General features: G+C 40.1%; 1 protein-coding gene and 1 pseudogene across 2 annotated transcripts; both read right to left on the bottom strand.

Annotated features, from left to right (window-relative positions):
* Positions 1–38,204: 38,204 nt before the first annotated feature.
* Positions 38,205–124,193, bottom strand: USP9X (ubiquitin specific peptidase 9 X-linked). 2 transcript variants are annotated; one of them, XM_049767133.1, is made up of 44 exons: positions 123,969–124,193; positions 122,467–122,612; positions 118,160–118,239; positions 115,051–115,163; positions 113,588–113,806; positions 105,991–106,106; positions 105,567–105,818; positions 105,352–105,490; positions 104,743–104,895; positions 103,742–103,846; positions 101,364–101,570; positions 100,119–100,255; positions 97,608–97,756; positions 86,806–86,893; positions 85,334–85,676; positions 83,772–83,867; positions 82,797–83,008; positions 80,941–81,181; positions 80,483–80,632; positions 78,871–78,991; positions 75,989–76,119; positions 75,539–75,817; positions 74,373–74,498; positions 73,532–73,657; positions 72,245–72,411; positions 68,571–68,679; positions 67,900–68,046; positions 66,630–66,776; positions 64,223–64,445; positions 62,199–62,419; positions 58,960–59,150; positions 57,207–57,380; positions 56,305–56,446; positions 54,182–54,935; positions 53,695–53,818; positions 51,385–51,610; positions 50,881–51,010; positions 48,481–48,666; positions 46,915–47,135; positions 46,741–46,829; positions 44,624–44,780; positions 44,122–44,334; positions 43,535–43,630; positions 38,205–42,023 (listed from the first exon to the last, which is right to left on the bottom strand). In XM_049767133.1, the coding sequence occupies exons 1-44, from the start codon at positions 124,062–124,064 to the stop codon at positions 41,886–41,888; spliced, it is 7,680 nt and encodes a 2,559-aa protein (XP_049623090.1). In that variant the 5' UTR covers positions 124,065–124,193; the 3' UTR covers positions 38,205–41,885. The 2 variants fall into 2 exon arrangements, with proteins under 2 accessions (XP_049623090.1, XP_049623091.1); XM_049767134.1 differs by having other exon boundaries at positions 97,608–97,741.
* On the bottom strand, positions 120,347–120,498 carry LOC125999641 (uncharacterized; annotated as a pseudogene).
* Positions 124,194–144,179: the final 19,986 nt, after the last annotated feature.

Here is a 144,179-nt window from a genome sequence, read left to right as displayed (position 1 = left end):
GGACTTCAGCTGGCAATGGAGATTGTCTAGGGGAGCTGGAGGAGACCGGAACCACACCCAGGTGGTGGCTTGTGGATTCGAATTCGGGTCTCTTACACGTACCCAGTCCTTTGACTTATCTCCCCAGGCGCTATTGAGAACTACTCAACACTGTTTACTTCCATTAACAGCCCTTCCCATTCTCCTGATTCCTGGCAACCTCTGAAGCCACTTTGTTGCCTCCTCATTTAGGAGCCAATAGTATCTGGCTTCTCCCATTTATCATGTTTCCAAAGTTCAACTCATCTAGCATGTGTGTGTCAGGACTTTGCCTTTTCTGCCTCAATACTATTCTATTGTGGGGTGTGGACACCTGATCTGTTTCCACGATTAATTTTTGTTTTCGTGAAGCAAGATAGTTGTTTTTTTTTTCTTTGTTGTTTTTTTTTGGGGGGGGGGTCACACCCTGCAGTGCTTAGGTGTTACTCCTGGCTCTCTGCTCAGAAATCGCTCCTGGCAGGCTCAGGGGACTATACGGGATGCCAGGATTTGAACCACTGTACTTCTGCATGCAAGGCAAACGCCTTACCTCCATGCAATCTCTCGGGCCCCAAGATAGTTGTTTATTGTTGTGGTGGTTGTTGATTGGTTTTGGTTTGGTTTGGTTTGGTTTATGGGTCACACCCAGTAGTGCTCAGGGATTATTCCTGGCTATGTACTCAAGAATCATTCCTGACCGACCATATGGTGTAGAATTAAATAATTAGCGATGGTGCTGGATGGAGAAGGATGGAGGCCTTTATTCTTAGGCCATGGTCACGTGGCTTCATCCCCCATCAACCGGCGGGTCTGGGGTCCAGGAAAGCGACGGATATTGAACTCACTCACAGGCAGGCTTCAGGAAGCATCAACTTTATTCATGCCCTATCCACCACATGTGTGACCTATATCATAACCTTTTAAGCATTCAGCCATTCTTAGCTAGCCCTGCATCTTAACTCCTTTCAGCCATCTTCCCTTTGACCTCCATGCTGGCCAAAGACCAAAAGAGCTAATCCTCTCTGGTCAAAGCCTTATCTACCTTTTCCAAGACCCCTCCCAGGAAATGGGCGGGGTCTTGCAGGTAAGGTCAAGTTACCTAGGAAGAATGGGGGTATGAGGCTTCAATATGGGATGTCCAGAACTGAACCCGAGTAGGCCCCGTACAAGGCAGAGTCTTCCTGCTGTGTTATCGTCCAGCCCCAGCAAAATAGCTTTTATTGAATGAAATGTATTTAGATGTGAAAAAAGGAAAACATGTTCAAGAGAGAATGCAATCTCAAAAGAGCAATCAAGCAAAGTGACCTAGAGACGAGCAAGCAATGTACATGTTCAAGAGAAAACCCAGACTTGAAGGAGCTAGTGTTCACATTTTGTTTTTAAACATCAGGTATATTTTCACTTTCTTGTTGATGGTAGATTTTGGGCAACACCCAGCAGTGCTCAAGGAACTCTATAGACTGCAGGGATTGAAAACTATTCAGCTGGGTGTAAAGCAAGTGCCTTACAGACTGTACTATCTCTCTTACCCCACAATACGTCTATTTAATTTATTGACTTACTTATTTTGGTTTTGGGGCTATACCCAGTGAGATGCAGGGAATTCACTCCACTCAGTACTTGGGGATCAGTCCTTGTGTTGTTCAGGAGAATATGTAGTACCAGGAATTGAACCTGAGGATCTTGCAAAGTCTGTGCTTCAGACCACTGAGATCTCTCCCTGACCCTTGATTTTTTTGTATGTTTATTTTGGGGTTATACCTGGTGATGTGATAATATTTTCATTATTGTGTTATGATAAACAATAAAATAGAGGGGTTGGAGCAATCTCACAGCAGGTAGAGCATTCGCCTTGTACCTAGCCAATCATGTTTTGATCCCTGGCATCCCATATGGTCCCCCAAGCCTGTCAGGAGAAATTTCTGAGTGAGTGCAGAGTCAGGAAGTAACACCCAAGCACTACAGCTGTGGTCACCTGCCCCCCTCCCCATAAACCAATGAAACAGTTAACTGTATCATCTGTTGGCTATGTTCCTTATCTTGATCTTAGTACTCATTCATAGCAAATCATATTATACACTTTTATAAAGATCATATTTGTACATTATTCCTCAATTTGTTTTGTTTGGAGGAAAAGGGAGTTTGGGGTTACATCCTTGTGCTCAGGACTAATTCCTGGCTCTTTACTCAGGGATCATTCCTGGCAATGTGGGGTCAGGGATCAAACCAGGGTCAGCTGCATTCAAGGAAGGCATCTTAACCCCTGTGTTATTTCTCTGGCTTCTCAATAAGGTTTTTGTTTGTTTTGGGGTTACACCTGGCAATGCTCAGGGGTTACTCCTGCCTCTGTATTCAGGAATTCCTTCTGGTGCTGCTCCGGGGACCATATGGAGTAACAGGGATGGAATTTATGTCAGGTGAGTGCAAGGCAAGCATCTTACCCACAGTACTATCTCCTTAGCCTCTCTCTCTCTCTCTCTCTCTCTCTCTCTCTCTCTCTCTCTCTGTTGAAACAAAAACAATAAAAACAATAGGGGCAATAGTACAGCCAGTAAGGTGCTTGCCTTGCATGCAGTCAACCTCAGTTCAATCTCTGGCATCCCATATGACCCCCTGAGCCTGCCAGGAGTGATTACTGAATTCAGAGCCAGAAGTAACCCCTGATCAATGCCAGATATGCTTTAAAAATAACCAACAATGGGAAAATTACTAGAAGGCCAGAGAAGCAAGTGGAAAATTCCCACAAGTGCCCCCAGAGAGTACTTCCTAACTCCAGGCTGGTCTCTGTAAAAATAGAAACAACAGGGGCTGGAGAGATAGCACATCGTTAGGGTATTTGCCTTCCAAGCAGCCTACCCAGGACCGACGTTGATTAAAATCCTGGCATCCCATATGGTCCCTCACCCCCCATGCCTGCCAGGAATGATTTCTGAGCACATAGCCAGGAGTAACCCTTGAGCACCGCCGGGTGTGGCCCAAAAACTATATATATACATATATGTATATATACAGATATATACATATAAACAACAGGCTACACAATGGAATTTTTCCATGCCAGGCTCCATCAAAGCGTCATAGCTAACCTAACGTGGGTTTCAACTGTTCCAAAAAGTAGAATTCTAAACCAATCTGGTGTAGCCTAGTTAGCACTAGAGAGGCAATTTGCATGATAAAAATCCTCCTTCCTCAGCAGGAGAGTTCAATGGGTATAGTTCAATCTCCTGCACCAGGTGAGAACAAAGAGCAGCCCCCTGAGCACTGCAGAAAGAACAAAAAAAAGATCAAGGGCTGGAGGAATAGTATAGTCAGTAGGACATCTGCGTGCATGTGGCCGACCTGGATTTGATCCCTGGCATCTTACATGGTCCCTTGAACACCACCAGGAGTCATTCCTGAGCACAGAGCCAGTCATTCCTGAGCACTGCTGGGTATGGTCCTAAAACAAACAAAAAGATCTCCTTTCCATCCTCTGATGGAAGGGACCTTTGTCTGAAATGATCTTTTCTCTTGGAAAAAAATTTTCCCCAGGGGAGAATAATCCCTGAGTACCACAGTGTATGGCTCTGAAACTCCAAAAACAACAAAAATCTTTCTTTTTAAAAAAAAATATTTAGGGGCCGGCGCGGTGGCGCTAGAGGTAAGGTGTCTGCCTTGCCAGCGCTATCCTAGGATGGACCTCGGTTCGATCCTCCTGCGTCCCATATGGTCCCCCAAGCCAGGAGTGACTTCTGAGTGCATAGCCAGGAGTAACCCCTGAGTGTCACAGGGTGTGCCCCCCCCAAAAAACACCAAAAATTATTTAAAAACATTTATTTATTTATTTGTGTTTGGGGGCCACACCCTGCAGCGCTCAGGGGTTACTCCTGGCTCTGTGCTCAGAAATTTCTCCTGGCAGGTTCGGGGGACCATGTGGGATGCTGGGAATTGAACCCTGGTCCATCCCAGGTCAGCAGCGTGCAAGGCAAATGCCCTACTGTTGCTCTATCGCTCAGGGCCCCTCTTCTTTTCTTTCTTTCTTTTTTTTTTTGGTTTTTGGGCCACACCCGGCGGAGGTCAGGGGTTACTCCTGGCTGTCTGCTCAGAAATAGCTCCTGGCAGGCACAGGGGACCATATGGGACACCGGGATTCGAACCAACCACCTTTGGTCCTGGATCGGCTGCTTGCAAGGCAAACGCCATTGTGCTATCTCTCCGGGCCCTTTTGTTTTTATTTTTAATTTTTGGGCCACACCCAGTGGTGCTCAGGAGTTACTCTTGTACTCCTGGCTCTTGCACTCAGGAATCCTTTCTTTTTCTTTGTAAATAATCTTGTCTTTCCCTTTTTCTGACTATAAGAGCCTCCTTTTGGGGGAAGTCCATAGAGTCTATTGATGGTTGTGACTGTATTCATGAATCATTTAGTAAAACCCATTAGAGCTCTACATTATATAAAATTTTTGTTTTGAAGCCGGCCCTTCCCTGCCTCTAGTCTCCTTGCTCTTCATCACTATCCTACACACTCTACCATGGTGTATCTCTGTCATTTTCTGTGCATTCTATGTATGCTCATTGTATGTTCCTTAATTGCATGCTCTCCATTTTCTTTCTTTCTTTTGACCACATCAGTGACACTCAGGGTCACTCCTGGCTATGCATTCAGAAATCACCTCTTGCAGGCTCGGGGGACCATATTGGACGTTGGAGATTGAACCCAGGTCCATCCTGGATCTTCCCGCTGTGCTACTGCTCTGACCCCGTAGTCTCCATTTACCTTAAGAATATGCACTAGCTTCCTGAAGACTAATAGAATATACATAAGCTGTTACATCACTCTAGATCGGCAGGAAATCAAAACAACCCCCTTCCCTGTCTTTGATGCTGTTCTCCAGCCCAGGCTACTGGACATCCTTCCCAGCTGAAGTGCTTTTCACGCCAATAAAGGCCCTACTTAGAATGACCAGACTAGGATAACGGTGTAGGGATATTGGCACTCTGGTGGCAGGTTATAATACAATAACATTGTACTACTAAACACTAATAGTAATACTATTGTCAATCTTGTTATCTCAATTAAAAATACTATCAACATTTTGGAGCTGGAGTGGTGGCTCAAGCTGTAAGGAGTCTGTCTTGCCTGCACTAGTCTAGGATGGACTGCAGTTTGATCCCCCGGCATTCCATTTGGTCCCCCATGCCAGGAGCAATTTCTGAGTGCATAGCCAGAAGTAACACCTGAGCATCACCAGGTGTGGCCCAAAAACCAAAAAAAAAATGCTATCAACAACTTTCAGCTCTAAAATACTGTATTAAATGTATTATTAATTATAATCACCACTATATTCTCACAGTTATTATATGGAAAATTTGTACCTTTTGACCTACATCACACCTCTCCCATTCCCCTGTTTTTTTTCTTATGCATGCTAATTAGAAATTCTATTACATTCCTAGTTTCTAGAAATGTCTATTAGTGGTGAGCACCCTTAATTTCACCCCATGAGAACCAATTTAGGGGAAGAAGTGATGCTTATGGACTGGGTTTATTTTCATTCCAAAATGGAAATAGCTTTGAAGTCCTGTGTGGGGAGGGGGGGTCTGTATTTTCATGTAGGGTAGAATGCCTGTGCAATTAAGTGGATTTATTCTAATGAGAAACTGGCTTGCTTTTTGTTACTAAATACTGGGCAGAGTTGACAGCAAGTCCCAATAGAGGCAACTTGCTAAATTTTTTACCCTAAAATTAGTTGATAGACTGAGGTGACAGATAAGTAGAAAGGCACAGAACCATTTATGACCAGCAGTAGACTTCATTCTCCTCCTTTGTTCAATAATTACATTACTTTTGATTCTGCACAGGAAGTCAACTCATTAGGAATCCTGGCTGGTCAACTTCATACCTTGCAAACTGTACATTTCAGATAGAACTCAAATGGTTTGGAAGATTTAATTCTCAAGGTCAGTACTCAGAATAGCTCCTATCTTGGGCCAGGGACATGGCTCAAAGAACTGGAGGACATACTTGATAGGTGGAAATGCTGGATTAGATCCCCAGCACAAGTGCAACCCCAGAATGTCACTGGGTAGTGCATGCTTTTCAAGAAGGAGCTATGGCATTGTATGATGCTCAAAGAAAGCTGGGTAGGAGGGACTCCTGAGAACTGAACTTGGAGTAGTCCATGAGCATTATGGGGTATCTCCCCCAAACTAAACCTAAACCAAACCAGACAAACACACAATTAATTAGTTGCTGTCCTAAGGCTTCCTAAACTAAGTAGGCCCAGAGGGGAAGCATGGGAATACTACAGCAGGAAGCATGCTTGCCTTGCATGAGGCGAATTAGGTTTGATCGTCGACATTCCATATGGTCTCTAAGGCACCAACAGGATTAATTACTGAGTGAAGTGCCAGGTGTAACCCCAAAACACTACTGGGTGTCAAAACCCCCTACCCCAAGAAAAAAAATACTAAAATAAATGGTGCTAGGAACTGAATAGTTCAGAGAATAAAGCATTTGCTTGGCATGTGGACAAACTGGGTTTAATCCCCAGCATCCCATATGGTCCCCTGAGCACAACCAGGCATAATCCCTGAGTGCAGAGCCAGGAGCATCTACTGAGCACTGCGGGTGTGACCCAGAAACAAAACCAAAAAAAAAAAAAAGAAGAAGAAGAAGAAAGAAAAGAAAAGAAAAAAAGAAAATAAGAAGAACAAGAGGAAGAAGAGGAAGAACAAGAAGAAGAAGAGGAAGAACAAGAGGAAAGAAAAGGCATAGGAAGAAGAAGGAAGAGGAGGAAGAAGGAGAGGAAGGGGGAAGAAGAAGAGGAAGAGGATGAAGGTGGAAGAGGATGAAGGAGGAAGAGGAAGAAGAGAGAAGAGGAAGACAAAGCAGAAGAAGCAGCAGCAGAAGAAGAAGCAAAGGAAGATGAGGATGAAGAAGGAAGAAGAACGTTGAGGAAGAGGAAGAAAAGGAAGAAGGAGGAGGAAGGAGGAAGAGGAAAAAGAAGAGGAAGGAGAGGAGGAGGAAGAAGATGAAGAAGGAGGAGGAGGAAGGAGGAGGAAGAAGAGGAAGAGTAAGAAGAAGGAGGAGGACAAATAAGGGAGAGAGAAAGAAGAGGAAGAAGAGGAGAAGCAGAAGGAGCAGCAGAAGAAGCAGAGGGAGAAGATGGAAGAAGAAGGAAGAAGAGAAGGAGAAAGGAGGAGAAGGAAGAAGAGAAAGAAGAAGGAGGAGGACGAGGAAGGAGGAAGAGGAGGAAGAAGAGGAATAAGGAGGAGGAGGAAGGAGGAGGAAGAAGAGGAAGACGAAGGAGGAGGAAGAAGAGGAAGATGAAGAAGAAGCAGCAGAAGAAGCAGAGAAAGAAGGAAGGAGGAGGAAGAGGAAGAAAAGAAAGATGAAGGAGGAAAAGGAAGAAGAAGGAGGAGGAGGAAGAAGGAGGAGGAAGAGAGGAAGAAGAGGAAGAAGGAGGAGGGAGGAGGAGGAAGAGAGGAAGAAGAGGAAGAAGGAGGAGGAGGAAGAGAAGAGGAAGAAGAGGAGGAAGGAGGAGAAGAAGAGGAAGAAATCACTCCTGGCAGGCGAATACTACTACTACTACTACTACTACTACTACTACTACTACTACTACTACGAAGAAGAAGAAGAAGAAGAAGAAGAAGAAGAAGAAGAAAGAAGAAAGGAGGAGGAGGAAGAAAGGGAAGGAGGAGGAAGGAGGAAGAAGAGGAAGAGGAAGAAGAGGAAGGAGGAGGAGGAAGAAGAGAAAGAAGCAGAAGAAGAGGAAGAAGAAGGAGGAGGAGAAAGAAAAGGAAGGAGGGGAAAAGGCGGAAGAAGAGGAAGAGGAAGAAGAAGGAAGAGGAGAAAGAAGAGGAAGAAGGAGGAGGAGGAAGAAGAGAGAAGAGGAAGAAGAAGCAGAATGAGCAGAAGCAGAAGAAGCAGAGGAAGAAGAAGAAGGAGGAGGAAGAAGAAGAAGGAGGAGGAGGAGGAAGAAGAAGAAGGAGGTGGTAGGAGAAGGAAGAAGACGAGGAAAAAGAAGGAGGAGGAAGAAGAGGAAGAAGGAGGAGGAAGAAGGAGGAAGAAGGTTGATGAAGAGGAAGAAAAGGAAGGAGGGAGGAAAAAGAGGAAGAGATGAATAGGAAGAAGAGGAAGAAGGAGGAGGAAAGAAGAGGAAGAAGAGGAAGAGGAAGAAGAAGGAGGAGGAAGAAGAAGGGAGAAGAGGAACAAGAAGAAGCAGAAGGAGCAGAAGAAGAAGCAGAGGAAGAAGGAAGAAGGAGGAGGAAGAAGAAGAAGAGGAAGAGGAAGAAGGAGGAGGAAGAAGAGGAAGACGAAGCAGAAGAAGCAGAGGAAAAGAAGGAAGGAGGAGGAAGACAAGGAAGAAGAAGGAGGAAGAGGAAGAAGAGAAAGAAGAAGAGGAAGAAGGAGGAAGTAGGAGGAAGAGGAGGGAGAAGAGGAAGAAGGAGGAGAAAGAAGAGGAGGAAGGAGGAGATGAAGAGGAAGACAAAGATGAAGAGGAGGAGGAGGAAGAAGAAGAAGAAGAAGAAGAAAGAAGAAGAAGAAGAAGAAGAAGAAGAAGAAGAAGAAGAAGAAGAAGAAGAAGAAGAAGAAGAAGAAGAAGAAGAAGAAGAAGAAGAAGAAATCACTCTATCACCCCTGGCAGGCTTAGGGGACCATATAGGATGCCAGGAATCTAACCCGGGTCTGTCCAACGTTGACCTCTTGCAAGGCAAACTCCATACCGCTATGCCCTTACCAACCTCATTAACAGCTTAACTATTTTCTTTGAGAGATTGTATTACCTAATACCAATGTTTTTTTCTTCTGTGCATAGCGGATATCCTGTGAGGGTAGAATTAATTAGTGAAGATTAGCCTCAGAGCTGTGAAATACTAATGATCTCCTCATTAGTATCTCTCATTGTCCTCTTTGTCCTTGAACTGGACTGTGTACTCACTGCCCTGTGTCCCAGTAAGCCAAATACTCTTTTTGCTTTTCCTGTAGCTGAGATACCAATCATACCTGCTTTCTTCAAGAAGAAAATGTTTTTATTGTAATCCAGGGCATTGCTTAGTGCTTCTTCCCAACTCTTTGTTTCAGAGACTTTTTTAAAAATTATCTTTATTTAAACACTGTGATTACAAATATGAGTGTAGTTGTATGATTACAGTCATGTAAAGAACACCCCCCCTTCACCAGTGCAAGATTCCCACCACCAATTTCCCAGATCTCCCTCCTCCCCACCTCACCCACACCTGTACTCAAGATAGGCTTTCTAGTTCCCTCATTCATTCACATTGTTATGATAGTTTTCAGTGTAGTTATTTCTCTAACTGCACTCATCACTCTATGTGGTGAGCTTCATGTCATGAGCTGCACCTACATGGGTAGATGGGGGAAAATAAGGGTTGGGACTGAAGCAGTAAAAGATTAGAAATGAGCTTTGTAAGGCAGTATCAAGGTCACAATACAAATTGGATATTATGCATATATAAACTATCAATAGGAGACCAAGGAGAAAAAATTTCCAGTGACTGTCCCAACATAAACCAGTGCTAGAACGGCCCGCCCTCCTCCCAAAGTGCATTACCATTAGTGTAGGAAGAGGTAGGGGGAAAGCCTGATGACCCCTATAGAGTCCACCTGGACTGGCGCCCAGGGAAGGCCTGGTGTCCAGGGGAGAAAGAGGGGGATGGCTGGGGGCCTGCCAAACATCCCAGTACTCCCTAGGCTAGGGAGAAGGCCTCCAGCATGGGGACTCCCCAAACCCCATACCTGGCGAGAGCTGGCCTCCAGAATCAAAGGGGAAACCGGAAGCCAGATATCTGCCCACCCTCCTCCCCTTGCACCTCCCCCCTGGAGTACGGAGGGAGGGGGGAAGCCTGAGGACCCCTAAGAGTCCACCTGAACCCACTTCTGGCCATCTGAGTTGGCACCCAAGTAAGGCCTGTGATCAGGGGAAAAAGAGGGGGACGGCTGGGGGCCTGCCAAGCATCCCAGCACTCCTCAGGCTAGGGAAAAGGCCTCCAGCATGGGACTTCCCCAAACCCCATACCTGGCAAGAACTGGCCTCCAGAATCAAAGAGGAAACCGGAAGCCAGATGTCTCTGCCCACCCTTCTCCCCATGTACCTCCCCCTTGGAGTATGGAGGTAGGGGGGAAGCCTGAGGACCCTTAAGAGTCTACATAAACCCACTTCTGGCCATCTGAGCCGGCACCCAGGGAGGGCCTGGAGTCCAGGGGATAAAAACGGGGATGGCTGTGGGGCCTGCCATTCCTCCCAGAACTCCCCATGCTAGGGAGAAAGCCTCCAGCATGGGGTCTCCCCAACCCCATGTTTGGCAAGAGTTGCATAAGCTCAGTTTTTCAGACCTGTTATTTCAATGTGAAAATTTCTAATTTCAGTCGTAAAATCCTCTTGATGCTTAATTGTGCTCCAGTCAAGTCTATTGATGCTTTGTTTGAGCTCCCTGGACATCTTCCATAATTCTACTCTAAATCTCTTATTTGAGAGGTTACCTAGCTGTTTCCTACTTTTTGGATTATCAGAGCAGCCATCTTGATTTCTTTAAACATGGGGGTGTACTGCAAAATTTCTCCATTGGTAAGGCTGTAGATTGCTTCTTACAATGTGGAGAAATGGAATTCAGGGGTTGAAAGATAAGCTCAGCTGCAGAGCGAAGTGGAGCGGCCGTGCTTCTCGGGTGTGGTTCCTGGAGAGATTATGGTCCTTAGTGTCTCTACGCTGGCTCAGCAGAAATAAGGCAGAGAGCATGGCCGCCGTCCTTTTTAAGTTTCTGGGTGCCCAATCACATGGCAGGAATCGACCCCATATTCGTTGGGTGGGGGCATCCTACCGGGTGTGGTTCCTGGAGAGATTATGGTTCTTGGTGTCTCTAGGCTGGCTCAGCAGAAAAAAGGCAGAGAGCATGGTTCAGAGACTTTTTTTAATGGTTTGTGGGCCACTCATTGTGGTGCTCAGGGGTTATTCCTTGTTCTGCACTCAGAAATTATTTCTAGTGATGATTGGGAGAACATATGGGATGTCAGGGAATAAAGTCTGGATAGCTAGATGTAAGGTACCCTAATCACTGTACCACTCTGACCCCTGGGAAATATTTATAATTTTTTATTTTGAGGCCAAACTGGCCATGCTCAAAAATTACTCCTGGCAGGCTCAAGGAACCATATGAGGTGCCAAGTATCCAACCTGGGTAATGTAAGGCAGCACCCTACCCCTGTACTATGGCTCTGGTCCTATTTAACAGCTTTTATACTGAATTTGGTTGTCCTGAGGGGGGAAAACAGGAAAAACAAATAAGGGAGGGGCCAGAGAGACAGCATGGAGGTAAGGCACTTGCCTTTCATGCAGAAGGACGATGGTTCAAATCCTGGCATCCCATATGGTCCCCCAGGCTTGCCAGGGGTGATTTTCTGAGCATAGAGCCAGGAGTAATCCCTGAGCGCTGCTGGTGTGACCCAAAAGCAAAACTAAAAAAAAAATAAGGGTGAGTCTCTGCATCATTGTTGTTAGAATATATTTACTGCTGCTGCAAATAAAGGTTCTTGCAAATAGAGTTATTCTCTTTGGGGAGACAGTTTATCAATGTCAGATCTCATCATTCCTCTATTCCTCTCTGGCCATGGCAGGGAGGTCTTGGTCCTGGATGTCATGGTTTGTGCTGCGGTGAGTGAGGGAAGCATATCATTACCCAACAGTGACAGACTCACTGGCCTAAAGCTCAACACCAGCCATCACACCCACTCATAAACTATGGAGTAAGTCACAATGTAACTTTGAAAACAGTCTCATTTTTCTGTCTCTCTCTGCAGAAGAATCCAGAAAAAATACAAAAGTTCTTTTAGCTGAAATTACTTCACATATAAAATGAGGGTCCTAAGGTCAGAGAGAGAGAGAGAGAGAGAGAGAGAGAGAGAGAGAGAGAGAGAGAGAGAGAGAGAGAACAGGAATTAAGCCACTTGGTGTGCACTCATCTGACCAGGTTCAATCACCAGCACTACAGAGGTTTCCCCAAAAGTGATTCTTTTGTTTTGTTGTTGTTGTTGTTGTTGTTGTTGTTGTTTGGGTCACACCCGGCAGCACTCTGGGGTTATTCCTGGCTCTATATTCAGAAATCACTTCTGGCAGGCTCGGGGGACCATATGAGATGCTGGGATTCGAACCACCAACGTTCTTCATGCAAGGCAAACGCCTTATCTCCATGCTATCCTCTCCAGCCCCAAAAGTGATTCTTGACTCTAGAAAGAAGAGTTAACTCTGAGTATACTTGGACATGCTCTAATTACACACCAGGCACAGACACGCACACTCTGCCTCTCCACAAAGATTAGTATGTTTCTCATGGGTTTTGAGAATATTGATTCTGCTATTACTGTTGAGAACTAAATCTTCACATGTACAGATGTCTTTGTTTATTCTATACAAAAGACACAATAAATAAAATAATATTTTGTGCTATTATTGAGCAATTCAATAGAGAAAATGCCACTGAAATCTCCCAAAGCAAACAAAAGCAAAGCCAACTACTGTAGGTTATCCAAGAAAAGCATTCCTCAAGTATTAACAAGAGTCACTTGGTGAATGAGTCAGGTCCATGTTCCTTAATATTCTCATAGCTAATAGCAGCCAGAAAGCTGAATTTAAACATAAAACACAACTCCAAAACTATGACACTCCCACATTTTCTGTGCTGTTCTTTAAAAATGGAATAGGTGTCTCAGCAATATCAGAGTTTACCGCATCTGTTGCTCTAAAGCAAATCACATGTTACCAAAACATTTTGGATAAAAATAGTCTTTCTTTTTCAATGAAAATTGCTTTTGGCTAAACTCTGTGCTTTGTTTTTGCTTTTCGTTGGAGCAGGTTTATAAACACCAGAGGCAAAATGCACCAACTTGAACAAATAACTTAAAGTGCTATTTCTTTCTGTCTCTCTTCTTTTGGTTGTTTTGTTTATGGGCCACACCTAGTGGTGCTCAAGGGTTACTTTCTGGATCTGTGCTCAGTAACCATTTCTGTCGATATCGGGGGATCTTATGCAATGCTGGGGATTGAACCCTACCTGCTGTACTATCACACCAGCCTTGAAAGTGCTATTTAATTTGCCATTGTTTGTTCAGGGAACAGTGCAAAGTTCTGCTGGAATCGCAGGCTTAAAAGTAAACAGGAATGCAAGAGATAGTACACTGGATAAGGCGCTTGCCTTACATGCACCAGATCTAGGTTAGATACCATCACCCCATATGGTCCCTTGAGCCCATCAGGAGTGATTCTTGAGTGCAGAGCCAGGAAGTAACCCCTGAGCCCCTTCAGTTGTGTTCCCCCCCCCAAAAAAAAACCCTATTACAACAATAACAAAAAAGCTAAAGAATCAAAGCCTTCTAGGTGTAGAGCTGGGACTCAGTCATTCACTATTTTGTTTTGTTGGAACCATACCTGGCAGTACACATGGATGATTCCTAGAGCACTCAGGGAGCACAATCGGGTCTGAAGAATCAGAACTAGGTCTGGCACAAACAAGGCAAGCACCCTATCCACTGTACTATCATCCTGGCCCAGACATCAATGGATTTTTTTTTTACCCATGGAGTCACAAGACCCTGCATTTCATCTAAGTTTTCCACCTACTCAGCACCAATAAGCTCTCAGGCCGGAAGTTAACTACTGAGTACAGTCGGTGTGGCCCCAGGAAATAAAGAAGCATACACGATTAATTGAAATCTGTAGTAAAACAAAACATTGCTCATATTCAACAAGATGGGATAAGAATAAGATATGGGGTTAGTCACATGATAGAAAAGGAAAAAATATTTATTTGACACTTCTCTGGATAAGAGCTCACTTTTCTGCACCTTATCAGGGAGCCAATCCAGGTGATTAGAGACAAGTCCAGGGACTCATAAGGAGTTACAGATCAGCACATAGTTATAAAGTGAAAGACAGAAATGATAGCACAGTGGGTAACCTTGCACATGGCAGACCTGTATTCGATCCTCAGCATCTCATATGATCCCCCGAGCCTGCCAGAAGTGATTTCTGAGCACAGAGTCAGAAGAAACCCCTGAGTACTGTTGGTGTTGCCCCAAAACAAGAAACAACAACAAAAATAGTTAGAGTGAGCAGATAGATGTCTATAATTCTCACTTTGTTTTTGTTTGTTTTTAGGCTATACCTAGTGATGTTCGAGGCTTACCCCTGCCTCTACTGGAATACTGGAAGGCTCTGTGGACTATATGGGGCTACCAGAAATTAAACATAGGTTAGCATGTGCAAGGCAAGGACTCTAGCCATATAAGGACTCATTAGCCCTTATATGTGATCAGTTTTAAAAGCTGTTATTCCATGACTAATACATAAAACCATGTGGGCTAAGAAATAAAGTGTCTGGAAAAGAACTTCTGTAATTGATGCAATTCTATGATTCTGTCATTCAAACATGGCATGATTGAAAACATGAAATCTTGGCTGGAGCAATAGTGTAGTGGGTAAGGTGGTTGTGTTACATGTGGCTGACCTTGGTTTGATCTCTTGGCACAACAGATGGTCTCTGAACTCTGCCATCAATGGTTCCTGAGCACAGAGCCAAGGATAATCCCTGAGTAGTGCTAGATGTGGCCTAAAACAAACAAAAAAATCATGGGATAATAGTTAGGAATATGGGGCCTGGAGAGATAGCACAGCGACATTTGCCTTGCAAGCAGCCGATCCGGGACCAAAGGTGGTTTGTTTGAATCCCAGTGTCCCATATCGTCCCCCGTGCCTGCCAGGAGCTATTTCTGAGCAGACAGCCAGGAGTAACCCCTGAGCACCACTGGGTGTGGCCAAAAAGCCAAAAAGAAAAATGTTGGGAATATGTTTCAGTATTAGACTCAGATGCATAATGCTGTGGGTTCAATTCCCAGTCTTGGATTTTCTTCTTTGTTTTTGGTCCACACTCAGTAGCAATTATTAGCTCTATGCTTAGGGTCACTTCTTGTGGGTTCAGGGGACAAGGGGTACCAGAGATCAAATGCAAAGGCTCTTAGATGTGCATCTTTTCTCAAAAACCCTCTTTGGCCCCAGAATTTCCTCTTTTAATCTGGGCACAAAATGTACCAGCAATTTCAGAACACAAAAACAAACAAACCTGTCTTTCCCTGCCCTGATTCAGTGACCAAATTTAAGAGGTCAAGTTTTACCAATTGCTTTCAGTCCAACTTAATACCAAACTACAGTAATCCAGAGGTGGTCCAGGTATGTCAGTAGTTACATTTCCCTTTGGTTCTAACCTCATATTAGCCTAAAAAGAAAAATCATTAGAAGGCAAACATTATACAGTAAACCAGCTTCCATGTAAATAACTTTTCAGCCTCAACTTGGGTTTGGAGAGATTGTTGTGTAACACCGATGAGGACAGCAATAAAATTGTTTAAATGTAAGTTAATGTGGATACATTATTACTATTCAAAAACACCAGAAAATAGAACTTGTTCTTGGTTACTTAGCACTGCATTTTTCTTTTTTCATTTTTTACAGTTGTTTTATTAGATGTGAGCATGCATAAGTATATCACATATTTTATACATACAGATATACATGAATTCATACAAGTTGTGAGAATAATTAGAGCATGAACATGAGATCAAATCTAGGCATTGAGATATATAGGTCATCTACTCTACAATTGAACCACATCCTTAGCTTCCTCCTCCTTTCTTTTCTTGTTTTTTTTTCTCCTCACTCTTCTTTTCTTCTTTCTCTTCTTCCCCTTCTTACACTTCACCTTCTTCTTACTCTCCTTTCTCTTCTTTTTCTTCTTCCTCTTCCCCTTCCCTTCTTCTGACTCTTCTTCACCTTATTCTTCTTACTCTTCTTTGCCTTATTCTTCTTACTCTTCCTCCTCTTTCTCTTCTCACTCTTCTTCCAACTCCTCTTATTATTATTCTCTTCCCAAGTCTCTGGGACTTCAATGATTCCTATGTTGTTGAGTTTATCAAAGACTTCTATTTTCATCTGTTCACATTCTTTGAGTAGTTTAGACATTGTCTGATCATTTTCTTTAAGGTTATCTTCCAATCTCTTCTGCTGTATGGAGTTGTCTGCATCTCATCCTCTGGCTCACTGACCCTGTTTGGAGCCACCATTACTCCAGTGGAGAGGCTTTCCATTGAGGTTTTCAACTCATAAACTGAGTTTTTTAGACCTGTTATTTCAGTTTGGAGTATTCTGATTTCTATCTTCATATCCTCTTGATTCTTATTAGTGTTCTGTTCAACTCGATCTATGCTTTCTTTGAGTTTTGTGAACACTCTCTATATTTCTTCTCTAAACCCTATATTTAAGAGACTAACTAGGTTGTTGGCTATTTTCAGGTCATCAGCATTGCCATCTTCATTCTCTATACATGGACTTGTCCTGCATTGTTTCCCCATTGTCAAGCTTGTGGGGATTCATGGGGTAGAAGATGCTGTGGCTGTGGAGTGAAGCAAAATGGCAAGCTCCTATGGCTCCACCCTTATTACCGGATTTTGGGCCCTAAAGAGATTATATTCACTGATGTCTTCCTGACTGCCTCACGCCAAAAAGCAGGCACAGAGCAAGGCAGCAGTCCTTTATAATGGCTCTCTTGTGCCCAAACACATGGCAGGAATCATCCCCCACCTTTATTGGGCAGTGACAGTTTACCAGGTGTTGGACCCTGGAAAGTTATGTTCACTGTCATCTTCTTGGCTGCCTCATGCAGAAAAGCAGGCAGGGAGCAAGGCAGAAGTCCTTTATAATGGCTGTCTTCTAAACTCTTAACTTTTTAAGTTACTTTAAAAAATAGTCCTTTTGGGGGCCGGAGAGATAGCATGGAGGTAAGGCATTTGCCTTTCATGCAGGAGGTCATCGGTTCGAATCCCGGCGTCCCATATGGTTCCCCGTGCCTGCCAGGAACAATTTCTGAGCCTGGAGCCAGGAATAATCTCTGAGCACTGCCGGGTGTGACCCAAAAACCACAAAAAAAAATAGTCCTTTTGAAAATACTTTAGTCTGCTTAGCATCAACTGTTAAATATAAATAATTTGTTTGAAATAAATGGTTATTTTGAGCTTGATTTCACCTAACATATTTAATATCGACAACAGCTATTTTAATTCATTCTAATAAAGTGGATTAAGGGATGACATACTCCCTAATGCTTAGACCTAACTAAATTGCTGCTACAATTAAATTTATTTTGTTTTTGGACCACACCTGGTGGATGCTCAGAGGTTAGTCCTGGCTATGTGCTCAGAAATCACTCCTGGCTTGGGGGCCATATGGGATGCCAGGGGATAGAATCACGGTCTGTCCAAGGTCAGCCACGTGCAAGGCAAATGTCCTTCCGCTGCACCACCTCTTGGGCCCCTACAATTAATTTTAATTTGTTCATTGACATCTAATTTTTAGATTGATGATAACCTACCACTAATGTGTAAAAAATGTCTATACAGTTTCATTTCACCTTCATTTACACTTACTAGTAGCAAACACAGCTACTGTCAACTCTTACAGCAATTGACTTCAGTCATCCATATCACTCATTTATCTCAAATTATTTGTTTTCTTTTTGTCTCCTTTTTATATTCTTTGTTTTCTTATGAATGCTTCCAGGGGAACAGCAAAGTAGTCCACAATTAATTTAAGCTCAATTCCTGGCACCTTATCAGCATTGTATTTTTCTAGTCATGTATATTAAGTAATTAATTTAAATTTTTTCATTTGGGGGCCACAGTTGGTGGTGCTTTGTTGAATTAATTAAATTAATAGGAGTCCTGGATGGTGGTGGATGATGGTGGATCCTTTCTTGGCCAGGCCAGGCCACGCAACTGTAACCCTTTCCAGCTGGCGTGTCTGCAGGTTAAGGGTAGCAGCGAGGAAATGAGCCACAGCAGTAAGGTTTCAGGAGACAAGCTTTATTAAAAGCCCTAGCCACCATGTGTGGCTTCTAAGCTAAACAGCCTCTCTGTACCCAACCGTCTCTGATCCCTCCATCCTGCCTCTTTCTCCTGAGCCTTTTCCCTAAATCTCTTCATGCCCCTCAGGCAACCCCTTTGTTACCTTCCATAGACTCCTCCCAGAAATGGGCTGGTTTTACCATCAGGTAAGATTATACAGGGAGTTGGGGGAGGGAGTAATAGTACTTTACTCCTGGCTACAGTCAGGGGTACAGGTGGGGCTTGGGACAATGTGTGCTGCTAGGGTTTGAACCTGAGTTAACTGTTTGCATGGCAAATGCAGTTACTTAACTCTACGATTCCTAGGCATGTCTATTATTTGGTGATGGGGGAAACTTGGGCATTGTCTCAGCTCTTCCTGGCTGAATCCAGGGGTCACTCCTGGAGGTGTTCAGGGGATCAAACGCTGAGCATAGCTGAGAGTTACCCCTCCCAAAACAAACGAAACTCTCAACCTGAAAGATCATACGGGGTGCTATTCATGAACACAAATTCCCTGAACATTCTGGGTATAGCTTAAACTCTCCCCACAAAAAAGGGGGGCTTAGCACAGCCTTTTGGGAATTTATATGAGGCACTTTTTAAGAAAAGTTGAGCCACATTTGGCAGTGCTCAGGGGTTACTCCTGGCTCTATACTCAGGTATCATTCCTACGAATGCTTAAAAGAACCTATGGGATGCCAGGGACCAAATCTGGATCAGCTGCATGCTGACCTGCTGCACTTGCTATACTATTGCTCCAGCCCTTGAATAAGGCACTTTTCGTAGAAATTTAATGTAAATGCTTTTTTATTGTTTATGGGTTTTTAGCAGTGTGGATTTTGCCTATGCAAGACAAGTACTGTAATAGATGACTGAAGGCACCAAATTATCAATGAGTAAGTACTGACACACTAACTTGAAGAAATCAGTAAACTACCTAGATTTCTGATTTTACCCAACCTTAAAAATATGGTATTGATGTTTTCTTGTTTGTAAGAGCACACTAACTTACATCAAAAATTATGTCAAGGAGGCTGGAGAGATAGCATGGAGGTAGGGCGTTTGCCTTACATGCAGAAGGACATTGGTTCGAATCCCGGCATCCCATATGGTCTCCTGGAGCCTGCCAGGAGCGATTTCTGAGCATAGAGCCAGGAATAACCCCTGAGCACTGCTGCTGGGTGTGACCCAAAAACCAAAAAAAATTATGTCAAGATAGAAGAAAAAATGGCAGAAACACAGGAGCAGCAGCTAAGGGGAGCCCATAGATGAGGAGAGCAGCTCTTATCCTTGAGTCCCCAGAGTGAAACCCCTGAAATCCTTGAGCCTGGCAACACTGGCCATCACTGGACCAAAAATCAAGCTCCTAGAGAGGTTGCTGGAGAAAGCGATGGTGATGACTGTGAGGAGTAAGTGGCGCCCTAACATTTTCTAAATTTATTTCCAGACTGGAGGTCTGGAGAGCTGTGCAGGTCCATCACCAGGCCACGCTTACAGTCAAGCTGGTCTCGAACATTAGAAAGTGCAGCTGGGGGCCCGAAGAGATAGCACAGTGGCATTTGCTTGCAAGCAGCTGATCCAGGACCAAAGGTGGTTGGTTCAAATCCCGGTGTCCCATATGGTCCCCCGTGCCTGCCAGGAGCTATTTCTGAGCAGACAGTCAGGAGTAACCCCTGAGCACCGCTGGGTGTGGCACAAAAGAACCAAAAAAAAAAAAAACAAAACAAAACAAAAAAAAACACGAAAGTGCAACTGGAGCTATGGAGAGCAAAGCTGCCCAACCCCACTGTCAAGCGCACAGGGCGTAGATATTGGAGTGAAGCTGAGCCATTGAGGGAGTGCAGCTAAACTGGGCAGGGCCCTATGCAGGCAAGGGCTGCACCACTGTGAGACATCTACAGCCAGTCTCCGCAGTGAAGCCTGGAAGCTGCTCTACTTCTGGGAATTTTTTCACCCAGTCCAGTCCCTCTTCCCTGGCAAGTCAGATATGGCCTCAGGCCCAGGCTGCACTTTCAACGAAGGTTCCTAGACCCAAACAGGCAAGAGTAGAGACCAGCAGCTGCAGTGACTGTGGTCAGCTTTTGGGTTATTTAGAAATCAAGCTAGTCACTTAAGAGACACAGTGGATGCTTTACTCTGAGGCTTCAACTATTCTTCTAGCCAAGGAGCCCCATCACAACATATTAAACAAGCAAACAACAAGCAAACACTGCAAGAGTCACAATGGGAAAGAAACGTAGAATCCCACCACACCTAGAAAACTAAGATGGTGGTGCTGCTGACAACCCAACAAACATCAGCCACCTATATAACCTCTCTGATAAGGATGTAAAAGAGGTCATATGAAGGATGTTCAAAGAACTCAAAGAAGCATGGAATGGACAGAATAAAATTCAAGAGGTATGAGAGTAGAAATGAGAAGACTTCAAACAGAATAGGACAGAAATGAAAAACTTGAGAAAGTGGAGAGATAGCAAGAGGCTGACCCAGGACCGGCGTTGGTTCGAACCCTGCCATCGCAAATGGTCCCCCATGCCTGCTACGAGTGATTTCTGAGCAGATGGCCAGGAGTAACCCCTGAGCGCAGCGGATGTGACCAAAAATAAATAAATAAAAGCCTTTATCTAATTAAAAAAACTTGGGAGGCAAAGTGAAATACTCGGAAGTCCTCACCAGCTGCTGAGGAGAGGATTAGTGAGCTGGAAGATGAGCTGTATAGCAACTCCATACAACAGAAGCTGGAAAAGAGCCTTAAAATAAATGAAAAGTAGATGGAAAAAATCCTCAAAAGAAGCAGACAACAGTAGTTTTTTGGAATAAATTCAATAGGGACAACGTAAGAATCATTGAGGTCCCAGAGAGGCAGGAAGAAAACCTCAATGAAAAAGCAACAGTTAGGGGCCGGAGAGTTAGCACAGCGGTAGGGCATTTGCCTTCCAAGTGGCCAACCCAGGACCGAATGTGGTTCAAATCCCGGCATCCCATATGGTCCCCTGAGCCTGCCAGAGGCGACTTCTGAGAGCAGAGCCAGGAGTAACCCCTGAGCATCGCTAGGTATGACCCCAAAACAAACAAACAAACAAACAACAAAAAAGTAACAGTTAAAGACTGGGGCCGGAGAGGTGGCACTAGAGGTAAGGTGTCTGCCTTGCAAGCGCTAGCCAAAGAAGGACCGCACTTCGATCCCCTGGCGTCCCTTATGGTCCCCCAAGCCAGGGGCAATTTCTGAGCGCTTAGCCAGGAGTAACCCCTGAGCATCAAATGGGTGTGACCCCCCCAAAAAAAGACATCATTACTGAAAAGATTTCCAGACCTGAAGAGTGCATGTACCCACATCCTGAATGCCCAAAGAGTAACTACCAGCTAAAAGAGACACAAATAAAAGCACCTCAAGGCACATCTTAGTCACAATGATGAAAACCACAAAAAGAAATAGAATACTGGAGGCTGGAGAGATAGCACAGCAGTAGGGCATTAGCCTTGCACATAGCCGATTCAGAAGGATGGTGGTTTGAATCCTGGCATCCTATATGGTCCCCCATGTCCACCAGGAGTGATTTCTGAGCGTAGAGCCAAGAGTAACCCCTGAGCGCAGAGCCAAGAGTAACCCCTGAGCGCCACCAGTTTGACCCCAAAACAAAACAAAAAGAAATATAATTCTGAAAGGAGCAGTATCAAAAACGGAAATTACATACAAAGAGCACCTTTAGGATTCATAGCAGATTTTGGGGCTGGAATGATAGCACAGCAATTGCCTTGCACACAGCCAATCAGGGATGGACCTGGGGTCGATCCCCAGCAACCCACATGGTCTCCCAAGCCTGCTAGGAGTGATTTCTGAGTGCAGAGCCAGTAGTAACCCCTGAGTGCCATTGGTTGTGATCCAAAACTCCCCCCTCCAAAAAAGATTCACAGCAGATTTATTACAAGTTATCACCCAGGTCAAAAGCAAAAGTAAAATTTAGTTAAAAAAAAAAAACTCTACGAAATGAACACCTTGCCATAAATACTGCACTCTACCAGACTTTTATTCAGATTTGAAAAAAATTTACACTGTTTCATAAATAAACGAGCTCAGGGACTTTATAGACTAAAAAAATCAACATTAAAAGAAGAACTGAAGGGTCTACTTTAAGGCAAAACAAGTCCCACAAACATACCAAATTTCTACTAAAAATGGCACAAGAGTCCATGAAAATTATCTCTCTCAATGCTAATGAACTAAATGCAAGTTAAGGGTAACAGTATGGCAAAATAGGTCATAAAATTGAATCCAACATTTTAATGCCTGCATGAAACACATTTGAATAGTCAGAGAAAATAGACTCAGTCAAATGTTGGAGAACAATCCTTCAAGCAAAAAATTCCCAATAAAAGGCTAGCGTGCATACTAATTTCAGATGACACAGACTTGAGGCTAAAAAAGGTTACAAGAGGAGCCGGAGCATTAGCACAGTGGTAGGGCGTTTGGCTTGTACAAAGCTAACCCAGGATGAACCTGGGTTCAATCCCCGGCATCCCATATGGTCCCCTGAGTCAGGAGCAATTTCTGAGCACATAGCCAGGAGTAACCTCTGAGCATCACAGGGTGTGGCCCCAAACCCAAAAATAACTAAAATTAAAAAATAAAAAAGGTTACAAAAGACAGAGTTGGTTATTTCTAAATAATCAAGAAATATGTACATGGGGCTGGAGAAATAGCATGGAGGTGGTGCGTTTGCCTTGCATGCAGAAGGACGGTGGTTCTAATAACGGCATCTCATATGGTCCCCGAGCCTGCCAGGGGTGATTTCTGAGCACAGAGCCAGGAGTAACCCCTGAGCGCTGCTGGGTGTGACCCCAAAACAAAACAAAAAAAGAAATCATATACATAAATATATATGCACCCAATAAGTGACCAGCAAAATACTTAAAGCAATTGCTAATATATTTGAAGAAACACATCAATAGCAACACGATAGTAGTGGGAAACTTCAACACTACCATGTCACCTCTTTATTTTGTGGGGAGTTGGGCCACACCTTGCGGTGCTCAGATGTTACTCCTGGCTCTGAGCTCAGGAATCACTCCTAGAAGGCTCAGGGGACCATATGGGATGTTGGGAATTGTAACTCCACCCTGGATTTAGGTGTACATACCTGAGACCCGCCCTTTTCTGGGAGGGGTCTTGGGAACTGGATATTAGGTGTAACCTTACCTGCAAGACCCCTCCCATTCTGGGGAGTGGTCTTGGAATGTTATATAAAGCCTTTGACCCAGGGGATTAGGGTCTTGGCCCCTTTGGCTTTAGGCTGGCGCTCTGCCCTTCTGGTCTTTGACCAGCATGGAGGGCAAAGGGAAGATGGCTGAAAGGAGTTAAGATGCAGGGCTAAGAATAGCAATGCTTGAAAGGTTATAAGATAGGCCACATACATGTGGTGGATAGGGCATGAATAAAGTTGATGCTTCCTGATGCCTGTCTCTGGATGAGGCTGATTCTGCTGTTCACCTATACCTGGGACCCGCCAGCTGGATAGGGGTTGCGGAGCCATGTGGCCTGGGATGGCAGAGAAAGATTCCTCCATCCTTCTCCATCCACCACCATCCATCGCCATCCATCACAATCTTTAATTATTATTATTATTATTTTTGGTTTTTGGGCCACACCCTTTGACGCTCAGGGGTTACTCCTGGCTATGTGCTCAGAAGTTGCTCCTGGCTTCTTGGGGGACCATATGGGACGCCGGGGGATCGAACCGCGGTCCGTCCTAGGCTAGCGCACCTAAGGCAGGCACCTTACCTCCAGCGCCACCGCCCGGCCCCATCTTTAATTATTTAACACTACAGGGAATCAAACCCGGGTCAGACCTGAATCAGCTGCAGGTAAGGCAAAAGCCCTACCCATTGTGCTATTGCTTCAGCAGTCTCACATCATACATCAAGCGCAAGAAGTGCTGGCACAGATGCAGGGAGAAAGTGACTCACACTTCCAGTGGGAATGCAGACTGGTTTAGCCTTTTTGGTAAACAATATGTATAGTTCTAAATAAAACTAGAAATTGAACTTCTATATGATCCAGCAATACCACTCCTAGGGATATATCCTAGGTACACAAAAATACAAAAATGCTCTCTGCAGTCCTATGTTCAGCACAGCACTAGTAACAATAGCCAGAAACTGGAAACAACTCAGGGGTCTGAGAACAGATGTATAGCTATAGAAACTAGTACATCTACACAATATCTCCCATGCAGGTTAAGAAAAATAAAGTCATAAAATTTGCTTATACATGAATGGATATGGAGATTATTGTGCTAAGTAAAGTGAGAGTGAGAGAGAGGGACATACAATAACCTCACTTATTTGTGGGATATAAGAAATAAAAAGATAGCATGGTAGTAACACCAAGAGACAAGAAATGAGTATCAAGAGGACTAGTCCATGGTAGGAAGCTTGCCACAGAGTGGTGAATGCAGTTAGGGTAGTGAATAACTATGTTGGTCCACTGTGACAATGATAGTTGGAACTGATCACTCTGGACAAGGACTGGGTACTAAAGAAGGATAAAGTGATCTGCATGGTACTCTTACAGTAATAATGTAATCCACAAGGGGGGGCAGCGAGGGAGAGAATTAAAATGTCTGCAGGGGGGAGGGTGGGAGGAAAACTGGGGGCATTGGTGGCAGGAAATGTGCACTGATAAAAGGCAGTGTACATTGTATGATTGAAACTCAATCATGAACACTTTTGTAAACATGATGCTTAAATAAAGTCATTATATACATTATGTATTATGTCAAGAGGGGCTGGGATGTGGCTCCATGGTAAAGTGCATGCTTTGTATACATGAGACCTGGGTTTGAGATTCAATACCAGAAAGACAAAAATCAGGGTAAGAAAGAAAAATTCAGGTAGCCTCAGAGGTAGAGCACATGCTTCATATGTGTGGAGTCCTTTTTTGTTGTTGTTCAGTGTTCAGTCCCTGACATCCCATATGATTCTTTGAGCAACTTGCTGAGTGTGGTCCCCCAAACAAAATAATAAACAAAAAAGGAAAATAGAATATAAAAAGTTTCTCCTGTCTACACAGTGCCCTATTTTCTGAGTCTCCTGCAAAGATTTCCACCTCTTGCTACCAGCCATACTGCAGCCAGTATTAGGAAGGCCTGAATCAGGTACAGATGACATTTCTTTCCCTGGTTCCATTCGAAAGAGATTTAAGACCCAGTCAAAATGATTTCTACCTCTGAATTTTAAAGATGCTCATTCATAAAATTTTAAGCACAAAGGTGTTGGAGACAGTGTCCTGTCAGAGATCATTTTTGCTGTCTTCTGTCTTAGCCCAGCTTTTTCACCTAAAAGCTGCCTACGTGCAGTTTTGCTGTAAGCCCTTGAGCTAACAGGAAAAGTATTTGCAGCTGCAGGAAATAATTCACTCTGCAGCCCGGAGAAAGAGCAAACAACCCTGTACCATTCCCAGAATTAAGGTTACCCCCTTAACTACATTCCTGAGTTAATAGCTGAATGCAACAAAGCTTGCCCACCATAAAAACTGCTGAGAGTTCCGGAAAGTGGGCTACAAGCCCTACTTTAGGGTCATAGGGCAATTCCTTGAAAGCTGCTGACTTAGGAGTGATTGTAAAATTGTCACTGCTTCTCCCTCCCTTCTGGAAGATGATTTACTGCCTTTGTCTCATGGCTTTCGCGCCAAAATGTATGATTGACACCATCTTTTACCTGCCCCCTTCTCCTTCTCTATATAAGAGATGTTGGACCCTAATAAAGTTGCCTTAGACCGGTCTGATCGCCTAAGGTCATTATTAACCTCTCTTAGATTTTTTTACAGGTGTGGTTGTTCTTCTAGCCCTGCTAAATAAAGGTGCGGCCGTCCGTGAGCCTCTCAACTGATTCCCGCTGGCCGGGCCCCTCCGGGGGGCTTGCAGGACCCCGCATTTTGGCGCCCAACGCTGGGCCCGAAGACCACCACCACACTCGAACGACTACAGGGCGGCGTGTCCGGAGCTGTTTCGTAAAACGCAGAAATACCTCATCAGGGTAAGCGTAGAAACGAGTCAGCCTTAACGAATATAAACTGCAGTTTTTTCAAGTCGTTCCCCCCGCTGCCCCTGATTGGCTTTTGGGGCTTCACCCATAGGATTCGCTACCATGGGTGCCACGCTGAGTACCGAACTTAAATTCATTAGAGATATACAGTCTGAATTGAAAAGCAGACGCGTAGAGGTTACCAAAAAAGATATTTGCAATTTTTGATGTTTATTCATGATGTATGTCCGTGGTTTGTTATTACCCGTCCAGAAATTGTTGCGTCCACTTAGGATAAAATAGGAAACGAACTAAGTGATTATTTTACGGTTAACAAGGAACCTGAAACAGAGAAAATAATATTGCAATATTGGAGCCTGCTGCGAGACATCATTGTAGCTAAAAATACTGAGGAAACTGCCAAAGAGATTGTCTGTGCTGCCAAATCTCATCTCGAACAAGCCTCTCGTGAGTGTTCCAGAGCTCCTTCCCGTTCTAATTCTTTATCCCACCTTCCATCTTCCTCCTCTTCAGCTTTCACCGCCACCGCCCCTGCGTCTGTGCCTGATACTATTAACCCTTCCCTCGCCTCTAAGCTACAAACTGCTCTCAAAGACCTTTCCGGTGCCTCTCGTCTGTACCCCTCCCTGGCCTCAGCTCCGCCTGAGCAACCCAATCCGCCAGACGCTCAAGCCCCAGGGGAAAAAGCAGCTCTCTACCACGGCCCCTCTGCTGCAGGGCCTCCGCCTTACACTGTTCCTGCTCCTCCAACATGCCTTTCGCCTTTACCTCCTCCCCCTACCGCCCTAGACACTCACCTCACCACCATTACATCCATGATTTCCCAGCTTGCCCATGAAGTCCATAAAATAAATCCAATTTCACAATCCTTTTTCCCTGTTCTCCTTCCTAATGGAGAAAGTCTTCCTCCGCCTCCTTCTCAGCAACCTCCACCGCCCAACACTTCCCGCCCTCCCCCGCAGCCTGCTGGTCCCCGCACCCGTAGCCGGGTGCGGCGTGAACGCGAGGCTCAGGCCGCCGCCGAAGCAGCGGCTGATTCCGGCTCCCAGCACAACTCAGACTCGGAAGGAGAGGAAGCCCAACCCAGCGGCGCCAGACCTCCGGAGGGTGAGACGAACTTCCGTTACGAGACAGTTAACAAAAGGGACCTTAATGAACTGCTCCAAGCAGTTAAGAATTATGGCACTCAGGCCTCTTACACTATATCCTGCCTTGAGTCACTGGGAAATGGCGGTGCCCTTTTACCTTTTGAATGGAAGCGTGTTGTCTCCAACGCGCTGCCGCATAAGCTTTACTTGCTCTGGGAGACTGACTTTTATAAGACCTGTCGAGACCTAGCTAGAGGAGATAAAACATGTCGTCTTATGCTTTCCGGCTCTGCCCCGTATGATACTATGCAGCAGCAACGCACGTTGCCCCTTGATTACCTCACCAACACAGGTTTTGCCGCTATGAAAGCCTGGCGAAATTTACCTAAGGAGGGTGACGCGTATGCTCCGCTTGGCCAAATTACACAGGGACCAGATGAAACCTATAATGCGTTCATCAGTCGCCTCCTAGAGGCTGTAGAGAGAATTGCAGGCACCTCTCCCTCTGAAATGACAAATTGGCCAAATTACACAGGGACCAGATGAAACCTATAATGCGTTCATCAGTCGCCTCCTAGAGGCTGTAGAGAGAATTGCAGGCACCTCTCCCTCTGAAATGACAAATACCTTGGTTAAGCACCTTGCCTATGAAAATGCCAATGCACCTTGCAAAGCCCTCTTAAAGGGACGCATGGCTAACAAAACCATTCATGATATGATTGATCTCTGCCGTGATGTTGATCCCATTGCCCATCGAGTTGCCCATGCTATGGCCGTCGTTCAAAACCAATCCTCAGGAAAGTCTGTTATTCGTGCGGACAAGCTGGACATTTTGTCTCTCAATGCCCTCAGCACTTAGCCCCTGTCATGCAGACAGGTACAGCAAAGCCCCGCCCTCCATTTTGTCCACGTTGCCGCCGTGGCCGCCATTGGGTGGTGGAGTGTCATGCCGTTAAAGACATAGATGGAGGGGCCGGGCGGTGGCGCTAAAGGTAAGGTGCCTGCCTTGCCTGCGCTAGCCTTGGATGGACTGCGGTTCGATCCCCCGGTGTCCCATATGGTCCCCCAAGCCAGGAGCAACTTCTTAGCACATAGCCAGGAGTAACCCCTGAGCGTTACTGGGTGTGGCCCAAAAACCAAAAAAAAAAAAAAAAAAAAAAAAAAGACATAGATGGCAATCCCCTGCAGCCTAACCACCGCCCTTCGGCTCAGGGAAACTCCACCAGGGGCCGGCTCCGGGCCCCGCGCCGTCAATTTCAACGCTTTGTTCCGGCTTCGGAGCCCAGCCAGCCGGCCCAACCCAACCCAGCTCCCCAGGCATATTACCAGCAACAACAGCAGCCTTGCCAGCATCAGCCACTAGTCCCCCCCTCAATGCTCCCACCTCAGCAGCCTCCCTTGTCAGGGCAACCCCGGGGAGCGCAGGACTGGACCTGTACCCCGCCTCCTCACACTTATTAACCCCTGAGCGTGGTGTTTGCCAAATTCCCACAGGTGTTTTTGGTCCGCCACTGTCCGGACATTTCTTTATGATTATTGGGCGTGCATCCATGACTATCAAAGGTCTAATCATACAACCTTCCATAGTAGACAATGACTATACTGGAGAAATTATACTTCTCGCAGTCGCCCCCTACTACCCCGTCCAAGTACTGCCTGGGCAGCGTATCGCGCAAGCCCTTCCGCTCCCCCTCAACGCCACTTTGCCTTCTCTCCCCGAAATCCATGGCAACTCAGATCCCGGCTCATCCGACATATTCTGGGTTCGTGCCATGTGTAAAATTAGACCCCCGCTTGTAATCACAATCGAAGGCACGCCCTTCACGGGCCTTCTTGACTCTGGTGCGGATACTACCTGCTTCTCTCCCACTAACTGGCCTCCCGATTGGCCTACGACTGCCTCCATTGACTCCGTCTCTGGAGTCACAGGTACCGTAAAGCAAGTCCTCATCAGTGCCAATAAATTGGTCTGGCAAGACGAGGATGGAGACACTGGCCTTGTTCGCCCGTACATTATCCCAGACCTGCCCATTAATTTGTGGGGTTGGGACATCATGGAGCAAATGGGTGTTTATATTGTCAAATGCAGAAACCCTGCCGCTCTGTCCCAAATGATGCATCAAGGCTAGGGGCCGGGCGGTGGCGCTGGAGGTAAGGTGCCTGCCTTGCCTGCGCTAGCCTAGGACGGACCGCAGTTTGATCCCCCGGCGTCCCATATGGTCCCCCAAGAAGCCAGGAGCAACTTCTGAGCGCATAGCCAGGAGTAACCCCTGAGCGTCACAGGGTGTGGCCCAGAAACCAAAAAAAAAAAAAAAAAAAAAAGGCTATACGCCTTCCAAAGGCCTAGGAAAAAATTTGCAAGGCATTCCTAAGCCTATTCAGCCAACACCCAATCCCGGCAGCCAAGGGCTTGGCTACAACTCTGTGTACTCCATGTCAGTTAGCTCCACACCGGCACCCCCGGCAGAAAATATCACATGGCACACCAACACACCTGTGTGGATAGGGCAATGGCCACTCTCCGCTGAAAAGCTCCAGGCTGCTTCAGCGCTTGTAAAGGAACAGCTTGAAGCTGGTCATATAGAACCTTCCACCTCCCCTTGGAATACGCCCATTTTTGTAATTCGCAAAAAGTCCGGCAAGTGGCGCCTTCTCCATGATCTAAGAGCTATTAAGACAATGGTCCCCATGGGAGCCGCTCAGGCAGGCCTTCCAGTACCGTCCGCCATTCCCTCTAACACTTTTAAAATGGTTATTGATCTCAAAGATTGTTTCTTTTCCATTCCTCTTCATCCTGATGATTGCAAACGCTTTGCCTTCTCCCTCCCAGTTTCTAACTGCGCTGGTCCTTGTCCTCATTTCCAGTGGAAGGTCTTGCCTCAAGGCATGGCCAACAGTCCAACCCTCTGTCAAAAATATGTTGCTTCCTTCATTGATCCCTTTCGCACCTTGCACCATTCCCTTTATATCTTGCACTATATGGACGACATCCTTCTTGCCTGTGCCGATGAATCTCTCCTACACTCTGCCTCTTCCGATCTCATTTCTCTTTTATCCTCCAAAGGCTTTAACATTTCAGATGATAAAGTCCAGGTGTCTCCACCCCAGCTGTTTTTAGGCTTCTAACTTCTGCCCTCCCAAGTGAAAACACAAAAGGTGCAAATTTGTACGCAGCACCTCAAGACACTTAATGATTTCCAACGGCTCCTTGGTGACATTAACTGGCTTCGCCCCTATCTTAAGCTCACTACGGGAAATCTTAAACCCCTTTTTGACATCCTCCAAGGAGACTCCAACCCCTCTAGCCCCCGGTCGCTTACTGAGGAAGCTCGTGATGCACTCACTCTTGTTAATCATGCCATTCAAAACCAATTTATTACCTACTATGACCCCTCTATCCCCCTACAACTCATTGTCTGTTCCACCGCCTTTACACCCACTGCAGTTCTCTGGCAAACTGCCCCCCTTTATTGGGTTCATCTTCCTTCCTCTCCTTCTAAAGTTCTTTCTACATACCCTTCATCTATTCTTCAACTTTTGCACCAAGGATGCGATATCTCTCTCAAACTTTTTGCTAAACATCCTGATCTCCTCATTCTCCCATACTCTACACAACAGTTAGCCTGGCTTGCAGACCAGGACCAAGCCTGGCTCCTTTTCCTCACTTACTTTCAAGGCACCCTTTCCACACACATGCCAGCCGACAAACTTTTACACTTTCTTAACAAGCATCCTGTCGTTTTCCCTAAAATTACTAAACATCAACCCATCTCCACTGCCTCCCTTGTCTTTACCGATGGGAGCTCCACCGTACGGCTTCCTTTTCAGTTGATGGCGCTCAAAAAACTATACCAACCGCCCACGACTCTGCCCAACTTGTTGAACTAGAGGCCGTGCATCAAGTCTTTCTCTCTGTCCCTCAGGCCTTTAACCTATATACAGATAGCCATTACATTGCATCCTCTCTCCCACTTTTAGAAACAGTGCCTTTCATTAAACCCTCCACTCCCGCCTTTACCCTTTTTTCTAATATACAACAGCTTATTTTACAACGCTCCAATCCATTTTTTGTGTCCCACATTCGAGCACATTCAGGTCTGCCCGGTCCTCTGACCCTTGGCAACGCCCTTGTTGATGCTGCCTCTCGTACCCCCTCCTCCGCCCTCGTCCTTCTTTCCAACTCCACTCCGCCCTCCTCACAATCCCCTTTGCAGCAAGCTTCTCTCGCTCATCGCCTCCACCACCTCAATGCTCAAACTCTACGCCTTAAATATGCTATCACTCGCGAACAAGCCCGCGAAATTGTTCGCTCCTGTAAATCCTGTCTTTCTCTTCTCCCTGAACCTCACATTGGCGTTAACCCCCGTGGCATTGTGCCCGGTGAACTTTGGCAAATGGATGTCACGCATTTCTCAGCCTTTGGCAAGCTCAAATATGTTCATGTCACTGTTGATACCTTTAGTGGTTTTATTTGTGCCTCCTTACATACCGGAGAATCTTCTACTGATGTCATCGCCCACATGCTTCACTGCTTCACCATTCTAGCAGTGCCCAAAATTATTAAAACAGACAATGGCCCCGGATATGTTGGCCATAAATTTTAAGACTTTTGTGCTAAATTTGGCATTAAGCACAAAACGGGAATAGCCTTTAACCCCCAGGGTCAAGGCATTGTTGAGTGAGCTAATCAAACCTTAAAAAACATGCTCTTTAAGCTCGCAGGCGAAAGTGAAACCTTGTACGCCCGCCGAGGCAAGCACCGCCTCCTGCTTGCTCATGCACTTTTTGTGCTCAATTTCTTGTCTCTAGATCCTCAAAGCCGCTCGGCGGCTGATCGATATTGGCACCCACACACTGCCAATGGTTTCCAGTCTGTCCTCTGGAAAGATGTTCGATCAGGACTCTGGAAAGGGCCCCACCCAGTTCTCATCTGGGGCAAAGGCCATGCTTGTGTCCATGACACCGACACTGGTGACACCCGCTGGCTTCCAGACCGGCTGGTCAAGCATTATAACCCGCCCAGGGCCCCTAGCCCTGAGAACCCCATTCCCCCTTCTCTTCCAGAATCCAACGCTGTTGACGCTGTCGTCCCTGAAATCAACGCTGAACATGCATGCCCTCTTGTTGCTGTTGTTGCTCCTGCTCCCCTCCGCCTGCCCAGCCCAGACCAATGACCGCTACCGAGTCTTCAATTATACCTGGCAGATCATCAATGAGGCTGGCGACGTCGCCAATCAAACCTCCATCCTCTCCACCTCCATTCCTTGGCCTGTCCTGCAAGTCGACCTTTGTGCCCTCGCCATGGGCGCAAGCTCGTTCTGGGGCACCTCCAGTTTTCGCTTACCTCAACCCCGTGCTGTCGACCACTACGATTACTACGCCCCTGCCACTGGTGGCTGTAACTCCGTCGTCCGCAGAGACGTTTTGAGCCACCCTACCACCACCTTTTACGTCTGCCCCAGCCATCACCGTCCCCGCTACGATGACGCAAGATGCGGATCTCATGAACAGTATTTCTGCGCCTCCTGGGGCTGCGAGACCACAGGCACTACCTACTGGCACCCGTCCTCCTCTTGGGACTTCATCACTGTTACTCGACCTCCTCCCTCTCTGCCCCTTCTGAACTGCAATACTTCCTCTACCACCCGTGGCTGGTGCAATCCCATTCTCATCAACTTCACCGCTGCTGGCCGTAAACATCATTGGACTCAGGCTGTCCAATGGGGACTCAGACTGTACATTAAGGGTACCAATTATGGTCTTTTTTATTCCCTCCGCCTGCTTAAACAGTTACCAGCCTCCCGCCCCCTTGTCGTAGGCCCCAATGCCTTTCTTCACCCCAATTTAGGTACCCCTTTTCGAATTCCTTCCCCTCCTCCTCCCCCTCTCCCCTCTACCTCTACTTCTCTTCGTCAACTCACTTTGCCCTCCGGTCCCGCTCCATCCTCTCAAGTTATTCTCAACCTTATGAATGCTTCTGCTCTTGCTCTTACGGATCCTGCCTATGAACGCTATTGGCTTTGTTTCTCTCCTCAACCTCCTTTCTATGAAGGCGTTGCTGTTTTTGGCAACCTCTCCTCTACCTCAAACCCCTCCCGTCTACGCTGGAACACACATCCCCAACATGGCATAACGGTAGGTCAAGTCGTAGGCTCTGGACTTTGCCTCAAGCCTGCTGACTCCTTGCTCCCTAGCCAGCTGCTCGATGTATGCAACAACACTGTGGATATCTCCAATTCTTCCTCTTCTGACACATCTGCTAGCACCCAATGACACTTACTTTGCCTGTGCCTCTGGCCTTACTCCTTTTGTCATTCGCTCTTCTTTTCTCCTTTCTCATGACTATTGCATTCTTGTTATTCTCATTCCAAAAATTACCATTCATTCTGAACATATCTTTCCCTCTTCTGGTACATCTCCTAATCCCTTCTCTTTTCCATCCCTCTCCCGCCGACGTCGCGAGCCCTTTACCACTATTACACTTGCAGTTCTCCTCGCTGTTGGCGCTACCGGCGCTGGCACAGGAATCTACTCCCTTGTCTCCTCTCAATCCAACTTTCGTATCCTCACTCAGGCAGTAGAACAAGATGTTAATGAAATCAAAACCAGTTTATAATTTCTCACTGATACCGTTAGTTCCTTTGCTGATGTTGTCCTTCAAAATCGCCGTGCTTTAGATTTTGCCCTTATGAAGGAAGGGGGAGTCTGTGTAGCCTTTAAGGAACAATGTTGTATTTTCAAAGACAAAACTGGACTAGTTAGGGACAGTGTTCAACACATTGGTGATGGTATGAAAGAATTTCTAAACCGTTTTAATCAAGAACAAAGTTGGTACCAGGGCTGGTTTTTTTCTTCTCCTTGGCTCCACACAATACTGTCCACTGTTTTGGGCCCCCTCATTAGCCTCATGCTGCTCCTTTCCCTTGGCCCATGGGCTCTCCGCAAACTCACTCACTTTGTTAAAAATCTGGCAGATGATAAGGAAAAAAACCTCTGTTCAGGTTCACTGCCAATTAGCCCCACGTGACTCCTGTGAAAACTTGGCTATAGTCACCAAGCCACCCTTCCAGCCACTAAGTTTCCAGGAGATTGAGCGCATTGCTAACAAACGGAGCTCGCTCCGATCTTTGTGCTCTCGGCTGTGGAGATGCCTACGATGGGATTAGCAGGGTCCCAGTTAGGGCATGGCCCCAAAAGGCTACGGCGTATAATTCGGACCTCTGTGCACACCCACTGCGTCCGTAGTCATAATTTTAAATGCGGCTGATGGCCATGTCTGACCTGGTCAAACCCTGCAGCCTAAGACACGGGTCTTCCACCCACTCACAACTTTCCTTCTTTTATTAGAAGAGAAAGGGGGAGATGTTGGAGACAGTGTCCTGTCAGAGATCATTTTTGCTGTTTTCTGTCTTAGCCCAGCTTTTTCACCTAAAAGCTGCCTACGTGCAGTTTTGCTGTAAGCCCTTGAGCTAACAGGAAAAGTATTTGCAGCTGCAGGAAATAATTCACTCTGCAGCCCGGAGAAAGAGCAAACAACCCGGTACCATTCCCAGAATTAAGGTTACTCCCTTAACTACATTCCTGAGTTAATAGCTGAATGCAACAAAGCTTGCCCACCATAATAACTGCTGAGAGTTCCGGAAAGTGGGCTACAAGCCCTACTTTAGGGTCATAGGGCAATTCCTTGAAAGGTGCTGACTTAGGAGTGATTGTAAAATTGTCACTGCTTCTCCCTTCTGGAAGATATTTACTGCCTTTGTCTCATGGCTTTCGCGCCAAAATGTATGATTGACACCATCTTTTACCTGCCCCCTTCTCCTCTATATAAGAGATGTTGGACCCTAATAAAGTCGCCTTAGACCAGTCTGATCGCCTAAGGTCATTATTATTAACCTCTCTTAGATTTTTTACAGGTGTGGTTGTTCTTCTAGCCCTGCTAAATAAAGGTGCGGCCGTCCGTGAGCCTCTTAACTGATTCCCGCTGGCCGGGCCCCTCCGGGGGGCTTGCAGGACCCCGCACAAAGGTGTATCCAGTGTTCTAATGTGTGGATTAGAATTAGATGAGAGCCTGATATAACTAGTGTCAGATAGTATATAGTAACATTGTAAAAACCCTTTTCTAATTTCTATCTTATTCTTGAAACTTTTATTTATTGAGGTACTGTGATACTCATGGTTTCCTGTGTGCATAATTCCAACACCACACCCTTCATCAATGTACCCACTTCCTTCCCTCCCCCAGTGTCCCTCTGCAATGCTCCCCAGCACTCAGCTTTGTGGATTCTCTATTGTTTTGCCTTTGGCCCTTTGTTCTTTGCTACAAGAGCCAGGCATAACCCCTGAGCATCACCAGGTATGAGTCAAAACAAAAAAATACACTTATAGTTTTTACATCTATATAGATGAAAAATAGCATCTTCTAAGGTGATCCCTGCCTGGCTGCTTTTGAAGCTCAAGGTCAAGAGAAAGAGATGCAAAGCGTTTTATAATGGGAGTGCTGTACTGGGCAAAAAAGAGATGCCACAGGAGTGTTTCTGGACAATAGAAGTGGAGTTAGAGTCTGCTTGGTGCTCAGTGAACCATATAAGGACCAAACATGACTTGGCCATGCACTAAAGCACCCTAACCACTGTACTACCTCTCCAGCCCCCAAATCTTTTTAACTGTAATGTACGTGGAAATAAAAAAAAGCAACCCCCCCAAACAAACAAAAAACAAACACAAAACCTGGAGATTTCAAGACAGCTAGTTAAGCAGGGGCCAGTCACACCTGCACTTAGAGTGGGGGTGGCGTGCAGTGTCAGGGATTGAATCCAGAGCATCAAACAAGCACATTATGCTTTTTTACCTCTCCAGACCTTTTAGTAAGTTTGGTGACCAGCATTGTTTCTTAGGATCACCCCCAGCAGTGCTGTGGAATCACATAAGAGCCAGAGATGGAATTCCAGGCATAGTTGCGCTCCCGTCTATTGACCTAGCTCCCCAGCCCTATTATGCTTCTTTGTACACTTCCCAGCTTTGTTATTAAAAAACTTTCTATAAGATTCACTAGAAATGGAAACACTAAATGGGAGCACCATTTGAATATTCCAAAATTCAATGATTTTACTTGGTTGTATGATTTAAAATCATGTAAGGAAACTACACACTAATGCTGATGAAAGACGACTGATTTTCAGATATTTAAGTGTTCATTAGATTTAAATGGATGCCCATAGTTTGATTTTTGGCTCATTTATCTATGCTCATTTTTGGCTCATTTATCTATGCTCAGGTTACTTGGCGGTATTGGAAATGAAACCCAAGCCACCCACTTGCAAAATGTGTTCAACCTGTTGAGTATCTCTCCAGCCCTCATCAATTAATTTTTTCTTTTTTTTTTTAGCCACTCCTGGCCCTGGACAATTGGCCTACATATTGTTTTATCACTCTGGCCCCATATTGACTGATTTTGGGGCCGGAGAGGTGACGCTAGAGGTAAGGTGTCTGCCTTGCAAGCGCTAGCCAAGGAAGGACCACAGTTCGAGTCCCCAGCGTCCCATTTGGTCCCCCCAAGCCAGGGGCAATTTCTGAGCACTTAGCCAGGAGTAACCCCTGAGAATCAAACGGGTTTGCTCCCCCCCAAAAAACATATTGACTGATTTTAATATGGGTCTGAAATTCTTTATGGTGGAAAGTTTAAGTGGGATATAAGAACATTGCCTTTGAGACTTTACATCCTTGTCATTAAAGCCTTTTGAATAACCTCAACTGTAAAGTCTAAGATCAATTTTAACTCAAAATTAAGCTTGCATGTAAACTTCTGGATTACAACAAATTTCAAAGTATCAGTACCTCTGTAAATTCTCTTAGTACTTCTCATAGCTAAAATATACTTAAAACTCAAATGTTCTTTTCCGGGGGGTTTGGGAGCCACACCTGGCAGTGTTCAGGGGTTACTCCTGGCTCTGGCACTCAGAAATCACTCCTGGCAGGCTCAGGGATCATATGGGATAAGGATCGAACCTGGATCCTTCCTGAGTCAACTGCCTGCAAACCAAGAGTCCTCTTGCTGTGCTATCGCTCTTGGCTACCCTCAACTGGAGCTTTCCAAACTGCAGAAAACCTTAAAAATTAAAATAAGATAAAACATATCTATAGGCTATTTTGGTAGTCCAACTTTAGGCAGAGATTTCTACAGGTAGGCCTTTTTGAACATGGCAACAAATTATTTTTCAACACTACAGAGCACATGGAATTTGCTAATTTTCATTTCTCCAAAACCCTTCAACTGTGTCTATTTTTGGTTTACAATAGGGAATGGAACCACACAGTGACCAGGCTCAAACCTGTCCTCCTGCATGCACGTCATTAGCTCCAATCTTTTTAAGCTATTTCAGTCCCACCTGGGAAGTGGGAGTTGTGGGGGAGTAGCCTGGACAGAGATTTAGACTACACTTAGCTGTGCTCATGGTGTCAAGTACTAAAAAAAAAAGCTGAACACATGCAAAGACAAAATACCTTAAACCCAGTACTCTGGTTCCTCTAATATCATTTTAGATGTAAATGGACTTTCTGAGAAACACAAAAATGTGTTTAATACTGGTTTGGAACACTGGATAACAACTTAAATTTTTTAAGGGAACTGGGGCACACTCCTGGTAATTCTTAAATGAACAAGCTGGCAGTTCAAAAGGCTCAAGGTTGTGGTTCAGCTCAGGCACTGCAGTGACTAGAAACACAATAGCTACCCCGATGATGCTCGAAGACACGTGCCGCTGCAGATTGCACTAATAAAGATGGGCACACGTGTGTTCTAATCTTATGATACCTGAACGAAACCTGACTAGTTAGAATTGAACATATTAATCAGATCCATAAAATCAGGGCTAAATTCAACGTGCAAACATTTCCTTCAAGTTCCCTTCAACTCTATTACATCTATGCTACATCTTTCGTTTTTGCCACATACTCAGGGATTATTAACTCCTGGCCTGCGCTCAGAAATCACTCGTCATGGGGTGCAGGGGATCAAACCTGGGTCAGGCATGTGCAAGGCAAGCACCCTACTTGCTTTACTATCACTCTAGACCCCATACCTATATTTATTTAGAAATCTTATTTTAATAAACAAAAGGGGAAGCCGAAAGTTAATTTATTAAGTTTTATTTCTGTATATGTGCTAAATCTTAGGAACTGTGGACAATCTTCAGTCTGTTGGCTTGTAAAGGCTGAGAAGTGAATGAACTGGGTGGTGGTTTTTTTTTAGGAATCTGGATTAAAAAAACCAAACCTTTCATTTTTCAAATTTTAAAACATGGTACACCTTTCCCCCTTTTCTTATAAAGTTTGAGGAAAAGTGCAAACGTAAAAGTTATAAATACAATCGGCAGCACGTTCTTAATACATTTAGCACTTATAGGTGATTCATCACACCCCAAACCTTATTTTCAAACACTAAACACTCGTAGGTGCAGGACCAATTTTGGTTGAACCCTATGACACCAGTACTGAATGGTTAACAAAAATGGGGGTGAAAGTGGGGAGAGTGCTGTTTTAGTTTCTCGGCAGTACCTTCAAACTAGAGACCAACATTGGGCACTTATAATGAAAAGGCAATTTTCTTATCCAGTTATAATTCTAAATAAGGCAGGATATATCCACCAAAGTAATTGCAAAATTCAGCAGAGTTCATATGGGAGAACATAAGCTGGAAAAATACTATTAGAAAACTAAAGAACTATTTGGAGTAGTCATCTGAATATTCACACACTGTTGCTTTCATTTACAAATGTAATTCAAATAAAAAAGCTGATCGTCTTTTTAACTTCTATGACTAAGTACTTGTTATTGTTCACTAATAAGTTAACCATGAAAAAAAAATAGAAAACATTTTAATAATAATTCTAAATTTGTATACATAATAGCTAGAAGACACAAGTTGGGAAATTATCACTGAGAGAAAAAACAATGACAAAAACTCCAAATGATTATGTTCTTATTTCTGCCTCTACAATGCTGAACATGAAATTTTGGTTGGTGGAGGGTTTAGAAACAGCAGCAGTATGTTTCTGGTTTTTTTGTCTTTTGTTTTTAAAACCAAGTTGTGCACTGAAATACTTAGATCCAACAGGGCAAAAGCCCTTGTTGCATACAGATTAACAATGAAAAGATCTTCAATCTTTGTTAACAGATTCTACTATCTTCTACAAAGTAATCATGCCACTTAGAATTCTGGGGGGTACTTCTTTCAAAGACGAGTGATTTCGCAACAAACATTTAGAGTAGGAAATAGATATGGCTCAAGAAATCAGTTGAGGGAGAATTAAATAATGTTTAGGCACTTTGAAGACTTGAAGTTTAAAATGTGCCATTTATGTTCAGAAAAAGACCTCAAAATCACCACTATGTTGCTCTTACAATAACATGCATCTTAAAATTTCTGGTTATACATTAATGCTTGCTTAAGAGTTAAATATAGAAAATAATTTGCACAAACAAACAAAAACAACTCTGTTCACTTTCCCCAGCTCCAGGCCACAACAGACCATTCTTCCTCAAATGGAGGGGAAAATGATTCACAAGTCCTCTTGGCCACAAGGGGACTTTGATAATTCAAAGCAACCTAGGTGGGATCTTCCCTCCAAGAAGAAAAATTCACAGCCTTTTAAAATGTCAAGTTTTTCATATCTAGGAAAATCATAACTTTAAAAAATTAAGTACATTCTATACTTTGCTGTTAAGGAGCAGAAAATAGAAAATCTCCCCATAGATGTTGAGGTGCTATGTAACACAATAGCAACATGTCCAAATAAAGTTAACTTGCTTTCCTAATTGCTGAGGAAAGCAGCTTGTGGAATTTTAAAGTCACAATTATAAATTGGAATTGCAAACACTGTGTTGGATTTTTGCTCATACTTAACAAATTCAGATTTAATATTCTTAAAAACAGGATCTATCTCGTGCCAAATTTTCCTAATATTGCAGAAACCCTAGAAGCACAGACTGCAAATAAGATGCCCAAATCTTAAATACCTGCCCCTTTTAATCACAAAATAATGCAATTCTCAATTTTGCTTCTGCTTTTAGTTCCAACTATAGCCTTTTTTGACAAAACATTTCCCTATTAACTAAATAGTAAAAAATACAACCAAGCTTGTGCTCATTAAATATACATGTATATAAAAAACATACAAAAAGTACAAGATTATGTTAGGAAACTTTTACAGTGTCAACATCCTGTTTTTTTTCCGTATCTTTAGAAAGGGCCAAAGGTCAAATCTTTTCTGTGCTTTTCTGAACTCCTGAATTCAGTATGCCATGCCTAGGCATGCCATGCACAGAATTTTAGTATGTAGTCCTTAAAAAACCAAGAGGACAAAAAGGTAACAAAAACCCAGAAACACCACAGGACAAAAAGTTCTTAAATCAAATTCTATTTGTGAAATCAGCAAAATAATTTCTATAAAATAAAACAGCAAAATATTTAAATAGAACAGGATGAACTATATGTTTGCAGGAGTATTTGGTTTTTAGACAGGTTCCCCCCCAAAAAAACACACATTCAAATGATCAATTCTCTTTTAAATACAGTATTAACTGATGAGTTCCTTGTCTGTTTATTTTGAAATACGATCAATTATGACTAACCAGTAGTTTCTTTTTAATTATAATTAGATCCTGCTTTTGACTGATAACATTTTTGGAATGAAAAAGGAGCTAGGACAATTCTTGCTTTCAAGCAAATTTGTAACTGAGCAGAATCTCAGAATTCTTGGTACAGTGGTGCTCCCAAGTACCGCGAGATCCTGATGCCTTCAATCAATTGTGATCCAGCAGAAGAAAAATTTTAGAAAACTCACCTAGTAAACTACCAAAACAAGAACACCAAATACAGCTTTCTAGTATGCTTCAGGCATTAGCATCTCCAAATTTTTGCACATTTTCATTTAAAATTCTCACTGCTGTTACTGTCCCACCCAGAGATTCAACTGTCAAACATTAGATGTAAGCGACTTATGTGTAACTGCTTGTCTCATCTCTCCCCTTGCTTTCTATTTTAATTCTAGGTGTAAGAAGGAAAAGCTCGAGCAACACAGCTGTCACAATGGGACAACTGCAATCATTATGGAAATTTTTCCTCATTGGCTACACTAATTTGGTGTGAAGCCATGCTAAATGTTACAGCATAACTACAGCTTCAAAGTGATTAACCTATTATCAGAATAAGAAGTCAATGAAAAAGATCTAGAAACAATGTTACATCACCAATTTCCCACATCAATCAAATAATTTAAAGGTTACCAGCCTTACATTGCTCATAGTAAAACTGATTCCAGTGGTAAAGAATTAACATGAAACTATCCTTGTGGGTGACATGGATGGGCTCTGATTTGTTACTGTTGCTTTGTTTTTTGTTCTTTTTTTTTTGTAAAGGAGTTGATCCAACTGCCATTAGGCAGGCAACACTGGTTTCAGAGTGCTTTGGGTATAACAAGAAAATCAACTTCTGTAGTTTTTGTAGATCTGTGAGTCTCATCAAGAAAAAAGGTTCTTGCTCAAGAATTAACAGTCAAACATTAATATACTATATACACCTTTGCCATTTACACATTAGCATCAGGCCATTTATTACAAAACACTATACACTTTCCACTGCAGGCGGGTTATATAGACAGCAAATTTCTGCAGATAAGACAGTGAATAAACTCCACTACTCCAAGTTGATTAGGAATAGTTTTCTAATTTTAAATATTAGCCAGACACAGAAAAAGTTGGACTGTAAGGCCTGGGTGCACAGTCTTGGTGAAACCAGCTAATTATGTGCATTTTCATTGATCCTTTGTCTGAGGTGGAGATACTTCTTCACTGCCTTCATAATTTTCTTGTGCTCGCTGGCCAGTTCTCTGAGGGTTGTTCATGTGATGTGCTGCTGGGCCTGTATATGGCTGTCCGTGCACATGGTTATTCTGGGAAGGGCAAAAAGAAAGCTGTGTGTTAATTCACGTTATATTAATTACCATATGTCAAATTCTTTTAAAAGTGATTTGTAAGCTTGAATACAACTATTTTAAATCTTCCAATTACTCCATGCCTGCTATATATCAGATCATAATAACCCTGAACGAAAACAAAGCAATTCTTAAAAAGATAATAATCCTCTCAAAGATCCTGTTTTTCCCAGCCCCTTTATTTTATTTAAGTCCAATGCAGAGTGCTCACTCCCCCTGCCTGCCCAGTATAAAGGACATAAAAAAGGGAAGATTTTCCTGGAGCCAGGAGCAATTTTTTGGGAGGGAGAGCCACACCCGGTGATGCTCAGGGGTTACTACTAACTCTGCATTCAGAAATCGCTCCTGATAGGCTCAGGGGGCCATATGAGATGTTAGGAATTGGGAATTGAACTCAGGTTGGCTGCATGCATGGCAAATGCTAGTGCCCCAGCCCCAGGAGTGATTTTTGAGCACAGATCCCCAGAAGTAACCCCTGAGCATCACACCACATGTGGCCCAAAACAAACAAAAACAAAAGAGGAAGATTTCCACCTTTCCTGGGCTTCCTACTTAGAATACTTCTGGTACCTTGCTTCCCTATCCTCATTCCTTAATTTTCCTCAGTATTCAACTCCCCAGCATTTAATTTTTACTGCCATTGAATGCTATCCTTTTTCCTTTTCTCAAACAATGTTTCTAATTCAGTAAAAACAAATAATAATTTTTGGATTATGGAATGATCAGTATTTAAAAGCCTTGCTAGGGGTTGATGAAAGAAATGTTTCTTTATGGGGCAGAGAGATAGCATGGAGGTATGACGTTTGCCTTGCATTCAGAAGGACAGTGGTTCAAATCCCGGCATCCCAAATGGTCCCCAGGAGTAACCCCTGAGAGGGTGTGACCCAAAAACCAAACCAAAACCAAAACAAAACAAAAAAGGAAATGTTTCTTCTTGTAGATTTTTTCAAGCTCACAAATTCTATTTGAGTTGATAGAAACCTAAGGAGAACTGTCATATTCTACATCTTTCTCTTTTTACTGCCATTGAAATCTTGTTTAATAAACAGCTTAATATGAAATGTTATCATACTGTTTCACTGTAGAGTATCAGTTGATATTCACAAGAATGATCAATTTCAGTAGCTTTAACTACTAGTTCCAGAGTGGCACTTTTTGTTGATTTTTGAACCATACACCTAGCGATGCTCAGGGGGAACTATACACGAATGCTGGGGATCAAACATGGGTCAGCTGTGTGCAAGGCAAGTGTCCTACCTGTTGTACTATCTCTCCAGCCCCAAGACACACTCCTTGACCAGTAAAAGGTTATGGGGGGAAGGTTTAATATGGCTCATACAATCCACTTCAACCAATCTTTCATAACACTGAAGCTAAGTTGACTTAATTCCTTAATTATTTTATAATTAAAACAAAAACTTAGCCATCGTTTAAAATAAGCATAGAAATTGTTTGCAACTAGTATTTACCTGTTGATACTGAGATCCAGGAGAATGGGGATACAATGGTGCATCTTCAGGTGGAGGTGACTCATGCTCATCTGGTGCATCTTGGTCATCTGGCTCCTAATTTTAAACATTTAAAGGCAACAATTATGTAGATAAATTCAGTAATATTTCTTTCCTTATGATACATTCAAAAAATCTACAAAATTGACCCACCACCAACTTTTTTAGTCTTTAATCAAGACAAATAGAATAAAAAAAACCCAGAAATTTTATTAAATAATGTCACATTGATATCTTTGTTTTGAGTCACACCTGGCATACTCAGGGGTTACTCATTGCTTTGCTCAGAGAAATATGTGGTGCTGCAGATTAAACCCAAAGCCGCAGGGCTTATAGAGCATGCACCTAATCTGCTGAGCCATCTTTTTGGATCCATATATATTTCTTTAAAAGGATCCCTCATTATATGATATCACATAGAGTGAACTTGAGATCACATATACTGAACATTAAAACAAATACAATTTCAACAATTTGGGGGGACTTTGGGGACATTATGATAACTAGTAAAGAATTACTTTTTTTTCTTCCATTTCTTTTTTTTTTACCTCCTCAGGACAGAGTTCGCAAGCTTTTGCAAGTGTCATCCTTGCACTATGTGATCTCTCTAAGAAATAACCATTTGATGTTTCATTGCTTTGAACTGGAGGAGACCAATTGTTATAAGTGTACTGAGGATTGCCCGTGTATGGTCGTCTTTCAAGTTCATCTCCAAGCCATTCCACTGCCCAGGTCCACTTTCTTTTAAGATCTCCGTTACCCTTCAAAAGAAAATAAAACTATGTAAGTGAAAATATAGAAAGGACTGCCAGTTTATGGTCATCTTTCAAGCTCATCTGCAAGTCACTCCACTGACCAGGTCCACTTTAAGATCTCCACTACCCTTCGAAAGAAAATAAAACTATGTAAGTGAAAACATAGAACATTGAAAAAAAAACCTAACTTGAAACGACCACTCCAAATTCTGTTCTGCTGATTCTCTTCTTTCAAAACAGTCCTCAATTCTGATTCAAATATTTCTACAACAGCAGTAAGAAAAACTTCCCTCACCTGAAGGATTTGATAGGCAACAGGACAATTGCTGAAGAGAGCTACCATACATTTTATACACTGGTATGCTCTTTTTTGATAATGATTCTTAGAGCGTTGGATTGTGTCAAATAGTCCATCTCGGTCATCTGGTATTCCTTTAAGTGCATTATGAATTCTAGAAGAGAATCAAATATAAAATAAAGACTCAGGCAAGGGATAAAACTCAGCAGTAGAATGTATTCTTTGAAGTGGGAGTTCCTAGGGGCTGATATTGCAGAGTAGTCCGTTCCCGTTCCCCAAGTATGACAGAAGAAACACCCCAAACATTAAGCCAGGAATAGATCTTGAATACACAATAGTGTCTCTCTCTCCTCTCTCTCTCAATCTCTAATAAGCAACCCAATCCTAATCTAAAAAGAAATAAAATGCTGACACAAGTCATAAAATGGATTAGCTTCAAAGACATTAAGTGAAATGATTTCATTTTGTTGTATGATTATGCCTGTGAAGAATTATGAATTTCCTTAATGCACCAAACTTAAAATGGTTTACTTAAAATGGCTAATTGTATAGGTTACAACTCAACACACACACACACACACACACACACACACACACACACACACACACACACACTTTTTGGTTTTGAAGCCACACCCAGCAGTATTTTGGATTAAACCAGGGTCTTCTGCAAGTTAAGGCAAGTGCCTTAATGGTTGTACCAGTCTTTACAGCTCCATTAAAAAAAAGCAAGAACAAAAAAAAAACAAATAAGGTCACCCCACCAAATCTTAGGATTCTAACATTTGAGCTATTCTGGGTCTTTAAAACCAACTCTTTTTTTAAATTAATATCTTTATTTATACACATTGACTACAAATATGATTGTAGTTGGGTTTCAGTCATGTAAAGAACACCCCCTTCACTGGTGCAACATTTGCAAAACCAATGTCCCAGATAAAACTAACACTTAAGGAAAAGTCACAAATCCTTGAACTATATTGAGAATAATATTGAAGGGTTTGTACCTAGCATTTTAAATTCCCACTAAGATGCAAGTGCCTCTAGACATTTGGCTGTCACAGAACTTATTGAAAAGAAGAGGCAACCTGCTATACAGACTTTGAATCAGGTAAACCTGATTGCTCAGGGTTTACTCTATATGGTTAGGGTTAGGTTAGTGGAACAAAGTGATACTGACTCCTCTCACATCACAGATATGAGCATCTTTTATGCTGTTTGCTCAGCGCCACCTTTTATGTATGTGTTTTCTTTCATTCACTGTTGGAAATGGTCCCCAAGACATTTACCCCAAAACATCTTCAATATAAGCTCAAGAAAGATGCAATAGGAGCTGGACAGCGAGTATAGCAGGTACTTGCCTTGCAAACCCCTTCCTGACTGCAGACCCAAGAGTGGTCCCTTACCTAACCCCTCATACCTGATACACACACAAAATAATAAGGAAAATTGGGATTTGCCTTACAGAGATAATGTGTTATTTAAATTTTCATAAACATCATAAAGTCAACCATAATGAACATGGAATAGTAAGCGAGGTGCTTCAAGCAGAAACACACATAAAGGTTACAGACATACTTTAAAGTTTTAAAGGAATTTAATCATGTGTTTCCCTAGGATCAGATCAATGGGCTAGTATTTGTAGCAGCCAGTGATTTATCATGATTTAGGAAAAGAGACTTTACTTACTTCATACTATTTTTAGGCAATAAGTATTTTATTACGTGAAAAAAATCTAAAGTTATCATAACCAGATCCAAAAATAACCTTAGGTCACAATTAATAAAATAAAATATTTGCCAAAAGGCTATGCAACTTTTCTTTAATTAAAAATAAGACTTTTTTTTTTTTCTTTTTGGGCCACACCTGGCGGTGCTCAGATGTTATTCCTGGCTCCACTCAGAAATCGCTCCTGGCAGGCTCAGGGGACCATATAGGATGCTGGGGACTGAACCCGGGTCCGTTCAAGGTTGGCAGCGTGCAAGGCAAACGTCCTGCCACTGTGCTATTGCTCCAGCCTCTGCCCTGGGTTCTAATCCCTGGCACTGCCATAAAACAATGGCAGGCAGCTTCAGTTTTGATGAAAACCTGGACAAGACCAAAAGGGTATCTACCTGTGAGTCTGCCAAGAGTCCTCAATCAGTAAGATTTGTAGAAGCAGATCCAAATAGGGCCGGAGTTCATAGGTATAGGAATATGCAACCTGCAAATAAGTCAAGACATGGTGAATAAATGGTCTAGAGGAATCAGAAATCGAATTATAAAGATGTATAAGTGTTTTCTTTAACCTGCCAGAGTAGTTCGCTGAGGACAGTAGATGAAAACTGAGGATTTTCCCAGCAGCAAAAACGTAGCAACTTGATGGTTTCTTCTGAGTTACTGCAGTCTTCAATGATTTTTTTCACATAACTTGTTCTTACAAATAAAATGTCTGCCACATTCTGCTGAAGTGGCATTATAGGTTGTGATAAATTTGCATCACCAAAAGGATTAGGAAGAGGAGGATTGCCTAAAAGACAAAATTTTCATCAACAAAATATGAACATGCTTCTCTATAGCAATGCATCTTAAATTTTAGAAAAACAACATTTTAAAACATTTTAATAAAAATAAATGAAGGCTGGAGCAACAGTACAGTAGGTAGAATGTTTGTGGCTCATCCAGGTTCAACCACTGCATTCCATTTGGCCTCCTATGCACCTCCCTGAATGCAAAGCTAGAAATTAACACTGAGCATTGTTGGGTGTGGCCCCAAAAGGAAAACCAAATCAAACCCAACCAAAAAGTTGCCAGGAGCCAGCGAGATAGTAGTGTTAGTAAGGCCCTTGCTTTGTACATGGCTGACAAGGATTTGATCCCTGGCATCTCATATGGTACCAGCACACTATCAGAAGTGATTCCTGAGTGCAGTCAAGAGGAACTCCCCTCTCCCAGGCATTGACAGGTGTGGTCCAAAAACCAAAATGTTGTCAACACTGTCATTTACCCATTTAAAAATCTTACAACTAAAGAAATAGGACAGTGAGTAGGGCACTTGTCTTGCATGTGGACAACCTGGGTTTGATCCCAGTATTGCATATGATTCCCTGAGCATAGTCAGGTGTAGCCCAAAAATCAAAATCAGAAATTAAATCTTAAACAACTGCACAGATAAGACCTTTAAAAATATGAAGAGTGAAACTGGTGGTAGTACAGCAGGTAGGACACTTGCCTTGCATGTACATGTTGACAGGTTCAATTCCTAGGACCTCCCTATATGGTCCCAGAGCACCACTTGACATTGATACCTGAGCACCACTGAGTGTGCCAATCCTCCCTCCACAAAGGGTCAAGGTATAAATTCCTGAGCCAGAGGTAGGAGTTAAGTCCTAAGCAATGATGGGAGTTGGCTGAAGAATAGCATAATGAGCTGAACACATGAGAAGTTAAGGTTTGATTCTGAAATGACCCCCAAACACAGCTTGGAGTAGCCCTTAATACCATCTAGTGTGATGCAAAAATAAATAAATAAATAAAAGAGGGCCGGAGCATTGGCACAACAAGGGCCTTTGCCTTGCACACAGCTAACCCAGGTTGGACTGTGGTTTGATCCCTCAGTGTCCCATATGGTCCCCCAAGCCAGGAGCGATTTCTGAACGCAGAGCCAGGAGTAACCCCTGAGCGTCACTGGGTGTGGCCCAAAAACCCAAATAAAAAAAAAGAAAAGGTTAGACTCAAAACAGTAAAATTCCTAGGCATGAGCCTTTTAGGTATTTGTTTTACATTCAAATATTTTAAAAAATCACATTGATCAAGTATTATATATGCCCAGCACTAGTTTAAAACCAATTTAAAGAGTGAAACATTCTAATTACCATTGATTGAAGACTGCATTCTTGATGAAACATTACAACAACGGATCAGCTGTGACACTACCGAATATAATTTGCCTAATTCAGCATACTGATATTTGATTGGAGGACCTGGACCTTCATCTAAAGACACAAGCATAAAGGTAGCAGGCACACTCAGTTTTAGAAGTTGTGTCTTTTCTGCCACACCTATGAAGTGGGAACAAGAAGATAAAGAATTAGTGTGGCAAATAGTCAACTTAATATTTTTTTATAATCTTTCCCTTGATGATAAAACCCATAATACTACCTTCAATTCCTATTTTAATTCAGATATTTAAATATTTCCAAAGAACTACTTTTCTTTTATATTGGGCATCTCTATTTGGGTGTCATATAGGTTTGAACTCAATTAGCCCAAATAGACTCATCATCTTACTCATTCAAGCTCTTTATTCCTTTGTCTCCCCTCTCAGTACTTGACATGTAGTTATCTGTTCACAGTTGCTCACAACAGAAGTTCTGGGTATCTTCTAGCGGTGCTTCGGGGTTGCTGCTCTGGGGATCACATTTGATACCCAAGAACTGAATCTGGTTTGGTCTCATGCAAGGTAAGTATTTTAACCTGTGTTCTGGTACCATCCTGTCTTACTTAAATCAAAACAAATCTGAACCCCAAAGAATATCTAGAATTGAAAATGTTTTATTATGGGTTAGGGAGATGGTTCAAAGGACTGGAGCACGTATATGCTTTGTATGTAGGAGGGAGCAGAGGGTTAGATCCTTGGCACCATCTGCTTCCCGGAGTACTGAGCCAGGACAAGCCCCAGAATACTGCCTGGTTTCTTGTCAAACAAAATGAAAAAAATTCCTATTAGAGTTTATAATTTGGGGGGCCGGAGTGATAGCACAACAGTAGGGCATTTGCCTTGCATGCAGCCAATCCAGGATGGACCTTATTTAGATCCCCGGAGTCCCATATAGTCTCCCAAGCCAGGAGCGATATCTGAGTGCATTGGCAGGAGTAACCCTTGTCACAGGGTGTGGCCCAAAAAGCAAAAAAAAAAAAAAATCATAATTTTGTTTAAAGGGAAAAATGTAAGATCACATTATGGGTCAATGTTTTATGATTTGTGAACAGGTGAATATCTACCTATAAAAAAGAGAATATAGGTTTATGTGAATCCTCAAAGTCAGCAGTTTTGTTTGAAATAGTTTCTCTTGGGTCCAGTCGTGGCATGGGTGGTAGGGCGTTTGCCTTGCATGTGCTAACCTAGGACAGACTTTGGTTCGATCCCCTGGTATCCTATATGGTCCCCCAAGCCAGGGGCAATTTCTGAGCGCATAGACAGGAGTAACCCCTGAGCATCACTGGGTATGGCCCAAAAACCAAAAAAGAAAATATAACAATCTTTTCTTTTCCCCCCAATCACAATTAAATATGTCTAGTATGAAAAGGTAAAGAGTTCCTAATACTCAGATAAACATTACTATTACTAAGGTTCTAAGTGGACTCTCAAAAACTTAAGTCAGGGGCCAGAGTGGTACAATTGGTAATGTGCTTAACTTGCATATGGCTGACCTGAATTCAATTTCATATTGTTTATTTGAGCACTCTAACTGGAGTAAGCCTGAGTTCTGCTGGGTGAAAACCCTTCCAAATAAACACCAAAACTGCAATAACAAAAGTACTTGTCACTGATTAGTACTTTAACATCTGATCAACATGCAATCTAACCCCAAAGTCAATCAACAAACACCAAAATGACAACAGAAGAATTTTCTTATCATATAATGATCCACCTATTTAGTCAACACATTTATTTAGCACTATCATACAAAGCTCAGATTTTTGACTAGTCAGGGAAGCACCACAAAACTTTAAACATTTATAAACAGAATAGGTGATCTTAGAAAGAGCAGGTCACTTTGAGAAGGATAGGTCATATATTAATAATAGGGTAATTTAAATCCTTGCATATTTTAGTATTCCCAGTTCCAATTATAGTTTGCTTGACAAAAGCTTATATACAGACTAAGTCCTTTATCCGAACTTCATGAACAGCACACGACCATTCGGTTAACATTTTGAAAATTAGTTTCTTGTGGTAGATTTGAAAATTCTGATTAAACAGATATGGGATGGGTATAGCAATCAGTATTTTAAAAATAGATATGGAAAACCAATACTTTAGGAAATAAAGACTTGATTAAGACAGATTCTGACCTGTGCCTACAATAGAGGTAAGACACATGCACAATTAACTCGTAAAGTACAAGGTATAAAGTACAATTAAAAACATCAAATAACATTCACAACATATTTACGGAATAGTTTCTATTTTAGACCAGGTCATAGTTCTTACTAAATATGAGTTTACCACTTAATATATTAAAAACAAAAACATAAAAACAAATTCTTACCTAAATTGGCATACATTACAAACAGGTTGAAATACTGCTGTAAATGACGCCCATGCTCAGAAACTTCCCTTCTCAAAAGATTTAGTACTGCTCTTAGTAAGTGATCGCTTAGGCTTAAGTTGTCATAAGCCTGTAAAGGATAAAACAGTGCTATTTTTTAGCAACAAGGCACATGCAAAAGTATGTTTAATAAATGCAGAATTTCTGTAAGTACTAACACAAAGAAGCTATTTAACTATTTAAAAGGGTTTCTCAGAAAAAGACCAAAGAGCCAAGGTAGGTTTCATTAAAGAGCCTTCAAAAGGTCTGTATCTGTTTAAAGTGAAAGTCCATTTTTTAAGACTTAAAAGAAGTACTTGTAAAATTCAAGACATCAGTGTGCGGTATGTACGCATGCACACACATTAAATAAACATATCAAACAAATGCACATAGATTTTGTAGCCATAAACTTCTGAAAATAGATTTATAAGCATCTAATATTAAGAAAGTTGTTGATATTACCTGACTTGAAGGTCCAGGAGAAGCAAATGGTGAAGGACATGGCCCATCTTGCAAGGAAAAGTGTGCAATAAAAACTATAAGTTTTGCAAATGCACCCCTCACTTCTGCACTTGGGCACTCCAGAAGGTATTCAGAAAAGCGGTTTGAAACATTAAAAAGGACATTATGTGCAAACCAAAAACGTACATTCTTGCTGTGACGAAGGAGAATACACAATGCATCATACCTAAAAGAAAACAAATCTATAAATATCAAACTCGGTCACGTTTCTTCGAATACAACAATGGGTCGGTCCTAAGATTTAAATAAAAAGCAAAGGTCTTTTTCAGTTTAATTTTTGGTTTTGGGGTCATACCCGACTGGTGCTCAGGAGTCACTAATGACAGACTCAGGGAATCATGTGGAGTACCAGGGATTGAACCTGGGTATGTCTCATGGAAGGCATATGTCTTATCCACTGGACAAAAATCTCTCTAGCTCTACAGTCTTTAAAAACAAACAAAAAAAATCACTACTGGAGGGAAGGAACCAGAAATGGCTGTTCTCAGTATGCTTAGTAAAATTACAGATAAATATTACTTGATCTATTGTCAGGGGCAGCAGATAGAAACAATCTCTATTACCGGGATATGCGTCAGAGGCTAAAACTCCTGTTTTGCCATGTCTTTGACCCCTAGAGCTACAAGGAATTTTCAATTTTCAACCACAGTGCTTCCTAAAAATGCTAGGGGACCATATGTAGTGCTAGGAATCAAACCTGGGCTCCTACATACAAGGCATACACTCCAGTCCACTGAGCTCTCTATCTTGTCCTGATATCTAAAAAATTGAAAAGATAATGCTTAAATAGTCTCTACAAATCCATCCGCTACCAAACTTATCATAGGCTCAATGACAAAATACAGTAACTTTCCTTTAACATCTTACACAGGGTGACTTGGTAAAAAATAGTTAAATTAAGCATTATAGGGGCCAGAGATATAGCACAGGAGTAGGGCGTTATCTTGCGAGCAGCCAACCCAGGACAGATGGTTTGAATTCCAGCATCCCAGATGGTCCCCCAAGCCAGCCAGGAGCAATTTCAAAGTGTAGAGTCAGGAGTAACCTCTGAGTGCCACCGGGTGTGACCCAAATACCAAAAACCAAAACCAAACCAAATCAAACAAAAACAAAAAAAACCCCAACGCTAAAGCATTATAGTGGTCTCTATTTCTTTCACAATTATAAACTTGTGAAAACTCAAATTTACATTTTATGGGCCGAAGCAATAGCAAAGCATGCAGGGTGCTTGCCTTGCCTTGCACGTGTCTGACCTGTGCTCAATCCCTGGCATAACATATAGTCTCGAGCCTGCCAGGAGTGATTTCTAAATGCAGAGCTAGGAGTAACACCTGAGCACTGCCTGGTGTGACCCAAACAACAACAACAACAAAAAATGGAATTTTATTTCCCCATTTAATTCATACCAGAATTCCACCTATAAAAGACAAAACTTAACTCTTAAAAAATCAACTAAAGGGGCCAGAGAGATAGCACAGTGGTAGAGGGACTGCCTTGCATGCAGCCGATCCAGAAGGGATGGTGGTTTGAATCCTGGCATCCCATATGGTCTCCATTACCTGCCAGGAGTGATTTCTGAGCACAGAGCCAGGAGTAACCCCTGAGTGCCACTGGGTGTGACCCCAAAACAAAAACAAAACCAATTTAAGGTGCTGGAGAGATAATACAGAGAAAGGGCAGGGAATTTTTGTCTTCCTGGTAGACCAAGGTTCAATCCCTTTTCAGCCAATGGTAGTTCCTGAGCATGGGAAGGTATGAGCCAAAAACCAAGTAGCCAACTTAAAATGTTATCCTGCTGTATCTGGAGGAAGGGAGAGATTGTGTCCACACATTGTGGTGCCCTGGGGTCAGATTCTGTAGTGCTCAGATCATACAAAGCATCAAACATATTGGGCATGCATACCAGCCCTTTGAGATAAGTCTCCCTCTGACCATAAATATTTTTTAAAATCACCAGATTTTTTTGCTTACAAAAACAAGGATTTTAGGGATGTCATACCTGGCAATGCTCAGGGGACCATATGGGATGCCAGGGATCAAACCCAAGTCAGCTGCATGCAAGGAAAGCACCGTGTCCACTGTACTTTTGTTCTAGCCCCTAAACTGTGAGAATTATTTTAATGACTTCTGTCAACAGGAGTGTTATTTTTAAATTCTGCTTTCCAAACGTGACAAGATTACCATTGGGTTGAAAAATAAAATGAAGCAGTACATTGTTATTACAGAAATGAAATTCAAAGCAATGTATACCAATCACTGGCAGAGCCACGGACTATTTTCTTGGTATGAAATCCTGTGGTAAAAAGGAACCTAGCAGCAAGCTGAATACTTATCATGGTGATTTCTTCCGCTTCAGGCAACAGATGATCTTGCCCTATAGAAAAAAATTAAAAAAAGAGAAAAATAAAATGGAAACAAATGTCTGACCCCCATTTTCAAAGACTGTATTTTCTCTAATTTTTCAAATGTCTTTTTACAGCCACTTAGACTACTTATAATAGTCATCTCACACTTTTACTGTGGTTAGTTATTTAGTGCTTCATAAAGCACATTTCAAATTAATGCTTAAATCCAAATCAAGCTCCTTCATCCAAAGGCAGTACACTGTTCAAATGTTAAGTCATGTGAAATGACTTTTAAAATAACCAAAAGTGAAAAAAAAACATACTATTACTTGCTACTTTACAACTTTACAAGTAAAAATTATGCTTTAGTACTAAGCTATATTCTTACTTACCTGGAGGAGGATTTAAGTATACACCATTACATGTAAGCAGTTTTTTCATAAACTGAAAATATTCCAAACTATATTGCATTCGGTTATGCATGAATTGCACATTCTGTTTCCGTACACTTCTTTCAATGGCTGATGGCATAGTGATCTGATGGGGTCTTGTGGAGACAGAAAGCTCTGATATGTATCTTACTAATTCATCACCTTGGTCTATTGTGTCCAATCTTTCATAAAAAAGAATATAAGCATTCCACCACCTTTTCTGTCGTCTGTATGACATACGCTTCATCATATGATCAAAAACTTCTCCCATGTATTCTCCACCAAAACACTGGTTTTTCATTTCTTCATCATCATCCATTTTACACTCTGTTACATCTCCATCATCAAATTTATACCAACGATTTCTCTCACCATCTCCACCATTCCTTTGAATAATGTAAGAATAATAATGTCCTCCACTTGCTTGACCACTGTGTACGAGCACACCCACAAGTCTGTATTTTGTGCTTCCTGCAGCCTCACTTTCAGATTGCTCATTCTGTTGTATCAATTGACTCTCAGGGTTTACATTATCTCCTTCCAGTTTTGCAACACCTGCAACTGTGTAAGGTTCCATGTCTAGCTCTCGAGGAAATTCAAAATAATCATTGAACTTGATTGCACATTCTCTTTCCCAGTCATAATCGAATCGTTTAAGTTGGATAGCAAGAACAGGAGGCAATTTTTTAATTAGCAAGCGCTTTACAGTATCAACCTAAAAGAGACAAATTATTGAATGTTCCCATGTAATGTACCACAATAAGTTTAACAAATTTTAAGTTCTCTTTATAGTAAAGAGAAATTATTTACAAGTATAATTATATAATGATGAACACAAGCAATTTAATTCTAGCATACTAGCTGTACCATTTGTTACAAATTGCAAAGGTTGGAGTAGACATCACTTGCACTGGTTTTAATAAAGTCATTATTATCTAACCAATAGGTTAATGCTAAGGGCTTATTCCTAACTCTACACTCAAGGATTACTCCTGGGAGGACTCAGGGAACAGATGATTTTGGGGAATCACTGAAACCAGGTCAGCACAGCACAGCACAAGGGCAAATATCCTACCTACTGTACTAACTCTTCAGTTTCCAGTGACATTAAAAAAGGTAAACTGCCAAAAGTTGAATAAAAAAGTGGTAACTCAAATATTCAGGCTATCCAGATGCCAGGTAATATAAGCTAAGAGTAACCCATGTAGGAAGATTAATTTTTTATGTCGTTGCCTTTTTTTGGGGGAAAAGGGGACACACCCGGCAGCACCCAGGTGTTACTCCTGGCAGGCTTGGGGACCATATGGGATGCAGGGGATCGAAGCTGGGTGGGCTGCATACAAGGCAAATGCCCTACCTGCTATGCAATTGCTCTGCCATTCCCCCAGTAGGAACATTTAGTATTAACCCTTTCAGGCAGTTAAACTGGTTAAACTGAACCTTAAGGTAAAGGGTTAGTAGTAACCTGCCTTCAGTAACATAATCTTTGTAAGTGGTATGCAAGGTCAACACAATATATATGTAGGAACCAAGGAAGGTATAAATTATTTAATGTATATATGAACTATCTTTTAAAGAAGTGCAAAACATGGCTGAGGATGGGAGGAAATCTAAAAATATGATGCAAAAAGCTTTTTCTTTGGGGGGGGGCACACCTGGCAGGGCATATAGAATGCCGGGGATCAAACCAGGGTCAGCTGTATGCAAGGTAAGCATGCAGTTTAACCTCTCTCTCGCAAATATTTTGATTTTGACAAGACTTCTAGACACTAGGAATGTTTTCTCTTATCAGCGTTTTTGTTTTAAAGAAGTATTTTGGATATGGGTATGAAAAGAAAGTACTTATAAATACTTACACAACTCAGGTAAGAGAATATGGTATTAAATTATTATGATTTCCAAAATGATTCATCTTCAGCTGATTTATCCTGTTTTCCCCCTCTAAATCTTTAAATTCCGTTATCTACCTCTGTTACCCCTATTAACAAAGCAGGGGAGTTAAGGAGTATTTTGATGACAAAATCAACCAATTTCTTCCAACTCTATTATGTGTATTATTTTAAACAAAGCTGGACAACCCATACCTTTTTATTGCATTTTTCACAATGATATGCATTTGCACCTTCTAATAAATCTCCTTTGACATATTGTTCCAGAGAATCAAGAAGATTTTGGTGATTTCTAATGTCTACATTCAAAGTCGTAAAAGATTCTTCACACTCGTATCTAAAGATATTATTTAAGAAAAGATAAAAAATTATTCCTGTCTTCTGAACATTTTAATTATGCACAAAAGATAAAATTACATTTGCAATATTTATAAAAGAACAACTTCTGAGGTACAGAAGGCTAACAATAAATGGGTCACTTGTTATGTGATGGTTGTGATGATTATTTAACACAGGTAAAAACTATATGTTATTAGTCAAACAACAGCCCCACCCCATTTTTTATGCCACAACCAGTGGTACTCAGGTATTACTCCTGAGAGTGCTTGGAGATCATGTGGAATGCCAGGTATCAAGCCCTGGTCAGCCATGTGCAAAGCAAATGCTCCACTTGATTTTCTATTGCTTCCAACCCTTGCACATTTCGTTTATATAGAAGATGATGAATATCTAGAACATGAACTTAGTGTACTTGACAGTATTTTACAGTGATATACATTCTAAGATTAAGAGGGAAATTTTAAAAGTAAATCTGAGTTATATGAAAATTGCTGTTTTATCATAGAATGACCATGTACTAAGAATTTGGAAGAGCATAAAATGATAAGAAAATCAGTTGGATAAAAGGAACCAAAGTTATTTGTCAAAAGATCCCAAATCTCTCCTCAGTGACCCTTTACTAAAGACATGTATTATCATATAATCTACCTAAGTATTTAGAATTTGGTGGTCTATTTCACTTATGAATGTGACTAGCAAGTTTTTTTTTCTGGAAAATAAGACAATGCACAATCTCTAAATATCTAATTAACACTTACCTATGTGGGCAGCCTTGGCAAATCTTCTGATCAGCAAAGGAACCTCCTAAGACTTTACTCAGCATAGCTGGATGACCTAAAGCTTTCAAAGCTTCATCTAAACTATCGACCAATGAATTAAAAAATTCTAAAGCATCATGTTGTTCACGCAGATTAACAGGTTCACCCCAAAGCCTAGAAAATGAAATAAAACACACAATTTTTTTGTTTTTATTTGGGGGGGTCACACCTGGCCATGCTCAGAGGTGACTCCTGGCTCTGCACTCAGAAATCGCTCCTGAAAGGTTTGGGGGACCATATGAGATGACGGGTACTGAACCTGGGTCTATCCTGGGTTGGCTGCGTGCAAGGCAAATGCCCTACCATTGTCTTATCACTCCAGACACCATAAATACACAATTTTTAACATTTTAAGAATCCATAATCTTTATTTTTTTCCTCTAAACAGAGGCAATGCAGGGGCTGGAGAATGAGCACAGGTACTCTAACCATTAGGGTCCTGGGCCCCACTGGCAGAGATCTCAAGGTGAGAAGTAAATTCTGAGCACAGCCAAGTGTGGCCACAAAACAAAAAGGCACAATGCAATCACAGACAATAATGCACTAAGATTTTACTCCACTATATTAAGCTATGTGTATAAGTCTTAATTCATTCAATGAGTAGATGAGAAGGCAGCGGCTCAAAGTAAAAGTGTTAGCCCACTCAGAATTACACAAGCGGTGTGGTTTATGGCTGGCTGCTTTACTTGGTATGAATACCTTTTGAATTCAACCAAAGATATTAAGAAAGTGGGGGGTGCAGTAGATATCATATTTCTCTTATGTAAATATTTCATAGATTTTCTCCTATCCAAAGAGACAGTTTTGATGTACTGGAAATAGATCTTTTATGATAATCCCAGGATATAAATTAAGCAAATAAATCCTGGGAAAACAGACTTCATTTTTGTCTAAGATAAAATGAGAACTGATACTGCGAAAACCTAGACACTGCTGGGAACTATCAATGACATGTTCATTTGTTACCCTTCCCTCCAACCCCCACTCCTGGATTTTTTTGCTTCTTTGTTTATGGGCTATACCTGGCAGTGCTCAGGGTTACTTTCTGGTTCTACGCTTGGGAATCAATGCTTGGTGGGCTTGGAGGACCATATGGGATGCAGGGAAGGAACCTGGTTTTTTTAAAGCCACTCAGGGGCGGCCATATGTAGTGCTAAGGATTCAAACAAAAGTTAGTAACTCCTATAGTATTTCTCAGGCCAGCCTTCTATTTTTTTTTTTTTACAACAAACCAATTAGCATCTCTAGTGACTAAAGAATGCTGACACTGCTTACTATGATAATTTTACCTTCTCCTTTTGGGGGAAAATGAGGAAACATTCATCCCCCCCAAAAAGAAAAACCAAGTAAAAAAGGAAGAAAAGTTTGAATATCATTATTTAAATATCATAAATAGCTTTGCACGATACATTTTATTTACTTTTTCAATTTTTAAATTTGATTGGTTTTTCTGTCACACTCGGCGGTGCTCAGGGGCTATTCCTGGCTCTGCACTCAGAAATCGCCCCTGGCAAGCTGGGGGACCATATGGGATGCTGGGAATCTAATTGGGTCCCTCCCAGGTCGGCTGCATGCAAGGCAAATACCCTACTGATGTGCTATCTTTTCAGTCCAGCAGGATAATTTTAGAAGTTTAAATTTACTGTACTGAGATGCAGTTTAAGCAGTATCCCATAACTATCCACCAGTTTACCTAAACTGTTTCCAAAATCCTCTGGGCACGTAGTACTGTAGTCTAGAAGCAGCTAAATGTCCAAAGATGACCTGAAGGTGTCTTAGAACTCCAATGTTGTATTCTTTCCTATCTTCTGTTTTGCTTAATGCTGGTTTGTCTTCAAATTGTTGAGGATAACCAAAGACATCATCTCTGGGATCAACATTGCTCTGGAAACAAATAAAAATGTAGGTAGATTTAATTTTTATGTCCATTTCCAATATACAAATTTTACTTGTAATTAGCAGGGGTCTCAAACTTGCTGCAAACGGCCCTCTGTACAACATTTTGTGGCCCTGCCCTAGAGGAATCTTTTTTTGTTTTGTTTTGTTTTAGTTGTTTGGGTCACACCCCCCAATGTTCAAGGCTTACTACTGAGTTTACACTCAAGGATCACCCCGAATTTGCCTCCTGCGGCCCGCAGGTAAATTGAGTTTGAGACACCTGAATTAAAGTGTTTATCACCACCCTTAACAATTGTTATAAAATAACTATGTATAAAGAGAGGTACATAATAGAAGAGTAGAGTTATTATAATGCATTGGATACAGGCTCTGTGATTTATAAGCAAGTAGTCTGGTAAATATAAGTAAACTATGAACCTTTCTAGCTCTACGTCATGGGCATATGGAAAAAAGCAACCACTTTTGCTATAGCTATTATGTGCATCAAGTACACAAAACTATAACAAATAAAACACACAAGACAGTAATAGTGTTGTAAGTGTAACTGGTAGAGAACATGCCTTGCATATGTTTCATGGGTTTCATCCCCGGTACCATCAAGTATGGGACTCACAACATCTAGAGTATTCTTCAAAAAAAAAAAAAAAGCACTAGAAAAACTAGATATCCACATGTAAAAGGATTAAGCTGGATTCTCAACACAATATACTAAGCCAATAAAATGTGGATCAAAGAGCTAATGAATGTAAGAATAGCAAAAAGCATTACAATGTTGGATCTGGCAGTAATTTTCCAGACTTGGTTACTGGTTATGAAACAAAAGAAACACAAAAGAACAGACGAATTGAACCAATGAAAATGAAAGACTGCAAATAAATTGGAAACTTTGAAAAAAAAAAGGGAAACTGGGCCTGGAGAGATAGCATGGAGGTAAGGCGTTTGCCTTGCATGCAGAAGGATGGTGGTTCGAATCCCGGTACCCCATATAGTCCCCCGAGAATGCCAGGAGCAATTTCTGAGCATGGAGCCAGGAGTAACCCCTGAGCGCTGCCAGGTGTGAACCCCCCAAAACAAACAAACAAAAAAAGGGAAACTGTGTGCACTGTTAGTGAGAATGTAAAATGATGCAACCATTATGAAAACTCCCTTAAAACATTTTAAGTAGAGTTACTACATGGTCTCGCAATTCTACTTCTGGGTATGGGCATATAAAGGAACAGAGAAAGGTATTAAAGATAGTTATCTGCATACTCATGTTCATAGCAATGACTTCATTCAACATAGATATAGAGTCTAATTAACCAAATGCTCACAAACAGATAAAATGGATGAGGAAAATGTCATCTATCCCTACAGTGATTATTCCACTTATATGAAGGACCCAGAGTATTCAAGTTCAGATAAAAAGAAAAAGGTGGCTAAAGATTTTATTACAGACCTGATATAGAAACAAATAATAACCAGCTCACGAGAAACTTATAATCTTAAGAAATAAGCATTCACCCCGGTCCTGTAAAAAACAAAAATAAACTAACAAAAACAAACACTAAGGGGGGGCGGAGGGATGGGGGGGACGGGACAAAAAAAAAAAAAAACAAACCCAAAATCAAACACACACTGTGTGTTAAGATTACATTAACTGTAGTTTAACATATCATAGTGAGCCCTGTCAAGAGTTAGTGATTAATGCTATAAAATTCTTTTTTTTTTTGTTTTGTTTTTTAGGTCATACCCAGTGGAGTTCAGGGGTTACTACTGGCTCTGAGCTCAGAAAACACTCCTGGCAGCCTTGGGGGCCATATGAGGTGCCGGAATTTGAACCACTGTCTGTCCTGGATCAGCCCTACAAACGCCCTACAGCTGTGCTATCTCTCCAGCCCAAATGCTATAAAATTCTTGCTTCATTTTTTAAAATTTATTGGAGAGTTAAGGGGGAAGAAACACAATCATGACACACTTTGGGATATCTATTGCTCATTGTTCTGTACTCAAGCCTCAGGTGCTTGGAAAACCATAGGTGTTGCTGGGGATTGAATTTGGATTGGCATTATGTCTTGTCCTATATTAAATATCACCCTAACACCAGTTCAGTGCCAGCCAGCCACAAAAGGGGTCTGCCTCTTTAGAGGCAATTAGAAAGACCCTAATTATGATTGGTTGTCTTGGTCTATTACCACAACCACAACCCAGAGTCAGGGTGGAGAGGTGTTGGCAGAAGAGACAGGTTTTTTTTTTCTGGGCCACACCCGGTGACACTCAGGGGTTACTCCTGGCTCTGTGCTCAGAAATCACTCCTGGCTTGGGGGATCATACGGGAAACTGGGGGATCAAACTGCGGTCCGTCCTAGGCTAGCGCTGGCAAGGACGCTACCTACCACTCCGCCCCACCGCTACGGCCCCTAGAAGAGATGTTGAAGCAACAATTTGACTGAACTGTCCCTAGTCCTGACTATGGCTTTTCTCCTTGATTTTGACAGACCTTCAGCAGTATCCTTTTGGAGTATTTATACCCTTTGTATGACTGCTTCTTTTACCTGGCCCTGGCCTCACTCTTTCCTCTGGCCTAGGGATTTGTCATAGGACCTAGGTGTTCTGGTTTTTTTTTTTTTTTTTTTTGGTTTTTGGGCCACACCCGGCGGTGCTCAGGGGTTCCTCCTGGCTGTCTGCTCAGAAATAGCTCCTGGCAGGCACGGGGGACCATATGGGATACCAGGATTTGAACCAACCACCTTTGGTCCTCGATTGGCTGCTTGCAAGGCAAACGCCGCTGTGCTATCTCTCCGGGCCCAAAGGATGTTCTGTTTTAAAAAGAACTGAAATATTTTGTCCTGCCTGCAAATCCCCATGGACCCTGGCAGTGAGTATCCACCTATGGCAGCTCGGTTATGACATTTTTTGCAAGGCAAGCAGCATAACCCTTGTACTATCTCTTTCTGGTCCTGCTGGCATTATTTTTAAGACATACATGTAAGTAGTACAGCACTTTCTATGAGACAATTAGTATAACTTGAAACACAGAAAAACAGAATTTACCTCACTGTCTTGCTTCTCATCCCCAGACATATCATCATCAACATCACTACCTGTGCCTTCAATTGCAAGAATACCATTCCTGATGGAAGGAATCATGTAGAGTTGCTGTATCACAGAGTTCATGTAACAAGTAGCACCAGCGTTTTTCAGACCTACGAAGCCCTTTGGTGGGCGGGGTCCAACAGGTGGCAGATATTCCCATTCAGTAAGTGCTTCACAGGCTGAGTAGAGAGAAAAGAATCTTGTAGTATGAATACAAGTATTTTGCCTATTATAAGATCTATTAGGCCAATACATGAAAACAAAACTCCTAAAGGCACCTAAGACATACAGCTGCAGCACATCACTATACAGATTCTTATCCTGTATGCAAGAACCCATGGTTTATCTGATGTTGCTTCTGTACCTCAATGTTATTCACACAAGATATGCTAACTTTTAAACTTGTTATATTTTAGCCTTATTGCTATAATGAACTGAGCATTATCCTTCCAGTTAGTATATTGCTGGCTCTGATCACAGATCATTTCTGGCCGAGTGTGGGGGACCATATGGGATGCCAGGGATTGAACTCAGGCCAGCCATATACAAGGGATATACGAGCCATATACTGGCTGTACTATTGCTACAGCCTTCAGATGACTTTGTTTAAGTTTTAAAAGGCTGTGTGAGCTTGTATGGAATCATGACCCTGAATAATCAATCAGTCTAGGGTAATGTCTTAAAATCATTTGCAAAAGTATCATTGTAGCCACTGCATCAATGTTTTCCAAAGCAGACCCTATCCATCCTCTTCCATTTGAAGAGGGGGTTACTCAATGATCTAGGAGTGGCAGTTGTAGCCTCAGCTACGATTTAGGGGTACAGAGTATTCCCTGACAAGGGGTTGTTAGGTTAATTAACCCTGGGAACCTCTACATATCCTATTATAGTGTGTCTTTAAGCAGTCAGTTTAACCTGGACCTGAAGGTCAGTAGATAAAAAGCTAATGATTAAGATACTGGTTAAATAACTTGCAGTATAGTAAGCAAAACAAAAGGTATATAATCAATATTAGAATCAGTAAGTTTTTATATATCAAGGGGAAAATGAACAAAATAAATATTATAGTAAATGCCAATCAGTGGTTTAGAAAAAAAACCCTTTATATGGATTTCTGCATCAGCAGAAGAACTGGGAAAGCAAATGTGAACTGATGATATTTGTAATTGTCAAGCTGACTGGGTGACAGGAGACGGACTTCTTATTTATTTAACCTATGCACCAAAACCGGTATTGTGTACCACGGGTGACTCACACTTGAATGTGGTTTACCATATTTTGTAGCACCAGTGTTAGGGGATAAATACCTTCCCAAAATTATTGTTTTAAATTGTTCTTATGTTATGAACACATTAAAATATTGGCTTTTACTATGTTCTTAAGCTTTCTAAGAAAAAATCAAAGTACTTCTGTTGCATGTTATGCTTTTTTGACCATTTTTACATTGCCTCACCTCTTTAAAGTCAGTAAGATTTAGAGTCTATAACCTATTTCATGAGCTTTGTGTAAGTGCTGAGATACACTCAAGTCATATTCTCTCATTCTAATCTTTTTCTTAAAATTTTTATTAAAAAATACCCTGCCTAGGGCTATAAAGGTTTTTTCTGAAGCATGAAATTTCAAATTTGAATTGTAACATTTTGATTATCATTATTCTGGTGTTTTGGTTTTATTCCAGGTTTGAATGAGATGAAATGTGTTTTATTAAATACTTATACCATTTACAGAAAGACACCTAACAATAAATTGAAATATTTTCTAATTTTAAGGCTCTTTGCTTGTAATCACTTTAAATTAGACACCCCGCTTCTAAAAATGTTAAACAGGGACAAAGAAATTTGAAAATTGTCATCTCAAGTTCTAATTAGGACCTGGACTGAGGATATAGGCAATCCAAATAGTAAAGCTCATGTTTCGCATGACCCCTGGTACCACATGGTCCCCTAGAATGACTGGTCCCTGAAAAAAAATTAAATACTTACTAGTTATTGCTGTGCCAATATAATACATTTCAGTCAAAGAATCTACTATCTGTTTGAGATTCCTCACACAGCCAACAGCTAATGCTACAAGTAATTCAAAACCAGCATTAATGGTAGCTGGTGAACCACAGACTGGAATAGCCTGTTCTGCAGGCAGTTCTCCATTTCTCATATATTGCAGGTAAACATTAGATGCAGGGAAGATGAAATCATCAATCAATTCCTACAAGAGCAGAAAAGGATAAAATATTACTATGTGCATATAGTCTCTTTTATATGAAAAAAACAAGATGCAGGGCCAAAGAACCACATATTTGATCTGAGAGCTCTGTAGTGGATCCCTGTTATCAACAGCTACTCCTCCACCTCTTGCAGGCTGGGACCAAAATAAACAAAAATACAAGATGTATACAATAGAATTTGTTTTAAATAAATATTTTTTTGTTTTTGTTTTTGAGCCATACCCGTTTGATGCTCAGGGGTTACTCCTTGCTATGCACTCAGAAATCGCCCCTGGCTTGGGGGGACCATATGGGATGCCGGGGGATCGAACTGCGGTCCGTCCTATGCTAGCGCTTGCAAGGCAGACACCTTACCTCTAGCGCCACCTTCCCGGCCCCTTAAATAAATATTTTAAATAGTGAATAAAAATTAGATTTCTCAACACACAAAAATGTGTATTTAAAAAACAGTATGAGTAAAGGCTGAAGCAAAAGCACAGTTACAGTAAGGTGTTTGCCTTGCACACAGCCAACAAAGGATGGACCCCAGTTCGAATCCTGGCATCCCATGTGCTCCCCTGAGTCTTCCAGGAATGACTTCTGAGCCCAGAGCCAGGAGTAAACCCTGAGCATGAGTAAACCAATTCTTGCATTACATAATTAAAGATGAGGCTGGATGGAGATGGATGGTGAGGAATTTCTTTCTGCCATTTCAGGCCACGTGGCTCAGCAACCCCCATGCAGCCGGCGGGTCCCAGGTTAGGCGAACGGCGGAATCAAACTCACAAGCAGGCTTCAGAAAGAATCATCTTTATTCAGGCCCTAACCACCACATGTGTGTGGCCTACTCATAACCTTTCAAGCATACAGCCATCCTAGGCTTGCCCTGCGTCTTATCCTCTTTCAGCCATCTCCCTCAGAGAGCCCAGCAGGGCCAAAAGGCAAAAGCCCCTAATCCCCTGGCTTCCGGGTTTATCTACCTATTCCAAGACCCCTCCCAGGAATGGGCCGGGCTTTGCAGGTAAAGTCACACCTATTATCCGGTACCCAAGACCCCTCCCAGAAATGGGTGGGTCTCAGGTCGCTACACGTAAATCCAGGGTGAAGTAACATTTCCCCCTTCTTTAAAATATAAAAAGAGCCTTTTGTAATTTTGACTTCACCTTTAGCCAAAGGTGGGTTAATATTTTCATGCAGCAACGTAATAAAGTGAAAATTAATATACCAGCCCTTTTTAAAAATCCTGCCAGTAGCATATGCTTGTCTCAAAGATTAAGCCATGCATGTCTAAGTACGCACGGCCGGTACAGTGAAACTGCGAATGGCTCATTAAATCAGTTATGGTTCCTTTGGTCGCTCGCTCCTCTCCTACTTGGATAACTGTGGTAATTCTCAGGGTATGACCCCAAAACAAAAACAAACAGTATGGGTGAGCTGAATTGGAAAATGGTAACGTGAGTAGGATGCTTTTCAATTCTCAACATCGGGCCTGGAGAGATAGCACAGCAGTGTTTGCCTTGCAAGCAGCGGATCCAGGACCAAAGGTGGTTGGTTCGAATCCCGGAGTCCTATATGCCTGCCAGGAGCTATTTCTGAGCAGACAGCCAGGAGTAACCCCTGAGCACTGCTGGGTGTGGCCCAAAAACAAACAAACAAAATAACAACAACAACAACAACAAAAAAAAAACAATTCTCAAAATCTCATGTATTCCCTCAAGCACCATCAGGAGTAATTCCAGGGTGTAGAGGCAAGAGTTACCCCAGAGAGCATTGCTGGGTGTTACCCCAAAACAAATAGAAATAAAACTCTATAGGATTTTATTTATATATAATACTAATAAACTACTTAAAAATCACAATAGTTCATAAAGACTCATGGGAGGAGATGGTATTTTGGCCAAATGCTTTGGGGGAAACATACATGTCAGGGATCAAACTAAGGTCAGCAGTGCGCAAGGCATAGTACAAGTCTAAAGCCCTGTACCAATTCTCAGAACCAAATATGTGCAATACATGTAGGAGACTGGGTTCTATACCTATCTCTACGACAGAATTAAGACAAATGTAGGAAAGAAAAACGGCCATGTTAAGGAACAAAAGACTTGATACTATATAAAAATCAGATTTGCTTATGAATATTTAAAATATTTTGACACCTACTTTAGGAACAAGAGATCAGAACTTACTTTAATGAGATTAGCACCTCCTTTTTCACAACCAATATGGTACTTTTTCTCAGGAGTTTGAAAGGCCAGTAACTCTTTTGTTACTCCAAGGTGGCCCTCTAAGATGGTCTCTTCAACACCAGTTTCACCTGTTCTTTTAACATCATCCTACCAAAAAGGAAGAAAATTAATGAAGAACACAAGAAGTGCTGGACAGAAATGAGGAAATTTCATCAAATCTTCGCATTCTAAGCAATTTAGAATTTCTAAATTTCTTTAGAATTTTCTCGAAGGTTAAAAAAATTCTAGAATAAAAGCTATACAATTCTCCATTAAATATACTCACATGCAATTTTAAATATTAGGTGTTAAGATCTAGAGTTAAGTGTTAGTTTATCAGGCTCACATCCACCTCTAAACTCCATTTTTAAACTACACCCGGCATTGCTCAGGGGTCACTCCTGGCAGGGGAAACCCATAAGGGATGCTGGGGATCTAATGGATTGGCTGCATGCAAGGCAAAATGCCCTACCCACTGTACTATTACTCTGGCCACAAACAAACTCATTTTTTTGTTAATTTTTGGACTACAACAGGTGGTACAAAGGGGTTATTCCTGGCTCTGCACTAAGGGATCATTCCTGGTGGATTCAGAGGGATCATATGGAATGTCGGGGATAGAACTTAAGTTGGCTGCAGACAAAGCAAGTGCCCTACCTGCTGTGCTATTGCTCCAGCCCCAATCAAACTTACTTGATTAAAGCAAAATAAAGAAAACTAGAAAAATATCCCTCAAATTCTATAAATGAAGCTATAAAATAGTCCTGTTATCAAGCAACATATTTTATAAAACTAGCTATGTATTATGTAAATAATGAGCCACAGCTACAAATTAAGAACTACACAGAACACAGATTTTGGTCCTTTCTTGTATTGTGTGTGTGTGTGTGTGTGTGTGTTGTCGTTTGTTTTGTTTTTTTTTTGGTTATTGGGTCACACCCGGCAGCACTCAGGGGTTACTCTTGAGTAACTCAGGGGTTACTCAGGGGACCATATGGGATGCTGGGATTGAACCCAGGTCCATCCCAGGTCGGTTGCATGCAAGGCAAACGCCCTACCGCCATGCTATCTCTTCAGACTCATTTTCTGGTATTCATTTAATAAAAATACTAAAAACTAAAAATAATAAAACATGAGTTATTGACATAATACATCATTATGCATCCTATATATTAATCAGCACAAAACTACTATGTATTAATAATACACATTATATGTATCATTAACTTACCCTAATTCTTTTAAGCCAATCTATTTCATTATTGAGAAGAACTTCAGCATTCGGTATATTAATATTACTATTGTAAGCATAATTGAGGAGGTGTCTTAGAAGAGTGAAGTAGTCGCCTGAATGTTTACCTCTTTCTCTGGCTGTGCTCTGAAACAATAAAGCATAATTAGTTTAATTGGTAAGACCATATCCAAAAATCTACTTTTATTTATTTATTTATTTATTTTTGGTTTTTTGGGCCACACCCATTTGACGCTCAGGGGTTACTCCTGGCTATGTGCTCAGAAGTCGCTCCTGGCTTGGGGGACCATAAGGGACGCCGGGGATCGAACCGCGGTCCGTCCTAGGCTAGCGCAGGCAAGGCAGGCACCTTACCTCTAGCGCCACCGCCCGGCCCCAAATCTACTTTTAAGGCAAACCCGATAATTAACTAGACTAATGATTTAAATAGTAGGGAAATTACAATATTTTATTAATTTATCAACTGATCTAACTTTTTTAGTGGTGGAGTTCAAACCCAAAGCTCCCTATATTAATAATGCATTACTGTATCACTGAGATACCTCCTTGATCTATGCTAACTGCTTTCATACCAGCCCAAACCCATCCTGAATGTTTCCTATTTAAAGAATGCATCAATCAACAAAGCATATTTAAAAAGATTATCTTACCCCCAAAACGGTAAAGAGCAGAGTAATGAAGAAAAGCAGAGGCCTGTGTCCCATGCAACATCTGGTGCACATTAAAAAGAACTGCTCCTGTGCCACCTGGCGAACAGTTCTGAAATAAAAATGTTTCACATTTAATATATATTATTTTCATGTAGGAAAAAAATTCCAACACTAGTTTCTCTGGGAATGGGGAGAGAAAGAATAGGTAAATTCATACTAAAATGGGATACAAATTTCCCCGTTATATGCCTTGATTCATTCAGAGAACGTTTAAAGGTCACCTGCTTGGGGCATCCCTCTGAATATTCTAACTAAAACAACACCAGTGACGAGCCCCATCCATTTCTTGCTATCCTCATCTCTGTGACAACATTCATTACCATCTCATATACTGTATAAACTTGAGTATAAGCTGAGTTTTTCTGGCACAAAATTTGTGCCAAAAAACCTGAACCAGGGGCCGGGCGGTGGCGCTAAAGGTAAGGTGCGCCTGCCTTGCCTGCAGTAGCCTTGGACGGACCGCGGTTCGATCCCCCGGTGTCCCATATGGTCCCCCAAGCCAGGAGCAACTTCTGAGCGCATAGCCAGGAGTAACCCCTGAGCGTTACCGGGTGTGGCCCAAAAACAAAAAAACAAAACAAAACAAAAAAAAAAAACCTGAACTGGGCTTATTCTCGGGTCATCCAGGTTATCTGATTCGGTGCACCCACGGAATCAAATGCATGTAGTCTCCAGTCGTCTTCTGCCGTCTGCTGGAGGGGGCAGTGCTTCAGCTCAGTCCACAAATTGTGGTTGAGCTGAACAGGTAGGCGGCTGAACTGAACTGGATGCCACTAAACTATTTAACCCATGATGTTCTGCGCTTTGGATGAGAACAACAACGGTGATATCTACAAACTCAGTGATGATGACAATGTCTGTGCTGACACCCTCACATCAGATATAGCTGAAGCTGTTTGGACATACAGATGAGGAGGAGGAGTTTTCTTCTAAACTTTCCCTTCCCAGTCTGTATTTCCATTAGTGCAGATACCTAAAGAAGGTCTGACATTTTCTTTTATTTACATCCCCAGTTACTAATATTGCGGGATACATAATAGAAATTTGATAAATTATTTACTAATGAAACCGCCTATCAGAGTTCGGCATCAGAGACTGTGTAAAATGACTCCTACTAATCTTTTACACCATTTTATTCTCCCACTTCTATACACTAACCAGACTAGTCAGTTCTGTTATGAAACCACTATTCTAGGAGTGGCCTCAAAAGGTCTTCATGAATCAATATGACATTAAAGAGTTCACGAGGAAGGTATAAAAGCAACAAGCATTGATGGAGGCCACAAACACATACCCACCTAAAGAATTTAAAATTCAATTCTAAATGGTAGCAAGGTTAATCATAATATGGATAAAAACAAAACATCTATTAAAAGGAGGTCTGGGAGACTGAGTTTAGGGATAAGGAAAACTCACTAGAAAATGTAGCATATAGGGTGTAACTTTCTAAGAAGGGCCAAAATGCAGTGCTTATAAACCAAGTTACTCATCTGTAGCGTGGGAAGCAGAACAGCAGGGCGTAATACTAGCGATGGAAAGATTAAGGATAATGCAGCTGTGCAGTTATTGGATGCTAGTTGCTTAGATAAGGGTAAAGCTTAAGGGTGTGGAATAAAAAAATGAATAGGGTGAGAAATTAATAAAAGATGATCAAATAATTTTATAATCAAAAGATAAACTAGCAATTCGAGGGCAGCTATATTTAAGTTAATAAAAGTAGATAGAAATAAATATTACCGTATTTTCTGGCATATAAGATGACTTTTGAAACAAAAAAAGACAACCGAAAATTGGGGGTTGTCTTATACCCCGAGAATATGCCGAAAAATGCTTCAATATGCCGCTAAATGAAAATTGTCTGAATATTGCCACAAAACGAATTTTCCAACTCGATCCTGCACCAATCACTGCAAGGCTGCTCGGACAGCCTCTCTAACTCAGCCAACCCAAGCAGGCTTTTTATGCATGCAAATTAGACAATGTTCTGAACCCGAATCTACACTGTAAAAAGCCTGCTCAGATTGGCCAGAGTCAGAGAGGAAGTCTATTACAGTATAAAATTTGAACCTTTGCTTGTTGTGATTGGCTCACTGTGGTACATACAGTTGCAGCACAGGAACATTTTGTCTGATACACGAATATAGGCCTAAACCTATGTTTTAACTGCAAAATTAGGGGGTCGTCTTATATGCCGGAAAATACGGTATACCCATTATGTGTTCAATCTACCAAGAAGACTTACTTTTCATATACTTAAGCCAATAATAGTAAATAGAAATGATTAGCATTTAAGCTATCAATTTACCAGGAACACTTAATATTCAATGTGCATTAAATGAAAGAGCACCAAAATACACAAAGTATTAATAGATTAAGAGATAGTAACAACTATCTTTACATTGTATAACTTTCTTTATATATCTTTATATTGAAATAATAGTAATCAGAATTTCAACACTTCATTATAGCCAATGGACAGACCATTCAAGGAAATAGCAAAGTGTGCTATAATTGGAGAATCCTGTCAAAGGATTCCCAGAATAGGACGGTCTTCAAGGAAATTACTAAGAAATTTATGAAAAAGCAGACACCCTTTTGAGATTCACTTAAATGACTCGAAAACATCCTCTGGAAATTACATTACACATATTAAAGAAACCCACATCATTAGATATTTCATCGAATGCTTATTCTGACTTATACTTGAAAGCAAGTACCTTTCCTACCTGCTATACTATCTCTCCAGCCTTCCACCAACATTTTCTTTTCTTTTTTTTTTTTGTTTTTTGTTTTTCGGGCCACACCCGTTTGATGCTCAGGGGTTACTCCTGGCTAAGCGCTCAGAAATCGCCCCTGGCTTGGGGGGACCATACAGGATGCCGGGGGATCGAACCACGGTCCTTCCTTGGCTAGCGCTTCCAAGGTTCTTACCTTACCTCTAGAGCCACCTCGTCGGCCCCCCACCAACATTTTCTACGAATGTAATTTACACAAGAAGCAGCCCAAACAAAAAATTACTATCAATTATTATGAAAATAAAGGCATAACTGGTCTTTATTTTTTATTAAATCTAAGTTCTAAGAGTAACTCTGACTCAATGCATTTCACATTTTTGAGCCACATCCTGTGTCGCTCAGGGGTTACTCCTGGCTATGCACCCAGAAATAGCTCCGGGCTTGGGGCACCAATTGGGATACCAGGGGATCGAACCATAGTCTGTCCTGGGTCAACCACATGCAAGGCAAATGCCCTACTGCTGCTGCACTATCACACTGGCCCCAAAGTAAATATTTTAAACAGACAAACAGGGTACATACAACATATATCTCCTATTTCAGAAAAAAACAAATTCCGGAAATTAAAAATCAATACTCTAAATTTTTGGAACATAATTTAGTTTTTCTGTTAAAAAATTTTTAGGGGCCAGTGTATATATAGCATAGTGGGTAAGGCATTTGTTTTGCATGTGGCTGAACCAGGTTCAATCTGTGGCAGCCCGTATGGTCCTCCAAGCCTGTCAGGAGTAATTTTTGAGCACAGAGCCAGGCATAACCCTTGAGCGCCACTGGGCATAAAGAAAAAAACCAAGATTTTATAATTAAAAATATACTTACTTGCTATGACAGTGCAACAGTAAGTCAATAATAAATGTCTGCCATGCCTTTTCTTTACTAAGAGCATCTAAGGCTGTTGGAATCAAGGCAAAACATAATGTCATCACTTCCAATGCTTCACAGCAAACCTGCTCATCTTCCAAGTCTGGTTCATTGCCTGCATTGGTCTATAAAATTGTATTTAGGAGAAAAGGAGAAAATTACCTAGAGATGCACTCAAGAGAACTCATATAATTTTTCATTTAGAGGTAAAGTTATTCACCTCAACCACTTGGCTTAAAGCTTTATTTCCCCCCTCAAGAACCACCACAGCACTATGGTTAGGGACTGCTGACTAGTTTCATTAAGGAGCTTAACTGTAGCTCCCTTTATTCTAAACCAATTTTCTGGACAATCTTTCAGAAATGTTTTAAATGTTTAACAACTTAAAATGCACCTTTAGTAAGTGCTGGATAAAAATTAAATTTAAAAATTAGCAATATAAGACTAAAAATAGGCAATAAAATATTTGAAGGTCAAATACTCAGCACTTTCAAATAGGACAATAGGTATTATAGGCAAACTGGGGTTCCACTGACTATGAAAATGAAGTTTGAGATGGGGTAGCATCCTGTAACATAATTATGCTCTCTAAATATAAAGTAATGGCTATCAAATACAGGTACAAGTGACAGAAAGTAAAAGTCAAACTCAGGGACTAGAGAGATTATACCAAAGTTAAGGTACTTGAAGACCTTGTTTTGATCCCCAGCACTGCCAGGGTCACTCCTGAGCAGCGCTAGGAAGAGTCCTCAAGTGCACACTGGGTGTGGTACTACCTTTCCCCTATACAGCAGAAACAAATGCTCCAAACTGTTTATTCTGTAAGGAAAGGGATGATATCTAATTGTCTGACCCTCAACTTTGAGAACAGCTTTTAGAGAACCAAATAAAAATATTCAAATGCCATAGTATCATAAGTTGCTTAAATCAAAATAAGGATAGATGACGAAACAATACAGAACTAGAGAAAGCAAATTTAAGCTGAGAAAACTGTGCCTGAGTCCAGTGAAGAGAAAGTTAAAACATTCACATTTTAAAAATTTAGTCTTATGGCAGGATTCTGAAATAACATTGTCAAGAAAAATTTTTACCATTCTTATCTTAATGTTAGTAGTTTAAATTTTCAGCCATTAAAGATATGACAACCTCTAAGGACAGATGGAATCATTCTGCTTCATGCACAATTAAACATTTAATTAGGAATTAAATTAAAACATTTAAAAAGAATTCTGAGACAAATCTTACCTTCTCATAAATTTTAGTGATTTCTTCATTTGGGCTAAACACAAGCTGTAATGCCCCACATCCTGATGCCCAGATAATTTTCTGTATGGCTCTAATTACACAAATATCAGGCATATATTTTGAAGCCTACAAACAACAAGTAATAAAAACTGCTCAGTCTTTACTGTATAATAGTTGTTGAGAAAAATGGGTGTGATTTTAAAGGGAATTAAAATGATCATGTAGCAGTATAATTGTTTAGATTTCCAATTTGGCTTCATTACTCCCCTTTTTCTTTTAACAGATATCACAAAGTTGCTTTTTTGGGGCCAGCATGATAGTACAGCAGGTAGGGTGTTTGCCTTGGCAGGTTCAATCTTCACCATCCCATATAGTCCCCTAAACAAGCCAGGAGTGGTTCCTGAGTGTGAAGCCAGGCATAATCCCTGGGCACCTCCGGGTTTGGGTCCCAAAAATCAAAACATAACAAAAAATAATAAAGTAGTCTCTTTGTATTATTATCTGACCCTATATTACTGCTGGGTGTGGCCCAAATAACAAAACAAAACAAAAACGACCAATAAGTGAAGACATTGAAAAAGTACTTTGTGTTATTTCTAAATAATAGTGTCAAAGAGAAAATAATAATAATTTTTTTTTTGGTCTTTGGGCCATACCCGGTGACGCTCAGGGGTTACTCCTGGCTATGTGCTCAGAAATCACTCCTGGCTTGGGGGACCATCCCGCGGTCCATCCTCAGCTAGTGCGCGTAAGGCAGACGCCTTACTGACTATGCTAGTACTCCGACCCTGAAATAAAATAATCTTAAAGAAATTTAGAACTTTACATACTTAATACCAACCTCATCAGATATTTGCTGAGCAAGGCGAATTGACACATTTCTAAGCATACACTCAGATGACGGGTTAGGAATGCTCTGAAGGGCACTTTGTAGCACCACAGCTTGATCATGAGTAACTTGGGTGACCTGAAAAAAAGTTTAAATTTTTACCTGGAGTATAATTTCATGTAACCATTTCTTCCTCACCATCACCACAAGGTGAATTCCTACTAGAGACTTGTGATACCTTTGGCATTCTTACATAAATATTAATTCATATTGCCAAAGTGGGTTTTCTTTTTTTATTGTTATCAAGTGGAATAACATTCTTCAAACAGTGTAACTTATAAGGGATAAGTGATAAACCAAACTACTGCTTCCAACTCTATAGAAAGATTGTCACAAAGTAATATAGGACATATCTCTGTGCTCAGAAGTTACTCCTGGCAGGCTAAGGGGACCCTATGGGATGCAAGGGATTAAATCCAGGTCAGCCACATGCAAGGCAAATGCCCTACTTGTTATGCTATATTGCTCCAGCCCCAGCACATCCCTTATACTTATGTTTTGGGTCAGAAATTGCTGATTATTTCTCCTGATTAAATTATTTGATAAGAGAAAAATTAGGACTTTTTTAGACCACACCCAGCAGGGTGGGGAGTGCTGGTGATTGAATCTGGGTAGGCTACATGCAAACCAAGCACCTTTACCCTTTTATATTAATTCTCTGGCCAAGTTTTTTAAGTTGTACAGAGCTCTAAATCAGGGTCAAAATAATTAAAGCTCAAAGAAGGACTGGGGCTTAGAAATGAACCGTCCTCTCAAACTAGTAGTATATCCAGTAACATTTATGCTTTTAATACATGTAGAATAGAAGAAAAGCTCTAAAATGAGATATTGAAAAGGAATTTTAAGCCTTTTTTTCTCGGGGCCATATGCAGCTGTACCTTCTGGCTTACTCCTGGCTCTGTGCTCAGGGGTCACTCTTGGTGGGGCTCAGGGACCATAATGGAATACTGGAAATCAAACCTGGGTTTGACACATGCAAGTCAAGTACCCTACCTGCTGTACTATACCTCTGGGCCTACTTTAACCATTTTGAATAAATTCTGAATTCTCTTCTTTCTAAAGAGTTAGCTGGACACTTTCAAAAAATATTATGAAAATTATGTAGAAGTCTGTATTACCGATGTCAAGGTATTCACGCCTTCTACACCTGGCTGACAAGCTTCTGCAACAGCTCGAACATGACCATAGCCAATAGCAGTCAGCAACAACTTGGCTATTTTAAGAGCATTGAGGTAGGCACCCCTTCGAGTTTCCATATCGGCATTTGGTAGAAAGTTATTTCTGGTTAGCATACTCAGGACAAGGGGTAGGCCACCACTCTTCAAGAAATGAAATTGAAAATCAGAGGAATCATCAGCTAGAGGTGCACCAGCAGGCATCAACAAGGCATAGACAACCTAAAGGAGCAAAAATGAAAAGACAGGACTATATAAAAGGTCTTAAGAGATAACCATTACTTCCATTTCGCTATCATCAATGTTAAGAAATTCTTGCCCATTTCAGAAAAAAATTCATATAATCTTAAATTAAATAAAAAACATGTAAATTCAAAAGTGAAATAAACTAACCTCCGTTAGATATAGCACTTGTGAGGCTGAAGGGCCAAAGAAAAGTGAGTCAAGTGATGGACTAAGGCTGCTTTCTCCAAGTTTGGCATGATCTAAGCAAATAGCTCTTAATTTTTCTATTGTTGTGCTATCTGTAAGACAAATAGAAACAGTATAAAGAAAAATATCACAAAATAGTTTAATAGAATTCTATATTCAGATTTTCCAAAAGCAACCACTCATATCACAAAAATACCAACAAAGGGACAGGAAGGGGGAAAAAAGAATTACTTAATTTTCTTACAGCCCTGATTTTTTTTTAAATCATCTGACCAAAATTAGGTTGACACTCTTGGATACTAAGCATTTCTTTCCATATATCACCCCACATTTAATTCCCAAAATTATATTAGTTAATAGTTCATTTTACAATTAAGAAAACAATTATCTACAAAACAGATATATGGCCACAAAGTTAACAAACAAGATTTGAATTAAAGTCTATCTACACTCAAGCTCATGATTGTGTATTGTTAATAAAGTCACTAATAGCTTTTTTTTTGGGGGGGGGGGGTTACACACGGCGGTGCTCAGGGGTTACTCCTGGCTGTCTGCTCAGAAATAGCTCCTGGCAGGCACGGGGGACCATATGGGACACCGGGATTTGAACCAACTGCCTTTGGTCCTGGATTGGCTGCTTGCAAGGCAAACGCAGCTGTGCTATCTCTCCGGGCCCACTAATAGCTTTTTATAAATTGCAATACTATACATTGAATATCTGAAACTTATAAGACCCCCCTCCCCCATTACATTTTCTGTTTGAGCTTCTTGGTAGCTAGCTCACTCTTGCCCTCTGGTGGCTTTATGCTAAATTTATTCAAATCAAGGATTCTGAAGTATATTTGTTTAAAATAAAGTTGTGATGGTTCAATCAGTATACACAAAGCAACAGCTATTATGTATATAGAGTAAATAGAATGTAAGTTCTTTTTTTTTGTCCCCCCAATGTAAATTCTAAATATAAATATAAGGTTAAACTATTTATAAGCCTTAGCTAAAAACCTTTTATACCTTCTATAGAAATTAGAAGGAATGTGAGTTATTTTCATTAGAAAATGAGTAATGAAAACATAAGATCCCTTAAAAAACTTATCTAGTCTATCCCCATTGCTATAAATTTAAAAATTTCTAAGATCTTGGAGTCTGCACTAGTCTCCAGAAATTCTACTAATATGTAGAACTGTAAGAACTGTAAAATACACAGTGACTTTTCATAAGATACATTATTAATTGATGCAGTTATTAACAGTAGGTGGATCGTCAGTCAATCTTCTAAGAACTTAATGGTTTTAAGAAAAAATACCTATATTCCATGGGTTGGCCTATTTTCTCTTTATGTGCATGTTGTCTTTTATATATTCAATCTTTTTTCTACTTAAGAAGCTTTGGACAGGAATTGGAGATTTAGTAATTAACTGATGCCCTAATTTAGATGGTTTTTTTTCTATGATGGTTTTATTTTTCTTATACAAAATTGTTGACATGGAAAGATAGCATGGAGGTAAGGCATTTGCCTTGCATGCAGAAGGATGGTAGTTCAAATCCCAGCATCCCATATGGTCCCCCGAGCCTGCCAGGAGCTATTTCTGAGAGCCAGGAGTAACCCCTGAGCACTGCCAGGTGTGACCCGCCAAAAAACAAGAACAAAAAATTGTTGACATTTGGGGGCTGGAGAGATAGCACGGAGGTAAGGCATTTGCCATGCATGCAGAAGGCCAGTGGTTTGAAACCCGGCATCCCATATGGTTCCCCAAGCCTGCCAGGAGCGATTATTGAGCGTAGAGCCAGGAGTAACCCTGTTACACTGTTGACATTTATGGAAAATATATAACAAAGTAGACAATGACCAGCAAATTATTCTCAAATTACTAAAAAAAAAAAAAACACTTTAAATTACACATTTAAATTTTTCTGTAAATTTAAGTGTTTGATTTTAAGAAAAATTCTATAAGGTGGAACGATATGACCCAGATCCTTTCTCTAAAAGCTGTATTTTTGGGGAGTGTATGTGCATAATTTTTATTGGGTATTAGATTTGAGAGGGAAACATGCATATTAGAATATAAGTATTAAATTTTTCATGAAAAATACAATTTTATAGTGTCACAAGGTGAAAGAAAGGTCTTAAAAAACCACTTTTAGGGCCCAGAGAGATAGCACAGCGGCATTTGCCTTGCAAGCAGCCGATCCAGGACCAAAGGTGGTTGGTTCGAATCCCGGTGTCCCATATGGTCCCCCGTGCCTGCCAGGAGCTATTTCTGAGCAGACAGCCAGGAGTTACCCCTGAGCACTGCCGGGTATGACCCAAAAACCAAAAAAAAAAAAAAAAACCAAAAAAAAAAAAAAAACCACTTTTAGGATCATGAACTCAATCAAGTGTTAGGAACAAGCTGTGAGCACTGCCAGGTCTAAGCCAGACACCCAAGTCAAAAATGCAATTGCTGACACATGATCATAAGGCTGACAATATTTGGAGGTGGCTGACAATATTTGGAGGCGGTATCATATCCAGTGGCACTAAGGAGTTATCTCTGGTTCTGTGCTCAGAAATCACTCCTGGCAGACCTGGGGGACCATATGGGATGCTGGGAATCAAACTGGGGTATGTCCAGGGTTGACCACGTGCAAGACAAAAGCCCTACCACCATGCTATTCCTCCAGCCCTGACAATATTTTCTTGTAAAATTACCAGGTCATATGCAGTTTGTCAACTATGGAAAGTGTTTCATATACTTTTGTTCTCTTTTAAACAAAAGCAGACATATAATATGTAAATAAATGGAAAATAACAATGTAACTTTGCTATGGACCCTAAAATTTTTAATTTTATATGATTTTCTTACCTGGTGGCATAAGTTTCATAAGTACTCTTGCTCCATCTCTAAGAGGTGGCATATTTAGGCTGCTACCCAAATCTGCAACTTGCCACAGAAAAGAGATGTATCTTGGGTGCAGTGACATTATCTAGAATATAAAATACAACAAATATTTGCTTATATAAAAAACCTCATATAGCAGTTGTTAGTCTCTGTTTTGGCCTACATGACATTTTATTTTCAGAAACACTCTAATCCTACTTCCTCAACATTATAAATGCAGGCTGAAAACATTTGAGCCACCTTAAGGGTGACAGATCATTTCCACTACTTTGGTAAATGATTTCTCTCATACATACATACATACATACATACATACATACATACATACATACATACAAACAACATAGGCTTTCTACAAACAAAAAGCCTCCATGCTATTAAAGGAAGCGAAATCCTCTCGAAATTGGAGAGGCTGGTATTACTTGTAGCCAGAATTCAGATAGAGAAGGAAAGAAACTAGAAGAGGCAGACAAGAGGTAATACAGGCAGTGGGCAAAGGCCTTTGAACCATCGGTATAGAGATGTGATCTATTTATCTGAACCACAAAACCACAACTGAAAGCATGAGATTCAAACTACCCCCAAAATGTATCCATCAAAGAGGAAGGATGAGGGGCCGGGCGGTGGCGCTAAAGGTAAGGTGCCTGCCTTGCCTGCGCTAGCCTTGGATGGACCGCGGTTCGATCCCCCCCGGTGTGCCATATGGTCCCCCAAGCCAGGAGCAACTTCTGAGCACATAGCCAGGAGTAACTCCTGAGCATTACCGGGTGTGGCCCAAAAACCAAAAACCAAAAAAAAAAAAAAAAAGAGGAAGGATGAGGAATGGAGAAAACTGGTGACAACAGTAGAGGAATTTGACACTGTTGATGGATTGGTGCTAGAATACGGTATGCATGAAACAACTATGAAATCACAGTGCTTCAATAAAAAGTTACATAATACAATTCTTGTGGGGATACATGGAAAGACAAGGGAGGAATGTCTGTTTCTTTAGATAAAAGAAGGTACTAACAATCTGAAAAAAAAAATCAGACATTTTCCAAGAGACAAGAGTTCTGAAGAAAGGATTCATTTTTTTGTGGTACAAACTTTAGCACCACTTTTTCTTTTCTTTTTTTTTTTGTTTTTGGGTCACACCCGGCGGTGCTCAGGGGTTACTCCTGGCAGGCATGGGGGGCCATATGGGACACCGGGATTCGAACTGTCCTGCGTCGGCTGCTTGCAAGGCAAACGCTGCTGTGCCATCTCTCTGGCCCCTAGCACCACTTTTCTAAACATATATTCAAGTTATAACAGTGTGTAATAAACTATTCTTACATAAACATATTATTCCAAAAAGTGGGCCACACTGATCCTCACTTTCTAGTCCAGAGCAGGTTAACAGCCTTGAGGAACAGTTTGAGGACTAATATCTGTTTAAGACATAGATTTTAAAGGTGCTAAGTAACTTTTTATGAAATATAGCTAAATTGCCTCATTAAATTGTAGATGTTTTAAGGGGAAAAATAAACAAAAGAAAAACATCCACAAAAACATAAACTATTCTGCATTCCAACAATCTAGAACAATTACTTACCACACCAGGCAAACAGCTTTCCACTTCTGGATTGGGACCATCACTGTAATGATTACCATGGTTTCCAGGAGATCCAGTTGAGGAATCAGAAGAACTATCAGGGCTTGAAGGCATATTGGAACTTATTTGTGTAAGTTTGGCTGTAATTAGCTAAAAAGGATATATTGTGTTATTATCAATCAAAAGTATGAAAAAACAACACAAGTAATAAATACAAAAATTTAGAAGCATAAAACCTATTCATAGTAACAATTACAAATTATCTAACAATTTTGTTTGTGAACCATTTTGTGGTCGTCATGTAATGAGTAATGGATCAGTAAAACAAATAACAAAATATTATGTAGTAGTACATAAATATAATAGAGCCTTATATAACTAACAGATGCTCAATTAACTTAATTATATTGACTGAAATGCTGCCCTCTTATCTCTTGAAATTTTAAAATCATACTCACCGATTTATCTTTTAAGTTTAACTGTCCAATCAACTTTCTGTCATCTGCAGGATCTATCAGTTCACCACCCACAAAAAGTTCAATTTTTGTATGTGCTACATTGGCTTTAATACGATTGAGAATACATCTTCGTACTGAACCAATTGTATCATTGGTATGAGACCACACATCCAAGTCATCAACCTGCCTGCCTTGGTTTGGAAATCTAACTATAAAAGAGAGGTGTTTACCACGAAAAGCTCTGGGGGGAGAGAAAAGAAAAGGAAAATATTCAGCAATCTTTCTAATCATATTGCAAGGAAAATAAAGCTACGCATATGCATTAGAATTAAAGTCTTATTCCTTAAGCTATGTTATCTTTTGCAGCTTAAAGTATCTAATTATAAGAAATCAAGAAGAGTACACATATTTAATGCTATGAAAGGTTCAAGAGATCTTTAGCTTTGTTGGCAAGATCATCATTACACTGAATCACAACAGAGACTATCTTTAAATCTAGAAAGTAGTAAACTTTAGCTTGAGTATCACCAAAAATATTAAGATACATTGTTTTCTAATCTAATCCAAATCAGTGGTCCTCAAACTATGGCCCGCGGGCCACATATTGTATTTTTTATGTTTTGTTTCTTCATTGCAAAATAAGATATATGCAGTGTGCATAAGAATTCGTTCATAAGTTTCGTTTTTACTATAGTCAGACCCTCCAATGGTCTGAGGGACAGTGAACTGGCCCCCTGTTTAAAAAGTTTGAGAACCCCTGCTCCAAATGGTACCTTCCAGCAGGTAAGACAATAAAGTTCAAGGAGGGGCTGGAGCAATAGTAGAATGGATGCGGTGTTTGCCTTGCATGTGACAACCCGGGTTCAATTCCAGCATTTCATATAATCCCCCAAGCTAGGAGTAATTCTGAGAGCAGAGCCAGGAATAAGCCCTGAGCACTGCTGTTTGCACCCTCCACCCAAAATGTTATGTTCAAGGAGAAGCTTTAAACCATTTTCAGGGCTAACCAAAATAATTCATTTAAAATAAAATATTGATGGCACTCATTCTATGAAATCCATTTTATTTTTTTAATTATCTGTAGCTATTTTACAGTTTAATGTATGGCAAAAAATAGCATGCCATCAAAAGCCACTTCAAGGGAAAACATTACTTTTGCATGATTTGATTTTATTTCTAATTTTAAAAATTATAACTAGTATGATGGGACCAGAGCAGTGGCACAGCGGTAAGGCGTCTGCCTTGCATGTGCTAGCCTAGGATTGACCGCAGTTTGATCCCTGGCATCCCATGTGGTCCCCCAAGCCAGGAGCAATTTCTGAGTACATAGTCAGGAATAACCTGAGAATCACCGGGTGTGCCCCCCCAAAAAAATTATAAATAGTATGAATATCATTTAACTGAATGGTGAAAACTTAAGAGAAATTTTAATCACTACTTAATGAAGTCACTTTGCTTTTGTTTTAAAGACCATCCCCAGTGGTGTTCAGGTGTCACTGCCAATGGGAACCACTATGCTACTTTGGGGGTTGGGTCACACAAGCTGTGTTGGTGGGAAATATATGGTACGAGACCTAACTATGGTCTGCCCATGCAAGCAAGTGCCTTAATCCTTGTTCCAGCTCTCTGAACCTATTCTATTATTTTCAAAATTTAGTTTAAATAAATAATGGCACCAAAATATCCTTTGGTAATAAACTGACCACACCAAAAAATCAAAAGAAAGTAATTTACTGAGAAAAAACTCTATCCCCTATAGAATAGAAATAATGAAATAGTACAGCTTTCCCACTGTACTAACTTAAAAAGACTAGAAAATACTAAGTTATACATTAGTACATCAGTTATTCACAAACCTTGACATAGGTAGAATTGTTCTTTCCTCATGGTAATCACTATCACATTCATTTATATATTCCCTTAGAACAGTTAATACTCGAACCATGCGAACAGCTTCTTGTCTTGCACAATTAATACTGTCTTTGTCACCATCCAAAACACAAAGTGTGTCATAAGAGGCTTTCAAACGATCAAAGCAAGACTGAATGAAATCTTCATGGATCGCCACCTGCATGAAATAGGTCAAATAAAGATAGTCAAGTTGCTATAGAATGTAAAATACATATATCACGTTCTATAAATATACACATATGCACCTGTATATAAAATATAAATCCATGTGAGAAACATAGTGCAGTGGGTAAACCATTTGATTTGCCTTGCATGTGGCTGACTGGGGTTCCCAGTCAATCCCAGGCATCCCACATGGAATGCTTATAGAAATAAGCACCACAAGGACTGGTTGAAACCAAAACAAAAAATGGCAACAACCAATTTAAAAGGCTGTTCTAAACCATGAGTGACTAAAGTTTATAAAACGTTTAATGTTGTCAAAGGAGACTACACTTATATAATTCACAGGTATAAATTAGATACTAAAAATGAACTTAAGAAACTGGCTTGTCATTATTTCGTTGGAAACGAACTCAAATCATTTCAACTAATTATGAAGTTTACAAACAGCAGCCTCACACAGAGAAATATAGACTACTATGTTTATTTTAAAGTTAAAATTTCTAGTTAGGGGCCGGAGTGATACTGAACAGGGCATATTATATGTCTTGCTAAGGGCCAATCTGGGTTTGTTCTTGGGAACCCCACATGATGCTAAGCATGGCTAGGAGTGAGCCCTGAGTACAAAGCCAGGAACAAGCCATAGCACTGCTGGGTGTGGCCTAAAAACAAAAAAAAATATTTATAAAGAAAAAATTCTATTAGTTCCTCAAACAGAATTCTGATTTCTGGGGTTTGTAATGCCCATCAATCTTTACCTGATTGACCTGCAGCCTTGGACCAAGATTTGTATATATTTCTTTGAGTAGATCTATAGCTCTGCAGGCAATATCATCATTACTCTGAATCACAACCTAGATTCAAAAAGATTCATGTCATTATTTTAAAATATTTTCCAGTAGAACTTAAATTCAAACATATTCTCATAATTTTAATACAATATTCCTAATTTAAGGACACATTGATTTTGCTTATGAAGTAATTAAATAAAAATGTGAAAAAAGACAAAAAAGGTAAAACTCTACTTATTTTTTTAAGGAGAGCCGCACCTCCTTTGACCCGTCTCCTCCCCAGCCCAGGAGAAAAACTCTACTTTCTTAAAGATTTTCAGACTGTAAGTCACTTTATTCTAAAACTAAATGCTTTCAGGGATCAGAGCAACAGTACAGTGGGTAAGGTACTCGCTTTGCATGCTGCTGACCTGGGTTGGATATCTAGAATTCTATATGATGCCTTGAGCACTACCAGGAGGAGTGAACCCTGAGTGTGGCTCAAATAAAGCTTTTACCAGTAATTTTTGATCCTGTAATTCAATATCTTTGAAACAAGTTCTGAGATATGAAAAGAGACATTCTAAAAGAAATAAAAATCACAAAATAAAGTTTGGCAAAAATGTCTACACAACTCATGCCATTTCTTCTACAGCTCTTATCCCTCATTTGTTTCTATCACTAGTTTATACTATGTGCAAAACTCTAGGGCTTTAAGGAAACTTTAGTTAAGAGTTTTGTCATTTGGGGCGGAAGCAATAGCACAGCTGTAGGGCATTGCCTTGCATGCAGCCAACCCAGGACAGTCCTGGTTCCATCCCCTGCATCCCATACGGTCCCTTAGCAAAGAGCGACTTCTGAGTGCATAGCCAGGAGTAACGTCCACATCTATTGTCAATTTGATCAACTAAAAATAACGGAATACCATAAAGGTAGAAAACATAGCTTCAAATAGAGGACATTTTGGGTCTGGAATTATAGTACAGCAGGTAGAGCCTTGCTTGTGGCTAATCCATGTTTGATCTCTGGAATCCCATAGGTCTTCCAAACACTGCCAGGAGTAATTCCTGAAAGCAGAGTTAGAAGTAACCCCTGAGCATCACTGGGTATGGACTGAAAACCAAAAACGTTATGTATGACAATGGACTTACTCCTGGCTTTGCACTCAGGGATACTCCTAATGGTGGTGCCTAGGATTAAACCCAGGTAGAACATGTGCAAGGCATGGCCCTCTCTTATTTCAGTATTATTTAAATAATCCAAAATTAATACTGAAGGGGAAGAAATAAATATATGTAATAAAGTAAGAGAGAGAGAGAGAGCAATCACAGACGTGGGGAGGCATTGAAGATCTTTATGGTTAGTGTATTTCCAAACACAATGATAGCAGAGTTTTTAAACCAGGACACAAACAAGGAATTCAATGAAGGGGGTTTATGGAGAAAAAAAAGTCTCAGTGACTTAAGACAAAGATGGACAACCATCAAAGCAGTCTCCAACACTTTAAAGGCAGTATTATGACCAAATAAGTTTATGAAGTTTCTACGTACCCTCCAAAGGTAGTCTAAACCTATTAATTCCAAATCATCCATCATATATGCTCTCCGTTTTGCTACGAGTTTTCCTTCTCGACAATTTACAGCTTTGAAGAATCGCTCAAAACATTTCATTCCATTTTCAGTTAGGAGGGAAGGATCAAGCTGAAGAACATTACTTTCAAAGAAGTCCTTATTAATATCAGGATCCAAATCTGGCTCATCCCCCATCAATTTTGAATACCACTTAAAACAGGCCTCCCGGTCACAAAGGTAAACTGCATTTTCTGCTAAGCATTTCCATATTTGTTTTGCCTGAGGAGCACATAGCCATAGTTGGCCATCCTTCAATAAAAATCTTGGAAAAATAAAAAAGATCAGCAATTAGATATATGTAAACACAAATAAGCACACACAATCCATATTGACAATTAAAGTTTCACAGATAGCCAGTTTACTGAGGTAAAATTGCTAAACTTTTTAATACTTTATCAGAATCTAATAGGTCATTATTAGATCATATCAGGCCACATTAAACAGATAAACCTAAAAGTGATGGTCTTTAGGACAGTTTTAGTTTTGTGGTTCTTTTTTTTTTGGTTTTTTTTGGGCCACACCCGGTGACGCTCAGGGGTTACTCCTGGCTATGCGCTCAGAAGTCGCTCCTGGCTTGGGGGACCATATGGGACGCCAGGGGATCGAACCGCGGTCCGTCCTAGGCTAGCGCAAGTAAGGCAGGCACCTTACCTCCAGCGCCACCGCCCGGCCCTAGTTTTGTGGTTCTTATAAAATAACAAAGGCAAATCCCATCTCTTCCTTTAGGCAAATTTCAATTTCTTTTAGCATTCATCTAACCACTATAGCTATCACATTTATAAATGACAGTAACTCGATGTTTTAACACCAATTTTTAAGTAACACCGGTGGGTCCAGGATCAAATAATGTATAATTACTTCATGTCAGTATGTTTCCTGTATATTTCCAAGTCCTTTAGAGGATTTCAAGCAGCTAGTCATACAAAATGGAGGTCCAGTATGGCAAAAATATTCATTTTCGGGGCCGGGCGGTGGCGCTGGAGGTAAGGTGCCTGCCTTGCCTGCGCTAGCCTAGGACGGACCGCGGTTCGATCCCCCGGCGTCCCATATGGTCCCCTAAGAAGCCAGGAGCAACTGCTGAGCGCATAGCCAGGAGTAACCCCTGAGCGTCACAGGGTGTGGCCCAAAAACCAAAAAAAAAAAATATTCATTTTCAAAGTCTTAATTTTAAAAGGCTCCAGCAAAAGTTGTTTTTGGGACACACACCTAATGGTTGTCAGGGCAAACCCTGACTTTGCTTGATTGTCTGTATGTAAAGTAAGCAGGCCCCAAGCAGCAGAAAGAAAAATTCCACTTGGGAGTTTAAAAAGTTGGAAAGGAGATGCCACTTAATGCAGAGCATGCAACTATGTTACATGTGAAATAAAACAACACTAATTTTTAAAACAAACCTAAGGAAGTTAAGTCGTTCTTGGACTTCTTGAACATGACTGTATCTACTTCCCAGCCTCACAGTTTGTGGATCATAAACTTCCTGGTCTGAAAATTAACAAAAAAAACCCATGCATTATAAACATGAATACTCATATCCACTGATTTAAATCAAATGGTCCATAAACTCTTATCATTGAAATGCTAATTACTGGTAGTTTCGACTTAAATTTTCCCAAGAGAAATATTCCTTTCATATAAAATCATGTTAAATATTCTATCAAAATGCACTCCTGTTGTAGAACTATTTTTTGGTTATGATTATATAGCTAATTTCAGCAAGAGGTAAGATGTTTCCCTGTATTCATTATACACCCATAAATTAATCTCAAAGACATTCAAGAAACTCATCATAGCTATAGGATTACTAAATTGGTTTTACTTTCATTACAGCATATGTTTGATAGTCTATGTGTTTCTGTGCTAGTGCTAAGAACTCTAGTTGTATAAGACTCTTGAAAAAAAAGATGAGTGAGTGAAGCCTTCAAAAACCATTTATTTTCTCTGAACAAAATATTGACATGTAATGATGGAAACATCAGATCATGGTTACACTGTCAATGGAACTTCAAATAACCTACTAAACTTATACAAATAGAACTATTATTGGATAGTAGGAATAACCTCTATGCATTATGATTAGCTGCTTTTGACTTCAATGTATGTCCATTTACTAAAGTCCTAAACAAATTGTCTACTTCAATGGTTTCAACTGTCAGTCCATGGCTGGTATAAAAGTTAAAAAGGTTTTATCAGGACATAGGATTTAACTGATTAAATTAACAACTTAAAACAGTTTTTTTCTCAATAAGATTCTATTATGGGGCTGGAGCAGTGGCGCAAGCGGTAAGGTGTCTGCCTTGCCCGCACTAGCCTAGGACAGACCATGGTTCGATCCCCTGGTGTCCCATATGGTTCCTCAAGCCAGGAGTGACCCCTGAGCATCACTGGGTGTGACCCCTCCCCCCAAAATAAAGATTCTATTGTGTATAAATTTTCTTTTCTCTATACTTCATTAGGCTTGAATATAAGTGAATCAAACAATGAATTAAAAGCTATTTTAGCAAGGTGTGCAAAGCTTTATTTGGTAAGGTCTTGAGAAAAAATGACTAGTAATTCAAATTCACAAGTTTTAAATTTAGAATTCCCTTATAATCCTTAAGATTCTTTTTTGTGTCCAGTATGATGTTTTCCGTTATCCCTAAATACTTAAATGTTTATTTCCAAATAACAAGGACAGTCTGTTACCTATCATAATAATTAAAGAAGTTAACACTGAGACTGGAGATGCAGCTCATGTGGTAAAAGTTTTGTCTGGCACTGTATGGTCCCCTATGAACTGCTGAGTGTGACTCCACCATTAAAATACAAAATATAAAACACTGATGCAAACTGTAGCCTAAGTCAGTTTCTCAACAGCAAACATAATGTAAGACCTGGAATATGAATAATTCCTTGTTGTAAAGAAGTACTCTTAGTATCAAAGGCACCATCCCAGGCTTCTACCTACTAGATTCTTGTAAAATATTTTAAAAAATTCACTCTCCTTCCCAAGATAGCCAAAATTATCCCAAGTTTTTACAATGTCCACTTATGCTTCCTTTTCTCCAAATCCAAGGTTAAATATGCAAAGCATTTTAGTTGTCATACCTTTTTATTCTTCTTTAAACAGGAGAATTCATCATCCTTTGTGTTTCTTGACCTTCTAGAGAACTATGAGCCAATTTTGTGATTATATGTTGTTCAATTTGGGCTTCTCTGATGCTTCCTCATGATTCAAGCTAGGCATTTTGTCAATGAATACCACAGAAGTGACCCAATGTCCTCCCCATCAGTGTATCATCAAGAGGAACATATCACTTTCTGTAAGTACCATAATGGTAACTTGAACCACGTGGTTAAGGTAGTATCCACCATGTTTCTCCACTGCAAGGTCACTATTTTTTTCCTCTTCACAATTAATGGGAAGATAATGAGACTATGTAAACATACTGTTACCAAACTTCAACCCCAGGCGTTAGCATACCCCTTTTTATAAATTTAGGTGTAAACATTTTAACAAGAAATGGGACCCTGAAGAGAGAACAGAACAGAGACCTTTGCATTTATTCAATGAAAGTCAAACAATAATTCAGAAAAGTCAAAAAGATCCCTCTGTGCTAAAAAAGAAATGTAGAGACCTACACACAAGCTTCTAGAGAAATCTTTTTGAGCTGTTAAAATATAAGATGGCCCATGTTTTTCTTTTTATGAACATTCAGTTCCAAGCGAATTTATATTGGGATAGGGATGAGCAAGAGACAAAACTACAGCCATTGGCACTTGGGGGACAATGTGCTGGAAGGGATCTAACTCAGAGCTCCCATGTGCACAGCATACACTCTAAAGTCCCAAAAATAATGCCACAGCATGGATGCTTAAAAAAAATCTACTATCAAGCTTGAAGGTAATCCACAAATAACAGCAAGAGAAACTATTAATAAAAATGTCTACAGAAGAATCACATCTAAAGCTAACTACTTTTGTCATGTCTGTATAGTTATTTCAGAACTTATGACAGATTTTATATCATTTATTTATCTTTGAGAACAGCATCTCTTAGGATCGTCTGTCCATTTCTTAATGGGCTATCTTCTAATTATTAAATAAGGAGAATATTTAATATTCTGGATAAAAGTCCTAATTATGTACATGGCATAAAAATTTCTTTCATCCATGGGACTGGAGAGATAGCACAGCGGTGTTTGCCTTGCAAGCAGCAGACCCAGAACTTAATTATGGTTGGCTCGAATCCCGGCATCCCATATGGTCCCCCGTGCCTGCCAGGAGCTATTTCTGAGCAGATAGCCAGGAGTAACCCCTGAGCACTGCCGGGTGTGGCCTCCAAACCAAATATATATATATATATATATATATATACACACATATATATATGTATATCTATATATAGATATACATATATATTTCTTTCACTCAATATTAGAATGTCATTTTACTGTACTGATAGTACATTTGTACAGTTGCATTTTTAAAGTTTAGATGCAGTTATACCTTTTTTGCTCCTAGCAAGTTTTTTTTTTTTTTTTGGGCCACACCCGGCGGTGCTCAGGGGTTACTCCTGGCTGTCTGCTCAGAAATAGCGCCTGGCAGGCACGGGGGACCATATGGGACACTGGGATTCGAACCAACCACCTTTGGTCCTGGATCGGCTGCTTGCAAGGCAAATACCGCTGTGCTATCTCTCCGGGCCCGCAAGTTTATTTTTTAACCCAAGACCTCATGGTGGGAGAAGAGGGACCCAAACAACGGGTATTTTCCTGAGAACTTTAATATTTATAATCTAACTCATGTTCATCTAATTTTAAGGTAAAAATCCTACTGTACTTTTTTATATACAGACATCTGTCAAAGCAATATTTATGAGACTATTTCTTATAAAATATTCTTTTTTTTTTTTGGTTTTTGGGCCACACCCTGTGACGCTCAGGGGTTACTCCTGGCTATGCGCTCAGAAGTTGCTCCTGGCTTCTTGGGGGACCATATGGGACGCCGGGGGATCGAACCGCGGTCCGTCCTAGGCTAGCGCAGGCAAGGCAGGCACCTTACCTCCAGCGCCACCGCCTGGCCCCTATAAAATATTCTTGATATTAGCATATTATTTATCATCTTTTAAATCATATTGCAAATTAAAAGGTCTTAACTGCATGTCCAATTGTACACGCCAACTATATAGAATGTTTCTAGATAAATTCTACAATATTGGGGGGCATACTCAGCAGTGCTCAGAAATTACTCCTGGCAGGCTCAGGGAATCATTTGGAATGCTGGACATTGAACCGAGGTGGGCCAATTGCAAGACAAACACCCTCCCTGCTGTGCTATCACTCTGGCCTTTCTGCATGCAAATTTCTATAATCTCACTCAATTTATTTTAATACATTTTCATAAATTCTTCAGTTTTTTGGTATACAAGATGGTGTTATATCTATAATCAAATAGTGTTTTATTTCAACATATTTTTCTTGCCGAGTTGTATTAGTTTAGAATTTTCAGCAGAGTATCTAATCAAAGTTATCAGCGTTGAAACTTCTCGTTTCATTTTTGACTCTAAGGAGAAAATCCATCTGTAAATCAAGTAATCAGTTGAAGATTTTTAAAATTTCCTTTATCAGGATGAGTGTTGATTCAAACTGTGCTTCTTGATGAACCATGTGGTGCGAGGTAGGCTTAAACCCAGGGCTCACAAATTCAAGTCAAGTGCTCTACCATTTTACATTTACATTGTTTTATAATGTAAACATTTCAAATGCTTCTTCTATGTCTATTATAAGATGGAATTTTGGGTACAGTGGGTAAAACACTTACTTGCAAGAGACAGAAAATACCATATGGTCTCCCTAAGCCCTACCAGAAGTGATACCCAAGCCCTGAGCACCAATAAGCAGAATGGAATTCAATAAATATGACCCACTGCAATTACTTTTCAGTACCAAATGCTGTATTCCTGGGACATATTCCATTTGATCAGGATGCAAATCACTTTTAATATATTGTTAAATTTGGTTTGCTTACTTTTTGTTATGGCTTTCCCCCCACTTTCTGTTTGAAGATTTTTAGTCTATATTCAAGTGATATCAATCTAAGTTCTTTCTGATGTCTTTTATTCTGGTGTCAAGGCAATAAAAACTAGTTTCTATAATAGGTATTTAGATTTTTCCCCTGATGAACTGGTGAACATTGGTGTTTTCTCTAATATTTGATAAGACCCAGCCCACCCCCAAAACATCATCACATAGTTCTGAGGTCATGTCTTAGTCATGTCATGCCATGTCTTACAACTCAATCTTTTTTTTTTTTTTTTGGTAGTTTTTGGGTCACACCCGGCAGTGCTCAGGGGTTACTCCTGGCTTCATGCTCAGAAATTGCTCCTGGCAGGCACGGGGGACCATATGGGACGCTGGGATTCGAACCAATGACCTCCTGCATGAAAGGCAAACGCCTTACCTCCATGCTATCTCTCCAGCCCCTTACAACTCAATCTTATTACAGATCTATTATGAATTTCACTTCTACTTTTATTAATCTGGTAAATTACATCCTCAACATTTTCCACTTTTAAAAAGATGATAGTGAAGCGCTCACATTTTCATAACTGAGTCATTTCTGGAATAAGCCTAAATAAAGGGTTTCCACATTTTGCTGTACTTTTTTCTTTTCAAAAGAATCAACTTGGTTTTATTAATTTCCTCTATCTTTAAATTTCATTTATTTTTAATATACTTATTCCTTTCTTTGGTTTAGTAGCTCCTGAAGATTAAAGGTTATTGATTCTTGCTGTCTTCCTTAATGTTTAGATGCTATTTCCTGAAGCACTGGTTTAGCAACATTAAAATTGTGCCATATTCATTTTAAAAAAAAATCTCAGGCATTCCCTTATTAATTCTACGACAGTGGCTATGAGTGTATCATTAATTCTTTCTTGCAAAATTATTCTTTTTTTTTTTTTTTTTTGGTTTGTTTTTGGGCCATTCCTGGTAAGGCGCTCAGAAATCGCTCCTGGCTTTGGGGACCATATGAGATGCTGGGGGATGGAACTGCAGTCCATCCTGGGTCAGCTGCGTGCAAGGCAAACGCCTGACTGCTGTGCCACGGCTGTGGCCCAGAAATTGTTTTATTCTTCTTCTGTTTTTTTGGTTTTGGGGCCATACCCAGTGACGCTCAGGGGTTACTCCTGGCTATGCGCTCAGAAATCGCCTCTGGCTTGGGGGACCATATGAGATGTCGGGGGTGGGGGAATCGAACCAAAGTCCATCCTAGATCAGTCGCTTGCAAGGCAAACTCCCTACCGCTCCGGCACTGCTCTGGCCCTAGAAATTGTTTTATTTCTAATGCATCTGTGGGAAAAACCTATTTAAGATTTGAATGCTCTTTTTTTTTTTTTTTTTTTTTTTGGTTTTTGGGCCACTCCCGGCAATGCTCAGGGGTTACTCCTGGCTGTCTGCTCAGAAATAGCTCCTGGCAGGCACGGGGGACCATATGGGACACCGGGATTCGAACCAACCACCTTTGGTCCTGGATCGGCTGTTTGCAAGGCAAACGCCGCTCTGCTATCTCTCCAGGCCCGATTTGAATGCTCTTAAATGAGATTTACTTAAGATTTCTAGAAAAAAATTCCAAGTATACATAAGAATTTGCACTACTATTGTGGGGTAGAATTTTCTAGCAATGTTAATAATGTATGCATTTTATCATTTAAGTCTTCCATTTACTTCTATTATAGTTTTGAATTGTCTGGTGCAACTTACTTTCAGCCTGATATTAATTCCTTTAGTATAACTATTAATAAAGTTTATGCCATGCTTACCTAATAATTTATTAATTTTGTCTTTATTATGATATCCTTTAGCTAACATATTTTTTTTGTTACCCAGTAACACTCAGGGGTAGTACTCAGGGGTACTCCTGGCTATTCGCTCAGTAATTGCTCCTGGCGTGGGGACCATATGAGACGCTGGGGATTGAACCAAGGTCCGTCCTGGGTCACCTGCATTAAAGACAAAAGCCATACCACTGCGCTATCACTCCGGCCCCATAGTTAACATAAACTTTTTAAGATTCAAAGCCATTCTCTCTCCTTGTACTTCACACAAGTTGTTCTACTTTGTCCTGGCATCTAATTTTCAGATACACCAGTTGATTTAACTGAGGTTTCTAGCACAAGTCTAAGTATATTTTTTCTTTTTCTTTTTGGGCCATGTCTGGCTATGCTCAGGAATTACTCTGGGCTTTGTGCACATATCATACTGAGTGCCATCGTTCAAATGCAGTAGGCCACATGCAAGGCAACTCTAACCATGGCACGATGGCTCCAGCCCCATTGCTAGATTCCCTTTTGGCTGTTAGGTATCTAATTTCAATTCTCTGTATTATATCTACTTGAATTTCTTTGAATGTCCAGTATGTATAGGTTAATGCCTTACCAAATTTGAAAAATCTTCAGTAATTCTTTATTTTCTTTCCAATTTCCTAATATTGCTTCCATTATATGTACAAAGGTACTTTTAGAAGAGTATACATTTCTCAAAGGTTCTAATATTTTTTCATAACTAGTTAAGTTTCCTGTGTTCTTTATTAAATGCATCATGTTTGCTATGTAATATTACACCCCAGTATAGCAATTAAGAGATAGAATATGTAGTAACTCAAATGCTAGAGATTCTAGCTGTTCTTTACAAGATTTTGTATACCTGTTTTCACTGTTCAGTCTCCTTAGTTCTATTCCCAGAAACCTGAAATTACTGATTACATGATACTTGAATACAATGGTCTACTTACTTTATGAAATAAGATGTTAAATCTTTATCTCGTACTCTACCTCAGTACCAAAATAACTCCAGAGCCAGAAAATTGGTAAAATGGTTCCTCAGCCTTTTTCATATCAAAGAACCAATAGAAACTTAGAAATACTACATGTTTGCTGTGTAAGAAAAAGCCAGAGATACCGAACACTTGTATTTTAAGAGTATTGTTCACTAACGATACTTATTAGGTAAATTTAATTTTGAAAACTGTTTCTATAAAGCTGTCAATAATAGATATGAGAATGGAAAGAGTTAATTATAAATGGCAATTGTTAGAAAAGGTACCTCCAACTGTATCTAAAAGCCAGGAAAACTGCAAATAAAACATTTATTAAGTGTTCAAGTTGATACAATGACATCTCCCCCATAAACTAGCACTAGAGTGAAAACAGAAAGCCAATTTCATACATTGAAAGACTGATTTGTTAAGGTCAGTATTTGCCAAGAACAAGTACTATGAATAATACACAGAAATACTTTTAATTTATACACTAATTTATAGAGAACAATTTATAAATACATTAATTTATGAATACAGAGAATATAAGAAAGTATTAGCTAACTGAATTTTGTTTGTTTTGGGGCCATACCTGGCAGTGCTAAGGGGTTACTCCTGGCTCTGTGCTCAGAACTCGCTCCTAGCAGGTCAGGGGACGTATGGGATGCCAGGGATGAAACCCGAGTCTGTCCTGGGACAGCCACGTGCAAGACAAATGCCCTATCGCTGTGCTATTACTCCAGCCCCTATCACCAGCATTTATTTTTTTTTAAATGAAAGTTACTCAGAAGGATGTGAGAGATGTTAAGAGAATACCCCAGAGTGGAAAACTCAAGCAAAGACAGAGACTTGCCAGCAAGATGCATGATCAAGGGAAATCATGGATTTGGAGAGCAAATAGCTGACTGTACTACTTATTTGTCCCCAAAGTAAAATGCTAGGAAAGAAGAAATATGGACAGAACAATATATTTAACACTGGTTAATATTTATTAGCAACTGAGCATATCAGCAGGCTATGGAAGCCTGTTATCTTGCTTCATGCCCTCCTCAAACTTTTTAAACAGGGGGCCAGTTCACTGTCCCTCAGACCATTGGAGGGTCTGACTACAGTAAAAACAAAACTTATGAATGAATTCTTATGCACACTGCATATATCTTATTTTGCAATGAAGAAACATAACAGATACAAATACAATATGTGGCCCGCGGGCCATAGTTTGAGGACCACTGCCCTAAACCTAGGAGAATCCCTACCAACACTTATTACAGAAGTAAAACATGTTTTTGGGTCACACCCAGTGGTGCTCAGGATAGAACTTAAGGAGGGTGCATCCAAAGCAAGCAACAACCTAGCTACTATGTTATCACTTCAGCACCCTGTATAATTTTAATGGGAAAACTTTTACTTACCTGGAAGTCTCTATAACTATTAGTATTAATCATAATAGTATTATAGCAAAGGAGGAAGAACTACCAAAGTTTGAGAAACCGATGGCCAATGAATTCAGGGGAACATTATTAATAGCAACATATACAATGAGAACATAACTATGTGCTAGGAATTGTTTAGCATAAATAACCCGTCCAATGTCATACAGCTACGATGTATGGGTAATGTTTAAAATCTAGATAATTTGAATATAGAGATTTCAATGTTTTACTTTATGGCAACAGAAGCAACATTAAGAAAGGGAAAGTGAAAATGAAAATATTCTTGTGATCACACAGTTGAAATAAGCTAACAATTACTGCCTTAAATAGAATCTATCTTGATAGCAAGACTCCTAACTTCAGACTAAATACTAAATAAAATGCCTATTTGCAGCGAATTAATAAAACATTAGCATTGAATAGCATGTGCTTTATACAGACTCTTTTTAGGGGAAGGCCTATACTGGCATCTTTGCTCTGAATCAGCATGAGGTGAGATCACAACAAAACATCCAAGTTTTGTTAAACTGAGCCCAAATGCTTGACAGTGCTAGATGTACTACAAATAAACCGTGTCTCCCAGATTTTAGTTGCTTTTTATACAGAATATGGTTGCATATCTATTATCCTGTTATATCATGCTGCTTTAGAAAGGAACACATGCTTCAAATATTAGAAGATCATTTCTACCTATCTCTCAGCTGGCAAGTGCTTTGATTGAGTGTTTTTCCTAGGCTCTGAAGATCTACTTAAATTTTCAATTACACGTATTTGATTTTTACATGGAAAGTATGTAAAAGTGTTCATTATTTTAAGTACTTTGAGATTTTATTCAGCAATTCCATGTCCACTCTTCATTTCATATACTGACTATAAGAAATATTGTCATTTTAATATGTACTACAGACTTGTAGATTCTATTACAGCATATTAAATGAGTGGTACAGTCAGTAAACCATTATGTTCATACCTATCGCTAACAGTGGTAATACAAAGCTTTCTGTCAGTGGCTCTGGGAATAAACCTATTGGGTAGATAAGATTATAAATTTGGTCTAAGACAGAAGTATGAATTAAGAACCCATCTATACCTTAATATACACTAAGACACAACTATCAGAAGGCAAAAGGTATTTAACAGAGCTTCACATATGGCAGGTTAATTAAAAGCTAGCTGGTGAAACTACAAAAAATTTTACCCTAAGAAATTTAAACAATTTCACACAAACACACACACAAAAATAAATAAATACGGGGCCGGAGAGATAGCATTGTGGTGTTTGCCTTGCAGGCAGCGGATCCAGGACCTAAGGTGGTTGGTTCGAATCCTGGCATCCCATATGATCCCCCGTGCCTGCCAGGAGCTATTTCTGAGCAGATAGCCAGGAGTAACCCCTGAGCACGCTGGGTGTGGCCCCAAAACTAAATAAATAAATAAATAAACGATTTCACACTTGGCATATTTACACTGATGTAAATATCTGGATTCTATTAGTCTTCTGAGTTATTTCATAAAGTATGAAGCATTTATAGAAAGGATTATGAAAAAACTAAAATATGGCTCCTAATTATCATGAAAAAGTTATAAAAGGCAGACTTAGACAAAGCAACCTGTCTTTAAAAGATGATGGCATTACTAAGAAAACCAAAGTTCAAAATTAGGCAGGTACATACCTAAGAAATTATCAATTGTAGAACAGGCAGGAAGGGTTCCAAGGCACGTGGAAAAAAAAGAAATCAATTTTAACAAAGGAGGAGGGGAAAATAAGCCCTTAGTGAGAACCTTAAAACGCTGGTCTGGAGAGTTTAAAGTGCATTCAAGTTGGGAGTGAAATGGAGAGTTTTAACAGGTTAAAAAATCTTGTATATTGCAAAATAAAACTTGTCTTATCTCTTATTTAATGCCCAAAAAAGTGCTGGTAGCGAAGTTGCTGTTATTTCCCCAAATTCATGTTAGCTAATAATACATACCTCTAGCATACAGTCTCATGCTTTCCATGTAAGTTGCAAGGTTTTCTGCTACTAAAGTAACTAGGGCATGATTGTGCTGAAGTTGATTGATTAAGTCATGGCGATAAAATACATGGGGACTTCGCTGAGTTTGACTGAAACGAGAAGAACTTAACAATATAATTAGGAAATTAAATTCTGTTATAATCAAAAGAGCTTAATTAATCTAAATTATTTACTATACACATTTCTTATTTACTTTAGTTTTGGGGCCACACCTGACAATGATCGAGTTACTCCTGTCTCTGCATTTAGAAACAAACCTGTACACTATATAATCTCTCTGGTTCCCTACGTTTACATTTTTAATGGTTTCTTTCATTACAGAATTAAACTTTAGGCCATTTATTTCACTTAGTGACAGTCTTATAAAACTTAAAGGATAATAATGCTTCAAAAATATCCTTCCTCACATATTTGTGGTTTTACTTTCCTGTGGTGGTGGTGGGGCTAAGGGTGTCACACTGTGTGGTGCTCAGGGCTTACTGATGGCTCTGTGCTAAATGGATGTGTTCAGAAGAGTGAGGGATAATACAGGAGTCAAGTCATATCAAAGGAAAGCGCCTTTAATTTCTGTACTATCCCTCGTCCTATAGCATAACTTTATATTTCTTTCTGCTCACTGATCTCACTCTGAATAATATACTTTGAGTGTAAAATAGTTACATAGCATTGATTACAGTAAACCACTAATGTTTTATTTCATAAGGCATATTGATTAATCTCTTACTATGCCTATTCAATTTTATCAAAGTATATATGGGAAAAATGATAGTATATAGAATTTGTTAAGATTACAAATATCCACAAGATATTTGGGGTTTTGGGCTAAACCCAGAGATGCTCAGGGGTCACTCCTGACCTGAAACTCAGCAATCACTCCTGGCAGTGCTCAGTGCAGCATATGAGATGCTGGGAATTAAACCTGCATTGGCTGTGTATACATACCTTATCTACCATACTATTTCTCCAGCTCCATTTCCAGAAAATGTTATTGAAAGTACATATATCCCCACAGATAAGGAAAGCCAATTTTAAGGCATTACCTCATATAAAAATAAAATAATATTTTTCAATTACATACCATGGCAGTATACTTCAGTATCTGATTTATCCTTTTGTTTTCTGAATACTAAGCAATCACTCCTTGACCATGTGTAAGGCAACTGCTCCACACACAGAACTATCTTCTGGTCCCAGTGTCTGATTTCTACTTATATATTCTACTAGCACCAAAGCATTTATTAAAGTCCAAATAATCACTTCCAGAATTGAAAAGTGAAAAATTCCCTTTAAGATTAGCACAATGAGGGGCTGGCACAAAGGTAGGGCGCTTGCCTTGCACATGGCTGACCTAGGACCATGGTTCGATCCCCTGGTGTCCCATACCCAGGAGCAATGTCTGAGCACATAGCCAAGAATAACCCCTGAGTGTCACTGGGTGTGGCCCAAAAACAAACAAACAAACAAAAAACATTAGCACAATGAGGGGCTGGAGCAAGCAGTAGGGCGTTTGCTTTGTAAGCGACTGACCCAGGATAGCCCACAGTTCAGTCCCTCCTTGTAATCCCCCAAGCCAGGGGTGATTTCTGAGCACATAACCAGAAGTAACCCAAGCGTCACAGGGTATGGCTCCCCCCCAAAAAAAAAACTAAAACTAAAGATTAGCATAATGATTAAGCTGTAGATTACATGGTAGAATTGAACCAAAGAAAAAATTATTTCCAATTATAATAGCCACCTTTGTTAAAAATTCCAGATTTAAAATGTATCCTTTCAGTACAGGGGAAATGGCTTTGAAGAAATGGAGTACCTGCTTTAAGTATGAGCCCAGGTTTCAATCCTGGGTTAATATATAATTTCACAGCACCACTAGGTATACCTTCCACAAACCCACAGTATTCCTGCAGTCTAAGATACTCTTTTTACAAAAGCATAAAGGTATGTAAAAACCTTTCCCACTACAAACAAAATCTTTCAAAGCAAATTTTCTTCCCGGGTACCTACAAAGAAAAAACTTTTAGTGATTTGTGATTTTATTTAGCGTATGTTCAAAGTACATTTTGGCCCTTTCCAACCTAATTTACCATCTTTATCAAGAGGTGAATATGCAATCTAGAAAACTTACTTTGTTCCAAACTAACCAATCTCACAGCATCTAGCCATCCTTCTCAAATTTTGCTTGTACTAATGGATATGCTATTTTTTTTAAACTTTGTTTATTGATTGATTAGTTTCTGGGCCACACCCAACAGAGCTTCAGGGGTCACTCCTGGCTCTGCACTCAGAAATCTCCCCTGGCAGGCTGGGGACCATATGGGATGCCGGGAATTGAACTGGGTCCCTCCCAGGTTGGTCACATGCAAGGCAAAAACCCTACCGCTGTGCTATCTCTCTGGCCCCAGATATGCTATTTCTTTACAACAAAATAATGAATGAAAATGTTTAAAAAAATCTCTACTAAGGCTTTACCTTAAATTCTGAGGTGCTTCACCAAACAAACTACAAATTTCTCTAATTTGTTTCAGTGCAGGAATAACCCATTTGTCATTTGTACGAAGTTCTTCAATGAAACGATCTATCCACTGGATCTTTTGTGTGTCACGATCCTGAAACAATTTCAAATTAGTATGAAAATAAAACTAGAAAACTTGGCATTATAGCATTTTTCTAATGATTTAAGTAAGACTCATTTGACACTACAAAACTTGAAAAAGTAAAATACTAAACGCATTTTATGAACTCATATAAACATGAGTATATGTTATGTTAGACAGAATTAAAGAATTTACTTTCAACCCATAATTTTTTAAAATTTGCATAAGAGAGCCACTAGAGAGATTGTATAGCATGTGCACTTGCCTTGCATATGGCTAAACTGGGTTAAATCATTGGCACCACATATGGTCCCCAGGCCTTCCAGGCACAATCCCCGAGTGCAGATGCAAAGTCAGCAGTAAACTAGAAGCACTGCTTGGTGTTGTCCAAAAAATAGTATTTAAAAATTATTATGTTTTGGTTTTAGGGCAGCAGTGCTCCTGGTTTTGTGCTCAGAAATCACTCCTGTCAGGCTCAGGGACCTTATGGGATGCCAGGTTTAAACCTGGGTCGGCTGTATGCAAGGCAAACACCCTATTTGCTATGCTATTGCTTCGGTCCCTAAAAAATTTTTTATCAAAGTTTTTTTTATTAAAGGTAAGCACTTAGCATTACTATGTTTTGAAAAGCTAAAAGGCATGCAAAAGTCAGTTAACAAGGAACCCAATTATTCTATATAGATTTATTTCAAAGCACAATGAAAAAGTGTATTTACCAAGAAAATAATGGCATGGCAACAAAGTATTAAAATATTCACCAAGAAAATGGTGAAGGGAAGCAGACACTCTGCTGAAGGGTTGTGTTGGAATGTTGTTTGTGTGAGTTTCTATCAATAATACTGTAAATCAAGGCTTAAAAAAACAAGTCACAGAAATCAAGGACATATTTACATATTCATAAGAAGAGAAAAATAGAAACAAATTCTATCAAGTAGTTAAAAATTAAGAAAGTAACTTCATAGGGATAGGGAGGTGACAGGATGAGCATATGTATTGCTAAAGTATTGCTCCGAGTGGTCTACAGGTATCCTAGCAGCCAATTCCAGAAAGGAAAATCCTGTAGTTAAGTCATCTGAATTGTGAGAGGTCAGAAAAAAACACTAAAAACAAAGATACTTACTTGGGAACAACTATAATCTAGTATTTTGATGTGGGCACTGAGTGCCAGGTCCATTATGTCTACAGGAACATCATCACTGTGGGCCAGATTCCACAGCAAATTCAACACTTTGTGTGCCATCACACCATCTTTATCATCTTCTGCAAGGCGACGAATCAGTTCAAGCAGCTTTTCACGTTGCTTTTTACTTGCATTTGTCCAGCTGGCCTAGAAAAACAATTTCAATGACATCAAAACAATACTTATTTAGTTGTTACTGCTTAAATTATCACCCAATTAACTACAGTAATCAAAAACACCACATAAGCTGGGCATAAGGCAGAGCACAGGATTTAAGTGTTTGTCTTCATATAGCCAACCCCAGTTCAACACCCAGCATCAAATATGGTCCCCATAGCATCCACAGGAGTGATCCCTGAGAAGAGTCAGGAGTAAGTCCTAAGCATTGATAGGTCTTGTCCAAACTCACAACAGGGCGCCACAAAGAAATAAATAGATCTGCTCATCCAAAGCTACAATACAGTAATTAAATGTGAGATAAATTATTTACAACATTTCAATGTATAAAAACATTTACATTCTGTCAACAATTCCCACGGAAAATGTCAACACATTTTTTGCCACACCTGGCAGCGTTCAAGGATTTTTCCTGGCTCTGTGCTCAGAAATTACTCCTGTCAAGGTCAGGGACCATATGGGATACCTGGACTAGAACCAAGGGTCTGTATCGGGTTGGTCACGTACAAGGCAAATGTCCTACTGCTGTGCTATCATTCTGGCTGAATAAGGAAAATATCAACAATCCATTGGGGAAAAATAAACAAGACTTGAATGGTTCAAGTCACAAAATAATATAAGACAACAGAAACATAAAAGACCTTCAATTTTTTGGATAATAGAAACACTAAGACCGCAGGAAATAACATTTCATACAAAGCAAAACATCAAATATTCAGAATGCCAACACACAATTGCTAGCAAGCATGTTAAGCTTTTGACAGAACTCCAAATTAGTATATAACTACTTTTTCCCCCTCCACATCCAGCAACACTCAGGGGTTTATTCCTGGCTCCATTTTCAGAAATTACTCCTGGCAGGCTTGGGAGGACCTTATGGAATGCTGGGGATCAAACCCAGGTCAGCTGCATGCAAGGCAAACTTACTTTCATTTTTTTACATTCTTAAAAAAAACAGAAAAAAGGAAAAGAAAAAGACAATACTAACTGTTACTAGATATATTAATTGGTTTTCTTGTGATCATTTTACAATGTGTATATATGTCAAATATCAAGTTGCAACATTAAACATACAAAATATAATCTGTCTATAGGTAGTAAGACAGTTATTAATTATTTATTACACATGGTATACACATTAAAATAGTGCTTGGGCTACAACTTATTAATTATATTTCCTATGCCTGTGTATACTATCCCCAGAATGCCAAGATATTTGGTAATCTCCTGCTATCAACTCTTACATTGCACCACTCAGTTGTTCCAAAAGTACCGAAACCTATACTCAAAATAAAAATTACTAGGGGAAAGGAAAGAAATCCAAATCAACTAACTAGTAATTCTCTGAGGGTTGTAGATGAAGTTTTTTGAAGTTAGTAGAAAAATTAAATGGCCAATTCCCGCCCCCCTTTTTTGATTTTTGGGTCACACCTGACAGCGCTCAGGGGTTACTCCTAGCTACATGCTCAGAAATCGCTCCTGGCAGATTCAGGGGACCATATGGGATTCATGATTCAAACCACCATTCGTCCTGGATCGCCCCATGCAAGACAAACCCCCTACCACTGTGCTATCTCTCCAATCCCTACATTAGAAATGGATAACTAGGGGCCGGGCGGTGGCGCTAAAGGTAAGGTGCCTGCCTTGCCTGCGCTAGCCTTGGACGGACTGAGGTTCGATCCCCCGGTGTCCCATATGGTCCCCCAAGCCAGGAGCAACTTCAGAGCACATAGCCAGGAGTAACCCCTGAGCGTTACTGGGTGTGGCCCAAAAACCAAAAAAAAAAAAAAAAAAAAGAAATGGATAACTTCTGTAAATATTTATTCAAGAAGAACTCTGATCAAAAGATCCATATTAAAAATGAAGTAGAGCAGGGTCAAAACAACAGCAGAGAAGGGTGGGCCTTTGCCTTGCATATGGCCAACCTGGTTTTGATTCCTAGTATATCCCATTTGGTCCTTCAAACCTACCCGAAGTGATTCCTGAGTGCAAAGCCAGGACTGCTCCTCCCGCAAAAAGACCAAAATAAAATAGGTGATAGAAAGATAGCTTGATAGGCCAGAGAACAGACTTTACATACAGAAGAATTTAGCCTGGGATGGGGAGTGAGGGGGAAATAGTTTACTATGAACTATTATTACCTTAAAGCAATCAAAGAGATGATCAAGTTGTTCAGGTGAAAAATCCCATGCCAGCTTTGCCAGAAGATCATGCACATTCTTCACAATAGCTTCATGCTTCCCTGCCTATTTAAAAACCAAACAAAAAGAAATTAGCATTAGAGGGCCTCTTGGAGCAAGATGACCCCAAAGACAAAAAGGTAATCATAGTAATCACAATTTCAGTTTTGCAAGCAAAAATGTCACACGTTGTCAAAAGTTTTAAGTATTTCAGATTTTTTAGATTATAATCTCATAAATTTCCTGTCAAGTTTATCAATTGATTATAAATATCTTTACCTGTTTTAGGAGCTATTCCTATTATTTTATTTCATGTTTTAAAGTACTTACACATTTGTGGACCTTTTCCAAAATGAAGAAGCTTTTAGTGCGGGGCAGTCTCTGTTATGCTTAGGAGACCATATGGGGTGCCAGGAATTGAATCTGTGTAGTCTGAATGCAAAGCAAGTGTTCTACCCCCCCCTCAGGTACCCAATGGAACATTTTTATTCTTAAAATATTACAAGCTGGGGCAGAAGAGATAGCATGGAGGTAAGGCATTTGCCTTTCATGCAGAAGGTCGATGGTTCAAATCCCGGCATCCCATATGGTCCCCTGTGCCTGCCAGGGGCGATTTCTGAGCATAGAGCCAGGAATAACCCCTGAGCACTGCCAGGTGTAACCCAAAAACCAAAAACCAAAAAAAAAAAAAATATTACAAGCTATTTCAAAAGGACTCATGACAGAAAATCTGTAAATAACACACCACCGTTACTGGGAGATGGCTAAAAAGACTGAAGTATAGTTTTTGCATAGGGAGTCCTGGGTTCTAAGTCCAATATTTCATGGTCCACTGAAAACCAAAGGCATAAATATACTATAACTTCAAAAAAAATCCACAATCAATTTCATGTTAACGAACTTATTTCTCTTTTGGTTATCTTTATTTTAGAACTAATTAGCCACTACTTTAAATTCCTTACCTGTGCTGCCCAGATATTATCAAGATCTTGTAAAGTCAAAGCTTTTTCTTTAATGACGAAACGAAGAATTTTCTCTAGCTTTTCTACATACTGTGGTTGATGAAGACTGTCTCGCAAGACTATGGATAAGATATTGTTCTGCTGTATCCATTCCTAAATTAAATTTTAAAACTTATTTTAAAGGAGAAACAGTCTTCTAAAACTATGCAATACTATTTACTTTTGAACATAAACCATTACATTCAAAAAGTTAATAAGTTGTTTTTAAGTACATTAGTACAAAAGATGAAAAAACTAATTATAGAATTTAATTCTGTACATTAATCCATGAAATCAAAATATTGAACTAAGAAGACCCTACTTCAAATTTACTCAGATAAATAAGCAAAGTAATCGTGATAGTTTAGGTTGGGGAAGTATTTCACTACCACATAATTAAACTGTTACACTACCACAAAACTAACAGTCATAAAATCAACCCCAAGACCCTTTGAATTCACGGTTTTCTTCTAAAATGCTACTATTACTAAATTTCAGTAATACTATTCTAAATTTTGCCTTTTAATTTTTAAATTTAATTTTTTATTAATCAAAAATCAAAGAACTCACAGCCATTCGTTCAGCTGTGAGCCATTCTTCCTCCTCAGGATTACCATGCCGATGAGTATAATATGACACACTCGATATCACCTTATTAACTTCATTCAGTGCATTCATCTTCCCATTAAAAGAGGAAATCTGCAACAATCTACAAGAGAAATTGAGAACTAAATATGATTCTTAATATTCAAAGAAGCAATTATCTAAAAAGATAAAGAGATTACCTGAGTATCATTTTTAGCCTGAATATTTCTAAATTTTTTACAGTTTCTTCTTGTCCTGGAACTCTTGAAGCTAAATTCTTCAATGATTTAATAATCATTGAAAGAGCATCATTTTTTGCTTCATTCTTTGCTTCTTTTTTCAATTCTTCATCAGTTAAGTTTTCTAAAAACTGTGGAACCATTTCTATTACTGGGAGAAAGTACCTTTTCACTGTATTAAGAGTGAGAAACTCATAGCACTGCCCAAATGGTCTGAAAAGAAAAGCATTATTTTAATATTCTCAGTATCTCATAACTAAAACTAAATTGTTTACTTAAAAATACAAGTTACCAGAGTTTAAGAGAAAAACAATTTAAATTTTTTCAAGTAATAAAATCACAATTTCTATGGTGCACTGAAGATACATTCTAAAACATAACTTACTTAATAAGAGCTGCAATTATCTGAACATTTAATGCTGATCCATTAATGAAACGATCATGCAATGTCTGGAACCCATTTAAAATGCCGAATTTGTTTAGAAGATCCACTAGCCAACCCTAGAATAAAATAAATTTTAAAAAGTCAACCTCATGCTTTTAAGGAAACATAGTATTATCAGAGGTCATTCTGTTTGTTTTTGGTTCACACTTGGCGATGGTCAGGAATCACTCCTGGCTATGCTTGGGGGACCATAGGCAAAGCTGGGGATTGAACCTGGGTGAGCCATGTGCAAGGCAAGACCGCTACCTACTATGGTATCTCACCAGTCTTCTGAGGTCAATTTTCAAATTGAATTGTGCTAAGAAATTCAGTGAGTATTCCAATATTTTTTAAAAAGAAAAGCACACAACACCAAAGTATCAAATACGATTAACAATACTGGTTGGAAGACATAAATAGCATTAAAAGTAGCACTTTTGATCACTGGGGCACAGTTTTTGTACCATATATATCTGGAGAACTAGAATTGTTAGTCACACTTCTGTTTCAGATACAATCCTGAGAATACCTCATCTAAAAATTACTTTAAAAAATTTAAGGGACAGGGTAAAAAAATGCTACCCTAAAAAGACGCTAAGCTTATGTAATGCTTAAATCCATTTTTTGGTTATGGCTGCAAGAAACTAAAATATCTTCACAAATACAATAAATTACAGCCATTTAATAGTGGTAAATAAAATTTAAATTATTGTATTAGTATATGTTGCTCCAAACTAGAGCCTTCTGGCTTATGGTTTCACTGACTCTTATGTAAATGTCATTTATATTATTAAAACTATTACCATTATCATTTATCAGAACTACCACAATACTATAATATGGACTGCCATTCAAGCTTTTCTCTAAGGGAGAGTAATGAAGTTTGTACAGAAAAACATATGTGTAGTTTAAACAATGCCTCATGTATTAATACAAAATTAAGTCATATATAGTAAATAATCTTAAAAAAATTAATGTATACACTTACCATCTTGAAAGGCCACATTTCCAAACACAAAGAAAACAAGGCAAGATAGGATATAAAGAGACAATTTCTCAACTACACCTTATTAAAAAATAACTTTTATAATAACTTTAAAGTCTAAGGCAAATGTAAAAATACTAAATACTAAAAGGTATTTACTTTAAAGGGAAACATGGTAGGGATATGGTAGTTACTTTAAAGTGGTGGGGAGATGGAATGCAGGGTGGAAGAACACAGGTATTGAAGGGTTAGGGAAACAGACCCCCCCCACCCAGCCAATACGTCTAGGCATAGGTAGCCCTAGTGGTCTTCAGCACAAATGGTGACAAAGCATATTAAAGAAATATTTTGAGGGTTCTTGTATGATTTTTAGAAGAATATAAATCAATTTAATTATGTAATATAAACTCAAACACCACAAATTCATTATAGCACTTGCCTACCTCTATAAATCTTTAACAATGGCTTCTTTCTGAGGGAGGCAGCCCAGAAAACATCAACAAACATAATCTCTCCAGGACCCAAAACTGGCAAGATGTCCCCACCAAACCAACGAGCCATCATAAAGGACTGCTGTCCTGCACCCTGCCTACTTTTTGAATGGAGCCAGAGAACAGCCCCTCCACTTTGCTCCACTGCCATGAAGGCACATCTTTTAACCCCTGAACCTCACCTCAGCACACAGCAAAAACCACACTACAAGTGTCACAATGGGGAAACAATGCAGGACCACCCCATGTATAGAGAATGAAGATGGCTGCCCTGATTACCCGGAAGGTACCAAACAGCTAGGTATCCTCTTAGATAAGGTGCTTAGAGAAGAATTACAGAGGATGTTCATGGAGCTCAAAGAAAGAATAGATAGACGTAAATGGAACACAAATAAGAATCAAGAGAATACGAAGATTGAAATTAAAATACTTAATACTGAAATAACAGGTCTAAAAAACTCAGTTTATGAGTTGAAAACCTCAATGAAAAACCTCTCCACTGGAGTAACGGTGGCTCCAAATGGTCAGTGAGCCAGAGAATGAAATGCAGAACAACTCCATACAGCAGAAGAGACTGGAAGAGAACCTTAAAGAAAATGATCAGACAATGTCTAAGCTACTCAAAAAATGTGAACAGATGAAAATAGAAGACTTTGACAAACTCAACAGTAACAACATAGGAATCATTGAAGTCCCATAGACCTAGGAAGAGAACAATAATAAGAGGAGTTGGAAGAAAAGTGAAAAGAGGAAGAGTAAGAAGAATAAGGCAGAGTAAGAAGAATAAGACAAAGAAGAATAAGAAGGGGAAGATGAAAAGGAAGAAGGTGAAGAAGAGGAGTACGAAGAGTAAGAAGAAGGCAAAGAAGAGTAAGAATGGGAAGAGTAAGAAAAAGAAGAAAAAGTAGAAAGAAAATAAAAGAGGAGGCTAAGGATGTAGTTCAATTTGTAGAGTAGATGACCTATATATCTCAATGCCTAGATTTTATCCTAAATGATCTCATGTTTATGCTCTAATTATTCTCACAACTTGTATAAATTCATGTACATCTGTATGTATAAAAATATGTGATATACTTATGCTCACATCTAATAAAGCAATTATAAAAAGTCTTAACAATGGAAAAAAATTCCCCCAGACGTACAATCAATTAATCTTTGACAAAGGGGCAAAAAACGCAAAATGAAGAAGGAAAGCCTTTTCAACAAGTGGTGTTGGCACAACTGGTCAGCCACATGCAAAAAAGCAAACTCGGATCTCCATCTAACACTGCACAAGGTCAAATCCAAATGGATTAAAGACCCTGATATCAGATCCAAAGCCATAAAGTATATAGAAGAACATGTAGGTAAAACACTCCATGACATTGAGATTAAAGGCATATATATACATATATTTTTTGGTTTTTGGGCCACACCCAGTAACGCTCAGGGGTTACTCCTGGCTATGCGCTCAGAAGTTGCTCCTGGCTTGGGGGACCATATGGGACGCAGGGGGATCGAACTGTGGTCCATCCAAGGCTAGCGCAGGCAAGGCAGGCACATTACCTCTTGTGCCACCGTTAAAGGCATATTTAAGGAGGAAACAGCACTCTCCAAACAAGTGGAAGCAGAGATAAACAGATGGGACTATATTAAACTGAGAAGCTTCTGCACCTCAAAGGAAATAGTGATGAGGATACAAAGGCCACTCACAGAATGGGAGAAACTATTCACCCATCAGATAAAGGGCTAATATAAAAAAATATACAAGGTACTGACAGAACTTAACAAGAAAATAAACCATCTAACCCCATCAAAAAATGGGGAGAAGAAAAGAACAGGTACTTCCTCAAAGAAATATAAATGGTCAATAGGCCACATGAAAAAATGGGCCATATCACTAATCATTACGGAGATGCAAATCAAAACAACACTGAGGTACCATCTCACACCTCAGAGACTAGCACACATCACAAGGAACAAGAACAATCAGTGCTGGTGGGAATGTGGGTAGAAAGGAACTCTCATTCACAGCTGGTAGGAATGCCGTCTAGTCCATATTTTATGTAAAACAATATGCAGATTGCTCAAAAAACTGGAAAGAGTTCCCTTATGATCCAGAAATACCACTCCTAGGGATATACTGTAGGAACACATGGATGGACATGGAAACTATTATGCTGAGTGAAATAAGTTAGAGGGAGAGAGATAGACACATAATAGTCTCATACATCTATGGGTTTTAAGAAAAATAAAATATATTATTGTAATAACACCTAGAGACAATAGAGATGAGGGCTAGAAGGACAGACCAGGATATAAAGCTTACCACAAAGAGTGGTGAGTGCAATTAAAGAAATAACTACACTAACAACTATCATGACAGTGGTAGTGTGTGAGAGAAGTAGTATGCCTGTCTTGAATACAGGCAGGGGGTGAGTGAGGAGAGATAGGGGGCACTGGTGGTGGCAAGGTTACACTGGTGAAGGGTAGGTGTTCATTTTTTATAACTGAAACCCAACTATTATCATGTTTGTAATCATGGTGCTTAAAGATACTATTTTTTAAAAAATGGAATAAAAAAATTGAGTAATTCATTCATTGTGTCCTGTTTGGCATTTATCAATTCTGAATACTTATGTGTAGTACATTTTTTTTTTTTTGGTTTTTGGGTCACACCCGGCAGCACTCAGGGGTTACTCCTGGCTCTACACTCAGAAATCGCTCCTGGCAAGCTCGGGTGACCATATGGGATGCCGGGATTCAAACCACTGTCCTTCCGCATGCAAGGCAAACGCCTTACCTCCATGCTCTCTCCGGCCCCACGTGTAGTACATTTTAATTCTCCAATAAGTAGAATGAGATACACTTAACATATAAAACGTAAAAGAATAAATAGGCCAAAGTTGGTGCTGGAGCGATAGCATAGGAGATAGGACATTTGTCTTACATGCATAATACTACCCATATTCCATCCCCGCCATCCCCAGAGCCGAAGAAGAGAGATTCCTGAGTGCAGAGCCATGAGTGTCTCTGGGTATGGCACAAAAAGCAGAAAAAAAGGCCAAAGTTAACAATCATCTCATCAGGTGATTTCTGCAGCAAAGCACATTTAAGCAATTAGCAATACTCTGTAATTAGGGATATCCTAAATGAACTAGGTTTCAAAGAATGGCATAAAAAAAAAACTTCACCTAGAAGCAAATTTAATACTATTTTCCAAGTTTTCAGATTATTGGCCTACAAAGCAACATGTACACCCCTCATAGAGATGGCCACTATCAATTTGCACAAACAAAAATATTAGTGGAATAATATCAATCCTGAAAACATCAGAAAAGTAAAATTTACTAGAAGTCATGTCTAAGAACATTTTGATGATTTGAGCTTTTAACAGAATGAAAGCATTTAGTGTATATACTTAATTATTTCTGGCTCGTATATTTCCTCCCAAGAAGATACACAATATTCAATAAATTCTGTGCTTCCCCCCACCCGCTAAATTCTAAAACCTGTATCATGAATTATCAAATAAATGTAATACAATCTAGGATATACTTTATCAAGTATATTTTTATAGTGGTTTAGAAAATTGTATTTATAGCACATATATTTCAATGAGATTTCTATGGTTTACTCTGCTTTTGCTATAAAATGAACTCATACTTTTATGACTACATTGTAAGGTGAATTTAGGTAAAAGCCTGAACAAAGGTGTTCCCTCAACTTCCTTTTCCCCTATCCTCCTCTTTTGGTATATAAAAGTCCACTAAATAATTGCTGTTGTATCTGATTTAACCTTCCCCTTCCCTGGATTTGGGAGTTGGTTTGAATAAAGAAAGGAGTGCTGGCTTAGAGCTCTGAAGAGAGAGACAAGGCAAAGAGATGACTCCAATGAATATCTTTTCTAACTGCTGGCATTATTTCTCTGCTGCTACCCTGTTTCATCAGACCGTCCATCTAGGGTTTAAAAACACGTTGCCTGAGTCATGGATTTTTATTTTACACTACCTGAGTTATTTATGCCATATACCATTTTGGAATAAAAATCTTAGTTTAGAATTATCATGGCCTTGGGGCCGGAGCGATAGCACAGAGGTAGGGCATTTGTCTTGCATGCAGCCAACCCAGTACGAACCCTGATTCAATTCCCGGCATCCTTGAGCCTGCCAGGAGCAATTTCTGAGCGCAGAGCCAGGAGTAACCCAAGTGGCCTTAATCAATGTATTCATCTTCACCTATTTAAAATGGAAAAAATGGGGAAGATCTCTAATTCAATGGTCACAGTTGAAGACCTGGTATACTAGGATTATTTTAAAATCCCTTCAATACATATCCCTACACCAGCACTTGTGACCAAGCAGCATCCGTCATCCAGGATCAAGCGTACTTGGTGCAACACAGCTGGGAAGACTCCCTTCCCCCAAAAGAAAAACACAGAAAGCAATATGAATATTCCTCAAAAATTGGAAATTGAGCTCCCACATGACCCAGCATTACCACACTAAGGAATATAACCTAGGAACACAAAAACACAAAACAATATGCTCTCTGCACTCCTATATTCATCGCAGCACTATTTACAATAGCCAGAATCTAGAAACAATGCAAGTGCCCAAAAACTGATGAGCAGCTAAAGAAACTATGCTACATCTACACAATGGAATACTATGCAGCCGTTAGGAGAAAAATGAAGTCATTAAGCTTGCTTATACATGGATTGACATGGAGATTATTATGCTGAGTGAAACAGAGTCAAACAGAGAGGGATATATAATAATCTCATTCATCTGTGGGATAAGATAGTATGGTAATACCCAGAGACAATAGAGCTAAGGATCAGGAGGACAATTCATGATAGGGAACTCACCACAAAGAGCAGTGAGTGCAGTTAAGAGTAGAGAAGAGGTGCCAGAGAGATAGCACAGTGGTAGGGCATTTGCCTTGCATGTAGCCGACCTCGGAGGGACCTGGTTAGATTCCCAGCACCTATATCGTCCCCCAGCCTGCCAGGGGCAATTTCTAAGTGCAGAGCCAGGAGTAATTCCTGAACACTGCTGGATGCGGCATGGCCAACAACCAATCAATAAAATCAATAAATAAAGTTTAAAAAAAAAGAGTAGATTGGGGCCAGAGCAGTGGCACAAGTGGTAGGGTGTCTGCCTTGCCCACACTAGCCTAAGACGGACTACAAGATTCCCCAGCATCCCATATGGTCCCCCAAGCCAGGAGCGATTTCTGAGCGCATAGCCAGGCGTAACCCCTGAGCATCACCGGGTGTGGCCCAAATCAAAAAAAAAAAAAAGAGAGAGAGAGAGAGTAGAGAAAGGACCATGATGGCAATGATAGTTGGAACTGATCACTGTGGACAAGAACTGGGTGCTGAAAGGAGATAAAATGACATGCATGGCATCCCCCTCATTAACCATAGTGCAAACCAGTGTCAGAAAGAAAAGAGTGTGTGGATGAGAGAGAGAAGGTAAAAACTTGCCCCAGAGCGAGGTGGGAAGCAAAAAACTTAACCCCAGCCAGGGGGTGGGAAGAAAATGGGGAATATTGGTGGTGGAAAAGTTGCACTGATGAAGAGTAGTGGAGACTGAAACCCACCTATTAACATTTCTGTAACCATGGTACTTAAATAAAGCAATCTTTAAAAAAAGGATGAAAACAAAACAAAAAAACACAAAAGCAACAAAAATGGGTAAAGAAAAAAAGGCATGTTTCACACTTATCTATTTTCCAATAGTTGCACAAAGACAATGGGGACTGGACTACAAAAGACAAATTTTTTTTCTTAAAAAAAAAAAAAAAGAAAAAAACCTCAGAAGCCAAAGAGATAATATAATTAGGGATAAGAAGCTTGCATTGCACAGAGCTGGCCTCAGTTCAATTCCCAGCAACACATAAGATTGGTCCTCTGATTACCAGCGGGAATAATTCCTGAGCACATCCAGATATGCTCTCCCTCAAGAAATACCACACAAAACAATGCATAATTATTTTAACAATATTATTATTCTCCCCTTGTTCACAAGAGGAATAGACATCATTTAAGTATAGACATCATTTAGCTAATTTTAGAAATAATAAACCAACATACTTTTGGTGATCGAGGGTCTGGAGAACGAGCAAAGAGTTCATCTTCAGGCAACTGAACATTGGAAGAAACAGATTCACATGGACGAGTACCATTGTAGATATGGAATTTGCAATGAGGATTTAAGGCCATGGAGAGAAGTTCTAGAAGTGGGAACCAATCTTGGGATAACTTGGCCACACATAGCTCCACCAGGCGATGAGTATTGTTGATAATACACCTCTGTTTTACATGAGTACAAAAAGTGATTTTTAAGATATATGTTGACAATTCCAATCAGAATATACTCCTATCCTACCTCCAAAATGATCTTAAAATTTTCTATACTGATCACTTAAAATGTTTAGTTTCACTAATGAGAAAACAGATCAAAAAGACAAAACCTCTATGGATTCTAGAACTTAAATACCTGCTTCCAATGGATTACAGAATGATACAGCTTATACAGACAAGACACTGTATCACTGCAAAGAAATTACTCCACTAGTCTTATACTAGAAGCAATTCTAAAATGCACCAATTAACCATGGAAATTTGCTAGCTAAGCTTCCATACAAAGCCCAACACTACTTGCAAAGTTTTTGTTTCAAACCTTACAAAATTTCATGTTAAATAAACAGCTATTGGGATTTTTAACTATGGATAAATCTAGAAAATAGTTCAAAGCACTGAAGTATCTGCTTTATAGCTCACTACCATTTTCCACAATATAAACAAAGACCCGAGACTTGGAGTAATGGAGTAATAAAAATATCTTTTTATGGGCCCGGAGAGATAGCACAGCGGTGTTTGCCTTGCAAGCAGCCGATCCAGGACCAATGGTGGTTGGTTCGAATCCCGGTGTCCCACATGGTCCCCCGTGCCTGCCAGGAGCTATTTCTGAGCAGACAGCCAGGAGTAACCCCTGAACGCTACTGGGAGTGACCCAAAAACCAAAACCAAAACAAAACAAACAAACAAAAAAGAAATCTGCCACTTTATAATGAATAAAGAGTGTATATACTTAGGCTGAATGTGTTTTGAAAACTTTCTTTTGACGATCACTTGGAGATATTAACTATTTTAGACCACATTAAATAAGGAATTTTAAATCACAATTTCAATTAGAATTCACACTATAAAACTTAAGTAACTGACTTAAATTTTAAGAAATTTGCCACTCCTCATTCAATCAGGTGTCTACACCTTTGGGGTTTTCTTCCTTTTGTAGCACTAGACAATTAATTTTGTAACTTCTATTTGCAATGACTTGTAACTTTTCTGAGGTCAGAAAATACTTGAGAATACAGCTTTCTAATTCTATGCCTCCAACATAAACTTTATAAAAAAAAACTCAGACTACTCTAAATGGTCATGTAAGCTCCAACAGAAATAAATTACCTGCACATTTCATACATAAATGGAAATAATCAGAAAAATCAGTATGTAAAATTATTTTGAAAATATCAAATGCCAAAAGGACTCACGTGAATTTCAAACTTCCATCCACTCACAGCCTCATCTGTAAGGATCTTAGTGAATGATATTGTTAATCCATCTCGAAAAAATCTCTGGCATGCTTCACTTTTAACATCAAGGCCTAAGATAATGGGAAAAAATAATGTAAGCAAATTACTTTACTTCTCTGGCAATGTTACAATTAAAGGTAAGAAATAATTATTTAGTGATAACATATGCAGACTAGCTTTGGTGGTTGTGGGGAACAGCATTCTCACCCGGAGGTATTCAGAAATTACCCCTAGCTCTAGGCTCAGAGTGGGTGGAATTGGGAGACCTATAGTATATTTGGGATTGAACCCGATTAGGCAGCATGCAAGGTAAGCCTTAGCCAATGTATTATTGGCCCCATCCTCAAAAAGATAATTTAAAGTTCAAAGGTCAATCTCAAAGAATTTAAAATTTATTTAACTGCCTAAAAATGTATCGTGATGAGTTGAAAATAATTTAAAATTATGACAGGATCTAAAATTAAAGTGTTGATAGGGAATCTAAATATTCTGACACATTACAAACTTAAAAAAATTAGGTTTCAGAGAGAAAATAGCAGTCTGAATTATATGTTATAATGAAAATAAAAATTAAAATAAAAAGAATTGTGTGTTCTATATGCAGAAGGCCCCAAGTCTAATCCTTGATACGTGACTCTCGGAAGTTAGGATCACTGGACCTGAGCTGGCAGCAGCATTATCTGGTTCAGTTGTCATGTATTTATAAATAAGTATATTCTCTCCACCTTTGGGGATTTCTTCCTTTTGTAGCACCAAGAAAATTATTTTTTATAACTTTTATTTGCAATGACTTGTGACTTTTCTAAGGTCAGAAAATACTTGAGAACCCAATATTCTAATTCTAAGCCTCCAACGTAAACTTAACTCCTGGGTTCCTGGGCACTACTTGAAACACTAACTAGGGATGTGAACAGGTGCCAGATAGTATAGGCATGCCAGGTATTTGCTCGCCTTAGGCAAACCAATGAACCGGGGTTGAATTCCTTGTGTCACATGTGGTTTCCCAAATACTGCCAGGAGTGATCCCTGAGCACAGTCAGAATTAGTTCTGAGGATACCCCACAACCCAAACAAAATACCTCATAATCATTTGTTTGCCAAATTATTCGCTCAGAATCAATATCCTTGTTATGATTCTAGATAAATATTTATCAAATAAAATGAATAATTTTGTTTTCCTTATTAGTCTATCTCAGCACCCATGCTTCTTTACATATTCATTTTATCTAATTTTTAAATTTTAATTATTTACTTAGTTTTGGTTTTTGGGTGCTCAAGGGTTACTCCTAGCTCTGTGCTCAGAAATTGCTCCTGGCAGGCTCGGGGGACCATATGGGATGCTGGGGATTGAATCCAGGTCAGTCCCATGTAGGCCACATGTAAGGCAAATGTCCTACTGCTGTGCTATCACTCCAGCCCTTTATCTAATTTTAGAAAGGCAACAAAACCATGTACCTCCAAAGAAAAACTCGGGGGGGGGTATTGTTTTGGGACTACACCTGACAGTGCTCAGGCATTACTCCTGACTATGCTCAGAAATCACTCCTGGCAGATTCAATACATAGCCAAACACAGTGCAATTTCCACATGGCATATGGCATATGGTCTTCAGAGCACTGCCACGTGGCCCCCAAACCAAAAAAAAATCAAGACAATGAACCGGTAATATATTTGCAATAGAATGTAAGAGGTATATGCCCACCAAATATAAATGATATAATGAATGTTACAAAATATTTCTAGATTCTGTAAGATTTGCAATTCACAAGGCTTTTTGTGTATTTGTGTGTGGGTGTACATGTATGTATGCGCTACACTTATAAACACTTAGGGAAAATGCAGTACCTAAGATTAAATCTAGGGCTCTTGTATATAAACTATTCACTTTAAGCCTTCTTCCCAGATACATTCTATAAATGATAAGAGGGATATTTACTATCATAAGAAAATTCACTCTTGCCACAAATTAAGTTTTAAACAATGCACTAAAAATATTAATTTTTACAATAATTTTCAATTGTATTAATGTCTACTCATACTTACAACACAAATATGTTGAAAACTGTTAGTCATTTGGTAATTGACACCTAGATTATCAAAATCACTGAAGAAACCCCCTAACAGAATCTTATTTTTCCAAGCCTTTCTGTTTTAGAGAACATCCAAACCCTTACTGTACAGTAAAAAAATTAATCAGGACTGGAAAAGAGTACAGAGGTTAGGGCACATGCCTAACATGTACTTGGAGCTTGGTCCTGAGCATTACCAACCACAGCCATCCATAGATATTTCTGAGATCCTCCAGGATAGCCCAAGGATGACAGGATCTGAGCAGCATCATATCTTTTAACCTGTGCATTCAACTGTTGATCGTTAAGAATCACAAGTGGTGCAGCCGGAGCAATAGTACAGCAGGCAGCTTGTTTGCCTTGCATGTGGCTGACCCGGGTTTGATCCCTGACAACCCATATGGTCTCCCCCACCCCCGAGCCTGCCAGGAGAAATTCCTGAGCCCAGAGCCTGGAGTAACCAGAGCATCACTGGGAGAGGCATCAACCTCCCTTTCTTCTCAAAAGTTACAAATGGGGTCAAGGGACTTCTGAGCCCCATTTGAGATTCCCCCCATCAAATTTACCAACACAAGCTACTGTAAAAGTGGATATACACAAATTTCTTGAATAACTTCTTGGGCCTGGATAGAGAGCACAACGGCGTTTGCCTTGCAAGCAGCCGATCCAGGACCAAAGGTGGCTGGTTCGAATCCCAGTGTCCCATATGGTCCCCCGTGCCTGCCAGGAGCTATTTCTGAGCCAGGAGTAACCCCTGAGCAACGCCGGGTGTGGCCCAAACCCCCCCCCAAAAAAGAATAACTTCTAAGAGTTCATAAAACTCTTGTAGAAAGATATGAACCCTGTGCTAAGTCACTAGCCATAGCAAGGCTTCTTAGATGTTCTAGTCCAGTTATTCAATTTATAATAGAAGAAAAGAGATTCCTGAGGGAGGAAGTGAAAGTATTATATAGAAGCATAGCAAGTATCATAAAATGCACACTAACATCCAAACTTACCTTTTTTACTAAGTTCAATAGCTGCTTCTAAAAGTACTTCTAGTTCCCCTTTTGGCAAAACTGGAACCACCCATCGAGGCCTACAAATTTTAACAAAGATGGTTACTGGTTATAACCAGAGACATCATGAAAGAGACATCATAAAAGAGACATCATAAAAGAGACATCATAAATGAGCTACAAATTTCAACTAGACATTTAACTCACCATGATGTTTTAGCATTACAACATCTGTTTTGTGGGTATTAAAACAATATCTATTACTATCTCAAAGAAAACATTAACTGGGACCGGAGAGATAATACTGTGGGTATACTGCCTTGAATGTGGCAGACCTGGATTCAATTTCCAGCACCCCACATGGTCCCTTGAGCACTGTCAGGAGTAATCTTGAAACACAAAGTAAGGAGAAGGCCTGATCACATCCAGGTATGGCAAAAAAAGATACCATTTAAAGGAACCATTAATTAACAAACCAACCAACCACCAATGAGATGGGTAAATTATTTTACTAAATATGATAGTAATTATCAATTAAATAGATTTAATTGTAGTTCAATAAATATTCTCTCAGGACTCGGGTTTAGAGGAAAAACTATGATGAATTCTTTAGTTCTCTTCAACTTCCCCACAAAGTAGGAAAAATCGCAGCAAATAGCTAAAAGGTCTCTATGGCTCTATATATTCATAGACAGGATCTTTTACCAAAGAAACACGCGACATGCTTTATTCCGGTGGCAGCTCAACCACTTAAGGGTCCACCAGTGGAACCAGAGAGACATACAAGTGAGCAGGGCAATTGTCTTGCACACAGCCAACCCAGGTTCAGTCCCTGGCACCCCATATGATCCTGAGCATTGCCGGTGTGTGGCCCCCAAACCAAGAATCCATCCTTTCCCAAACCTTCCCTCCTTTCAATGCCCAAAATTCACCCACAGTTCCCAGAATTCCAAGATCAGATAATCTATTTAGGGAAAAAAGTGTACTTTTTATTTACAAAACTATTAATATTTACCCCAAGGTATTAATATGTAACTTCATTCTTCAGTTTGCTATGCATAAGAAGTTCACTTTATGAACAGTCAACAACCACAAGAAAAAAATCAAAAAGCATTAGTACGTTTGCTACAGGGTCTCTGACAGTCGTTAGCAACATTACAAAAACTTGTTTTAAGTCATTATGAATTATGAATTTATGATTGGGCTTCAGGCATACAATGTTTCAACATCAATCCATTCATCAGTGTCTACTTCACTCTACCAACATCCTAAATTCCCTTCCATCCACCAGCCTGCCTCTATGACAGCAATTTTTAAAATTTTCTCAGTAATTTTATATTTATTGGCAACTGGTAACCTCAAATTAACAGTGATTATCCCCCTCCCAATCTCCCAATTGCTCTACTACCCTTTCTCAGTGTACCAACGGAAAGCTCAGAGTCAGAGCTCCTGCACTTGATTTAGCACCAGCATTTCTTTTTTGTTTGTTTTTGGGTCACACCTGGCAGCACTCGGATTATTCCTGGCTCTGCACTCAGAAATAGCTCCTGGCAGGCATGGGACCATATGGGATGCCGGGATTCGAACCATCATCTGTCCCGGATCGGCTGCGCGCAAGGCAAACGCCCCCACTGTGCCTATCACCAGTTTTTTTCCCTTGGTTTTGGGGCTACACTTGATGACACTCGGGGGTTACTCCTGGCTATGTGTTCAGAAATCGCTCCTGTCTTGGGGAATTATATGGGACGCTGGGGGATTGAACCACGGTCCATCCTAGGTCAGCTGCGTGCAAGGCAAACGCCCTACTGCTGCGCCATCACTCTGGCCCCTATCACTGGCATTTCTTTTTTTTGGTTTTTGGGTCACACCCAGCAGCGCTTAAAGGGTACTCCTGGCTTATGCTCAAAAATTGCTCCTAGCAGGCTCGGGAGACCATATGGGATGCCGGGATTCAAACCACCATCCTTCTGCATGCAAATGCCTTACTTCCGTGCTATCTCTCCGGCTCCTATCACTGACATTTCTAAGACCAGAATTAGTTGGGTAAAGAACTAGAGCCAGGGACACATGTGTGGTCTTTTTTTTTTTTTGGTTTCTGGGCCACACCAGGCGGTGCTCTGGGGTTACTCCTGGCTGTCTGCTCAGAAATAGCTCCTGGCAAGCTCGGGGGACCATATGGGACACCGGGATTCGAACCAGCCACCTTTGGTCCTGGATTGGCTGCTTGCAAGGCAAACTCCACTGTGCTATCTCTCTGGGCCCACATGTGTGGTCTTAATATAGCGGATATTTAACCTGTCCTGATTATGATAAAATCAGAACAGCGAGAATATTCACAGGACAGCAGTTTAAAAAAATAATTAATTTTGGGCACTGTGGTTTATAGTACTGTTACTGATTAACAAAATCTTACCCAACTTTTATTTGACTGTAATTGACTGTATACTATGAAGATACCTATCAAAATAACATTTTTTTTTGGTTTTTGGGCCACACCCGGCGGTGCTCAGGGGTTACTCCTGGCTGTCTGCTCAGAAATAGCTCCTGGCAGGCACGGGGGACCATGTGGGACACTGGGATTCGAACCAACCACCTTTGGTCCTGGATTGGCTGCTTGCAAGGCAAACGCCGCTGTGCTATCTCTCCGGGTCCTCAAAATAACATTTGATGTGATCTTTTAAATAACATTCAAAATGATTAATAAAAACAAAATATTCAAGATATTGAAAGCCAAAGAGACAAAAATAAGAACTTTTATTTGAAAGAAATAAAGAATCAATATCTCTGATAATAAATGTAAAGATAATCTTGAATACCTTCCTTACACTTGGTAGGATGTCTTTACTGAAATGTGTAACTCATTATGTGAAGAACTATTGATATAACAAAATTGCTTAAGCAATGGATACTTATGTTTTAAATGCAAAGGGGTTCTAGTTCCATCATTATATATGCAATAGAGTTTACTTTTATAAAACGCAATACAACATAGGTAGCCAAGTGTCTTCTGAAGTCCTTATTTTCTTTCTGGAGTGTGGGGAGGAAATGTCTCAACTTCTTAGCTCCCCCGTTGGTGAATCCCTAAGAAGTGATGACCACAGTCATGTGGGCCTTTTCCCACATGGTTTTCCTTCACCTACTGTTTGTATAAGCTTAACTTTCACTGTGTCTTCCTCCAAATAATCAGCATGTATGTGGTGATGCATATGTGGAAAGGGGATGAGAAGAGATAATGCTTGACAAGTATGAAACATTTTCCTAACTACCCAAGATGAAGATTAAGAAAAAACTAAGATGAAGATAATTAAGTACTCTAGTTTACTGAAGAATTCATAGGGCAGGCTCTGAAAAAAATAACCTTTATTGGGGGGGCGCATACCTGGTGGTATTCAGGGATTACTTCTGGCTCTGTGCTCAGAAAGTACTCCTGGCAGGATCAGGGACCATATGGGGTGCAAGAGATTGAACCTGAGTTGGCTGCATATTCATACAACATAAATGTCCTACCTGCCAAGTTGCAACCCACCCGTTAGGGCATCCAAAAACTAAAATCATCCAGCAACCAACATAAACTTCATAAACTTTCAAGATGTAAAATCGAACAGTTCTACTTTGGAAACAACAGACAGATCCAAATCTTTTAGTATACTTCACTGACGTTTTTAAAAGCCCATTGATAATCAGAAGGATGAAAGATGTGCAACAGCAACATCATATTTCTGAAACATTAACAGCTATAAATTACAATGCCTAAAAATGAATAAAACTATGAGTTAAAAAGGGGGGATGTCCTCTTATATGACTGAAACCCAACCACAATCATGTTTGTAACCAAGGTGTTTAAATAAAATATTATTAAAAAATAAGAGCCTGAAGAGGGCTGGAGTGATGGTACAGTAGGTAGGACATTTGATTCCTGGCATCCCATATGGTCGCCCAAGCACCACCAGGAATTATTACTGAGCGTAAGGCCAGGAGTAATCCCTGATCATCTCTTTGGTTTTGTTCAAAATGGAAGAGGGAGGGGGAACTTGGCAAAAAGAAAATTGTCAATTAAGGCTTCTAACTGTGGTTAATGTCTAAGTCCAGATTATTCACGTTTTATCCAACAACAACATTACCAACAAAATGTTAGTTTTGTGTGTATCACAAATGCCATAAAACAAAACCAAGTTTCAAGAATGCACACAGCCAACCCATGATTTGCCTTGCCAGGAGTGATACCTGAGCAGAGACAAGAATAAGCCCTGAGTACTGTTGGTGTGCTCTCCAAAAAAAAATAAGAGACAGAATAAAATTTTACTCACCTATTAATCATGTCATCCAACTTTGCTAGGTCAGTATGTGGAAATGCAGGTTCCTCTTCTTCAGCTTGTGGTGGGGCATCACCCTGACCTTGTTCATCTGGGGGAGTTGCCGGGGAATTTTCATTGGAAGAATCAGGTGATGAAGTCTAAAAAATTAAGGCCTATGTTTGAGGATCTATACTATGTAGGGTCTAGAGAGTACAGCGGGTAGGAAGAAGCTTGCCTTGCACAAAGCAAACCAGGTTTAATCCCCCCATACCCCAGATAGTCTCCAGAACCTGCCAAGACAGATCTTTGAGCACAAGGCCAAAAGTAAGCCTTGAATACCATTATATATATAATATATATAATATATATGACATATATATAATATATATATATAAAATCTAGTAATTCAAATACCAACACAGATTACATTAACTTTTCAGAACAGAACCACAGAAAACCTACGAGTTCTCTTCTGTGCTACTATGATTTTTAAACAACTAATTTAATCCTCAACAGTTTAATAAAGTATCCTATTGAGAAAAAAATCCAGATATTAAGACATTGGCCCAAGGTAACAGCTCAAATTCTGTTGTCAGGACTAGGTTTCAACATCTAATTTAACAGCCTGTGTTCATAACTATAATGGATATACTGCTTCTCTGCTTATATTCCGTATTATGTGAGCCCTGTCATGAAAGAAACTATTATACAACTATGACACTGAACATTTTACAGATTTAAGTTTCTGACATGGTTTACATGCATCGCATCTGGTTCCATATGGTCCCTTGTGCTCACCAGGATTGATTCCTGAGCACAAAACCAAGAATAAGCCCTGCATACCATTGGGTGTGGACCTCCAGCCCTCCAAAAAAAGTTTGACATAACTTTCATACTTACTTTGAAGAAAAAATTTTTACTCCATAGTTTCCTTAGTTTAAACCTTCATGAAGTAAAAATATATCACATCACTTTCAACAAAAACAGCTAATTTCATTCTCTACTCGATTTTAGCTCATCTATTCCCCCCCACTTATAATTATGCATTTCATAACTAAATGAAGTTTTGATCATCCTCCTCCTATTGGGGGAGGTACAGAAGCAGCAAAATCAGTGCTCAGGAAGGCCTGAAGTTTTGCCAATCAGATGGAATGTTTCAGTGCTAGATTTCAAAGACCACGAGGGATATACAAAGAAGCTTGGGGTGGAGGGGACATGTGATGCTAGGTTTCAAACTTGGCCCCAACACATGCAAAACACTCATGTCTAACCAATAAATTATCTCCCCAGTCCCAAACCTCATTAATTTTAGAGAGCAGATAGTAGGCTAGGATGTAACATAAGTATAAAAATCTTCGTTTAGAACTGATAAAACATATATTACAAATTACTTTCCAGCAAGCCTGTAACTTCCAGCACCAGCATAAAAAATACGAACATATTTAATCTTTAATAGCCCTTGCTAAACATTTATATCAATGTGCTTTAACTAGTTATCTTATTAAACATTCTACCTGATTCTGTTGAAGAGGGGGCTGTGATTGTCCATCCGGAGCCTGGCCCTGGCTCTCATTCCCCCCTACTGGAGAGCCACGAGTCGTGGCTGTCATACTCGATACAGGGCAGATCTTTGCAATTTTGTCTGCTTATGTAGTAGTCTTGAGGAGAGAAATTATAGTCCACTTATACAAGATGAAGTACCAGCATTTGTCAGTCTTAAAAAGTTCCAATTCAAGAGTAAACCATCTTGCAGAGACCATTGCATAACCTGTAATTAAGAAATAGATATAAAAAGATATTAAGAAAATATTCCGTTTTATTATCAGATAAAGTAGCTATAAAGAGAAAAAATGAAAAGCAGTAGTATTAATAAAAATTAGTAATGGGGGCTGGAGAGATAGCTTGGAGGTAAGGCGTTTGCCTTTCATGCAGAAGGATGGTGTTTCGAATCCCGGCATCCCATATGGTCCCCCCGTGCCTGCCAAGGACGATATCTGAGCATAATGCCAGGAGTAACCCCTGAGCGCTGCTGGGCATGAACCCGAAACCAAAAAAAAAAATCCGTAATGATTAAAAAGCTATAGTGTTATTTAATAAACTGGTAATTTTAATCTATAAAATATATAAGTATACAATCTAAAAGATTTGTTTTCTCTTGTGATCCCACCGTATTACCTATATACTTAGTTACCTTTTTGGGGGTGACGCTCAGGGGTTACTCCTGGCTATGGGCTTGGAGGACAGAACCAAGGTCCATCCTAGGTTAACACATGCAAGGCAAACGCCCTACCGCTGCGCCACCACTCCGGCCCCGTAGTCACCATTTTAAAATTACTGAATGGCTGGCAAAAAGTGGTTTTCAATTTGTCGATTCTTTGATTAACAAAATAAGGCATATAAACACCACACACAAAGCAGATAAATCTGGTAACATTTCAGAAAGGACAGCACAACTAATACTTTCTATACAAGGGTATTATAATACTTCAAAGTGTTTTTTGGGGGATGATTTCTTGGACCACACCCAGCTGTGCACAGGGGTCATTCCTGGTGTGGCTTGGGGGTGTCAGTATGGGTCACTGGGGAGCAAGCTCAGATCAACTAGTGCAAGTCATGAGTCCTATCTGTGGTACTATAACTCCTTTTTCCTTACAATGTAACTTTTATTAAAAATTTAAGATTTTTTTTCCTTTGGAGAAAATTCAAACCACATACATACATATGCTGACACTTCAATATACCCAAATGTCAAATGACTTTCCACATTTTGCATGAGCCATGACAGCTAAGAACCAAATTTTATAGAGAATTCTCTGGGGGTGGGCAGAGCAGTGATGCAAGTTGTAGAGCATTTGGCTTGCACTCACTGACCTAGAATGGATCTCAGTTTGATCCCCCAGTATCCCATATGGTCCCCATAGCCAGGAGTGATTTCTGAGCGCATAGCCAGGAGTAACCCCTGAGCATCACTGGGTGTGGCCCAAAAACCAAAAAAAAAAAAAAAAAAAAGGAATTATTATTTGGAACCAAACTCAAAGGCTACTGGAAATAGCACCAAACTGTTCTTTGCTCATGCTAACCTATGGATATCGTCAATTACAGAGCAAAATTATCAGAAACACTTTGAAAACTACTGCTGCCCAACCCTTCTCCAGACTAAACTAATACTTGAAAATGAGTTTTAAGACATGCATACATATGTGTAAAACAAAATAATCCCTTCTTACATATTCTAATGTGCTACCAAATTGAAAGCAACACTTCCTATTTAGTTCAGAACAGTTCACGTTTACCAGGAATTTAAATATAATGACTTAAATGCAACAATAGGGTTGTATATAACATCACTATGTCACTAATCAAATTGGTCTTCTAACAGAAAAGCTTAAGAATGGTCTGAGTACAGCTGAACATGAGAAAAAAAGACATGAAAAAATCTTTACTATGTGATAAAAGTAAAAGCAAAGATAACATAATTAAATAATCTTTTTTTCTTTTTGCTTTTTGGGCCACATCCGGTGACACTTGATGATTACTCGTGGATATGCGCTCGGAAAGATTGCTCCTGGCTTGGGGGACCATATGGGATGCCAGGGGGTCAAATAATGTTCCCTCAAATAATGTTGTTTGAGGGAATCATCCCTCCCTCTCAATCTTTTCCTGGATACCTATAAATATGCTTGCATCTTCCTTATATAAAAGCTGCCAATCCCTGTCCTCCTTTTAACTCAAAAAATTCTTAGTTTCTGTGGCTGGAGCGGTGGCGCAAGCTGTAGGGTGTTTGTCTTGCACATACTAATCTAGGACGGACTGTGTTTTGATTCCCCACCATCCCATATGGTCCCCCAAGCCAGGAGTGATTTCTGAGCACATAGCCAGGAGTAACCCCTAAGTGTCACTGGGTGTGGCTCAAAAACAAACAAAAAAATCCTTAAGTTTCTCTGACTCTTATGTCACTTCTTGTAGTGTCTAGCTATATCTAAGAGTTTGGACATTATCCAAAGTAACTTTGTGAGTATGTACAGTGAACAGGCAATAAGGTATGAAAAGGGATGGAGGGAGGGGTGCCTAATCAATAGATCATCAATGCCTCACTGACAAATCAAAGGACGGCTTCTTACTTTTAACCTTGTTTGGCCTCTTTGCGTTAGACACAAAGCTACTATATTATCACTACAACTTTTACTTCTCAAATCTCTGCTTCTTTGGCCTATAGTACAATCCTAACTCATGGTTTCCTTTCCTTCCTACTTTGTAAGGGGGAGTGAGAGAGGGGGAAAGGGGGCTAGACAATGGCTTCACTGTACCAGAAGAAATCATACATAGACTCTAAGTCTGGAAACAAAGATTCGGGGATACTGAATATAGAGCCAACTACCACAAAAGTATGGAGATAGATTTATTAATATCATCTGGGTATTTACTATCTCCTACCTCCTCCTCCTGAATTGAGGGAGTGGGATAACAGGCGTGGGGGACAGAAAATAGTATTAATTGGGAAAGTTAAGGTGGGGAGACAAACACATCACAAAAAGTAATTTCTGGAGGCTCAGGGGACTGAGATGCGACTAAAAAGAGCACATGCATTGATGGGTTTGATGCCTGGAATAGCATGGACACTCAAGTATCACTGAGTGACTCCATAGTGATGAGACAGCACTGGGAGTGGTAGTTAGTCCCCCAAGTTTCACTCTCCACAACTTTTTTAAAGGGCAAAAAAATGAGATGAGAGATAATGTGCAGTGTGCTTGCCTTATACATGGTTGATCCATATAGTTTGGCATACCATATATTTTCCAAAAGTCTGACCAGGACTGATCCCTGAGAAAATCCAGGTGTGGTTCCCCCAAAAAATATGAATTCAAATTGAACTGTTAAGGTCCAGGGAGACAGCTCGAAAGGCAGAGCACAAGCTTTGAATGTGGTAGTCCTAGGTTTGATCCTCAACACACACATATGCTCCCCAGCATCTGCAATCAGCATCTTACTGAGTAAGTGCTGAACACCACCAGATGTCCCACACTCCTCTCCCACCAAAATCCTTCCCTTTAGAGGATGATAGAGATGATAGAAGTGGGTTCATTTCTACCTTACTTGTGGTTCAATCTCCAGAATGATATGGGCCAAAGCCCTGCCAGGATCCTGATCTCTGAATGCAGAGCCAGGAGTAAGCTAAGAGCACTGCATGATATGGCCCAAAAAGGAAAGAAAAATGCAAAATTTGTTTGTGTGTGGAGTTACTAAAAAAATACTCTCCGTTCCCTTCTTCATTTCCTCATTTATGTGTCCCATATTATCTTTAACTCTCACAATAGCAACCCAGTTGACCTCCACACCACCAATCTTTAAGTATATTAATACTAAATTAATCCCAACATTTTCAATTCTCTGAAATCTTTGGAAACTACCGCACCACCTGTTTCATAAATGTTATTCAAGATCATTCACTATTATCCCTAGGCTATTTTCCCAACATTGTTTCTTGTTCCCCAACTTCAAACTACCAAATCATCACCAATTTTTAAGAAAAAATTATATTAATAGTGGTTATAGGGGAGCAGGGAAAGCATACATGGGGTCAGAGAAACAGCATAGGATTAATGTGCATGTGTTGGAGGACCAGGTTCAATACCTAGATGCATATGAATAATATACTTTGTTTTGTATATGCACTACATAAATGTATGGATGAAGTCATTTAAAAATCATAGGGCTAAAAAAATAGCAAAGTAAAATAAAAGTCATAGGGCTAGGGAAACTGCACAAGAAATGCCAATTCTTACATGTAGCTGCAGTGACTGAAGCCAGGTTCAAATCCACATACAGGTCTCTGAGTACCACCAGAGGGCACTTATGAGCAGTGCTGGGGGTCAAGGGTCAGCAGCATGCAAGGCAAGCACTTTCTCATCCTAGCTATCTCTTTAACTCAATTTCCATCTGTTGTGACTTGTATAAAGAAACTGCCAAGCAACCTTTCCAGAAGAAGGCTGCTAGAATCTCTTATCCCCAACTTGAAGTTTTGAAGGGACTGGCTATATTGAAGAAAAGAGCAATCAAAAGGTCTAGGGCAGTGGTAGGCAAGCAGTGGCTGGCAAGCCACATGAGGCTCTTTACACTTTTTAATGTGGCTCTTCTGTGTGCTGGGTGGCTGCTCCAGGAGTCAGGACTCTGCTCCTAGCCTCTGTCAGTGCGTGCCCTGTGTGCAGTCCCGGCGGCCGGCTCCACACAGCTCTGATCAGAACCAAGGCCAATGTTCACATTAGTGTTTGTGACTTTGTCAGTCATTATCAGGATATAATTTTCTCTACACTGTATGGCAAATTTTACGGAATTTAACATTATCGATAAATAATATCGTTTTTAAAGTTTTTGTTTTATTAATTGTGTTATTTGTATCCTCTCAACCTATGTGGATATTTGCATGCACAATATTCTCAATAAAAACTTATTGAAACTAAAAACAGTGTACCATCCTATGTATTTTTTTGTTTTAAAAATGTTGCTCTCAAAATAAATTTCAATTGTGGTTTTGGCGAGATTTGGCTCAGTTGAAAAAAAAGGTTTCCCACCACTGGTCTAGGGCTCTTCCATTCAGGTCCAATTCAAAAACCAAAAAAAAAAAAAAGAATGTAAGAATGTATATTTAATGGCCCTCATTCCATCTAATTAATAAGGCCAAGCATCCACACACCAGGTAAAAACAAGACTGTGAAGACCAGAAGCTGCTACTTCTATAGAGTACCTTGCTTATAAAATGGGTTTTCAGTCAGAGTGCCACAGTTCTAAATAGCAGATGTTCCCAAATTCCTTTCGGTCTATTAACACCTTTTTAGGGGGTAGGACACTTTGTCATGTCCCCCCTTCCCACCAGCCACCCAATATGCCCTTTTTTTGGGGGGGGGGGGGTCTGAAGTTAAGTATACTTCTTTTTTTTAACATAATTTTTATTTTGATCATAGTGGCTTACATATTGTTGACAATAATATTTTAGGTACATATTTACATAAAATCAGGGGGGATTCCCATCACCGGTTTGTCTTCCCTACTCCTCCATTTTTGTCCTACCTTCCATATCCTCTTCCCTCACCCCCAGGGCTGCTAGAATATGTGGTCCCCTCTGTACCTATCCTATTACTTCGTGGTCTTACACCTGTTTGGTCCTGATGCCTCCTTTATTTCCCCCCTCTAATTGGGGGGCAGGACTAGCTAGTTCAAGTTATGTGGTTTTGTTTGAAGAGGAGAAAAATAATAAACTGGGGTAAAAGTCTAATACGCAGGGAATAAGCAGAATTCTTTTAGAGGCTCTCACCATCGGTTTGAGAGACGAAGGAGAAAAAGAAGGTGAAACAGTCCACCCCTACGAAATGAAGTGTCAAATATCTATTAAGAGTTCCGGGCCGGGAAGGTGGCGCTAGAGGTAAGGTGTCTGCCTTGCAAGCGCTAGCATAGGACGGACCACAGTTCGATCCCCCGGCGTCCCATATGGTCCCCCCAAGCCAGGGGCGATTTCTGAGCGCATAGCCAGGAGTAACCCCTGAGCGTCAAACGGTATGGCCCAAAAACCAAAAACCAAAAAAAAAAAAAAAAAAAAAAAGAGTTCCAACAATAACGCTAAGCACCCCAAAAACAGAACAAAACAAACAAATAAACAAACAAACAAAAAAATGCCGTGGTCTTGAGAAAGGCATCATGGCAGAGCCCATGAAGAGGGAAAAGAAGGGGCCTGAGAGATCACATGGAGGCAAGGCATCTGCCTTTCATGCAGGAGGTCATCGGCTCGAATCTCTGCGCCCCACATGGTCCCTCGTGCCCGCCAGGGGCAATCTCTGAGCCTGGAGCCAGGCCTAATCCCTGAGCACTGCCAGGTGCCACCCAGAAATCTGAAAAGAAGAAAAAAAAAGAGAAAAAAAAAGGAGAAAAAAGGTAAGTCGGGGGCAATAACTTCAATAACCACACTAAAACAAAGAAATCGACCAAAAATAGATAGGTAAATAAAAGTAATAATAGTAGTACATGAAGATAAAAAGTAATATATGAAAAATAAACAATGTGTTTTTTTTCCCTCCTGCCCAGGCACAGTAAATATTGGGGTCATTCAAAAAAGGATTCACATGGCCTAAGAGATATGGGATTTCTCCGCCCTTGGAGTATATTGTCATGGGATCAACTATAGACTCTGTTCATGATCCTTTATTCTCCCGGTGGTGCATTTGTGGAGTTTGGGAGGCTTCTGCTCCATCCTGGGTGTTATAGTGAGACCTCTGTATCTAGAGATCTCAGTATCTGCACAGTTACAGGGGTGGGACTTATGATGAAGTCAGTCTTTGTGGTTGTAGAAGTTCTGTTCCCTCCATGTCACTCCAGTCCATCTTCTGTGGTTGGTGGTCTTGGTCTTGGCACTAACCCTGGGATGGCACCTAGGATAATGCCTTTCCTTGCGTTTCCAGAAGCCCCATTCCGTTACAGTTGTCTCTGCCAGACCTTTTTTAAAGCAAAAAACCATAGTTCCCTAACTGTCCATTTGGGGAAACACGGGGTTGGGGGGTAAATTTTGCCTAGGACAGGGGGAAAGGGAGGCCATAAGGCATGTTCCAAGTTCTGTTAAACAGATTTAATTTAGAACACTGTATAGGGGAAGTTCAAGTAAAAGAATAAAAAAAAAAAGAAAAAATAATTAAAAGAGGGGCCAGAGAGATAGCACAGCGGTGTTTGCCTTGCAAGCAGCCAACCCAGGACCTAAGGTGGTTGGTTCGAATCCCGGTGTCCCATATGGTTCCCCGTGCCTGCCAGGAGCTATTTCTGAGCAGATAGCCAGGAGTAACCCCTGAGCGCCACTGGGTGTGGCCCAAAAACCAAAAAAAAAAAAACAATGCCCTAGAAACAATGAAGTCAAACGCAATAAACAATCAATAGGTTGATTTCTCTGAGAGTAACAAGCTAATAAACTTTTTTGGAACAAGCTAAATTTTAAACCACTTACCTGTCTTTCTCTACTTATTTGCTAAGTGTCAGCTAAGTGTTACTCCTCAGTTAGTACAAAACCAAAAGACAAACTTCAAAGATTACTCTCTCAAGGTATACAAAATTAAACTGGGGCAAAGAAGCAACTACAAAGGCGTAACCTAAAACAAAAGCAATCAGTCAAAAATAAGTTGAGATTAACATTTATAGATTATACCAACAGAGGAAGACAGCACAACAAAGAAGTCAACTCCTTTTATTTCCCAAAGTTTCTTTTGTATGCTTATTTTTAAACTTGGATTAAGCTAAGTGACAAATGTGAATAACTAAGGCTGTCTGTGTTATCTGCAGAGTAAATTTTGTACATTATAGGGAAAATACTTCATAAAGTGATTCAGAGTCAGTCACTACAGAGACAAGTCCTGGGAATTGGGAGAAGGAATCAGTAATAAAAATTGCTGGTAGTGAGAGAAATAAGAATGCCTGTTTCAAATACAGGCAGGGAGTGGGGGAGGACATAGATGGGGGCATTGGTGGTGAGAAGGTTGCATTTGTGAAGGGGGTGTTCTTTTTTGTAACTGAAATCCAACTACAAACATGTTTGTAATAATAGTGCTTAAATAAAGATATTAAAAATTGCTGCTATTATTTTTAATCCAATCATGCCTATTAAGATGTGCACAAAAGCAGGAGTATGGCTTAGAGGGGGGTTTCAGAGAAATAAAGAACACAACTAAGCATAACAAAGTACATATAGATGACAACAAGAAGAAAAACTGAAGAAATGTATGCCCCAAACTCCTTCAGATTTGATGAAAAACATTCAAGTAACCTACACAACATTCAAGAAAATAAACATTCCCGGTGGAGTAAATGATAGATCATACTGAGTCAAAATGTCAAGAGCTAAATAAAAAGGGGACAATTACAAAAAGTCATTAGAATCAAGCTACTACATATTAACAGCTGATCTCTCATCAGAAAACATGGAAGCCCAGAAGGCAGTAGGATGGGATACTCAAAAGTACAGAATGACGGGCCCGGAGAGATAGCACAGCGGTGTTTGCCTTGCAAGCAGCTGATCCAGGACCAAAGGTGGTTGGTTCGAATCCCGGTGTCCCATATGGTCCCCCGTGCCTGCCAGGAGCTATTTCTGAGCAGACAGCCAGGAGTAACCCCTGAGCATTGCCGGGTGTGGCCCAAAAACAAAAAACAAAACAAAACAAAACAAAAAAGTACAGAATGAAAAATTTTCAAAAAACAACCAAAACCAAACCTGTCAACCAAAAGTTTTTCAAAAATGAAGTCAGAAATTTATTTTAAGTTCAAGAGAGAGCAGGGACTTAATTGGCAGACCCAATTTCCAACGAAAAGAATATTTGGTAAATATATAATCACAATTCCTATACTACATAAAAACATAGTAATCGCTTCTTTGGGTGCTTATATATAGAAGAAACATACAGGAAGACAAATCAAGTGAGAGATCAATACACGAGACTCTGAGTTCAATTGCTATTGCTGTACACATGATCTCAGAACTGAGGTAGCTCTGGTAGCGTCCATGCACTGCAAGGAAAAGCACCACCACCACAGAATGTCTGGAAGTAGGCTCTACTAAACCACCACTGGTGGTGAGTGGATTACCAGGCAGAGCATACCGCTGGTATCTAGCAAACAGTAGACCACAGAATCAATGCCAGCATCCCAAAGGATCCAAGAATAATTCCTGAGTGTGGAGTCAGGTGACCCTTGAGCATTGCTGGGTGTGAGAAAAAAAAACAAACAAAAACTTGAGAAACAGAAGCCAAAGAGATAATTAATACAGGGTTTAAGGTGAGTAATTTGGGCTGGAGCAATAGCACACACAGCGGGTAGGGTATTTGCCTTGCATGTGGCTCAATTGGGCTTGATGCTGGCAGCTCCTATGCTCTCCTGAGCCTCCAGGAGTGACTTCTGACCGCAGATTGAGGAGCAATGCCTGAGCACCACTACCAGGTGTACCCCCCAAAAAGAGTAATTTGCATGGAGCCAGCCCTATTTGGGGAGGGGGGGGTCACACTCTGTGGCGCTCAGGGGTTACTCCTGGCTCTGCAGGCTCAGGGACCATATGGGATGCCAGGAATCAAACCACCATTGCTGTGCTCTCTCCAGCCACTGCCTGCCCTATTTAATCCCTAGCACCACATGGTTTCCCCAGCCCCCTAAGCATCCACCTTAGAAATTTGCAGTTCTCCCTAACATGAATGGCTATGGAGGTGGCCAGGGATTGTCCTATGATTTTTTTTGCAATGAACTGCTGGCCCGATTGGTCAAGAATTGCTGGGGTCTCCCACCACACCTTCAAAAAATGCTTGGAGTGGCTCTATTTGTCAGGAAAAGTCTTTTAAGACTAAAAAAATTACTAAAGAGAATGAGGACACTTTTAACCTCTTTTGTTTTGATTCACATAGGCCTGCCTCCTAAAAGGATACAATGAGACTCACTAGGGGATTGATTTTCTCCAGTATAAATGCCACAGGAATGTGACCACACAAACCTAAATTGGTATATAACCTACACACCTAAACTTTATGGTGAAACATACTAGGAAGTTAGGCATAGCAATAGGCTTTATAGTATTGCTCCTTCACTGATCAAAAAGGACATAACTGCAAATTATCACAATAGGTTCAGCTAAAATACATCTTCTCATATAATAAAAGGAAAAATGTTATTGTGATAAGTTTTAGAAGTATTCTAATTTTCTTTTACATTACATTAGGTTTTTTATTTACTCATCTTGTAACTTAAATATTGTGTCTATACATATACATGCATTATGTATAACAGAACATATTCATCTTGCTTATATCTTAGCTTCTATCACCTCACAACCTTAATCATAAACTTCTACCTCTGAAACACCAATCTGATCTGAGTTTGCAGTTCTTTTGCTTGCTATTTAAATTCTATTTAAGTGAGATCATATAGTATACTCTTTGGAGTTTTTTCATTTAGCATTCCTATTCTCTCACTGATAGATTTTGTTTGATTTGGGGGCCACACCCTGTGGTGCTTAGGGGTTACTCCTTGCTCTGTGCTCTGGGATCATTCCTGGTAGGGCTCCAGGGGTTTATATGTGGTGCCACTGATAAAACTTGGATCAGCTGATACAACACAAGCGCCCCACCTGCAGTATTATCTCTCTCTGGCCCTAGGACTTCATTTTATCACAACTGAAAACTTGTCTGTACACTAAAGACTATTTCACGATGTAGCTATTGCAAATAATGCTAAGAAGTTGGGGAAAGATGGTAGAGGAACATTATGATGAGCCCATTCATAGCTAAACAATTCACTAATATATTTGCAATCTAGCATAGTCTAAAAATGTTATCAAGCAAAAAAAAGTCGATAAAAAGGGAAAAATAGGGGCTGGAGTGATAGCACAGTGGTAGGGCATTTGCTTTGCACATGACCAACACAGGAGGACCCCGATTCAATTCCCGGCATCCCATATGGTCCCCCTGGCCTGCCAGGAGGAGTGATTTCTGAGTCCAGAGCCAGTAGTAACCCCTGAGCACCACCAGGTGTGACCCCCCAAAAAAGGAGAAAAGAAGAAAATAGAAACTCATAAGACTTGAACCCACTTTCCCCACTTTTGGTAACAGCCAGGAAGCCTATCCCTAAATGGCTAAAGAAGTAATGCCAAAAAAATCAACAATAAAAGGGACGACTTGACAAACTATATATATATATATTTTTTTTTCTTGCTGAGAGCACACAACAATCTCTAGGACAGAGGTCCTCAAACAGGCCACATCCAGCCTATTTTTGTTTGCCCCAGCTGCCAGTCCTGCTTAGCCAACTAGTCCCAGGCAGTGAATATGGAATGTGCAAGGCACTCTTCAACTACCCACTTCCGTCTTTCAACTCCTCCTCTCAGTCTAGGGTAGGAGTCCTAAAAATATGGCCTGTAGGACACTATTGTTCATAGTTTTTTTTAAACTGTAGTCCAACCCTCCAATGATTTGAGGGACAGTGAACTGGTCCCATTAAAAAGCTTGAGGACTGGGCCTGAGAGATAGCATGGAGGTAAGGCATTTGCCTTGCATGCAGAAGGGCAGTGGTTCGAATCCCTGCATCCCATATGGTCCCGAGCCTGCCAGGAGTGATTTCTGAGCGTAGAGTCAGGAGTAACCCCTGAGCGATGCCGGGTATGACCTCCCCCCCCCAAAAAAAACCCAAAAAACAAACAAAAAGCTTGAGGACCCCTGTTCTAGGAGATATCCTTTGTTAGGCAGTAAATTAAATCTCAATAGACTTTTGAGACTGAAGTTAATTAAAAGACTGTTTAACAAGGAGAAATAAAATCATAATTCAGAGGAAATCTGAGAAATAAAACAGATTTATTTTGGCATCATAATCGATCCACTTACTGTTTCTTCAATAAGCTGATTTCCCTGACATAAAATCTTTCAATCTACATTTTAAAATACTGAATTTTTCTCCTCAAGTCAAAACAAAACATCTCATCACTTAATGATCACTTTCCTCTAAGTTTTAAAAATGTGATGTATATAAAAGAAACATAAAAGAATCAAAAAAGAAAAAAAATAGTAGGCAGAACAACAGTAGAGTAGGTAGGGTACTTGTCCTACAAGTGGCCCACTCAGGCTTGATCCTTGAAATACCATGATTCCTGTGTCCACCAGGAGTAATTTTTTTAATGCAGTCAGGAGTAACCCTGGAGCACTTGGAGTGTAGCCTAAAAACAACAAAAAAGTAGTATACCTACACAGTGTGCCCCTACTATAAGTACTGAAAAACCACTACTTTTACTGTCCAGCTTGGCAAAACAGAATACAAATAAAAATATTTGAAACAGTGATAATGATATTAAGACATCACTTCCTAAGTAAAACCATATTTTATCTGTTGCAAGCCAATGATGGGACTAAATAAGGGATATAAAGGAAAAATTAGGAGAACAGTAGGGAAAAAGAGCAGAAAAATGACCAAAATGGAAGTGAAAGAAGCAATATGGCAGGAGCAAGAGGTAACAGATAGTATTTATCAACTATTTTCACACTTAACATCATTTGAAGATCTGGTTCTATTTAACATTACTAACATTCATAAAAGGTAAATAATTCATTATTAGCATTGCACAGATTTTTTTTAAAAACCTGAAGGCTGGAGTATGATAAGGTACCAAATTTAATCCCCAGTACCACATGATGCTTGAGAGTGATTCCTAAGGAGTCAGGAGTAAAGTAAGCCGTGAGCACCAAATTAAGTGGCCCCAAAGTAAAAACAAACCCTGATGCAATTTCAAATGTAGATAAGTGATGCCCAAAGTTCAGCCTATTACTTCCTATGCTACATCATATTTTTCTGTTATCCAAAAAGAAACCACACAAATAACTTTGCTAATCTATTAGGTGTTAAGTCATCTATTACTACTCATTAAAAGCCTCATAAAATTTGCCAGAAACTATTCTGTAAAACAAGTTTTGAAATGAGAAATAAATTGATTCAAATTTCTTCTGACATTTATTGTATGGTCTCAATGCACACTATCTCCAAACTTTAGAATTCAGTTTCCTCACCAAAGGAGAATATATAGACAGTGATATTTAATTGAGGTAATGAAGACCAAAGAGAAAGAGCTGCAGGGAAGGCACTTTTCTTGCACCTGGCTGGAACAGATTAAATGCTAGCATCCCATGTGGTTCCCTAGTGCAACCAGGATTCCTGAATGTAAAGCCAAAAGTAATTCCTGAGCACAGGTCTGTTCTGCTATACAATATATTTTTGTTAGTCTTTTGCTCACTGACAATGCCAGTCAACACAACTGCAAGTCATGTTAATTAATAAGCAATTTTCCTCTTTAATGTTTTGCACCAAGTAACAGCAGCTGAATGTAGTATTGAAATTGAACGATTTCTTTTTTTTTTTTTTTTTTTTTTGGTTTTTTGGGCTACACCCTGCGGTGCTCAGGGGTTACTCCTGGCTATCTGCTCAGAAATAGCTCCTGGCTGGCACGGGGATACCATATGGGACACCGGGATTCGAACCAACCACCTTAGGTCCTGGATCGGCTGCTTGCAAGACAAACACCGCTGTGCTATCTCTCCGGGTCCCTACATACCATTTCTTGGCCAAGTCTGGCCACACACTCTTCTTTGGAAGTGGAAGTATTCTTGATCTTTGTGTCCTTAATTTAGTAACCTCAATCCTTCCCCATACGTCACTCTCTCTTCCACTTAATGTTGATGTTTTGTATTTACAACTTGTAAGAGACAAGAGCTGGCTATTTAATGTAAGATTATTCTTAAATCTTAATTATTACCCTTAATTTTTATTTTTCAGTCTTTCCATAGTCCCTAAGAAAATTAATTCCAGATCAAAATAAAGCATTCTCCCAATTCTATGCTCCAATAGTTAACATATTCCTCAGGTTGCTCCTTAATAAAATAAGTGAACATCCTCAGGTTTATAAGCACAGCTGGCATGTGTCTGTTAGTTTGGGAGCCATAGCTGGCAGTGCTGAGTTCTATCAGGTTGCTCCTTAATAAAAATAAGTGAACATTCTCAGGTTTATAAGCACAGCTGTGTGTGTGTGTGTGTCTGTCTGTCTGTTAGTTTGGGAGCCATAGCTGGCAGTGCTGAGTTCTATTCCTAAAGGGCCAGGGATCAAGTTCCAAGGGTTTCCACAAAGCATACATTCCAGTCCTCAGAACTATCTTCCCAGTCCCCCAAGATGGCTGTTTTTATTATTAAACTGTATTTGTAGAAAATCCTACCTATATTTCAACAAAACTGTTTAGAATCAAACATACCTTACACCACCTATTAGACCATATGCAGTATTTGTCAAAATTTGTGCTGCCCTTTAAACAAAGGTGACAATAAGGAGAAGAGACTAAAGAAGTGGCCAGAGAGAGAACCTAAGGGACAAGTTATGCTTGGCATACTTGGTTCAATTTCCAACCATGAACTCCTGAACACGGGGATGAGTTTACCAAGGCAGTGCTGCATCATGGTTGAAGGGAGACTCCCATCAACAACCAAAAACAGTAATAAAAAACACATTAAAATCATGTGGTACTGGGGCCGGAGAGATAGCATGGAGGTAAGGCATTTGCCTTTCATGCAGAAGGTTATCGGTTCGAATCCCGGCATCCCATATGGTCCCCCGTGCCTGCCAGGAGCAATTTCTGAGCATGGAGCCAGGAGTAACCCCTGAGCACTGCCAGGTGTGACCAAAAAAAAAATCATGTGGTACTATGTAACCTGCTAATTGTATGTTGAATAAAACAGTGAATAACAAATGTTCTACCCTTTTAAACAGAAATGTTAATAGGGACATAATCTAATAAATATAGAATTGAAGTCTAGTCACCTGACTAAATACCAGGTTTCTAGCAACAAAAATAATCTGGCTCAAATTTGCTGAAACTAGTTCCATCTAAACAGAATTCTTAAACACAAAAGCAGTTTATTTTAAAACATGCAAAAATCATATTATAATTAAATTTCTTATGCATACTGCTTTTATAACAAAATTTACAAATTAAACTATTAGCATGGACAGATGCCATGGTAGTATTGGCTAAGACATAGATTCTTTTGAGTTCTGCACGATTCTCTACTTCCATCATACACCTACAGGAGACTAAAGCTCTCCTAATAACTTGCTTTGACTTCAATACAAATAAAGACTCCAAAGTGATATTTGGAAGGGGAAACTTGCTGAAGGATAAAGGTGTTTTCATTACAACAGTTTTAAGTCCAGCAAGGATAATCTTTTTTATTGAGGTGTCTCCTATTTGTCACTATTATCTATTGGTTATAGTTTTGCTCACTGAAACACAAACTCCTATTTGCCATTTTCTACATTATATTTTCAAAACACTGAGATTTGTAGTATAGATACCACACTTTCAGATTGTTTTGGGGCCATACCTGGTGGTGGCTCAGAAGTTACTCAGAAGTAGCTCAGTGGGGCCCGGAGAGATAGCACAGTGATAGGGCGTTTGCCTTGCAGCCAATCCAGGACAGACCAGTAGTTTGAATCCCAGCATCCCATATGGTTTTCCCCCACCTCAAACTCCCCTGCCCCCGTGCCTGCCAGGAGCGATTTCTGAGTGCAGAGCCAGGAGTAACCCCTGAGAGCTGCCGTGTGTGACCCAAAAACAAAAACAAAAAAGCTAAGCACTCAGGAATCACTCCTAATGGTGCTTAGGGGATCCATGGTATGACTGAGAATGAAACCCAGTCAGTCAGTTAGTCCTGTGAAAGGCAAATGCCCTATCCACTCTGAATTATCATTCCAGGACCCAAGGCTTTTTTAAAGATACCTTTTAGGCTCAGAGAGATAGTACAACTCAACTCGTAAGATGCTTGCTTTTGCATGTACCAGACCCAGGAGTGACTGATACCAGGTACCACCACTAGTGATATAAAATACTTATAGCCAGGAGAGAGGGGGAGAAAGAGAGAGGACCTCTCATTTATTCTTTTATTATTTATTTCTTACAAGGGCATAAGGTCCCAATAAATTCCAATTCCTAAGCAAACCAACCTATTAACAAAAGCAAGTGAGCTTTGGACTTTAAGACAGTCATAAGACAAATGCCCTAGCAAATACCAGAGTTAACTCACCAAATGTCACCAAATGTACACACCTATTTACCAGTCTTTGCTTTAATAACAGATTAAGATAACTCAAAGTCACCTATTAATAGCTTTTACCAACCCTCTGTCAATATTAGTTTACACTTCAGAAGTTACCTTATGGAATACTGATCCAACACACTTAGAAACAAAGACCTCATTTCATTTGGTCAACATTTTGAGCAGGGCAATAATTACCTTTTGCTTTTACAATCTGCATAGTTGGAAAAGTTTTTGCCTGAATCTTCCACAACTAAATTAAAATACATATACTGATGAGTAAATTAATTTGAAAAGAGAACCAGAATTTTAAGTTCTTATTGATGAGAATGTCTTACAACTGCATAGCTATTTAACAAAATAACTCATATACCATATAAAATAACCCACTTAAAACTATAAAGTCACTGATTTTTAGTTTGTTCAAAGTTGTATGGCTATTGTCATGTCATAATGAGCATTTTCGTCTTTACAAAAACAAATGATGCCGTTTAATAAGTCACTCCCCATCTCATCATTCCTCCCTACTAGCCCAAAGCTAATCTATCATTTGTATTTATAAGTAAAATTCAGAATAATCAAGTCTCATTAAATTTGTATTTTTTTCTACTTCTTGCTCACACCCAATGGTGCTGGGGGCTTTTAATTTAGTATTTGCATCCAAATTAAATACCTACACAGAGAAGGGTAATATAAGTGCCACAGAAAAACATCTAAATTAAGACTGGAATATACCACATAGGTTTTCCCCCCAAAAGCAGGAGTACAGTAAAAATTTTTAGAATGTAATTTTTCTTTTTTTGGGGGGGGGTCACACCCGGCGGTGCTCAGGGGTTACTCCTGGCTGTCTGCTCAGAAATAGCTCCTGGCAGGCACGGGGGACCATATGGGACACCGGGATTCAAACCAACCACCTTTGGTCCTGGATCGGCTGCTTGCAAGGCAAACGCCGCTGTGCTATCTCTCCGGGCCCAATTTTTCATTTTTATCCCCTCTCTTCCTTTCATTGTTGGTATTGGGATGAGTAGGGGTTACACACAGGCCTGGTTGTGGTTCTCATATATTTTCAGTTATGCTGCCTGCCAGGGATTGCATATCAGGTTGTGATAATTTGTACTAATTTAAGTGTGATGTGTGCACACATCCTCACCAGGATCCTCTTAATTGAGGCACATAAATTATGGCAGTACTAGTGATCAATGGAGTTGCCATCAAACTTCAAATTTTCTTCAAGTTGTGGTGTTTACCAGAGGTACACCCCTTTATGTGGTGCTCACACAGACCTGGCAGAGCAGAGCTAACAGACTCAAACAGTAGGAGCTGTCTAATTTAACTTGGGGGCCTGAGAAATACTGAGGATTTAAATTTATGACCATACACTTGAAAAGCATGTGCTCTATTCTTCAGGACCAACAAATTCTTAAAAGTGTACTTCACAAATATAAATTTACTGTGAAAAAGAATGAAAACTTTGCTCACATTTTTAAAAGAAAGTTCTGGATAATAGAAATACAGTCTAGACTAGAGTAAGTTTCAAAAGGACAGAGAGTCTTAAGTATTGAACCTCTCAAGAGATCTTTCCAGATACATTCTTAAGCCAAACATTCATAATTGCTTAATCCTTGTCACTAACATATAAAGTTCTTTTTTCAAAGACTTTACTAAGTGATTTTGAGCAGTAAGATACTTCAAACTGTCTAATGACCAAATCTGATTTATAGGTAAGCCAAAAGTTAGTCAAAACAATGTATATATGTAATAGTTCTTAACCATTATTACAGAGACCTGAATCACAAATATTCCTTTTACCAAAAATGAACAAAAGTGAAAGGACCATCAATATGAAATGTTATTTTATAAGCAACGAACCAATTTGTTGTTAGAATTCTACACTGGTACAAACTAGTAATGCATTGAGAACAGACAACATGTACAGCAATGCAAGTCTCAATAGGTTCTATCATACAGCCCAAGGTATACCACCTTTATTTGTATAATGGCACACCTAAGGCAAAATTATCACCTAGTGACATACTTCTCAGAACACATTTCTGTCATTAAGAGACACCTGACTTAAAAGTTGTTTGGCAGATCTACTAAAAGCTGAACATTTGTAACAGTATATACCAAAGACTACCAAAAAGCATGCTCTAAAAGTTCAAGGCAACATTATATCAGTAAAAATGCTATAAAACAATCCAAAGTCCATCAACATAATAATCATGTCTTGTTTCCTACAAAGAATACTACACAGTAATGAAATAAATACTCATGATAATAAACAAAAGAAGCCAAGCTTGAGTTTAATGCACTAATATATAAAGTTTAGGAGACAGGAGGCTTGGCTTGCAAGCCAAGATTCAGCCCCACATTTGATCATATAAAAGTTCTACCTCAATTTAAATAAAGAATTGGTTAAGGTGCTCAAAACAACAATGAATTTCTCTTGGAAGTTTCAAATAGTTCTCAAAGTATATTTTGAGATCCCTTTAGGGGACAAATAAAATTATTTTCATATGACATTACTTGCCATTTTCACTGTCCTGTCAGCCATACGTTGGTGTTCTCCCAGAGTCTAGATGGTGCACTATTATTACATCACAATAGGTTAGGGACAGAAGCAGGGAGACCCAAGTCTTCTAAACCAGATATAGTTACCTTAATTATGTAATGCTACAGTTACCTTACATTAACATGGAGGTGTGTTTTTGTTTGTCTGCCTGTTCTGCAGTGCTAGGGATAGAATATATGGCCCCATACACAGGAGGCCTGGGATACTCTACACCCCTAGTACCAGTGAGTTTTGTTTCTAGATGCAAAAATACTTCTAAATCTCAATTTCTAACACAGTAGAAATATCAATGGATATTTCCCCATATAAAAAAGCTCTTTCTGGTCCTCAGTAATTACAGTCCTGAGACCAGTAAGTTTGAGAATGACTGTTCTAATGATACACATTAAGCCTCCATTTCTATTGAGATACCAACATTCTTCTCTCAAACCATATGTGCCAGGGCCTGGAGAGATAGCACAGCGGTGTTTGCCTTGCAAGCAGCCGATCCAGGACCAAAGGTGGTTGGTTCGAATCCTGGTGTCCCATATGGTCCCCCGTGCCTGCCAGGAGCTATTTCTGAGCAGACAGCCAGGAGTGACCCCTGAGCACCGCCGGGTATGGCCCAAAAACCAAAAACCATCTGTGCCAGAAAAAAATTACTGCCTCTATCTGCAGTTTTATCATTTTGGAAAAATAAAACTTTCCCCTTGAATATTATTTTCTCTATTAACACCAGTTAATCTAATAAGTATTTTTAATTTTTTCCCATTCTAATTGAGTTCAGTTTAGTTAATTACAATACTATTAACTATACTCTCACACATTGTTAAGGCTTAAGCTAAACTACAGAAGAAAACTAAACTTAAAGCTGCTCTGGCAGCAAATAAGGTATACCCAAGAATGGCAGAGAGAAAACCTAATGGGCTGGAGCAGGCATATACTTCCCAAGCAGGAGAACGGGTCTGCCCCTAGCACCATGTGGTTCCCACAGCAATGCTGGGTGTGCTCCCTACACACATATGAAGAAATATACACAAGGCTAATAAATCAAAGGTTACTAAATTTCTACTAGAAACTTCTGACCAAGAACAATTAATTCACAGGATTAACAAATTTCCATGCTTTCTGATAAGTTTATTGAGAACTTAGAAGTTGTATGTAACTAGTTGTGGGGGAAAAAAACAAAACTATAAAACCCCTACAGTATCTGGTGAATTGGCTATTTATCCAAGTTATTACTCAATGTCTATGTGCCAGTCACTTTTTTTTTTCGTGCCACACCCATTTGATGCTCAGGGGTTACTCCTGGCTAAGCGCTCAGAAATTGCTCCTGGCTTGGGGGAACCACATGGGACACCCGGGGGATCAAACCGTGGTCCTTCCTTGGCTAGCGCTTGCAAGGCAGACACCTTACCTCTAGCGCCACCTCGCCGGCCTCTGGCACTTTCTAAATGTCAAGAATGCTACCAGTAACTTGGAATTTTTTTCTTAAAATTGAATTCTGCAGTGAGAGAAATGAAACCTCAGGACCTCACACTTGTCGGGC

This window comes from Suncus etruscus, chromosome X (assembly GCF_024139225.1).
Source record: "Suncus etruscus isolate mSunEtr1 chromosome X, mSunEtr1.pri.cur, whole genome shotgun sequence".
Lineage (NCBI taxonomy): Eukaryota > Metazoa > Chordata > Mammalia > Eulipotyphla > Soricidae > Suncus > Suncus etruscus.
The sequence above is the reverse complement of the archived record's forward strand: the minus strand, read 5'-3'. Positions and strand labels throughout refer to the sequence as shown.

Coding starts and splice junctions, on each gene's coding strand:
- USP9X (XM_049767133.1), bottom strand. CDS start 124,064: ATGACAGCCACGACTCGTGGCTCTCCAGTAGGGGGGAATGAGAGCCAG. Junction 56,447..57,206: donor TGCCAAGGCTGCCCACATAG/GTAAGTGTTAAT, acceptor TAATATCTTTAG/ATACGAGTGTGAAGAATCTT. Junction 51,011..51,384: donor CTCCTGGACCTTCAAGTCAG/GTAATATCAACA, acceptor TATCCTTTACAG/GCTTATGACAACTTAAGCCT.